Source organism: Miniopterus natalensis, chromosome 17, assembly GCF_054644295.1.
Source record: "Miniopterus natalensis isolate mMinNat1 chromosome 17, mMinNat1.hap1, whole genome shotgun sequence".
NCBI lineage: Eukaryota > Metazoa > Chordata > Mammalia > Chiroptera > Miniopteridae > Miniopterus > Miniopterus natalensis.
In genome coordinates, this window is record NC_142097.1 from 10,372,626 (window position 1) to 10,496,863 (window position 124,238).

The window sequence follows — 124,238 nt, forward strand, 5'->3', positions numbered from 1 at the left end:
AGTAGCCCAAGTGAGCAAGACGCAAGACCTGGATCAAGGCAGTGTTGGTGGGGCGAGGAGGAAAGGATGAGTACCAAAGACATTTTGGAGATCTAATTGCCAGGACTTGGTGGTTACCTTAATGAGGAAGATGAAGTTAGAGTAGGTCAAAGTTGCCTTCAGTCTGTGTGGCTGGGAGATATAATATATTGATCAAGCCATTCCTGAAGATAAATGCAGTCTTAAAGGAACTAGGAAATCTTCTTAAGGTTCTGGGATTCTGAGATTCAAGCTCAGAGTTGGATGGGCGAGCACATTAGTCTCAGAGTGAAGCTGGGCTGAGGAAGTTGGGTAACAATGGGGTTGAGGACAAACCAGCTGTTTTTTTCACTTGCCCCTCACCTGGAAGGGAAAGGGCTTCAGTTGTATTGGGAATAATGGTTTTACATGATTAAAAAGATTCTGTCAAATTTCCTTTATTATGAAAATAGGAGTCCATTGTAAAAAATTTTTGAAAAACAAAAAATAAAACAAAATTAACCATAAACCCAACACCCAGAGGCAACTGCTATTAATGTTTTACCATATTTTCCTCCAAACTTTTTCTATGCCTTTTAAAAAATATATCTGAGGTCACAGTGAACTGTTTCTGTGTTGCATGTGAAGGTAAATTACGTCAGCTGATGGAAAGAATTCCCAGATAGAAAGAAATCAGGCAAGGATTGGGATTGAGGTGGGGGTTCTCTGTGGTACAAATATTTCACAATGAATTAATCCTTATCAAGGGACCTGGGTAGGGACTATTTATTCTCCTTCCACCCTCAAGGGCTTGTATAAAAGTCAATTACATCAAATGGACCTTGAGAATGGGCAAATAGGTAACTCTTTGGAGAAGGAGGTGAGGCAGGGTGAGGGTAGGTCTTGAACCTGCTCTCAGAACACCCAGCTGCTGGGATCATAGCAGAAATCTTGACTGCACTCATCAGTTAACATTCATTCAGTTAATATTTACTATGTCTGTTTAGTACCAGATACTTGGGATATAAGGATAGCGAGCTTAGCAGTATGATCTCTGCCCCACAGTTAGGGGGAGTGGGATTATCAAATAATAAACAAATATCCAATGTTGGTCTGTGTGCTCAGGCCGGTACAGTACGTGTTTACTACCAGTGAGTGATGGGTTTATAAATGAGAGTTGGTAGAAGAGAAGGATCACCCTGAAGGATGCCCGAGGAATCTTTGTGATTTTGACCTTGCTTCTTTGGAAGCAAAAGAAAAGAGAGTGTAGGTGGAGAAGAATGAGACTGGAGTTGTTCTGGGCCAGGAGGAAAAGTCCTACCTTCCCTCCATTCTCAGAGGCTTTCTTTGTTCAACCTGAGTGCTAGAGAGAGAAGTAAGAAAGTTTCTTAGAAACTGAACCAAGTAAGTAGGAATAAGGCTGGGGACAGAATATAGAGCAGCTCATAGAGGAAGGAAGCTCAATGAGTCAATCACAAATGACTATAGCATGTTGACTTTGACTCGTTTGCTCATTCATTCACTCTCCAGGTGGCCTCAGAAGCCTTGCTCTGTGCCAGGCCTATGGTCAATGAGAGTAATTCGGAGGTAGCCAGGCAACTGCAGAGCAGTGTGATGCAGCCCTCTGCAGGGAATGTGGGGATGAGTGAGCACCAAGATGGGGCCAAACCCAGTCTGGAATCCTGGCAGGTCTTTTGGCAGTGGAGACACCAGAGCTGAGGAATCTGAAGAAGGATCAGCCCTCAACAGGGTGAGGAAGGGTCTGGGAGTTCTGTGGGCAAGATAAAGAAACATTAGCTGGGTATCAACCCATCTTGGCTGGTTTAGCCCCATGAAAAGAATACCTCAAGATATAAGAGAGGAAGTAAGGAGCAGGTAACATCTGTGATCAGAGAAGAAAGATCCAAAGGGCAGGTTGGGGCCTCAGCTGCAGGCCTCCAATCCAAGGGGATACTCGCTGCATCTTGGGTCCCAGGCCTGTGCACTTCCACACAATTCCAATCCTGTCTCTCTTCTCTCCATGCAGCCAGCTCTTGTGTGCCTTTCAGAATAGGATCTGGCTTCTCCTCCTGCTGAGGCCATCCCTGAGACACCCAGGCTGACCTGGATGGCATCTTCTCTGCCTTACCACCTCTATGCTGACCCCAACCTAGCACTTGTCCTGTAGACAACATGTCTGTCTACCTCCACCAGACTGTGAGCTCCATGAGAGCAGAGTCTTTCCATCCCCGGTACCCACCACAGAGCCTGGCATATGGACAGCTCTGAATGTTTATAGAATGAATGAATTGGCAGAGGAGTCAATCTAAGCAGGAGAAACTGCCAAGAACTCAGAGGGAATCAAGAAGGAAGAATGTTGAGTCTTCTTAGAGCTTACCTGCACAGGGGGCTCTCCTAGAGGGAGATGAAAGCTCAGATCATTTACGCATCAGTTAGTAATACATAATACATAGGACAGCCAGTAATTACTGTTTTGTTTTAGATGCACCAGATACATAATCAAAGTAGTCTTCAGATCAAGCGGAAGTCTACTTGAGAAACCACTTCTAGGGAGCCTAATCTACACTTGGACCTGATTTAGAAGATGAGGTCTGAAACTATCCTGATGATATAATGAATTGAGACTTTGGAGGCCTTGGAGAGGGAGTAGTGCATTTTGCAATGGGAATGATAGGAATTATTGAAGGCTGAGGGCAGACTGTTCCATTATATTATCCAAACACTGTCACAGTAATATTTCTCATCTCACATGCTCTTATCCTGTGTGATCTTGCCATCCCCCATCAAGAGGTCTGACGGATCTGGGCAGGCTTGTGATTGCTTTGACTAAAGCATAGGGTATAAGTGATGCCATGTGACCTTACAAGGCTGGGTCATAAAGAGTATGCAGCTTTCATCTTATTTTTCTGACACACTTGCACCTGAATCCTGGAGGAAATCCAACTACCACATCCAAGATGTGAGGAAACTGAAGCCATAGGGGAAGGCCATGCATAAGGACTCCTGTCAACAGTTCTAGACCCTCGCCATTTAAGTTGTCCTTGCTGAGGCTCTGGGCATTGTGCAGAGATAAGCCAACTTCATCATGCCAGTCATGTTCAAATTCCCAAGCTATAGGACCCACGGACTTAATAAAATAGTTGTATTTTATACACTAAACTTTGAGGTAATAACTGGAACAACTGGATAACTTAAAAACCACATTATAAGAACCATTTGACCTTTTGGTGTAAAGAGTTAAAGAGACTTCATAATGAGTAAAGTATAAGTTTTAGTGAAAAAGTTTATGACTTTTGCTTAATGGCTTGCAATGGCTTATTTAGTCATTTCTTTGGTTTTAGGATACTAAGTCATGTGGCTATATCTGATTTCTATATAGTTGATGTGCCACAGTACATTAGTTTGTACTGGTTTGTTTGTAAACATTCCATTTAATTTGCATTTTGTTCTCCTACTTGATTGAAAACTTAATATAATGATTCTTTAAAAAAGAAGATGACGAAGAAGAGGAAGAGGGAGAGAAATGCTGTAAAACAGTGAGATGGGAGTTTGTTAGGGATTAAAGAATACAGTCTCAGCATACTTCAGGACCACCTTGTCCTGACCTGCCAGGAAACAGGCCTGGGACCCACATGCCCTTCTCCCTCCTGTGCTCGCCTCTTCTCCTCTTCAGGGTGCTTGGTCCAGCTTAGAATATCTGATTCTTCTTGGCACTGGTGCTCCCAATTTGTTTGAAAGAAGGGGGCTATATGGCTCAGAGATGAGTGGGATTCACCAAATCCTAAATTCTACAAAGGCAAAACTAGCCTTAAAGATGGAACTTAGACAAGAAAGAGGATCCCTCCACCCCCTCACTTGAGGCTCAAGCCTCCTGCCTATTTTCAGAGGAGGGAGTCTCCCCTCCCACCTACTCAGAGTGAAGAGAAAGTTCTCCAAGTCAGACCCACAGTTCATCTGAGCAGTCCACCTTAGGGGCTACCTTGGTTCCGCAGACTGAGTTGTCATGTCAGAGTTTGATTTGAGAAGCCACACAGACCTACCTGTCCAAAAAAACACCCACCACCCTTACTGCCTTCTGGAGTCTGCCAGGGAAGCCTAAATCACCACCAATGGCGTCAGTCTCTGAGATATTCAATTCAACCAAGAAGAACCCAGTAAATGGCTTTAGACAACCATTCAGGGGCCACTCTGTTCAGAACAAGTTTCCGTGTGGATTCAAGGCCTGCCAGAATTAGGCTCCAACCTACCTATCCCAGCTGTTCCTCTACAGAGCCCCTGCAGGCTCCCATATTTCACAAACACAGTCATGCCTTTCCCACTCCTGGGCCCTCACTGCTTGCTTCACTTTGGTCTTGTCCCTTAGCGTCTCTGAGACCATTTCCTCATCTAAGAGAACAAAGAGATTAATACTTATTTTGTAGAGAGCTCACTCAACCTTAGGGCTATAAACCTCATCTGTACTCAGGACTTTAAATGCAGGACTCCAGCTCTTTCTCCTGAGTGGCAGACTTCAACTGCCTGCTTTTAAATATATATAATATTTTTTTCTTTTTTTTTTTCTTAATCTGAGACAGAGGGAGGGGGAGAGAGTGAGGGAGGGGGAAAGAGGAGGGGGGAGAGAGACATCAATTTGTTGGATTTGTTGTTCCACTTATTTATGGATTCATTGGTTGATTCTTGTGTGTGCCCTGCCCTGACTGGAGCTCAAGCCCGCAACCTTGGCATATGGGATGATACTCTAACCAACTGAGCTACCCAACTGCCTGTTTGAGCTGTTTCAAACAAGCCTCAAACCAAACTCCTGACTATGTTACTCCTCTAGGGTTTTCCATTTAAGTAAATAGCGTCATCATCCAGCCAAGTTCACCTAAGCTAAAAACCTAGGTCCCTTGCCCAGCCGGGCATGGCTCAGTGGTTGAGCATCAACCTAGGATCCAGGAGATTGAGGTTCGATTCCTGGTCAGGGAATGTGCCCGGGTTACGGCTCGATCCCCAGTCCGGGGCGTGCAGGAGGCAGCCGATCAATGATCAATGACAACCCTCATCATTGATGTTTCTATCTCTCCTTCTCCCTTCCTCTCTCTGAAATCAATAAAGACATATTACAAAAAACACACCAAGGTCCCTTGATTCCTTTTCACTCATCCCCACACATCCATTCTACCACCAAGTCCTGCAGACACTATTTCTAAAACATACTTCAAACTGGTCCACTTCTCTCCATCCTCACTGCCCCTACACTAATCCATGCCCCCAGCATCATCTCTGCCTCCCCCCAATTTATTTCCTCAGAACAGCCAAATGTTTTAAAACCATAAATTAAGTAGGGGAAGTTGTGTGTTGGGCAGGGGGGGAGATATGATACATTTCTGTATCTTCTGCTCAATTTTGCTGTGAACCTAAAACTACTTTTAAAAAATAAAGTTTATTTTAAAAAAATAAATAGCTCAGCCGGGCGTGGCTCAGTGGTTGAGCATCGACCTAGGATCCAGGCAATTGGGGTTCGATTCCCGGTCAGGGCACAAGCCTGGGTTGCGGGCTCGATCCCCAGTCGGAGGTGTGCAGGAGGCAGCCGATCAGTGACTCTCATCATTGATGTTTCTCTCTCTCTCTCCCTATCTTTTCCTCTCTGAAATCAATAAAGATATATTTTTTTTAAATAATAAAATAAATAAATAAATAAAGCCACATGACTTACTCCCTCTTTTAAAACCCTTCAAAGACTTCCCATCACTCTTGGAATAAATCCAGTTTCCAAGGCTTTGGTTGATCTGGCCCTGCCTACTTCACCCTCCTCCTTGTTCACTTAACTTCTCCCTCTAATAAGCTCAGGTTTCTTCTGCCTCAGGGCCTTTGCACTAGCTGTTTCATGTGCCTCGAACCCTCTACCCTTCATTTGGCTGTCTTCTTCTCATCCTTCAGGTCACAGCTTAAACTGTGACACCTATCTTGGCAATGTCTTCCTGACAGCCTAACCCTAACCCTAACCCCACATTCTCCTCTTCCCCATCACATCAATCTGTACATTTCTGTCATGGCTTTTATTGTATCTATAATTAACATGCATACCTGTTTACTTATTTCACTGTCTCCTTTACTAGAATGTGAGTCATATGAGGGCAGGAATCTTGTATGTCTTACTTACCACTATATCCCAAGCACCTTTTATCACACCTGGCACACAGTAGGTATTCAATATACATTTGTTGAAGAAATAAATGAATATGCATATTTTATTGTAAACTACCTGAAATATTTTTAGAAGTCACAGAGTTGCTAACAAGTACTGCAATTATCATTACAGTTATTGGTGCACTTGTCTTCCTTACTACATGGTCAGAAAATGTTACTCAATAAATGTCAGTGAAATTAATTCAAATAGGGACTCCATGGACTTTGAGAACAGATGATTTAATATCATGAAAGTTGAGATTTAAAAAGATGGTTCTGTAGCAGCACTATCTACTAGAACTGTGATGACAGAAATGGTCCGTATCTGTGCTAATACAGTATCCACTAGCCACATGTGGCCATTCAGCTCTTAAAATATGTAGCTAGTGGTTACTGTATTGGACAATTCAGACCAGCATCAGGAAGACCTGTCAGGAGGGAGTGTTTGGGGCATGGATAGGCAGAGATTCAATGGGAAGACAGAAGGCTGAAACTTGGGTGTTCAGAGATAATCTAAGATATTTGAATTTTACCTATGAGTCTTCAGTGGGAAGTCACTGAAGAGTTTTAAGCAGAGTAGAATATTTCACTCATTCATTCATAAATCTGCTTAATTAAATTTATTTTTTAACCTCTTACCCCATTCCTTCCATAGACAATTGTGTTATTAAATATTTTTGTTTTTATGTATTTGATGAGATATGATTGGTATTTGTGGTAATGGGTCTTTTTATTTTATTATTTTTAAGTGAAAGAGACTTTACTAGTGAAGCAGTGAGACTGAGAGTGGCTATTCCACAGACCCAGCAGCCGGGAATATGTATTTTTAAGTAAAATTATTGTATATCTCATTCTGTTCCTTACTCTCTTTCTCTAAGCACTGTGTTATTAAGATCCATCCGTGTTGCTATAAGTACATCGAGCCAGTTGCTTCTAATTTCTTCGTAATACTCCATGGTATACATTCAGCTCACCACACCTTACCTATCACACTCCCAGCGATGGATGCCCAGGACGCCTCCAGCTTCCCACCTTCACATACTCATGCATGTCTCCTTACAGACCTGTAAAAGAATCTCTTTTGGTCATGTGCTCAGAAGATGAATTGCTGAATCATAGGGAATGTATAAATTTAATGTGCTTAAATATTGCCAGAAAAAATACATTTTATAAAGATCTTTCTGGCTGCCTTCATTCATTCAGCCAAATATTTACTGGTCACTTACTAGATGTCAGGTAGTTTTAGGTACTGAGAATACAGCAGTCAACAAGACAGACAAGATCTCAACCTTACAAATTATAAACAAGAAAATATGAACAAAGAAATATCAGGTACTAACAAATATAGAGTGAAAATAAAGTTGGTGGTAGAACAAAATGACTGGGAGGCTATTTTGCTTGTGAGGTACTTTGTGAAAAGTGGGTTGAAGGGGATAGAAACCACTGGAGGTGAGGAAGTCAGGTAGGCAGGAGGCTATTGCAGCGATGGAAGTGAGAGATGCTGATGGTGTAAATCAGGTAGGGACAGTGGAGTCCATATCTCTGCATCCAGATATGGTGGAGCCCTTTACCAAGACAGGGGACCCTGGAGATTTCCAGCTTGCAATTGGCCATCACAGGTCTGGAGCTCACATAGTATAGGCTAGAGGCACAGATTGGGGAGTCATCTGTGTTTGAGTTGTTTATTGGCTTCCTAGGGCTACTGTAACAAAGTACCACAAGCTTGGTGCTTAAAACAACAGAACGGTACTCTCACAGTTCTGTAGAAGTCTGAAATCAAAATGTTGGCAGGGCTACTCTCTCTGAAGCCTTGAAGAGGATCTTTCCTTGCCTCTTCCAGCTTCTGGCAGCCCCAGGTGTTCTATGGCTTACAGCTGTAGCACTTCAGTGTTGGCCTCTGTCATCACACCGCATTCTCTCTATGTCTTTTAAGTGGCAGTTTCCTCTTATGCGGACACCAGTCATGTTGGTTTAGGCCCACCCTAATGAGTTCATCTTAACTTGATTACATCTGTATAGATCCCATCTCTTTTGTTTTTTCTTTTTTTTAAATATGTTTTTATTGATTTTTAGAAAGGAAGGGAGAGGGATAGAGAGAGAAACATCGATGAGAGAAAAACATCATCTATGGCTGCCTCCTGCACACCCCCTACTGGGGATGGAGCCCACAACTCAGGCATGTGTCCTGACTGGGAATCAAACCATGACCTCTTGGTTCTTGGGTTGACACTCAACCGCTGAGCCATGCTGGCTTGGCTGCAAAGATCTTATTTCCAAATAAGGTCACATTCACAGGTACTAGGGGTTAGAACTTCAACATATATTCTTAGGGGACATAATTCTACCCATAGCAGGTCATATGTGAAGCAGTGGGAGTGAATGAGCTCTCCACAGGAGAGGTTACAGAGTCAGAAGTACTGGGGACTCTGACCTTTAAGAAGGGGCAAGTAAAAGACTGAGGAGCCCATAAGGGAATCTGAGAAGAAAATGGTCTCCAGTTGCATCTGCCGCATAGACAGAGAAACAAGAGCAAAAAAGTGTCCATTGAACTAAGTAGTATGACAAATGTCAGTGTCTTTCCTGAATGCCAGACTAAGGGAAGGAGCAGAGCCTGGGTAATACAAACAGTGTTTCAAGAAATTTAGTTTGGAAGGAAAACTCTGACATATGGAAAGAACTAGAGGAGATGTGAGGCCAAAGGATTGTGAAGAAAATGGAACAGTGCAATCCCAGTGCAGTGGAAGGAGGTTGATGACTTGGAAGATGGGCTTTGAAGTTAGGCAGATGTGCATTTGAATTCCAGTTTAGTGTGTTCCGCAGTGGTGTGAGTTTAGGCTGGTTGCTTCACTTTACTACACCTCAGTTTCCTTATTTGAAAAATGGGGATAATTATCATAGTATCCACTTGCCAGGGGGGTTGCAAGGACTAAATGACTGAAGGCTTCCAATATGCTTAGAACAGTATATGGCACATAGTAAATGCTCAACAAATATTAGCTGTTACTGCTATTAGGTTAAAAAACACACACAACGAAGGAGGTTTCAAGAAGGAGGTGGTAAGTATATCAGATGTGGTAGACAGGACAAGGAGATAGAAAGTGGACAAAAGATCGAGGATTTGGCAGAGTGCCAGCAGAGCCTGGGAAGAATGGAGTACAGAGGTAATAGCAGCTAAGGAGTAGATGGGAAAGAGAAGATGGAGGCAGTAGGTATGAAACACTCTTTCTGTCGCAGTTGAGAAGAGAGCAGGAGTTAGGTGTTTTTGTTTTTTTAATCATCACCTGAGGATATTTTCCCATTGCTTTTCAGAGAGAGTAGAAGGAAGAGAGAGAGAGAGAGAGAAACATCAATGTGAAAGAGTCACATCGATTGGTTGCCTCTGGCACACACCCTGACCTAGGCCGGGGATCAAGCCTATAACCGAGGTACGTGCCTTTGGCGGGAATAGAACCTGAGACCCTTCAGTCCACAGGCTGATGTTCTAACCACTGAGCCAAACAGGCTAGGGCAAGAGAGAGCAGGAATTAGAAGGGAGAAGTAAACCCTGATTTGAGCTGTAACAAGGAAGTTGGAGGGGAAAGTTGCTGGGAGTATTTGGTACTAGGGGACCAGGTGACACCTTTTAAATCTTTCAAATATTATTTGATGCCACAAATCTCCACCTTTGCTATGCTAAGCTTGGGCATATCCAGGAGAAGCTGTTCTACAAATGAGGAATGGGCACTAAAGAATGATCCCTTGTGAGAATGTGGTGATATAGCTCAGCAGGGAGGAAATGGGAGGGAGGAAAAAGAGCTCAGAGGTAGGCTTGTCCAGTTTCAGAAGCCTGTGGAACAACTGGCTAGAGAGTGCCTGGTGGGAAGGGCTCAGGGCTAGAGACACAGGTTTAGGAGCTATCAGTAGCAGGCAGTCGCCCAAAGCAGGGGAATGGATAAAAACACCTACAGACAGCAGGTGGCAAGAGAAGAGAGTACAGGAAAGACTGAGGCTGGTGGGGAGGAGAGGTATGAGAAAGGTTGGGCAGTGGAAGCTACAGTAAGAGCACTTCTCTGGATGGAATCGAAAGAGAACCAAAAAACCATCCACTGAATGTCTCAATTAAGAAGGGATTGTAAGCCTGGCCAGCGTGGCTCAGCGGTTGAGCATCGACCTAGGATCCAGGACATCGGGGTTTGACTCCAGGTCAGGGAACATGCCTGGGTTGCAGGCTGCAGCCGATCAATGACTCTCATCATTGATGTTTCTATCTCTCTCTCTCCCTCTCCCTTCCTCTCTCTGAAATCAATAAAAGATATATTAAAAAAAAAAAAGACTGCTTTCAGGAAGTTTGGTGTTAAATTAACAGAGATGTACAAGGCAATAGCTTTTTGTCTCACCTATCTTGTTCATAGTTACAAAACACACAAAACTATGAACAAGATAGGTGAGACAAAAAGCTATTAGGTGAGCAGGAGCAAATGAAAAGAATGACAGAGAAAGGAGAAGACTTTTCCCTAGAATGCCTGGGTCCTTGTTACCTATAGCACACAATAATACTTAAATAACCAGAAAATCACATGCACAAACCCTTCAACAGAATCGGTGGCATCTGCTAATTCTTATCCACAGGGACAATATGTAACTGTTGTATGTACACGGGTTGTTTCATGGCTCGGAGGACTCAGTGGGAGTACTTTCCCCTGCAGCACCCCCAACCCTGGTCTCCTGACCAATTTTTAATCTTACTATTACAGGACTCACCCTTCCTAGGAGTTTCCTCTCACCCCACCCGCTAACCTTAAAGCTAACCAGTCCACGCTCGAGTTCCTTTCGCACCTTCCATGCTTTGTTGCCGGGGACAGACTGGGAACTATCCTGCTTGCCTCCCCTAGCCTTGGTCTGCTTCTGGCATCCTGTGAGCTCAGGGGTGGGCCCAGGTAAATCGGTCCTTAACGGGCTAAGGGAGGGTGGTCGTTTCTGTATCCTTCACTGCCTCGCCTTGTGATTTAGTTGTTTTCCCATCATTTCTCTTTTTCCGTCCACTGTGCCCTGGGTAAGGGAATCAACTGCGAAACAGTGGGGTGAAGGGCACCCGATTGAAGAACAGCAAGGAAACCGGTGCTGGCGGCCCCCCAGGAACCGCCAGGAGAGGGCGCTCCAGGGCCAGGACTAACGGCTGCGGCTGCGGCCGCGGCTGGAGAGTCCGGCCTGGCGCGGGACACCTGGACCCGGGAAGCGCACGTGGGGCCGAGAGGCGCTTGGGGGCACGTGTGCTGTTCCCGGCGCTCCGACCCGGCTAAAAATACGCGCTGCCCAGCGCAGGCCAGGTCCTCCCGGGGTCGCGGAGGCGGCCCGCGGGAGGAGCTACTTCTGGAGCCGCATTATTCTGGGAGGGAGATTGCTGCTCTCGGGACGGACCTTCCGGGCTCCCGAGAAACTGGGGCAAGCTTCCCACCGGCCCCAATCTTGTCATCTGTAGAATGGGGACCATTCATTTATTGAAGAAATATGAAGAGCCTATATTGTGCCTGGCACTGTTCTTATTGCTGTGAAGTTCAGTCTAGCGTTGAGGAGGGCGGGGGTGGGGGCTATAATAAAGAAGCAAACGAACAAACAGGATACTCTCATATTTTCAAAAATGCCATGATAAAAATAAAGGATGATGTAATAGGAGTGATATGTAAGCTGGTATTTGAAGAAGTCACCCTGAGAAACACGTCTGGGCAGAGAAAACTGCCTGTGCAAAGGCCTCGAGTCTGGCCAGCTGGAGAAGAGAGCGGCCAGGGAGAGGGCAGGGAGCTGGAGAGGGAGGCCCCGCCTGGCCAGAGACCACAGCCCCAGCACAGCGGACCCTGAAACTAACCTAGGGTGGCAGACGTCCGAACCGCGGTGGTCTGCGGGGAGGCTAAGATTGCCTGCAAGGAGCTCGAGGGAATTTCTGGGGGCGAGGGAAGAATACCTTGACTAGGGGTATCGACTCCCTGGTTAACACGTTTATCAAAACTCAGCGGAGTTGCGCATTTTATTATATGTAAATTTTACCTTAAAAACAAAGGTGAGAGTCGCCGGCTTGTGAAAGCAACCGTGAGCTGGGAAAATCGTTCTGCTGCGCCTTCCAGCTGGCTCCGCGGGCAAATACCGCAGCCCGGGCTGCGCAGGCATCCTCTGGACTGGAGGGCGGGTGGGACCGGCTGGGAGAAGTGTTCCTACTCGAGCAGCGTGCGGGCCAGGGCGGTCTCGAGGGTGGAGGTGATCGGTGCAGCTCAAGGCCAGAACGGAGACTGCGGAGTCCTGCCCCCCACCCAGGTCGTTAGGGGCAACCTTCGAGCTGCCCTCCTCGCCCCGCCCTTCGCGCTGCGGCCAGGTGGCGGTTGGGGCGCCACAAGCCCGTTTGATTTCCCGCGGCCGGTGGAAAGGGGCGGAAGGGGGAGGGGAAAGAGGCCGCGGACCAATGGGTAGGACTGCGCGAAGTCACGTGACCGCATCGGGGCGGGGCCCAGGTGTACTTACGGGGCTGCGGGCGAGGGCTTCAGCCGCCCCGCGAAGTCCGGGAGGCGGGGCGGGCGTGCGGGTCCCGGGGCTGCTCCGCTAGGATTGGCCTGAGGCCGGGAGGCGGGTCCGCGCGCGCCGTGGCTGCGGGCTGCGATTGGCCTGGGGCCAGGGCCCTCTGCAGGCTTGCGGGCGAGGCTCTGGGCTCGAGGACCGAGCGGGGTGGCGGATCCGCGAGCCGGGGGGAGGGGCCGGGGCGGCGGCGGCGGTGGTGGCGGAGGAGGAGGAGGTGGTGGCGGGGGCCGGTACTGGACCCGGCGGGATGAGCGAGGCGGAGGCGGCAGCGGTGGCGTCAGCGGCCCCCGTGGCGACGGTGCCCGCGACGGCGGCAGGGGTGGTAGCGGTGGTGGTACCGGTACCGGTGCCGGCGGGGGAGCCGCAGAAAGCAGCCGGCGGGGCGGGCGGCGGCGGGGTCGGAGCCGCCTCAGGCCCAGCCGCTGGGCCCCCGTCGGCGCTGGGCCCCCACACTCCTGGCAACCCGGCGACGGCGGCCTCGGGGACCCCCGCGCCCTCAGCCCGGAGCCAGGCGGACAAGCCGGTGCTGGGTGAGGGGGGAGGACGCGTGCCAGGGCGGTTCTAAGGGGGCGGGCGGGCCGGGTGAAGGGAATCGTGGAGCCCAGCGGGGTCTGGAAAGCCTAAGGTGGGCCTGGCCCGAAGGCTAAAGGACTAGCTGGGCTAGGGCGGCGGACCCAAGGAGGTTCCCCGGTGGGAAACCCTGCCTTCCTGGGCGGGAGAGCGCGGTTAGCAGGTCCAGCTAGGGCCCTGGGCGGAGAACGAACCTCAGGGCCTGGCCACGCCCCCGGGGCGGAAGACGTGGCCTCGCTGACTCAGGTTAGCACCCCGTAAACCTCTAAGTCCGGGAAGCAGGTGCACTAGGGAACCTTACATTAAGAGGACTAGAAAAGCCCCCAGGTATGACCTGAGGGCCGGACTTTGGACCAGGTGAGTACACGATTGTAGGTGAAGGGCCTGGATTTGTAGGCTCCGAGGAACATGTCTTAGAATTGGAAGGGTTTTGAAAGCCTGAGCCTCACTGTGTGGGCTCCCACTTGAAGTTAAGCTTACTAAGTAGTAGGGAGGGAGGTTAGATTTCGGAGTGTCTCAAAACTGAGTCCAGCCCCATCTCTTCCCCCATCTTACTGTCCCTACTGCATCTCTGCCTGGCAGCAATACAAGTCCTGGGCACTGTCAAATGGTTCAACGTCCGGAATGGTTACGGATTCATCAACAGGTATCTGAGGAACCTAGGGAGGGGGTGGAATGGGTGTCTTCCAAACTGGCCTGTGGGACTGGACACCTTCCCCACCTCATCTCTACCCCTGCCGAAGCACATGGTTGCAATGTCCAGCTGACGCTGATTGAAAGTCTTTAATCGTAACACAAATGTGGGCGAGATGAAGCTCCTCATCTTCAAGGGCAGCAGAGGGTTAATGATCTAGGAAGTTGGCAAACCTGGCTCTGACCTTCCCAGCTTGTCTCACCTTCTGGCTTAGTTTGCCTCACCTTTGGGGCAGAATGTACCTGCTCTCTGCGCCCCAGGGCTCCAGGCCTCACTCATTTTCCTGTTTCCAGTAGCGCACATAGCACTCTCACAACTCATCTTCTTTACAGAGTTGTTGGCTCATTTGAACCCCACCTGACAGGACTGAGGTTGGTGGGGGTTGGGGAAGGAGCCAGCCCAGCCAGAAGCTGCCGCTTTTCTTCTTTGGCAGCCTCACGCCCTCCCGGCACTGGGAGGGGCCCTAGTGGCAGATTCTGAGTAAAGCCAGGCCTCCCCCTGTGGGCCCTTCCCCAGCCTGGGCACCCTGCCCAGCCCAGCCCTCCTGGGAGGCGCTAGTTCCCTCTTAGCAGGCTGACCTTTGTGCAGATCCAAGTGCTTTACAGCTAGAATATTTGTTCTAGGGGAGGGCTCTTCTCTAATTCTGAAAACTGAGGACTCCTGGGAGGTTCTGAAGGAAAACCTCTCCCCTCCCCTCATTGAGGTGCTAGGATAAACCGGTAACAGGCAAGCAGTAATAGAGGGTGATCCGATATTCTCTCTCACCCCTGGTCCCTTGGTGTGTTGAAAGGAGGCCTGACCTTGGGGCTCAACTCCTGGTCAAAGCTGAGAATAAAGTTTGGAGGCTGCTTAGAGCAAGTTCTTGACACACTGTCCACATCTCAAGCTTGTTCTGTACCTCTCCTCCTGTCCTCACTTTCTTGCTCCTTGAACGTAGGGGGAAGGAGACAGGAATGGAATTTTGCAACCGTGATGGGGGTTGTTGGCCAGGGACAGTTACACCCAGCACTACCAGGTTCTAAGCGGCAGAGGGTGGAGTGCACAGCTCCTGCAAAGTCAATCTGCCTCCCCGTCCACCCTTTCTTCATGAAGCCCAGGTTTCCACTGAGGTTTTAAGTATACTTCTCTTCATTCCTGCTTCTTGGGGCCCTGTCTACCTCCAAGCAGCCATGGAAGGCTGGAGAGGATGGGCCTACTGATTTAGGAAAGGACAGCTAGGGAGTCCTCAGGGGAGGTGAGCACCTCACCAAAGCCACCTCCTAACAACCCATCCTGTTCTGCAGGAATGACACCAAGGAGGATGTCTTTGTTCACCAGGTAAGAGCTAGGTTGGCTTTCTGAGGGGAAGAAACTGGCCTCTCTTTGAAAGCTTTTGCCATAATACTTAGCACACATCATCTCCTCCAGCTTTTACCTTACAACAGCATGCCCACCAGGAGATAGTTTCCCTCCCTATCTGCATCAGGTGCCTGAATTAACTGCCATTGGCCCCACTTGTGTTGGGTTGTCTGTCAGAAATGTATGTGCTGCCCTCTGAGCATGGCATGCTCAGTACCTACTGGGACCTGTTAACACCACAGGCGATGTTCAGTGGGAAAGGGCACAGGCTAGTGGTTCTCAAAGTGTGGCCCCTGCACCAGCAGCATCACCTGACATCCAAATTCTCAGGCGCCACCCCAGACCTACTTGAATCAATCAGACTTGGGGGAGAGGCCGGCAATCTGTTTTAACAAGCTCTCCAGATGATTCTGATGCATGCCATGGTTTGAGAACCACTGCTTTGGTGGAAAGAACTCTCAGTGGGATTGAGGTAAGAAGCACAGTACATTTTACCCACTCTGCAGCTTAAGACACTCTGCTTTTTGTTTTGATTCTGAGTTCATGTTTCTTGCCTCCCTTTTTGAAATCCCTGAGGGGTAAAGGAGGAGGGAGTGTGTCCTGGGGACAGTGGTAACTGCACAATTGTTCCTGAGGCCCCTAGTTTATGGCTTTTCCCCTACTAAACTCTACCTTCTCCTTGCTTCACCCACCAGCCCCACCCCACAAGTAAAATGGTGAAAAGAATAAAATGGGGTGGTGGGCCCAGCAGGAGTGAGAAACTCTAGTCCTCACCTTTCTCATGGCCTTTCCCCTAACCAGACAGCTATTAAAAGAAACAACCCCAGGAAGTTCCTGCGCAGCGTTGGAGATGGGGAGACTGTGGAGTTTGATGTCGTGGAAGGAGAGAAGGTTTGGGGGCTGTGGTGGGATATAGAGTGGGAGGATGGCCTAGATGTCATCCCAGGCTTTGCCCCTCCTTGGCCAGCTCCTCCTCTGGCGCATTAGCCCAGACTGTGTTCTCATGCAGACTTTGTCGTCTTTAACACTTTGGCTGCTTTAAGGGACATCCTGAAGAACAAATCCCTGCTATCACTCAGTAATTAACATCTGGGTTTCTTTGTAGTTCAAGCACTTCTATGTCTGTTCTTCACATGGGGTCCTGTCCCAGGCTCTCAGAGTCAGCCCTCTAGTAAGATGGACAGTTGCTGCCAGACCTTTCTGCTTCTACACCCCCCTACTGCCAGTCTTAAACTCAAGAGGGTTCAGTAGCAGTTATTTCAGAAGGGCAAGCTGCATGCCTGGCCAGCGTGGCTCAGTGGTTGACCATCGACCTATGATCCAGGCGATCGTGGTTTGATTCCAGTCAGGGCACATGCCCGGGTTGCGGGCTCAATCCCCAGGAGGGGGTGTGCAGGAGGCAGCTGATCAATGACTCTCTCATCACTGATGTTTCTATCTCTCTTGCTCTCTCTCCCTTCCTCTCTGAAATCAATAAAGATATATTTTTTTTAAAAAAAGGGACAAGTTGCAGAGGTGGCCCTTCCTAGAAGGGTCCAAAGATGCCATTGCTCTGCTGGGCAAGGTGGAAGGAAGTTAGAGGGGCTGAAGAAATCTGGAGAGGAGATTTAGCTGGAAGAAGGGGAAGACTAATGATTCAAGCATTTTGGGAATGTTGTGCATTTGTTGTTGGAGCAAGTTCTCCCCACCTCTTTTCCAGGGTGCAGAAGCTGCTAATGTAACTGGGCCTGGGGGGGTGCCAGTGAAGGGTAGCCGCTATGCCCCCAATCGACGTAGGTTCCGCCGATTTATTCCCCGGCCTCGCCCAGCTGCCCCACCACCCATGGTGGCAGAGGCTCCATCAGGTGGGACAGAACCAGGCATCGAAGGGGAACGAGTTGAAGACCCTGGGCAGAGGCCCAGACGACGGCGCCCACCACCCTTCTTCTACCGACGTCGCTTTGTGCGAGGCCCAAGGCCCCCCAACCAGCAGCAGCCTATAGAGGTGAGGGGAACTGGGAATGTGGAACTCGCTTCCCAAGTCCTGGGAAAAGAGTGGGAGTTGGTAGAGAGAGAGAGAGCACAGAGTCACCAGAGGAAGTAGAACCCAGGGTTGGGAAGAGCTGTGGACACCAGGGTCCTAGGCAGCTGTTGTTGCTCCAGCTCACCAGGGCCTGTGTATCTTCCCAGGGCACTGATGGGGTAGAACCTAAAGAGACAGCCCCATTGGAGGGGGACCAACAGCAGGGAGATGAGCGGGTCCCCCCACCCAGATTCCGGCCCAGATACCGAAGGTAAGATTTTCCAGGGCCCTATCTTCCCCTTCACTGTCCAGTATTGGATGAGGGTGGTGGGTGTAGGCGCATAAGGGGGGTTGGAAGGATGGGAAGGGGAAGAGCTAAGTTCTCAGACAAGCCTGAAGCTAGTGGTTTGGGGTGGGGAGGTGGGGAGGTGGGGATTTGGGTAGCCTAGAGATTGATACATAGGTACCCTCGGGAAACAGCCCGTGGGGCTAAAAGCCTGGCTCCTGGGGTGGAGATGGGGATGGGGAAGCTGGCTGGTCCATCTCTCTAGGTGGAGTCCTGGGAGGGAGGGAGGCAGTCTGCATTGGAATCCCTATGCTCTTCAGGGTCCCTACTTCTCTCCCCAGGCCTTTCCGCCCCAGGCCACCCCAGCAGCCTACCACAGAAGGTGGGGATGGCAAGACCAAGCCCAGCCAAGGTCCCACTGATGGTTCCCGGCCTGAGCCCCAGCGCCCACGAAACCGCCCCTACTTCCAGCGGCGACGGCAGCAGCCCCCTGGACCCAGGCAACCCACAGCCCAGGAGGTGAGGACCTTGGACTGTCCATCTACCGTGGAGCCAACTTTCTTCTCTCTTCCCCCATTCCCTTCTCCCCCTCCCCTTTTTATCCTTTCCCCTTCCCATGTCACTCTATCCTTCTGTTCCCGTATCTCCTGGCCCTGTCCCCACCCCACACTACCCCTTCATTCAGCCTAACATCAGAGCCATACTACTGGGTCCACCGCTGGCACGCACCCCCGCCCGCCAGGAAACCCCAGGAGAGGCAGTCTAGCCCGTGTCAGCCCCTGCAGGCTCCCTTTTCAGCTCTGCTTGGAGTCACAGCACCAGCTGTGGATGTGAATTGGGGGAGGAGTGGGAAGGGGCTATGGGAATGGGAAGAGAAAAGGTGGGAGAAGATTGAAGTTGGAGGGCCCTAAAGGACAAGAAGGTCCCAACTGACCACGCTTGTTCTTTCTAGACCTCAGCCCCCATCAACAGTGGGGACCCCACCACCACCATACTGGAGTGATTCCAACTCGAGGACACCCAGAACTACCATCTGGTGAGTGGCTGCTCTAGGAGAGGGCCCAGGGTGGGAAGCCAAGAGGGCGGGGGACTGGGTCCTGATAAGTTACTAGCCATGACTTGTCCATTTCTTCTTCTCTCTTAGGTATCTGCCAGGTTTTCCAACTGACCTGCACCCTACCCAGCACCCCTCCCCCCTTTCCCATATTCATGACATCAAAACACTGGCTTTTCCCCCTTTTCCATGAGACTCAGGAGGGCCAAAGCAACAGCCTTTTGCTTTTTTTTTCTCTCTCCCCTACCAAGGGTTGAAGGAAGGGATCCATCCTTTTTGTTCGAGGCATCAACTCCCACCCTAAATCAGGCTGAGAAGGAACCAGCCAGCTCTTACCTCCTCCTGGTTGTTTTTCTTTCCCACCCCAGTTTATTTTTTGTTTCCCCTCTACCCTCTACCTCTGAAGCCATTTTATGAACTGTCATGTGCCACCTGAGCCTCCAGTAAAAACAAAAACAGGCTTTCTTGTCGTCTTGGTCTCTGCCTCTTTTCTGTTAGAATTGCTGGTAACTGGCTGGTAAAGGTGGGGAGCAGCCTGGTCACGAATTGTTGTTCCCATGTTTCTAGCTGTGGAGCTCTGAACAAGTGCTTTCATCCCTGTGAAAGTCACTTTTGCCATCTGTAAAATGGGGATAATGTTTTCCTTGCAGAATGAGTGTTTTGTAAAGTGCTGAGAACAGTCTGGCACTTGCAGCTACACCTTATTAGCATTTACTATTAATAAAAGCTATGACTAGAAATATAAGTGGGGGCATGAGTGACAGCATCCAGAGGAATCTTCTGCCTGGAGCTGAGGCAGGATAGAGAGGAAGAGTGGGGAGGGAAGCTGTGGTCCGTCCCTGTCTGAGCCCATCCTTGAGTGCCTCCACGACAGGACACTTGTCTCATACAGTGACTTTATATACGTATCTATATATTTACATTTAGTACAACAGACTTTTGGTTTCTTCTTGCGACCCCTTCTTTTTCAAACATGTATAAAAATATCTGAAGATTCCTCCCAGCCTAGTGTTTATAGGCAGCCTTTCAAATCTCTTTCCTTTAGTTGGTCAAAAGTCTGTGGGTACAACACCCTTCCACAATGGGAGAGGAGGAAAGAGCTGGGGTCCCAGGGGCAGTCAAAGTAGGGCCCAGAGCCTTAAGTTTAGAGGCAGGAGCTTGTTATCCCTTCCTCTCACATATGGGCAGGTGTTCCCTCTCACCCTGGAAGGTTGAGCAAGAGGACTGAGCCTTTAGTGAGAGAGGTGAGGTCAGACTTTGGGAGGGTTCATCCTTTGCCTTGGATGGATCAAGACAAAGCCCTCTTCACCCAGAGTCTATGTGACAAGAATTCAGAGAAAGTGCCAGAGTGGGAGGAGTCCAAGGTGGTAGGAAACTGGATTTCTCTTGTCCACTCCTGCTCTGTACTTCAGTTCACCCCCACTAAACTCAGTCCTAGAGTCTCTCCTCCAATCCCTCTTCTCTAGCAGAGGGGCAAAAGTATTCTGGAGCTGAGGTGGAAAGGGGTGAACTATGGAGGAAGGAGGAGAGGGACAAGAGGGGAGAATGGCCCACCTCGATGGCCACAGCCTAACCACAACACATAAATAATCCAAGAAAGTCACACGAGGGGAATGAGGGGGTGCTAAGACCACCTCTCCCTCCAGCTTCCCAATTCCACCAGGCTGCAGGGGCTTTCTCCACCCTGGATGTGATGGGGAAGAGAGGGTTAAAGTGCCACAGAGGAAAGGAGGGGGTCTCTGGGGACAGAGAGAACTGGCTCTCCCACCCCTGCCTGGTCCCTCAGTCATTCTCATCTGGCCCTAAGTACTCAAGTTCTGTGCTGGGTTTCACCTCCTGCTCTAAAAGAGAGGGTGTCCGATGGAAGGCAGCTGAGATCTGGTCAAACGTCCGGCCTCGGGTTTCAGGCACTTTTAAGAAGGTGAAGATGAAGAAGCCGAGCAGGAGGACCGCAAACAGAAGGAAGACGTAGGGACCCATAGCATCCTGGGACAGGCAGAGAAAGAGGTGTTGACAGAGGGGAGGGAAAGGGCAGTCTCAGGCAAGCTATGAACTAAAGTCTCCATAGGGAGCTGGGATACTGCAGATAGCAGGTGGCTCCTTTGCAGGGCAATGGGAATAGTCAGGAATGAGAAGTTAGGACCCTCTGAACCCCAACTCTCCTATAGTTTTTCACCCTCTTACCATCCTGTGTCATTGCACTCAAGAGTATTAATATGTTTATAATTTTATTCCTAGTCTAAAGTTATGCCACTAGTTTGTTTTGAAGACACCTCTATTGCTATGTGACCTATTTCAGCTCCCGTCTTTCCTTTGATCCTGGTGGAGCTGGGGGAGTGCCTGACTGGAAAGTCAATGGGCTAGCTGTGAGTTGCCCCCACTCTGGCCTATGGTTGTGGGAGATGGGACAGGAGCAGGCCACCTACCGCAACATATTGGAAACCCATGCCAATGAGGAAGTTGCACGACCAGTTGGAGAAGCTAGCCACAGTCACGGCTGCTGGGCGGGGTCCCTGGCTGAAGAGCTCAGCCACAATGAACCAGGGGATGGGGCCAGGGCCAATCTCAAAGAATGCCACAAAGCCGAAGATGGCCACGATGGAGACATAGCTCATGGCTGGAACTCGCTCCTGCGGACAAGGCATGGAGGGTGGGAATTCAGGTCGGGTCTTTCTGGATCTTCTTTTGCCCTCAACCCAGAAAACTAAAATCAGCCCCTCCCAGCAGCTCACAGAGAAAGGGATCTGCCACCCTAGGTTAAAACAGGCCCTTGAGCACTTCTAAACACTGACATTCAGCTGGTGGCCCTATGCCAATTCAAGGTAGAGGGAGTGTTATGGACTCTCAGCTATTAAGATGATCAATTCTCAAAAACAGAAAAAACAAGGAAAAAAAGATGGGGGGGGAAGATGATCAATTCCCCATTGGTTCTAAAGCTGGGTCCTCAGGAATTATTGTTTCCAAGGTTGGACAGTGGCTCACCCTCTGGGCTGCCAGAATTGTGCTACAGCTTTCTCCCAGAGTGGGAGGAAGTGCAACCTAGTTCCCTCAGGAGCACAGACCGTGGTCCTGGCATACAAGCTGCCTCCAGGATCAAAGACACATATGCCGAGGAGTGGCCCTGGCTGGACACAGAGCCTGTTGGGGCAGTCCCCATGGGTTTGGGCCACTGGTCTCTTTCCCACTCTCCCGACCTCACCAGCAGAAGCAGAGCCACAGTCATCAAGATGGCACAGCCACACATTCCTGCCAGGCCCAGAAGATGGAGTGTCCGGCGCCCAGCCCGCTCCACCAAGAGCACCTGCAGAGAGAATCAGGGCTTGGCAGGTTGGCTTCAGGTTATGGGGAGTGAGAGGGATTGGGTGGGTGGAGACAACTAAGGGATGTGACCATTCCAGGGGCCAGTAGTTACCGAGATCAAGGTGAAGACTGTGTTGACCACACCAGCTCCTATGGTGGCATACGCTGGCTGCCCTACCCCCGCCGACTCAAAAATGCTGGTTGAATAATAGAAAACCTAGAAGTGGGGGAGAGAAAAAGGGGATGGCAGGGATGTCCCTTCCTTCCCTGCAGCCACATCAAGCTGGACTGACCCTGACTTTTAAGGGAAGGGGGCTTTTTCTCTCCTCCCCTCTGCTTGGGCTGTTCCCTAACCCTGCCCTTCCTGGAGGCTGCTGCATACATACGGCATTGATGCCTGAGAGCTGCTGGCTCAGCTGCAACACAATGGCAATGATTAGGGGCTGCCGGTGGGTACGGCTCCCCAGGAGCTGCAGCAGGGACAGTGGCCTTTCGCGCTCCAGCTTCCGCTTCTCCTCCTTCAGCTCAGCCAGCGCTCCAGACACATCCGCCCAGCCTGTCAGGCGCTTCAGACCTGGAGATGAGGAGGGTCAGGACTGAGAGGACAAGGAGAGGGTCTGAGAAGGGGACAGACACTAGCAAGATGGGGTGGAAGCTCACTCCTTTTGGCGGGTCCCTCCAGGTTCCGAATGATGTAGAGGTAGCGGGGGCTTTCGGGGCAGAAGGGCAGCAGGACCAGCTGCAGGAGGGCAGGCAGCACTGTGATGCCCAGGAGTAGTGGCCAGAGTGTGGCAGTGCCCAGCATGGACTCCAAGCCCAGCACCTGCGGGAGAGGATGGCAGGCCATTCAGCCTGTTCCCCAGAGCCCCTCCGCAAACCCCTCCCTATCCCCGCATGAGGCCAGGCCCAATCACCTGGGCAATCAGAATGCCAATGACGATAGCCAGTTGGTTGAGTGTCCCCAAGGCGCCCCGCAGGTGAGTGGGGGCGATCTCCCCCACATACATGGGCACCAGCCCTGATGTCAGCCCTGGACAGAGTGAAGAAGAGAGGCTGAGGCAGCTGCCCACTCCTTCCCGCCACCCAGGGATAGTGAAGGAGAGCAGGGCACTGGGCAGGGCCATGGCGCCTGTGGGTACCTGAGTAGGCACCAATGAGGAACCGTCCAAGGATGAGCATCTCATAGGAGGCAGCAGCGTTGGCCAGGCCCATGAGGGTGCCCCCCAGCACTGCCAGGGCGTTGTTGACCAGCATTGCCCTCTTCCTGGCAGGCAGAGAGTGGGGCTGTGAGAGTTAGGGTGCCTGTACTATGGCTCCCTTCCTGTTCCCTACCCTTGTCCTTCAGCCCCGTACCTTCCCAGCCACTGAGAGATGACGCCAATGAGGAAGGAGGAGACCATGCCGCCCACAGAAAAGATGGCCACGGAGAGAGCCCAGAGGGTGGTGAGGGTGCCTGGGGGGATGGAGCCAGGTCCCCCAGGTCCCTGCCTCCCCAGCCATGTCTCATTGTAGCTCTGTTCAATCACCTGGGGAGACAGACAGGAGTGAGTTCCTGCAGACCCTTCCCTCTCTGCTCATCCCTGCTGTCCCCTCCCTTCCTTGTTTGGGCACCCCCACTCTGCAAGCCTCAGGACTCTTACCTTCTGTGGGGCATTGATGACCCCAATGTTGTAGCCAAACTGCAAGGAGCCAAGCACAGCAGAGAATACTGCAAGGACCAGGGTCCCAGTGACTCGCTGCTGAGGAGGTTCCCCTTCCTGGGCAGGCAGAAGTAGAGAGGAGGCATGTCACATGAAAATATGGTTTCTTTCCTTCTTCAGGGACCTGGGCCTGTGCCCAGCCAGAGCCTTATGTTACTGGGTTCCATCCAACATGTTGGGTGAGGGAAACTGGGCCATATTAGGACTTGCGGGATCTGTGTAAACAGGAGCAGGAAGAATCCCACAGTATGGGCATGGAGGAGAAACTGAATGTTTGAGTCCAGCCGGCAGAGAAATGTTTGAAGACCTAAGCCTCACAATTCCTCTGTGACCTTGGGACAGGCTTGGCCTTAAGAGAGTTGAGTTCAGATTAGCATGACCTTGGGCAAGTCATTTCCCCACTCTGAACATAGCTTTCCTCTAGATTAGGAGAGAAAGGGGGGATGTTGCTTGCTTTGCCTACCTGTCAATGAAAGTGTGATAATCAAAATAAAATGTTAACCATATCCTGGACAGTGCTGGTTTTATAAACTAACAGTGCATTATCATCATCAGCCTCTGTCCTCTTGCCTCCCTTCTGGGGGTTCTTTCAGCAGGCTCCTGAAGGCCCCCAACAGGCTCAAGAAGAGCAATTCCAAAAAGGGCATCGCGGTCATTCCTCCCTGCCGATGGCCCTTGTGGTGGCCTGCTCTATCTCCGCCCCGGTCTCCCCTCCCCCTCTAAGCCCCGAGGAAGGGCAGGGGGCCATGCCTAGCTTCGGCCCGGAAGGGCCAAGCCCAGAGGATGGGGGCGGGAAAGTGGTGTGAGGGGCGGTGGCGGTGGTGACCGCTCACTGGCGGCACAGACTGTCTCCAAGCAGAAACCTGAGCTGGGGGGTGGAGGGGGGTGGGGGGCGGCTGCCACTCCTCTCTGCCCCTCCACCAACCGTGGGGCCAAGGGAAAGTTCAGCGTTCTGGAGAACCACCAGGAGCGGGGGGGGGGGGGGGCAACACAGGGCCTCGGGTCCTAGAAAAACTGCCCGGGAGCCGCAAGAGAAGCTCCTCCTGGAGTTCAAGACCCGCCTGGATCTGCTTTCTCAAGCTAGATCGAGGGCAGAGTGTCACTGATTCTGGCGCAATTCACGGAGAACTAGAGAAGGGGGCGAGCCCTGTTCTCACAAAATCCAGCTGTGGCCCGTGGCCCCGAGCGGTCCCCCAGACTCCCTCAGCCTCCAGGAGGGACTGGAATCCGACAGTCACGGGTTGTCCAGACGAGTATAAATAGCCAGTCTCCCACCCCCACCCCCTGCGCCTGCGCAGGGACCGCCCCTCAGCTGACCCCAGCTGCGACCCCAGCCCGAGAAAAGCGAGACCCGCGCCCCCATCCCACCGCCTCATGCTGAACCCTACTTCTGAGCCGATCTGTTGGAAGCCCGACGGCATCTTGTCTTAGGAGCTGGAGGCAAAGGAGCTGCGAGTTAAAGACAGGGAGGCGACTGGGGGTCTTCGGCCCAGCCTGGCGGGCAGAGGGCGCGGGGGCGACGAGGGTCCCGGCTTGAAGTGAGGAGGGTGGACCCAGCGGGACCCACAGCCGCCAGCCAGGGAGCTCGAGAGCGGCAGGGCTCCGGGGGATCTGGCCGAGCTGGGCCACAAGGAAAAGACCCGAGGAGCCCCCGCAGCCCCCACGGGCCACGCCCTTCACAACACCCATTGGCCAGGAGCCCGCACACCCCAGAAGGCCACGCCCCTCCCTAAACCCGGGGTTTAGAGCTTGGCACCTGATAGCGGGTTGGTCAGCCAGGCCACACCCCACACGGTGCCCGGCGAGACACGCCCCTGGGTTCCCTTTAGGTTTGAGAAAAATTACTTCTGGGAGCGCAGAAGGCCCCGACCCCTCGCGTGAAGACTCCTCCCACCAGCTAAGGTTTTGGGGCTCAAGAGGCGACTTGCGCCGCGAGTTGGGCCCGCGGGGTTGGAGAGGCGGGAACCGGCCAGGTGTACTCGCCCGGGAGGGGACCCGGGCGGCCTGAGACACCGCGCGAGCGCGCGCGCGGGGTGCGCAGGAGCAATGGCCTAAAGTAACTCACGGTGGTTATTTTTAGCTCCCACGTTGGGAGAAGCCAAATGTCAGGTCCCGGGTGTCCCAGCTTGTCCCGGGCCGGGGAGGGCAGGGAGATGGAGCCTTAAAGGGTCCACGACACGTTTCCCACGCTGGGGTGGCCGTGGAGGACAGGGAATTCCGTTCCTAAAGGGTCGGGTGGTCCTCCTTCTGTTCATCCCGGCTCCGGGCACAGCCTATCTGGCCCTTCCCCTCGCCCCCCCCCCCCCCAGTTCCCCACGTTGATTCCCTAAGACAGCCCGAGGGACAGGTGGTCACAGCAACCACGCCACCGGCCCTGAGGTCCCTGAGTCCCCACGCATGTGCTGGTCGCGTGAACAATTTGGACACGCTCTCCGGAGGCCGTGCCTGGTTTGAATCCCCAGCTAGAGCCGGCCCTGGGTGGAGGACTCGACCTGGAGTGGGCTTGTCCAGAGAAAAGTGGCAGGGGGAACGCAGAGCGCGCGGCCTCGGAGACGGGGCTCGGAAGCGCGGGGCTGCAGTGCCACCTGCAGGGGGAGCGAGGACCCGCTGACGGATCGCGCCAGGTCGTCTCTGGCGCAGGGTCCCTGGCCGCCCTTCCGCTCTAAGGCTTCTGCTGCTGCATCCAACTCAGGCCTCTTTCTGGAGCTTCAGATCTGAATGTTCAGCTACCGCCTGGGGGAGTCCAAACCTGCTCCTCCTAACTTTCTCATCCCAGAAAATGGTCTCCATAGCCACCGTGCCACTCCTATCAGAAGCTTGGAAGTCATAATTAATATCTCCTCTCCTGCAGCCCCCTTTATCCAGTTAGTTACCAACGCTGGTGTTGGTACCTCCTAAACTCACCGTCATATGATTTTCGTTACCTGCGCTGCTGCCAGTTTGGTCCAGATCGCCAGCACCCCGACTGGTACTCCTCCCCCTTTCCCTTACACGGAGGGCAGAGTGTAACACAAAAAGTTCAGCCTTAATAAACTGATGAACAGATAGGTTCAATGACATGGAAGCAAGGATCAGACTGAGGAATGTCAGAGGGAGGGAGGAGGGCTGGTGGGGGGAGGGGGGAGGAGTAACCAAAGCATTTATACGCACATATGCACAACCCAAGGACACGGACGATGGTGGGAGAGGGCCTGGGGAGGGGGTTGGGAAAGGGTGGAATGGGTCGTTGAGGAGAAAAAGGGACATCTGTAATATTTTAAACAAAAATAAAAAAATAAAACAAGTTCAACCTCACCCTAGCCAGTTTGCTCAGTGGTTAGAGCATCAGTCCTCCGACTCAAAGGTTCCAGGTTCCACTCCAAGGGCCTGTACCTCAGTTGCTGGCTCCAGTCGGGGTATATGCAGGAGGCAACCAACGGATGTGTCTCTCACGTTGATGTTCCTCTCTCTCTCTCTCTCCCTCCCTTCCACTCTCTGAAAAGCAATGGAAAAAATATCCTCGGGTGAGGGTTAAAAAAAAAGAAAAAGTTCAACCTTATCACTCCAGCCCTAAAAGTCATTGGCTCTTTGTTGCCACCACTGTCAAGTTCAAACCCCTTTTCAGAGTGAACTAAACCTCCCTCCTCTCCTCTCCTGTCTCCTCCTATCCATCTGACTCCACTGAATACCTAACTACTTCCTGTGCCCAGAACACACAGTGGTGTTTCATTCCTTGGTGTCTTTGTCATATTAATAATCCCTCAGTCTGGAATACAGCAGGACTCCTACTCATTCTTCAAAAAACGCTCACACACACCCCCATGAAACCTGCCTTGGCTTTCCTCCAGAAAGCCATGTGTCCCCAATATAGTATATTGTTATCATTTCTTCTCTGTACTTTAATCTTGAGGGCAGAAGATCACTTTGTCTACCTGTATATCCCCAGCACCCAGCCTAGGAGCAGGCACTCAATAAATATTTGTTGAATGAATGAAATGAGGGTCTGCTCCTGATGGCCAAGAACACAGTTTGGGGAGCAACCACAAAGGTGAGAACCCTTTGATAAATGGCCCCACCTATCTGAAGAACTAAAGTCTGAACATTAAGGAGAACCAATAATTTCTGAGCAGAAAGGAGAAGAAGCAGTAGTTGGAAGCGGAGAGGGCTGATCTGGAAGACAAAAGAACCAGGGATGCTGAGCGCCACGCGGAGGAAAGGAGGGAGGGGGGAAAGCAGAGAAAGGTGCCAAGAGGAAAGAAGGGAATATGAGGGCGGCACAGGTTGGGGACTGATGAAAAGTCAGCGTAGGTGAAGTGCAGGACTAGGGTGCAGCACCCTGGGGTCTGTTCTAACCCCTCTGGTGAAGGCGCACTCCTGCTCTCGTCCAGACGCTTTGTTTCTGATGCTTCTCAGGGACCAGTCTAGGGGTTGAAACCCCAGGGAAAGCAGGATTAAGGAAAGCAAGCTAGAGCTAGATACAGGAGACCGAGTAGTTTAAAGAATGTGGAGAAGTGATGGGGAAGGAGAAGAGGAGACAAACAAGAAATAAGGAGCCCTGGCCTGGTAGCTCAGTTGGTTGGAGCATTGTCCCATGCACCAAATGTTGTGGGTTCGACTCCCGGTCAGGGCACATACCTAGGTTGGTGGTTCAATCCCCAGTCATACAGGAAGCAACAGATCGATCGATCTCTCTCTCTCTCTCCCCCCTCCTCTCTCTCTCAAATTAATAAAAACATATCCTCCTGTGAGGATTAAAAAAAGAAAGAAAGAAGGAGAGAGTTGGGAAAGAGAAAAAAAGGCATGGAAGGTGGAGGAAAGATGTCGACTGATAGAGGATTGAAAGTGAAGGAGAGAGAGAGAGACATATGACACAGTGGGAACTTTGAATTGGAGCTCGTGTGTGTGTGTGTGTGTGTGTGTGTGTGTGTGTCTGTTGATTCTGCATAGTTATCCTTGGCCCATGTGATTTCAGAACCAATTGCAGCCCTTCCTAAACTCTGCCCTATATCATGGGGAGTTAAATCCTTCAGGGTTTTGTTTTCCAAGGGCCCATGTTCACTGCTTTCTGGCTGGGTTCAGCCCATGGTAGGCAGGAGACTGGCGGCCTGGAGGATGCCAGCACACTCCTTCACACATCACCCCGCCCCCAGTTCCTACTCTTACAGGCCCTCTCTGCTTCCAGCTTCTGGAGGGAAACCTTGACTCCTGAGCTCCAGTAGTGCTATTTCCTCCCTTTGTCCTTTCACTGCATTTTGTCTGTGTATTAGGGTCTCAGGTGTGGAGGACTGAATTAATGACACAGTTTTTGGTACATTGTTTCATTGATCTATGCCTTATTATATTTTTATGTTGAAAACTATTCTCTTCTAGTTATATACTTTTCTTTTTAAACAGTTTTTTAAATATGTTTTTTATTGATTTCAGAAAGAGGGAGAAGGAGAGAGAGAGAAACATCAATAATGAAAGATTGTCATTGATCGGCTGCCTCCTGCACACCCCCTATTGGGGATCAAGCCCACAACCCAGGCATGGTTCATGGGTCGGGGCTCAATCACTGAGCACCCATTTCTTGTTTGTCCTTCCTCCAAAGGCAACCATTACAACTCCTTTAATGCTCATTTTTAATTTTTTTAATATATCTTTATTGATTTTAGAGAAAGGAAAGGAGAGGGAGAGAGAGAGATAGAAACATCAATGATGAGAGAGTCATTGATCAAGCCCGTAACCCGGGCATGTGCCCTGACCGGGAATCGAACCCCCGTCGCCTGGACCCCAGGTTGACGCTCAACTGCTGAGCCACGCCCGGCTGGGCTAATGCTCATTTTAAAAATTGTACTCCTGCAAAATATGAATTGTTTTGTGTGCAAACATTTTAAATTTATATAAATAGCATCTTGTTATATCTTTCATTCTGATCTTATTTTCAGTAAGCACTGTTTTAAAAACTCATGTTCTGTGATTATTAAAATGCAGTGTATTAGCCACACCACATTTTATAATTCCATTGATGAGCACCCATGTCACTTTCAGTTCCCAACTACACAAATAATGTGGCAATAAACATTTTCATACGAGGTTCATTATGAACTCCTATGAGAACTTCTTTGGAAGATATATCTCTGCCTCTGCCTATGTGTCTATGTCTTTATTTATATCTATCTCCGCAAGTGGAATTGCTGAGTCATAGGGTATACTTATACCTAATATGACTAAGTACTACCAGCTTGTTGTTAAGAATGACTGTCCCAGTCTCAGCTTCCATCAGCAGTGTGGAAGGGCTCTCCTGCCACCACACCCTCTCAGTCACAATCCATCCGGAGGCTGCATAGTTAAGAGTATGGACTCTGGGGCCCAAACAGCCTGAGTTTGAGTCCCAGCTCTGATCCTTACTAACTTTGTGCCCTTGGGAAAGTTACCTAAGCTCTTTGTGCCTTATTTACCTCATCTGTAAAATGAGAAGGGAGATAATAATAGTATCTACATCTTAGAGTTTTCGTGAAGGTGAAAAATGCAATACTCATACAGCGCTTAGAATAGATTAAACTGAATAAGGTTTTTTTGTTTGTTTTTTAATTATTATTATTTGAGAGAGAGAGAGAGAGAAACATGGAGTTGTTGTTCCACTTCGCCTTGCACTCACTGGTTGACTCTTGTATGTGCCCTGACCAGAGATTAAACCTGCAACCTTGGCTTTTTGGGAAGACACTAACTAACCAAGCTATCTGGCCAGATCTCCATTTCTGTGTGTTTTTAAAATCCTCACCTGAGGATATGCTTATTGATTTTAGAGAGAGGTAAAGGGGGAGAGAGATGGAGAGAGAGAAGATCGATGAGCTGACCTCCAAATGGGCCCAGACCAGGAATCAAACCCACAGCCTTTTGATATATGAGACCACGCTCCAACCAACTAAGCCACACTGGCCAGGGCTGTTTCTGTTTTTTTAAAATAGCTTTATTGAGGCAAAATTGCCATAAATAAAGTGCACATATTTAAAGTGTACAGTTTAAGTTTTGACATATGTATACACCTGTGAAACTGTACAAATAATCAAGATAATAATCATATCCATTATCCCCCAAAATTTCCTTGCACCTCTTTGTAATCCTTCCCTTCAGCCATTTCCCCATCCCCTAGGTAACCACTAATCTGCTTTCTGTTGCTATAGACGAGTTTGCATTTTCTAGAATTTTATATAAATGGGTCATACAGAATGTACACTTTTTGTCTGGCTTTTTTCACTTAACACTTATTTTGAGCTTCATCTATGTTGTTCTGTGTATCAGTAGTTCATTCCTTTTTATTGCTGAATATTATTGATTTGATCATCAAGAGTAATCAGTCTGATTATCCGTTCACCTGTGGATGGACATTTGGGTTATTTCCAGTGTTAGGCTACTACAAATAAAGCTGCTAGAAACATTTATGTACAAGTGTCTTTGCATGGACATGTGTTTTCATTTCTCTGGGGAAATACCTAGGAGTAGAATGGCTGGATTATATGATAGGTGTATGTGTCACCTTTTATGAAACTGTCAAACTGCTTTCCAAAGTGGTTGTAGCATTTTACATTCCCATCAGCAGTATGTGAGAGTTCTAATCCCTCTATGCCCTCACCAACACTTAACACGGTCATTCTTTTTTTAAATTATAATATTTAATTAAATGTATTGGGGTAACATTGGGTAATGACATTATATAAATTTCAGGTGTACTTATAATACATCTGTATACTCCATTGTGTGTTTACCACCCGAAGCCTAGTCTCCCCTCTCACCATATTACCTGACCCCCTTTCCCTCTTAGTTCCCCCACCCCCTTTTCCCTCTGATAATCACCATTCTGTTGTCTGCACCTATGAATTTGTTTGTTTGTATTTGTTGCTTTTTGTTTTATATCCCACATATGAGTGAAACCATACGGTTCTTGTTCTTTTCCATCTGACTTATTTCACTTAGCATGATACGCTCAGTTTCTACCTATGTTGTCACAAATGGCAATATTTTAAGTTGGTCAGTCTTTTATAATTCAAAGTGGACTATATCAGATTTTAATCAAATACATGAGAATTGGGTTGGATTTCTAATATTTGTTAGTTCAGTGGGTGAAAGTTGATATTTTACTGAAGTTCTGTCTGATTAGTCATAGCTTGAAGCATTTATTTATTTATTTATTTATTATTAAATTTATCCTTATTGTTGAAAATATCACAGATGTCCCCCTTTTTCCCCCCATTGAACCCCTCCACTCCACATCCACCTCCCCAGGCCATCCCCACACTATTGTCTGTGTCCCTAGGTTGTGCATATAAGTTCTTTGGTTAATCTCTCCCCACCCACTCCCCCACCCCCATCTTCCCTCTGAGATCCCTCAGTCTGCTCCATGCTTCTATGTCTCTGGATCTATTTTGTTCATCAGTTTATTTTGTTCATTAGATTCCACATATGAGTGAGATCATGTGATACTTGCCTTTCTCTGACTGGCTTATTTCACTTAACATAATACCCTCCAGTTCCCTCCAGGCTGTCCCAAAGGATAAGTGATCCTTCTTTTTTCCAGCTGCGTAGTATTCCATGGTGTAAATGTCCCACAGCTTTTTTGTCCACTCATCTACTGATGGGCACTTGGGCGGCTTCCAGATCTTAGTTATTGTAAACTGAGCTGCTATGAACATAGGGGTGCATATATTCTTTCTGATTGGTGTTTCGGGTTTCTTAGGATATATTCCCAGAAATGGAATTGCTAGGTCAAATGACACTTCCATTTTTAATTTTTTGAGGAAACTCCATGCTGTTTTCCACAGTGACTTCACTAGTCTGCATTCCCACCAGCAGTATAGTACGGTTTTACTTTTAAAAAATATTTTACTGATTGATTTGAGAGAGAGAAGAGAGAGAGAAACATGGGTTTGTTGTTCCACTTACTTATGCACTCATTGGCTGATTCTTGTACGTGCCCTGACCAGGGATGGAACCCACAACCTTGGCGTATCTGGAGGATGCTCTAATCAACTGAGCTACCCCACCAAGGCTTAGTTTTACTTTTCACATTTAGGTCATTTTAATCATCTGGAGTACATCCTTGTTTGGGGTGTTAGAGATCCAATTTATTTTTCTCTTATTGAGCCATATTTACCACATATTAAATTCTGATATATAAAAGTGTCTGTCTCTGAGCTCATATTCTGCTTTATTGGTGTAGCTGTCCGTTCTTGTACTAATACAGCACTGTTATTACAACTACAACTCATACTACAAGTTCCTGTTTTCACCATGTTTTGTAGCAAGTTTAAATCTCTGGAAGGGCAAGACTCCTCTTGCTACTCTTCCTTTTCAATATCAACTTATCATCTGTGGTCTTTTATTTTACCATACAAATTTGGGGGTAAACTTATCAAGATCTTCTTTTGGTAATATATCAAATAATAAATTTCTCTAGGGACAACTGATATCTTTGTAATGAACTATTTATTTATTCAGGTCATCTTCTTTGTCCCTTATTTGAAATAAAAGTTTTTTTCCACTGAGGTCTTACGAATACTTGGTTAATTCCTAGATGCTCTATAATTTTGTCACTGATGCAAATTAAATATTATTTTTTATTACATTTTCTAATTAGTTATTACTAACTAGTAATAACACTAATTAGTAATTAGTAATTAGTAAAACACTAATGATTTATTTTTGGTAGGTTAATCTTGTATACAGCAACCTTGCTGAACATCCTTGTTGGTTCTAATAGTCTGTTGATTCTGTTTGATTTTCCAAGTAGATGATTATATCATCCATAAATCAGTTTTGTGTTGCCCCTTTCAATCTTTGCACTACTTATGTATTTTACTTCCTTGTAGTATTGACCATGACCTTCAGGACTTTGTCAAATACAAGGGGTAACAGTGAACATCTGTTTCTTTTTCCCCATCGTAAAAGAGATGAGTCTAAAATGTCTTCATTAAGCCCTAACCAGCTTGCTCAGTGGTTAGAGCATCGGCCTGTGGACAGAAAAGCCCCAGGTTCGATTCCAGCCAAGGGCACCTACCTGGTGGCAGGCTCCATCCCCAGCAAGGGGCACGCGCAGGAGGCCACCAGTCAATGTGTCTCTCTCACACTCATGATTCTCTCTCTCTCCCCCTCCCACTCTCTCTGCAAAGCAATGGAAAAATATCCTTGGGTGAGGATTAAAAAAATATATAATAAATAAATTTCTTCATTGAGAGGAAGGAAGGGAGAGAGAGAGAGACATTGATTTTTTGTTCCACTTATTTATACATTCATTGGTTGATTCTTTTTTTTATCCTCATCTGAGGAATTTCTTGTTTTAAATATGTTTTTATTGATGTTAGAGAGAGAGGAAGGGAGAGGGGGAGAGAGAGAGAGATCAGCGTGACAAAGAAACATCCATAGTCTGCCTCCTGCAGCTCGCCTACTGGGGATCGAGCCCGCAACCCGGCTATGTGCCCCGACTGGGAATCAAACCGGCGACCTTTAGGTTCATGGGACTAAGCTCCACCAACTGAGCCACACCAGCCGGGGCATTTTTTCAAATTGATTTTAGAGACAGAAGAAGGGAGAGAGAGAGAATGATGTGAGACAAACATTGATCAGTTGCCTCCCAAACGTGCCCCGAACAGGGATCAAGCCCGCAACCTTTTGGTGCACTGAGCCACCCAGCCAAGACAATTTCTAAATGAGGTGGAGTTAGCCTTGGCCGCGTAGCTCAGCTGGTTAGAATGCGGTCCTGATAGCCCACATCTGGGGGTCAACCAGTGAATGCATGGGTAAGTGGAACAACAAGTAGGTATTTCTCTTTGAAAACAACAATAACAACAACAAAAACAAAATAAAACAAGGTGGAATTAGAGCTTGTACTATTTTATCTGCCTTGGGGCTATAACTTCTTGGCCTAACTAGTAAAATCATAATCAGTGATCAATATAATAATTAGTTTTTGAGTAATAATGCATACTGTTAAAATAATATTGCAAGTTTCAAAAGTTTATGAGTTTTTCAGAACTCAGAACACACTTTCCTATAGAAACAAATTAGCCAGGTTCCCATACCAGGTCGCTTACCTCATCATATCACCTGTCATCCCCATGCTGCGGTGTAGATCCCCTAATCTGACCCAACACCCCAACCAGACTCGATCTTTCAGACTCTCTATGACCTTTGAACTCATCTACCATCACCCTTATATTTCCAGCCTGTTCTGTGAATGCTCCTTTCCTAGACCTTTCTGAAACCTGGCTCTCTCGGAGGACACTCTTCCCTGGCAGCCCTCTTAACAGAGGCTTATTTTTGGTCTTATTTCTTATATCTCAGGGTCTGGAGCTGGTAGTATTGCTCCCCGATGTAGTTTCTAGACCATTATTCTTCCTTCATCCTTCTAAATCCTCTGCTCCTTTGAAGTTCATGTCTGCAAGTGTATCACCCACTGCCTCTGATTGCTGCTGGGGCCCCCCAGCCTGCTCATTCACTCGCATTCACTGATAACTTGAGCACCTGGATCATCATCTTCCTCTTTACACGTATGTCCCTATCGTCACTGTTGTTGACTCCAAAATCCACGAGGGCACGCCATCTCATTGTAGCCTCTCAGCCCTCAGTCTCATCTCCAATGATTTCTTTTCTTTAGCCCATCCCTAGGCTTTGTCATCTCCAAAAACAACCTCCTCCAATTTATTGAACTTGAGCCCCCCACCTCTGATGATCACCTCCTACCCTTCCAGTTCATTTACTTATGTATTTACTCATATATTCCCTTCACTTCATAGAGATCTCTCAATCATTGATCCTATCAGTTTTTGTGCCATTCACCAACCCTTTTTTTTTTTTTTTACTTTTTAAATTTATCTTTATTGTTGAGAGTATTCAGGTATACCATTTCCCCCCGCAACTGACCCCCTCCACTTCACCAACCCTTTTTAATGTTTACTCTCCTTCTTACCCAATTTATATCAATGATCTAACACATAAAACACTCTCATGCAAGTACCTTAAAAATCCCTTCTCTCTCTTTTTAGCAACCAACCTTGGTTAATTCTAACCATCAGTCTACTTGCTCCTTGCACCCTTTTTTTTTAATTGTCACACTGGAGTTCAGGGGGAGGTTCTACTGGCATCTAATCACTAAAAGTTAAGGATGCTAAGTATCCTATGCACAGGACCGTCACCCATATCAAAGAATTGTCTAGCCCCAAATGTCAATAGTGTGGGGTTAAGAGATCCTGCTTTAAGTCAGTACTACAAGTCTCGAAGGGTCTTAGCATCTGCTGTTACCTCCGGCTATAACATGCTTTTTTCATGGCTGGATCGTTTATTCTCACTTCCTAGAAAGGTCTCCCTAACCTCACTCTGGAATGGACCCAGTCTCATCACACTAACCTGTTTTATTGCCTTCAAAACATCTACCATTTTGTTTATGTCTTTATTGTCTGCTTCCTCTCTCTAGAGTCCAAGTTACATGAGTACAGTGCCCTTATCTGTCTTGTTTACAACTGTAGCCTCAGTGCCAAACATGGTGCCTGGTACATTATACAGGCACTCAGAAGGGATTCGCTGAACAGGGGATGAAAATATTGTTAGTTTTCAAATTTATTCACTTAGTCCTCAAATATTTATTGATGATAAACCCCAGATACATCTCTGCCCTCTTGGAATTTAGTACAGTTGGGAGACTGACACTGAATAAATAGCCACATAAAGTAAATGGTTTCAGACTATGATAAGAGCTTTGAAAGTAAAGTGTAAGTAGCGGTGACAGCAGTCAGCAGGTGATCTGACTCAGTCCGGGGTGGGGTAGTCAGGCCGGGCTTCATCGCAGACGTGATATTTGAGCTTATAGCTGAAGGATTAGTTGGCTAGCTGGGTAGAAGAAGGTGGGTGGGGGTGAATGGAGAACATCCAGGCACAGAGAACAGAGTGTGCAAAGGCAATTTGGTGGGAAGTATGTTTCAAGGACAGAAAGACACCAGTGTGGCTGAGGCAGAGTCTGGTATGGCATTTGCCAAATCCAGTGGAACAATAGGAGTAAGAGTGCCATTGGAAGGTATTAAGGATTTTCAACAGGAAGTGACAAGATTTTTTGTTTTGTTTTGTTTTTGTTGTTGTTTTTAACATCTCTTCCAGAGACTGGATTTTAGAAGGACAAGCAGGGAAGCAGGGAGATTGGTTTGGAGGCAGTTGCAGTGACCAGGCAACAGGTGATGGTGGCTTGGCCTGAGGTGGTGGCAGTGAGCTTGGAGAGAAGTTGTATATACTTAAGTATTGAGAAATATGAAATTTTAGAGCTGAAAAGCACCTTTAAAAAAAAACCATTAACGAAAAAGTAGGGAAAAAATGAATAAAAACGAGTTCATTAAAGTCTGCATTTTATAGAAAAACAGGTTAATTGGCTTGATATGAGGGGCTCTTTAATATGTTTATTGAATGCAAGTAGGAGAAATGTTTGAGAAGGAGGAACAAAAATGGGAAATTCATGAGTTGAGGGGAGAAAAGGAGAGAAAAATGAAATAAGAGAGACAGAGTTAAAAAGGCGTGCGAGCCTGAGAGGTGCAACAAGACGGGAGGGGAGGAAGATTGGGAGGAAACTGGGCAGGAAGATGCAAAGAAAAACTAATTGGTGATGTTGGAGGGCTGGAGATAGGTGGGGTACAAAGGTAGACCAAAAGAGAGGGGAGTGAAATAGGAAGCGGAGAAGGCAGGAAGGGGGAGATGATGAACGGTGAGGGGGCGCCGAGAGGACGTGGGATGTGGGAAAGAGACACCCAGAGGAAGGATGGGGGAAATAGTTTGGGGAGAGTGAGAGAAGAAACCTGAGGGTGGGAGTCGGAGGGCTGAACCAAAGGTCACGTTAGAGCCCCATGTCAGGAAGGACAGAGAGGAAGGGAGAGCGCACACCAATGACCAAGAGGCTGGTCCAAACTCAGAATGAAAGAAATGTGTGTGTGGCTGGGGGAGGGGAGAAGACGGAAAGTGAGGGACAAGTGTGGATAGGCTTCAAGGGCGGCAACAAGGGATGTGCCCAAGGCTGTAATGGAGACCTTACCCTGTTTCCCATCCTCTGCTGGCTTCTGGTTTCAGGGGTTTCTTCCTTCTGCTACAAGGACCCTTGATGCGGGAGGGGATAGTGACAGCTGGGAGGGCCCAGGCACTAAGTCGCGTCCGGGGTTTGAATGGAGGGGACCAAGAAGACGGGCGGTCGCGCCTGCAAGCCGGGTGCCTGGTGGCGGGCAGGGTAGGGGGGCAGCGGGCAGCGGAGGGGCGGGCGTGGGCTGGGGCGGCGGCTCTGGGGGCGACTCCAACTCGGCTGCCGAGGTGAGAGTCCTGAGGCATTGGCGCCAGGGCCCCTGAAGATGGGGTCGACTGGGAGAGGAGACAGAGGAAACGGGAATGGAGCAGAAGGTGGGGGGACAGTGGGGCGGGACGGAGAGCGCCTAGAGCAGAAGCGGGGAGTCCCCGCGGTGGGGAGGGGGCGGAGCGAAGGCTGGGCGGCGGCGGGCCTGGCGCACCTGTTGGGGCGCTGGGAAGGGGCGTCGGGATGCTGGAGCGAAGTCCAGGCCAGGGGGGCTGACTTCCGAGAGGCCTCCGCCTCCTCCGCACCTGCGGTCAAAGACGGGCAAGAGAAGGGGCGTGACCCTGGCGCTCAGGTTCCTTCCTCTATACCTGGGAGAGGAGGGGTGGGGGCCAGGACTTCCGGCCCAGGTGAGTGTCCCTTCGGTGACGTCAGGTCACTCTTGGCCGCCCCTCCGGTTCCGCTCCCCTTCGCCTCCCAGTGCCCGCGGGGCGCGCCCCCGACGCCCTACATATACTCAGGTGCGCCGCACCTGTCCGCCCGCATCTGCTCGCTCTCCGCGGCTTGCACCTGGCGCCGGCCTACTGCCCGGGGTACTTTGGGGACTTCCAACACCCAGGACGGCCCCTACGGCCCCGCCACCTTTTGTTCGGGAAGCGTAGCCGAGAGCGCCGCGGGGAACGGCCTGGACTTCGGGGATCGCCTTGGTCGGCCACCAGTCTTCCGAGCGCAACCTGTTCCTTCTGCTGGGAGATACTCGGCCCGCCGGAGGGGCGACTTGTGTTTACTTCGGGTGATAAGAAATTCGCAGTCACTCGACCAAAAACTTCTTTTTTCTCTTTGGGTGACTTGTGACTCCAACCCAAGTTGTCTCGTGAGGTTGCCCCTCCGAGTTTGTTTCACGGCAGAGGCGGCCGCCCGCGCCCCCGGTCCTTCCTGAGGGCGCAATGGCCAACTCGGGCCTGCAGCTGCTGGGCTTCTCCATGGCCTTGCTGGGCTGGGTGGGCCTGGTGGCGTGCACCGCCATCCCGCAGTGGCAGATGAGCTCGTTCGCGGGCGACAACATCATCACGGCCCAGGCCATGTACAAGGGGCTGTGGATGGACTGCGTCACTCAGAGCACGGGAGTGATGAGCTGCAAAATGTACGACTCGGTGCTCGCCCTGCCTGGTAAGGCCGTGAGACCGAGGGGGCGGACGCGCCAGGCCGGGGTCTCCGGGTGGCCCGGGCCCCGACGCCCTGGGTTGCCTGGGAGCCAGCGGGAGAGGAGGGAGGACGCGGGCGGCCGCGCAGCGGGGCTGGCTGGAGTGGGCCTGCCGCGCCCGTCGCACCCTCTGCGCCCCGTTTCTCAGCGGGAGGCCGGGGCCTGGGCCGCGGTCTCTGCTGTCCCCCGGCCTAGGCTGGCAATGGCCTCAGCCACTCCCGCCCTTTTCTCTAAGACAAAGGGCGGCCGCGGGGTCCCGCGGAGGAGCCGTGCGCGCCTGTCAGACGTGGGCAGGCGCCTGCGGCCTCTAATCTTATCGGCCGATTAGACGAAGCCACAAACCCTGTGGCCTCGACAGTGGGGTCAGGACTGGGCCGCAGGTCGTCGTCTGCGGCCCGTGCGGAGTCGCCAGCCGCCGCCTCCGCTGTCCCCTGTCACCCTTCCCCCTACCCGGGCAGTTTCATCGAAACCCGGGCGCCCCGGGCGGGTCTGAGAGCCGCGGCAGGGCGGGGCGGCGCCGCAGGCCCCGGAGCGGGATCCACCCCGAACCGGCCGGGACCTGGCCGCCGGGGGCATCTCAGGCCCGGGGCGGCCGGCTCGAAGGCTGCCGCACTTCCAGCAATGCAAGTTCTTCCTCCTTCCTCTCAGCGGCCCTTCAGGCCACTAGAGCCCTAATGGTGGTGTCCCTGGTGCTGGGCTTCCTGGCCATGTTCGTGGCCACGATGGGCATGAAGTGTACGCGCTGTGGGGGAGATGACAAAGTGAAGAAGGCCCGCATAGCCATGACCGGAGGCATCATTTTCATCGTGGCAGGTGAGTCGCAGGTCCAAGGTAGCCTCAAGGGCTCTGAGGAGTGAGGGTGGGTATGGTGCTGGTTTGGGGTCGCACAATGTCAAAATCCTCATTCTCCCTCTAGGTCTTGCTGCTTTGATAGCTTGCTCCTGGTATGGCCACATGATTATCACAGACTTTTATAACCCTTTGGTCCCCATGAATGTTAAGTAAGTATGGGAGTCCTGCCTCCTAAGGGGACCGACAGGTCTGGGGTCGGGAGAGGCCAGGGTTTCTGAACCCAATCCCCTCTCTCCACAGGTACGAGTTTGGTCCTGCCATCTTCATTGGCTGGGCAGGGTCTGCTCTGGTCCTTTTGGGAGGTGCACTGCTCTCTTGCTCCTGTCCTGGGAGTGAGACAAAAGCTGGGTACGGTGCACCCCGCTCCTACCCTAAGCCCAACTCTGCCAAGGAGTACGTGTGAACTGGGACTCCCTTGCCCCAGCCTGGTGGCCTAGACGCTTGAAAGGACTGGGGCAGAGAGCTCAGCCCGGGGGCAGGATGTACAGGAGCCTGTCCTGCACACCGTGTACAATTCCCTGGGGGCTAGGTGGGAGAGAACAAAAGAGGGGTGGATGTGCTTTTTGTACAGTAATAAAAAGTATGTTTTGGAAAGTTGGCTTTTCTTCCTTCCCCTTTCTGCTTTCTTCCTACTGAGCTCCTTGTAGGGAGCCTGGAATCTAAAATATACACATTGAGCACCAATGGCGTTGCATGCCATCCCTGTTCCACCACTTCATTGTTCTTCAGCCCCCAACACTGACTATTGACTCTAGAAGACTCAGGTGCTTGGTTTCCTCCATCCATTCCCAACCTCCAGTCCCTTCTACTCCCAACTCTTGCTTAAATAGCTACCAGAGTTTCTTTTTTAATAAATTTTTTTTTTTATTAGGCTTGGGGGAGAGAAGACGGATTTCCTAGTCTCTTACCTTCCCCTCTGCCAGCATCCCACTTTTTGTCAGGACTGGACACTGCTCCCTAGCTCATGGATCATAGGGTAGGGCCCCCAGAAACAGAGGAAACAGATACGGGGCAGGGACAAGGCAAGGCCAACTCGAACAATGGAAGGATGGGAACAGGCCCAAGGTCTCCCACCCCCCTCCAATTTCAGTCTAGTCAAATATCTAGGTCATCATCTGGGTCCTCTTGGTCCAGGTCATCATAAGCATCTGGCTCATAGAAGATGTGGCTGGTAGCCTGGCCTTGACCACGGCATAGTAGAGCCTGCTGTCTGAGAGATGAGAAAAGAATTGGTGTTGGTAAGGGTGGGTAACAGGAGTCCTGTCTGAATACCCTGTACACGGTGACTGTGACTCCCTCTTTGTTCTCCATGTTTTCTTGGCCCAAGTCCCTTTCCCTGACCCCTGGTTTAGTTAGTACTGAAGCACCATTTGGTACTAGAAGACTCCCGCTCTCATACTACTCTAAGTTTTTATTCTTAGCAGCTTGAGGGCAAGGATCCTGCCATAGTCTTGCTTCATCCACCCACACACTGGGCATAGAACAGGCATCTACTAAGTCCTTATTAACCTGTCTTTGCCCTCCCCATCTAGCTTCCTGTCCTAGCACTGTTGCCTGGAGATAGGGCCATTTCTCCAGGGTCTGGTCTGGCTCAGCCTAGACCGAGATTGCTCTGGGGACAACTGTGGAGTTGGGACCCAAGGCTGTAATGGAGAAAAAAGGAGATAAAGGCTCTTTGTCATTGTTGGGGTATGGGTGGGTAGAGAACCACTCCCCAGATTTGGCTCTGGAGATGGACTTCAACCCTTATAAAGTCTGAGAGGTTAATCAATAACCTGTTGTCACCCCACCTCTTAGGCCCAGATGCTGGGTTTTCTACTCAAGGACCTGGACACATAGGCTGAAACCTTACTTTTCAGAGCTGAATTGGAAGGGCAGGGTCAGACTATCTTTGGCTTCCTTCTCTTTCCTGGACAGGTGAAGGTTAAAGGTCAAGTGAGCTGTGGGATCCACCTGTAGGTACAAAGGATGCTGCCACTATGCCCCGTCCCTGAAATCTCCAACCCCACGCCCAACCTCTGCAGTTTTTATGCTCCTCTCTTTTTGTCAGACCCCAACTCCATTCTCTTGTTCTGACCCTGGCACTCTTAGATACCGGGGGGGTGTGAGGATCTGGATCAGGCTTCGACTTTAGGGGAGAACCCCCTTGGAGATCCAGGCTGAAGTCAGGCAGGATGGAGAACCACTGAGTCTGGGGAAAAGAAAGGAGAGTATTAGTTTCTTCCACCTTACTGAAGACACCAGGGAGAACTAAAGACCTAGTACCTTCAGCCTAAATCAGCTATACAGCCGCCTGCTTTCCGCTCTTGTCCACCTCTCACCCCTCCTTCAAACCCCTCCATGGGAACTTGTCCCTTCTCCTCCCTAGAAACCACTCCCAGTCTTTTCTCCTTTTCCATTTCCTGGAAGGCACTGTCTTTTACTGGTTAAGCTCACAGGATCTGAATTCCCTAGGCTGAAAAATAGGGCTAATAGCCCGGCCAGGTTTCTCGGTGGTTGAGCGTCAACCCATGAACCAAGAAGTTACCAGTTGATTCCTGGTCAGGGCACATGCCTGGGTTGCGGGCTTGATCCCTAAAAGGGGGCATGCAGGAGGCAGCCAATTGATGTTTCTATCTCTCTATCCCTCTCCCTTCTTCTCTAAAAATCAATAAAACTCTATTAAAACAAAACAAAAACACGGGGATAATAAAACTACCTCACAGGGTAGCTGTGAAGATTAAATGAGGGAAATAATGAAATGACGCAAGCACAGAGAAGTGCTCCATCACATCAGCTTTTTTTTGTTCCCCTGTCTAACCCCAACCTCTAGTCCTCCTGTGCTCCTCCTGACCTTATGTGTTGGATGATGTTGGGGCCTCCGATAGAGAATGTGAGCCGAGGCCTGGCCCCCTGTACCACTCAGGGTCACCTCAGTCTGAGCAAGGGTGCTCAATGCTTCCACGGGGCCTGGGCCATGAAGCTCTTCATGTAGCAGGCCCAGCACACGCACATGTTCTACTGGGCAGCTGTCATCTGGGGAGGGACAAGAAATATAAGTCACATAGGGCAGTAGGGAGCATTCTGGGTGGAGGCCTGTGATCAAATAGTGAAAAGAAGGAAATAGAGGTAGGCCCACATTCTATCACAGCCACATTTCCAACTTACTTTGGCCAGTTTCATGGCCCTGCACTGACCCCTTTTCAGCTCTCACCTTTCATGTATTTTCTTATTCCAATGTAAATCTGATCAAGATACCACTCTGACTACAACCCTCAGGAGCAACTCATGGCCTCAAGGGTGAATTAACACTTTCATCATCTAGTCCCTGCTTCATCTCTTACATACTGCATTACTTGCAGTTTTTGGAACTTGCCAATATCCCAGCCAGTCTCTTTGATTCCCTCCCTTTTGGGAAGCATTTACAGAGTGTTAGGCACTACATTAAACACCTTTTTTTGTTGTTGTTAATCCTCACCTGAGGATATTTTTACCATTGATTTTTTGAATGGGAGGGAGGGAGGAAAGGGGGGAGAGAGAGAGAGAAAGAGAGAGAGATAGGAGAGAGAGAGGGAAACATCAATGTGAGAGAGAGACACATTGATAGGTTGCCTCCCCTATGTGCCTGGACTGGGGCCAGGGATCAAATCTGCAACCCAGGTATGTGCCATTGACTGGGAATCAAATCCTTGACCCTTTGGTGCATGGACTGACACACTAACCACTGAGTCACACTAGCTAGGGCTGCCCTAAACACTTTAACATAACATTTCGATCCTTATAAAGGTCAGTAGTTTTGGGGCTGAACCATATAAAACTGCTCATATTTCACATCTGACTATATCTAACTATAAAAAATGGCAATTCTACACTTTTAGAGAGGAAACTGAAGCACTGAGAGATCAAGTACCTTAATATAAACCTAGTTATCTGACTCCAAAGCCCATGCTAGTACCCATAGTACACAGAGTGGGGCAAAAGGAGGTTTACTGTTCTTCGGATGAAAAATAATACAGCCCTGCCGGGCGTGGCTCAGCAGTTGAGCGTCAACCTGGGATCCAGGCGATCGGGGTTCGATTCCCAGTCAGGGCACATGCCCAGTTGCGTGCTTGATCAATGACTCTCTCATCATTGATGTTTCTATCTCTCTCTCTCCCTCTCCTTTCCTCTCTCTGAAATCAATAAAGACATATTTAAAAAAGAAAAAAAGAAAAAAAAGAAAAATAATACAGTAATTGCCCTAACTGGTCTGGCTCAGTGGTTAGAGTGTGGGGCCAAGACTGAAGTGTCCCGGGTTCGATTCCAGCTAAGGGCACGTACCTTGGTTGCAGGCTCGATCCCGGGCCCTAGTCAGGCCTCGTGTGGGAGGCAATCAATCAGTGTGTTCCTCTCACATCAATGTCTCTCTTTCTCTTCCACTCGCTCTGAAAAGCAATGGAAAAAATATCCTTGGGTGAGAATTAAAATAAAGAAAGAGCAAGCCCAGCCAGTGTGGCTTAGCCATTGCGCATTGACCTAGGATCCAGATTACAGTTTGATTCCCAGTCAGGGCACATGCCTGGTTCGTGGGTTTGATCCCCGGCAGGGGGCGTGCAGGAGGCAGCCAATCAATGACTCTCATCAATGATGTTTCTCTCTCTCTCTCCCCCTCCTTTTCTCTCTGAAATCAATAAAGACATGTTTAAAAAAAGAAAAAAGAAAAGGTAATACAATAAATTAATAATTATACAAGAATAACTAATTTCATGTACTCACAACTGCAAACCCACTTTTGCCCCACCCTGTACTTCAAGGCTAGTCCTAGTGCCGTGTGCCTAAATTTGCTGGGCTGACCCCTTGCTCTAAGACAGTTCCTTCCTTAAGGTACTCTGTGCATGTTCCTTATCATCATGGCTCTTATCAGAATATCTTGTATCTGTTTGTTTACTTGTCTGTATCCTTGATGAACTTTGAGCTCCTGGAAGACAAGGACCTGACTATAGTTAGTCTTTATTTTCCCATTATCTAAAATTGTATCTGATACATTATATATATTTAATGTTTGTTGAGTGAATAAAATAGATGAGTAAACAAGAACTTGGATAAGAAAAAAGTGATTGGTAGGTGGCATTACAGAGAAGTCAAGAACTAGTATAAAGGTTAAAGACATGAAAAAAGGGCCCTAGCTGGTGTGCCTTAGTTGGCTGAGTGATGCCCCATGTACCAAAAGGTAGCCGGTTAAATTCCCAGTCAGTGCACATGCCTGGGTTTTGGGCTTGATCCCCAGTAGGGGGTGTGTGGGGAACAGCCAATTGATATTTCTCTCTCACATTGATGTTTATCTCTCCTTCTCCCCTCCTCTCTTTCTAAAATCAATAAAAACATATTTTAAAATGGTTAAACTAATAATTTTTTTAAATAAAGAGATGAAAGAAGGTTCACTTGGAGATTCCCCAATATGTTTTTTCTTAGGGTAGAAAGGGGCAAATTCCTTGGCAGGGAGAGATGTATGAAGGGAAATAATGAAGGAGGGAGTCTCACCAGGGCGGGAGTCCTTATGGCTCAGAGCATGAAGGGTTTGGCAAAGTGTGGTGCAGGGAAGGTGAAGCAGCAGCCAGCTAAGTGAATCAAGAGCAATGGTGACAGGACCAGAGCCTGTCCTCTTGCACATTGTTCTCAAGACTCCCAGGGCACCCCCAGGAAGGGTTTCCCCAGTGTTTGACCAGTTGAGAGGGTCTCTGAAGACGTCATGGTAAACTAGCCTGCAAAGAGAAAATAGGAGACAACATAATACTGCCCTCTCCCCCCAATCTTGAAATTCATTCTGTGACTTTTGTGGCTCTGTTTTCTCAATTTTCACTAATAGCTTAAATACCAGTGACAGGTAATAACTGAGAAGTAGAAAATAGTGATTGAGTGTACAGACTTTGACATCAGACAGCCCTGAGCTCAAAGCCTGGGTTTGCTAACTGCCCAAGGTCCCGTAACTAATAAATTACTTAATCTAAGACTTGGTTTCTTTATTTGTAAAATAGGAATGCAAACCTTCTGATATTTAGCACAGTGTCTGAGACATACTAAATACTTGATAAATGTTAGCTATCATCACTGTCAAATATGTCTTGAGTGGTGCCTAAAGTGTATAATTCTCTGGATGAATGAAGAGAAAGGAAAGAACACAAGGCATGGTTCCAGCTGTAGAACAGCTTAGCAAAGGTCAAGAATTAAGTTTTGTGGTACTAACTACAGATAAAATAGCAATTCAGGAAAGGGAGACTGATGTGGGCTAACAATCCTGGGAAAGCTTCATGGTGGCAGAACTTGTTCCCAGACATCTCCTTTGTATCTTCTATTTCCCTTATGAATGATATCTTAACACATAGCATCACCTCTCTTACACTGGCTTGTACAAAATTAGGGCTCAACAGACAGATATAAATTGTTATAATTCATGGCCATCCCTACTGCCATTTCCTCAAGCCAGGCCTATCACATCCTACCATTATTCTCTGATTCATTAGAACAGGGATCATATCCCTGCTGCCTCATTCACTGCTGTATCTCCAGTGCCTAGCACTGGTTTATAATTGGTGCTCAGTACATAACCACCTGACTGAACCCGGATTACTACAATAGTCTTCCCACATGGTCTCCCTATCTCCAGGCTGGCTCCTGCCAACACTGTGGTCACTGAATTTAACAGAAATGATGATATTACTCCCCTCCCAAATTTTCAAATACCTCCCCACTTCCTTTACAATAACATTTAATCTTCTTTTCAGACTCTGTAAGACTTTTCACGATCAGGTACCTTTTTATCTGTGTGACTTCAGTAAACTCTTCCACCGTCCATGAACAGGTACGCTTTCCCATACCTAACTGTGCATATGCTGTTCCCTCTGCCTGTAGGGCAAGTCCCTCAGTAGCTTGCAGTTAAGCGTTGATGCAAGTTTAGAATCCATGTCTGGATTAAGCATCCCCAGATTCTGAGGAACTCAAAAAGGCAAAACGTTTATTTTTCTTCTCCAGTAAAGCTTCTAGTACTAAACTGTACTGTTCGCCTTTACCCTCTATGTCTTTCACATTCTATAATCTCTGCTATGAATCTCTACATACTTACTACTCCTTATCATTCCTCTTACCAATTCCCAAGTCCTAAAAGACTCATATCCACTCATTCAATGAATAAGTGCTGCTACTACATACCAGGTTCTGCTCGTGTTGCTGTAAGGGAAACTCCTTATCAATAGAGGTCCCACATCCAACAAACTCTCTTCCAATTTGTACTTACTGGCTGTTGACACTGGAGTCAAAACCTTCACGAAACTCTTCCTCGCTCACTTCACAGCCCAGGATATGGATTTGCTCTCCACTGAGGTACATATGAGCAGAATGTCAGAGTGGGGCCCAGACTTCCTTCCCAGGGAGGACAGGAAGACGCTGCAGGATACTCACCACAGCGCAGATTTCTTGATAAGCGCCTTCAAGAGACTGCGCCCCTCCCACTCAACTGAGTCTGGAGAGTGAGGGACGGATAAACAGTGTGAGAACAAAGGTTTCCGCTTTCACGAACCCGTCGCTACCTCCACCCCTAGCCTGTGACCCATGGCCCTTCCTCTCGACTTAACCTCGGCTCCGAAGCCCCTGTGCCTGTGACCCTCACCCCGAAGCAGCACCAGGCCGCCAAGAGCCAAAAGCGACTCCAACATCTCCAACTGGCATCCCCAGCCTTCTCAGACGCCCTCTGATGGCGTCACGGCCTGCTGCCCCGCCCCATCCAGGGGAAAGGGGCGGGGCATCCTTGATTCCTCCCACCACCAAGACCCTGCATAGACTGGAATGAAAGGTCACATTATGTTCAATATTCCCAGGGCGGCTCACACGAAGGGGCCCCTCCAGTGCCAGGCGCACATACGTACGGACGACGCCCCTCTCCACATTTTTTACCGTAACTAGGGCGGGAAGAGCGGTTGGGGCGGTTGCCGACGGGAGGGGGAGACGGCCGCACGAGCCCGCCCGACCGCCCGAACTTGGGGTCAACTGGAGTCACTCCCTATTCACCTCGTTAGAGGCGGGGCCTGCTTCGCCCCGGGTCCCGCCCCACCGCCACCTTCCGCGCGTGCGCGGTACTGCGGCCTTGTTCGGGGCACACGCTACTTTCCTTATCCCCACCCCCATAGGCCGAGTGAGGAACCTTAGTCCGGGTGAAGCGAATACACGTCACCACCGGAAGTAGTGTCAGAGGTGAAGAGGAGGGGGGAAGAAAGGAGGAGGGAGCCCTTTGGGTGGTAAAATGGCGCCTGTCAGAGTGGGAAATCCAGCTGCAGAAACTGCAGCCCCGCTTCTCAGCGGCTAAGGCGCCCCCGACCTCGGGGAGGGGGAGGCCGCTCCGGTCCAGGCATCCGCGCCCTTCGGCTCCCCCTCCCCCTCCTTCCCTGCTCCTTTGCTCAGCCAGCCCGTTCTCCCGGGCCCCGGCCCTTCGCGCGCTGCGCTGCCCCCTCCCGCCCCTTTCCCGCGAGTAGCCCCCTAGCGCGCCTGCGCAGCGGGCCACCCTCCGCTTCCTCCTTCCCCTCCCCCTTCTTTCTCCCTAGCCCCCTCCCCCATTACCCCCTCCCCCAATTCTCCATCCCCTTCCCTCCTGGTCTCGGAGGACCCCGTCCTAGCCCGGTCTATCTCAGCCCGCAATCTCCGCGAAGCCGTCGGTGCCACTCCCTGCCCATGTGGGCCCCTGCGGGCTGCCCACGCCTGTCCCCCAGCGCCTGGTTCCTCTGGGCTTTCCCCTCGCCGGGGGTGGCTTTCTGAGCCACCCGCTCCGTGCCCCTCTCTGCAGCCTCTCCTGCCATTCGGGGCCCCCGTTTCCCCTCCCGGCGGCGGGGGGCTGCCCCCGGGGGGCTGGCGGAGCTGGGCCGCGGGGGCCCCGGGGCCGGCGGTGCCGGGGTCATCGGGATGATGCGGACGCAGTGTCTGCTGGGGCTGCGCACGTTCGTGGCCTTCGCCGCCAAGCTGTGGAGCTTCTTCATTTACCTTTTGCGGAGGCAGATCCGCACGGTGAGCCTGGGTGGGCGCTGGTTGTGGTGGGGACCTCTGTCAACGGCGCTCACGGGTTTTCGAAAGTGTCGGGCCTCTGTTTGGTTCTGGCGGCGGCTTCTCCCCTTAGAGAACTCGGGCACCTTTAGCAGAGCATGGGGTGGAATGGGGAGGAGGGAGACCCTTGTAGTAGAACCGAGATCGGGGGGCTTAGATGGGGACAAGATCTGGCAACTCTTGGGGGCTAGGGTGGTGGGTGGGGCGCTCTTAAGAAAGCTGGAGTTGCTGCTAAAGGAACCGAGAGGCGGGGAACACCTGTTTGATGGCAGCAGATCTGTTAATGTGGGCTTATGAAAGACCCTCCTGTTCTTAGGAAACTCCGTGTTTGTTTGGTCTTATAACAAGGGAGAGACAGGCTTGAGTGTCAAGAGTGAAGGTGGGTGGGAGGGTATATGTGACAAACAAGGATGGGAACTCGGGAAAAGCCCTGGGTGTAAAGGAGAAACCCCTGCAGTTTGCATTAAGGGAACTCCTCCAAAAAGCCCAGAAAACTTACTTCATAGTGTGAATGTGGGTACCTGGATTTATTGAGATTCTGGGACTAAGATTTTTTTTATGTTGTGGAAGAGAGCACATTAAGGTTTGGTTGTTCCTATCAGTAGACCGTGCTTGTCGGTCATAGGCTTGAATCCCAGGGCAAGGCACCCTTGTTTCTCCTGGAGACCCCTAGTATGGTGAGGGGTACTGTAGACAGTGGAGACTGCATGTATCCCAAGTATCCCTGGGTTCACTCCCCCATAGCTTTTCTCCAAAGTCACAGTTACTTAGGCTAACATCATTTAATAAATGGACTCTTGTGTTCTCATCACCATTGGGGAGAATCCTCTGAAGGAGTCTGGGAAGAATTAAATGAGCTGGGGTGCAGAGGTTTTCTGGTCTGTACTCTTAGGCATACCTCAGTAAAACCTGAAAGAATAAAACCAGGTAGGAGCTGCCTAGGTGAAGGAATTTCCAGAAAATCCTGGGTGGTGATGGTGGACTTTATTGATGGGGGAATGGGCCTGGCCTTGCATTTAGTGTCTCCTTTACCATTCTACTCCTTCCACTTCCTGGGTGGTCATGGTTGTAGGCAGGGCTATTTCCCTGAGACAGGAGTTGGGAGGCAAGAAGAATTTGGGGTCAGAGATGCTAAGATATGTGTGGGGCTAGTGCCTGGGGTTTTCTTTACATGTTAGCTGCCATCCCTCTTTCCCTGGCCTTGCTCTGAGCGTCTCATCTTCTTTCTCTAACACATCAGTTTTTGTTCTGGGGTGTAGGGAGTAGTTAGTGCTTCAGCCCATCCAGAGGTTAGTTGCTTTCCTTTGAGTGGCACAGATCCCACAGCCTTTTGTCTTGTCTTCCCTTCCAGTCTGGCCTTTTCCCCCACCCCCTTTCTGGCAGATACTTGGAGCAGTCCCTACATGCCCAGCATGTGCAACCCGAGATAGCAGGGCAGGACACCCGAGCTGTTGCAGCCCTCATGGTGGCCCAGGGAGAAAAGAAGGGCAGATGCCTTGGGATTAGGGTTGAGGGCCCTTTGGTTTGCAAGGGGGAACCTGATGCTGGTGAGGCTCAGGGCCTATGGATGGACTGAAGAGCATTTGTCTGTGCCTTAGAAGAGCAGAGGAAGGAATTGCTAGGCTTTGCATGGGGGATATTTGAGTGTTAGAAATAAGAGCCTCTGGAAAAAGCTTGGAGAAGCTGGAAGGCTGAGGTGGTGATGTCCTTGTCCCATCTTCACCTCTTACAGCCCTTGCTTCACTCTGGCCTTCTCCACACCCGATCAGTTGGCTTGGCAGGTGGGGCTTTCCAGTGTCCTCTGCCTTGCCCTGGGTACCAGGAAAAGGAGGCTGTTCAGAGGACTGAGGTTCTTTGCAACTTGTGACTTGGCTTATAGAGACAGAAATGGACAGGTGGCTGGTTAAAATAGGCCTGGTGGCCCCTAGCCAGAGGAACTTAGCTGACCTGACAACCCCTGGATTCCCTCATCCTCTCTTCCCCCTAGGGACCCAAGGACCTCCCTTCTTGACTCCTACTCCATGTCCACTAAGAAATCTAAGGCTGATGGAAGTTGTCACAAAGAATCTTTGGGGTGGAGGTGGGAAGAGCTGTGCATTTCTTTGTTCAATGTAGCAAAGTGATATCATGGTTAAGAGAACAGGTTCTTCCATTGGATTGCATGAGTACAGTCCTGGCTTTACCATTTCATTGATTCTAATATTAACTGACCACCCCTGCTACAGTGTTCTAGGAATACAACCACGATGGAGACAAAATCCATGCTCTCATGGAGTTGTCATTCTAATTGGAACAAACAACTAAGATAATTCCTAGCTCTGTGGCCTTAGGCAATGTATTTAACCTTTTTTTTTTTTTTTTTTAATATATCTTTATTGATTTCAGAGAGAGGAAGGGAGAGGGGGAGAGAGAAACATCAATGATGAGAGTCAATGATGGAGCCCGCAGCTCAGGCATGTGCCCTGACTGGGAATCAAACCATGATCTACTGGATCATAGGTCAATGCTCAACTGCTGAGCCATTCCAGCTGGGCAGTTTCTTTATTCTTAAAATATAATATTATTACTGCTTTTATTGTTATTATTATCAGGGTTGTTTTGAGAAATAAATGAAATGATCCTAAGTCACTTATACAGTGCCCAACATGGTAAATGTTCAACATGTGCTACTTTTTGTTACTGGGGAAGATTTTCTTGTCTAGGGTTCTAATCCTGTGTTTTGTTCTCAGGTAATTCAGTACCAAACTGTTCGATATGATATCCTTCCCTTATCTCCTGTGTCCAGGAATCGGCTAGGTGAGGATGCTGTCTGGGAAGATCCTTAAAGGTGAGGTAGGGTTCAGAGTCTGGGCTGGAGGTTGGTTGGTGTCATTTCTTCCTGTGTGGTTCAGGCCAGGTTAAGAGGAAGATCCTGGTGCTGGATCTGGATGAGACACTTATTCACTCCCATCATGATGGGGTTCTGAGGCCCACAGTCCGACCTGGAACACCTCCTGACTTCATCCTTAAGGTGTGTGTGGGGTGGGAAGTGATGGAATGGTTATAGCTGTGGTTTTACTTAGATCTTTCCCAATCCCAGAATGTGTTATCACGGTCCCCATCCCCTGGTACCAGTGTCAGCCTGGAGGAGGGAAACAGGCAGTGGGCGGGTAGGGGGTGTCCATCAGGCTGTTCTGTGGTGCTCAGGACTTCTTCCAGCCCTTCCCTGTTCTCTACAGGTGGTGATAGACAAACATCCTGTCCGGTTTTTTGTACATAAGAGGCCCCATGTGGATTTCTTCTTAGAAGTGGTGAGTTTGCAGGAGCCAAAGGGAGGTCTGTGATGAAGGAATGGTTTTAGGTCTCTGGTAATTTAGAAGATTTGGAGGAATAAGGGGTGAAGAGAAATGGCTAAGGGCAATTTTGGGGAAGGGAGGTTATGGGATGGTTGGAGAATGGCTTTTGGTAGTTTGGGTTCATTTGTTTTGCTGGTATACTTCTATTCTTCTACAGGCTTCCTGCTCTTTTGTTTTTGCATCTTTGAATCTTAAGGGTAAATGGTGCCTAAGACTCTGAGTTTAGGGGCACTCAGAATTTTGTGTCCTCAGAGACATTTGATATTACTGAAAGTTCTGAAGGACAAGGCTGGAGTCCCAGTGAAAGGGAACGATATGTCTAAATGATCACCTCTTCTGACACCTCCTTCTCCTTCTATCTGTTTCAGGTGAGCCAGTGGTACGAGTTGGTAGTGTTCACAGCAAGCATGGAAATTTATGGCTCTGCTGTGGCAGATAAACTAGACAATAGCAGAAGCATTCTCAAGAGGAGATACTACAGACAGGTAAGGGGCCAGAATCCAGATATAAGTGAAGCTATGGAGGCAGGCCACCAGGGAGGGATTTGAATTTGAGGCAGTTGCCCTGGAATGAGACTTTCTGAGGACGTGAGGGAGGCATACTGCATGATCCCCTTTGTGGGAGTTTGGCTGCCTATGGTGTTGTTGGGATTGGGGGAGCAATCACAGAGGGTGAGTCTCCTTTTGATAGCCAGCTCACCCTGCCTTCCAGCACTGCACTTTGGAATTGGGCAGCTACATCAAGGACCTCTCAGTGGTCCACAGTGACCTCTCCAGCATTGTGATCCTGGATAACTCCCCAGGGGCTTACAGGAGCCATCCAGGTATGGGGGAATGTGGTAAGTCTGGCAGGACCAGGAAGTGGTTCCTGAATGCATGGAGCTGGGATGCCTTACTTGACTGTATGTCAAGGTGCAAGTTGTTTCTCTTTTAAATGTTTCCCTCTCCCCCAAATGTCCATTTCATAAATTAGATTCCTCATAGCAGATTTGCTTAGGGTCAAACACAATGGCAATAGATTTGACTGGAAGCCTTGTACTAGTATGAGATACGGTGATTGAAATTAAATTTAATTTTATTTTGGAGTATAAATCAAGACGGTTTTACTTAGATTATTGATTTTGGGTTGGTGGGTGGTGGTGAGATATATACATGTATTTTAAAGTAATGATCCCTACTCCCAAATAAAAGAAAAAACACCTTGTCCTTCTTGAATCTTTTGTTTCTTCTCATGTGCATTTTCCACTCAACCTAGACAATGCTATCCCCATCAAGTCCTGGTTCAGTGACCCCAGTGACACCGCCCTTCTTAACCTGCTCCCGATGCTGGATGCCCTCAGGTAAGGGAAACTAGACACTTAGATTTCTGAGGAAAGGAGGAGGTGGGGGAATCCCAAGAGGGAATAAAAGTTTGTCCTGTTTTACTTATTTATCTCTCTTCCCTTAAGCAGTTAGCATTTGAACCAAGGTCTTATACTAAAGCTGATCACTTTTAGCCATTGGGTTTTGGGCATACTGAACCTCAGTCTCATTATGTGGAAATGGTGACTGCCCCACGTCTCCAGTGAGGCTGCCTCACACTAGTGTTGTGGGGATATCAACTATAAGGACTCTACCAATGTAAGTTATTGTCATCCCAGGTTCACCGCTGATGTTCGCTCTGTGCTAAGCCGAAACCTTCACCAACACAGGCTCTGGTGACAGCTGCTCCCCCTCCACCTGAGTTGGGGTGGGGGGGAAAGGGAGGGTGAGCCCTCGGGATGCTGTCTGATGCCCTGTCCAACGGTGAGGACTGCCTGGGCAGGGTCTGCCCCTCCCTCCCCTCTCTGCCCTGGGAGCCCTGCACTCCATATGGAGTCTGGATGGACACATGGGCCAGACTCTGAAGCAGCCTCTCTCTAACTTCGTGTTCGCACTCCCTGGAAACCCCAGACTGGGACATAAGCGGAGGCCTAGGAGAGCTGAAACAATGTCTGTGGTGGAGAGAGAGGACTGGCCAGAGTGAGAGACAGACATTCGATAATCCGGGAGGCTCAGAGAGAAGCCAAGCCAGCTTTGTTGTGATTTGATTTTTTAAAAAACTCTTGTACAAAACTGATCTAATTCTTCACTCCAAGGGCTGGGTTGTGGGTGGGAAACTGGGATTTGGGCCACTGGATTTCCCCCAAACTTGTCCCCCTCCCTTACTTTTCTCTATATTTTCCTTTCCTAGATTCCCTCAGACCTGTAACCAGCCTTCTCTCTGTTCCCCCCCCCCACCTCCTTTTAAACCATGCATTATAACTTTGAAACCAAAGCTGCCCCAGGTCCTTCTCTGGGGTTTTGGGACATGAAGGGCAGAGGGGAGATAGACTGCTGCTGGTCCTACGGGTAGGGGGAAAAGGTGGTGTTGGTTTGGTGAGGACTGAGTAGTGAAAATCTACATCAGATGCTTTGGTGGGAAATGTCTTACTGATGGGATGGGCGTCCTGGCTGGGAGCTGGAGGACAGCTAGCTGTATGTCCTGAGGGAACTTGAGCTTCAGAGCAGTAGGACACAGATGTATGAAAGGAAAAACCAAGTCGCCAGAAAACGCATATAACTGGAGAAAGGCCAAACCCTGGGGTTGACTAGACGTGCTCAACGGGCTTTGCCCCCAGGCTGCGGAAGCCCTCGGCCCTCTGCTCGCGGCGCTGGCCCCACCAACCTCCAGTCTCCCGCTCCAGCGGTTGCGGGCTCCACCTCCCTGTGCCCTCCTCCCAGGAGCCGGTTCTACTTCCTCGCATTCGCCACGTGATGCTCCGCCCTTCCCTCAGATCACATGATTCTTTGGGTCCTGTGCTGAAAATGTCCTTCCGCGCCGACGTAGTCCCCACCTTTTGGGCCTACTCTCCAGTCCCCACTGGTTCACTCTCCTGAAACCTAAGCGTTCTTGCGTGTCTCCAGACAGGTAGTTTTTTCCCTCTTTCGGAAGACCATCTTGTCCACTCGGGTACTATTTTGTTTTGGTGTTAACGACCGCTATTTGCGTACCAGCACGTTTCGTGAATAGCTGTCCTTGTAATTATCTCTGCTTTTCCCCACATTATGCCCGGAAAGAATTTTTGGCGAACAGTCTCAAATTATGGTTACTATCTCCTAGCTTCTTTCCATTCCCAGCTTTGTGGGAGAAAGTCGGGGAAATGGGTTTTCAGTTCTTTTTGTCGGTCGCGAAAACCACCCAAATTTGCTGCGTCGCCAGCGTAGCCCACGAATTGATTCCAAAGCGATTACGCTGACGGCGTGGGGGGTGGTCAGTAGGTGGTGCTAAGCAATCCACGTTAGGGCTGCTGCGCTGGTGGCGTAACGTAGCGAACCCGCCGGCCCCTGATGGGCGGGGGCGGAGTTGGCGAATAGGGAAGTGGCGCAAGTCCTGGGATCGCTCCGCTGAATCCGCCTGCGCGTCGCCACCGTCGCCGCCGCCGCCCCCTGTCCCGGCCCCCCCCTCCCTGGGTTCCCTCAGCCCAGTCCGGTCCAGCCCGGTTCCCGGGAGGATGAAGTTCGTGTATAAAGAGGAGCATCCGTTCGAGAAACGCCGCTCTGAGGGCGAGAAGATCCGAAAGAAATACCCGGACCGGGTCCCGGTAAGGACGGTAGCCAGGGCCGAGGGCGCGGGGCGCTGGCATTGACGCCACAGCCTGGGCTTGGGTCCGGAACGGGCAGCGCGGCCATTAGGCTGCGGGTTGTGGTGGGTCTGGGAACGACCCTGAAACTCCCGTCTCTGGGACTGGAGGTGAAAGGGCTAGTGGTGGTAGCTGGGGTTGAAGGGTTGTAGATGGAGGAGATAGACCTTGGGATTCGTGTCGGAGGCTGTAGGGAGTTTGACAGTCTGAATGTCACATGGTTATTTCCTCCAGCTAGCTAGGTTTCTGAGATTAAAGGCTGTAGTCGGCCCAGACAAGTCGTCCCCATCTGGTTAAGATAGTTGTTTATTATGACGCCCTCTATTCAGGGACCTGGATGTTGAGGCGAGTTGAGTCAGTGGGGTTCCGGATCTCTTTCAGGGCTGCACCACGTGTTCAGAGACAAAGAAATGAGTCTGGGGTAGGTTTGGGCGCTAGGGATATTGTTGCTTGAGTTCCTGACAGGTGGAGCTGTGGGATTGTAATATCTAATGCCTTCTAATTTTTATCTTCCCTTTATCAGGTGATAGTAGAAAAGGCTCCCAAAGCTCGGATAGGAGACCTGGACAAAAAGAAATACCTGGTGCCTTCTGATCTCACAGGTGGGAACCTTACCCAATACTCAGGTTTGCTACCTGTGGGAGGAGGCTCCACACAGCAGCTGTTCTTTTAGGACAGTTGTGATATCTGTGACTTTATCACATCTTATATTTTTGGCAGTTGGTCAGTTTTATTTCTTGATCCGGAAGCGAATTCATCTCCGAGCTGAGGATGCCTTGTTTTTCTTTGTCAACAATGTCATTCCACCCACCAGTGCCACCATGGGTCAGCTATACCAGGTATGGTGATTGAGAAGTAGTGGTGGTTTTGGAGAGGAGTTGGAAGAGCTTGAGGGGAAGAAAGTTTCAGGTCAGCAGTTCTTGAATTTGCTGTGTAGTCCTGGGTTGGGGGTTTCGACAGGGCAGCGGCAGTAGACAAGGAAGGGAACAGCGAGTTGGAGCAACTGTTCTGATAAGGACCCTCCCAATCCCCTCTTTATTCCAAGGCAGCAGAGAACAGTTTGAGGTCTTTTTTTGCCCAGGGCTGCTGCTAGGGATAATCCTGTTAGGCTGTTAGTCCCTGGAACAAGTGAGGGAGAGAATGAGGGCACTGGTTTGGGGGGGTCTTCAAAAAATGATTTTTGAAGAATGTGTATGGGTGGTGTGTGGTTTAAGTAAGGGCCAGATGCCTGAGCACCATTATTTTCTGCTTTCACCCCAGGAACACCATGAAGAAGACTTCTTTCTATACATTGCCTACAGTGATGAAAGTGTCTATGGCCTGTGAAGCTGCTGCGCCTGTGGTGGGGGGTCCCATTCTACAGAGAGAGAGGTGGCCCCCCCTTCCTTGACCTCCTCTCTTCAGGACCTGCACTTCCTAATGTTTGAGGCTCTTCTCCAGAATCTCTTAGCAGGAGGGTTAATGGGGGAGATGGCCTCTAGTATCTCTCCTTTCTCCTGCCTTCCCCTCTCTCTACCACCTTTTCCACTCTGCTTTAGACTTCTTGATTGTCGATCTCTGTCACATCCAGTGATTGTTATGGTTTCTGTTCCCTTTCTAATTGCCCAAGGGGCTCAGAACCCCAACAATCTTTTCCTTTCACTACCTTTTTTGGGGGTAGATGGAAGGGAATGAAATTGTGGGGGGAAGGTAAGAGGCACATCAATAAAGAGGAAACCACCAAGCTGAACTGGATTTTTGCTTTGTGTTGCTGCCTTCTCCCTTCTCTGTTTTACTGGTCAGTGGGAAAAGATGAAGTTGGAGGGGTAGTAATATATTTTGGTTTATTCTGTTGATGTTGGACTTTTCCTTGTGCATAAAAAGGGTGCTTTTTGTTGTAATGGATGGGATACTCTGAGTAATGTTTCTTGAAACTTCAGTTGCATATGTGTGTGTATTGGACCCTGATATAAAAGAGCAACTTTTTTACTGTGGGTTTCGGTGGAGAGAGTTTAAAAGTATCTGCTTTAGATAAATACATCCAAGTTTGTTATAACCTTTTGGATTAAGGAAGAGATTTTCCTATGTGGAGGCTCAATCCTCAGTTGCATGTCACTTGGCCAGACTCTGTGCAGGCATGTGGGATCTAGTAGAGTGGGATCCAAAGGAGGGAGAAGACTAGAAAAAGGGAGCCATTATCACCAGAAGAACTTCATCTCCCAGCAACCACTTCTCGGACCGGAAGTGGTGCGGTCCCCGGAGGGAGAAAAGCTGCAGAATATAGCAGTATGGTGGCCGAGAGTTCTAATCCCTTCTTTCCTCTTCTTTCTTAGTCCCGCCCAGCCTACAGTTCCCAGGAGCCTGCGCGCGCTCTTCCGCTCTAGCTTCTGCTCCGTCCCCGCCACTCCCCGGGGGAGGGGAGCGGTTTAGTGCGCCTGCGCGAATCCGTAGCTTGCTGGGAACTGAAGTTCCTAAGGCTTATGACATCCCCTTCCTGCTGCCCCCAGATGGACTACAAGTGCCTTGATGCATTGCGCGTCAGCGCCCGCGAAGGGAGGGGAGGAGGGAGTGGGGAGGAGGAGGAGGGAGCAGGCGGCCGGCGGCGCGGGGGGAGGGGGCTCGGTCCGGGAGTGCGGGAGGCAGTGGTAGAGGGAGGTGGCGGCAGCGGCTAGCGGACTCGAATCACAACCGGGCCGAGGCAGACACCTCTGTGGAGCGAGGCAGCAGGAACACCGAGCACCGGAGGCGGCACCGGGATCCCCGGCTCGGGAGGGGGGCGCCGGACCGGGAGGAGGGGAGGGGGCGATGCTGGAAGCCATGGCGGAGCCCAGTCCCGAAGGTGAGCTCTCGACCGGCACTGAGCACTGAGACGGAGGGGGCCGGGCAAGGAATCAATTGGCAAACTTGGAGGTCGAGCCCCTGGAGCTTGGGGAGGGGTTCGGGGGCCTGCCCCTGGAGGTGGGAGAGCGACGAGTTGAGAGACCTTGGAGAAAGAGGAGTGGGAGACTGAGCTGGGGGTAGTTGGCGATCAGATGCTGTGTGTTGGGGGGGCGGGGGAGGAGTGGGAGCTGGAAATCAGCTTGGGGGATAGGGGCCGAAAGGGCCTCCGGCAGGTTGGGGCCTTGGAGCTGGGTGGTTGGGGGAGTCTGGGGGCCGGAGAGTTGTTGAGAGAGGAGGTAGAAGAGGACTGAGTGAGGAACCCGGTAGTTCAGCGAGGTGGGGGAGTTTGTGGCGGTGGTGCCGGAGCTCCCGGTAGTTGCCGCTGGAGATAGCCCGGTATTTGTTGGAGGGGTGGGAAGATAGTTGTGGGGAAAAGAGGGAGTCTGGGTATTGTCTGCGGCAGAGGGACTTGTACTGGGGGGTAGTAGGGGGAGAGAGCCCGCCGGGAAGCGAGGGGAGCTGGGTAGTTTAGGGGCAGTGGGGCAGGGTGGGGGGATTAATACCGGCGAGTTGTGAGGTGGAGTGGGGGAGTTGGTCGGCGGGGGTTAAAGCTTGGGAGTTGCGGAGGGTGAAGGGGCAGCGGCGGCTGCAGCTGGGGTTGCTGTGGAGGGAGAGAGTAGTGGGGGGGGGGCTAGAGTTTAGGGTTCCGTAGCCTAATGACTTGGTGGCGGGTACGGGAGTGGGGCAGGCGGTGGCCGGGGAGAGCTCCGAACTGGGCCCGGGGCCCGGCGGGGAGCCCGAGAAGCTCGAGGCGGGGAGGGGCTAAAACCCCGGATGGGGGCGGAGGGACAGCGAGATTGTGGGGAGCGCGGTATGTGGGGGCAGGTGGGGCCGCGTCCGGGTGAGAGCTTTCTGGTCTGTCCCGGACGCAAAGTGGCGTTGGATGTGTGAGCCTGTGTGTGTTTAGGGTGGGGGTGAGGGGCGCGCCGGGCCTCGTGCTCGAGTAGAAGGGGCCGGAGGGCGGGGAGCGGCTCAGCGTGGTCATCCTGGACCCTGGGGGCAGGCGGGCGGCGTGTTCGGGCGGAGGGGCCAGGACCGTAGAGCCGGGCCCGTCAGGAACTCGGGACACTGGGCGCCTGTTAAGGATGGGGCAGGCGGCAGCCCAGGCTCGGTCCCTGGAGCGGTATGGCGGGGTGGGGCGCTGCGATCGGAGTAGACAAGTCTGGAGAAACCGTGGGGGGGAGGCGGGGCGCTAGGCCTCCGGTGGGGGGAAGGGGAGCGCTATATCGAGGCTCTAGAGGGCGCCGCGCCCAGGCTCCGCCCCTGGCGGGGCGGAAGGGGGAGCAGGGGCGGGCCCGGCACAGCAGGGGCTTGCTCGCCAGGCTGAGGGACTTGGGAGAGCAAGGGGTTCGCTTTGGATCTCCAAGGTTTAGAGGTGGTGTTTTACCCAGACTCTTTCCTAGTACCTTGACTCAGCTTTTATTGCTTTCACAGATCCACCTCCGACCCTTAAGCCAGAGACTCAGGTGAGGTTTCTCTTACCTTTGCAGCCTAGATTTACTAGCCAACTCTCTCCTCCCCTTCTTCTCTCCCTCCTCTACCTTTTCCAGATTCCTTATTCCTGGGACTATGCTTTTGGAAATGCCCCTTTTAAACTCTGTGTGATACAAGTTTCCTTCCTTTCAGCCACCTGAAAAACGTCGGAGAACAATTGAGGATTTCAACAAATTCTGCAGTTTTGTCTTGGCCTATGCCGGTTACATCCCCCCTAGCAAAGAGGTAGGAACAGGAGGTTAACTGACTTGACGGTAATGGCCTAATACCCTAGAAGGTCTGTTGAGCTACTGGACTGTACTTATTTGTAGGAGAAGCCTATCAGAAGTTATATGTAATACTTGGGCAATAAGGAACTCTAGTAGCAAAACTAGTATCTGGGGTGGGGGTGGGATTAGTAGAGATAGGTGGCTGGCGCAGCAGTGAATGGTCTTGGGGTTCTGTTAATGAAAGGTGTTTTGGATAAATTTTTGGAAGCTGAAAATTGTAACCAATGAAACTATAAGGAAGTCAGAAATATGGCTCTTGTTGGATACATACTATGTTGCAAAGGCAGTGGGAATTGGGGAGAAGGCTAGAATTTAAGGGCAGAAGTAACGAGGTGCTCAAGAAGAGATGCTAATGGGAGTTGAGGTGGGGATAAATTTTTGAGTACACTGAAATTTGTTGGTTTTGGTGGGATGTTTGGGGGTAGATTAGTTCCTAGTTTTTAATCTGGGTTTGCAGGGAACTGAGTGAGATGACACTGGGCCCCCTGCTCACCCTGGTCTTGTCCACCTTTTAAGGAAAGTGACTGGCCAGCCTCTGGCTCCAGCTCTCCATTGCGAGGTGAGAGTGCGGCAGATAGTGATGGCTGGGACTCAGCCCCCTCAGATCTCCGAACCATCCAGACCTTTGTTAAGAAGGCAAAGTCATCCAAGAGACGGGCCGCTCAAGCAGGTCCCACCCAGCCAGGACCCCCAAGGTCCACTTTCTCTCGTCTTCAGGCCCCTGACAGTGCCACCCTGCTTGAGAAGATGAAGCTCAAGGACTCTCTCTTTGATCTAGATGGGCCCAAAATGGCATCTCCACTCTCTCCCTCATCCCTCACACATGCCTCCCGGCCCTCTGCTGCTCTCGCCCCAGTACCCCTTTCCCAGGGGGACCTCTCCCAGCCTCCTCGAAAGAAGGACCGAAAGAACCGAAAGTTGGGGCCAGGAGGGGGTGCTGGTTTTGGGGTGCTTCGGAGGCCTCGGCCAGCCCCTGGGGATGGAGAAAAGAGGTCTCGAATCAAGAAGAGCAAGAAGCGGAAGTTGAAAAAGGCAGAGCGGGGGGATAGACTCCCACCTCCTGGGCCTCCCCGTGCACCTCCCAGTGATACAGACTCTGAAGAGGAGGAGGAAGAGGAGGAGGATGAGGAGGAGGAAGAGATGGCAGCAATGGTAGGGGGTGACACCCCAGCCCCTGTGCTGCCAACACCCCCTGAGGCTCCTAGGCCCCCCCCCACAGTACACCCTGAAGGAGCCCCTCCCACTGACAGTGAAAGCAAGGAGGTGGGCAGTACTGAAACAAGCCAAGATGGAGATGCTAGCTCCAGTGAAGGAGAGATGCGGGTCATGGATGAGGACATCATGGTAGAATCCGGTGAGAAGTTTGGGGTTGCCCAGGGGCAGCTGGGATGGTGGGTATGGGGCTGTTACGGATGCAACAGTTCAAGCACAACACCAAACCGACCTTTTTTTCCCCAGGTGATGACTCATGGGACCTGATCACATGTTACTGCAGAAAGCCCTTTGCTGGGCGGCCCATGATTGAGTGCAGCCTCTGTGGAACATGGATCCACCTCTCCTGTGCGAAGATAAAGAAGACGAATGTCCCTGACTTCTTTTACTGCCAGAAGTGCAAGGAACTGCGGCCAGAGGCCCGGCGGTTAGGGGGGCCTCCCAAATCTGGAGAGCCCTGACATCACCGTCTCTAGGCTGGAACTTCCAAATGACAGCATGACTTACTTGGGAACTGAGCCTCAGGGTCCTCAGCCTATCCCCTGAAGCTTGGATATTGTCCCACTTCCAGGCAGGAATTCCCAAGGGAGACTGGTTTGGAAATGAGTTCTTACTCTACTCTTCCTTCCCAGCTTGTGGACTTGAACTGGGACCCATTACAGTTGGGGGTGGGAGGCTGTGTGGGTCCCTAGACATTTAATCTCTGTTCCTTGGACCTGCCACCTCTCACTTTTTGGGCCAGGGTTGGAATTGGGACGGAATGGAACAGTTGTCTATAAAACGCTAGTGTAAATATAGCACTTCCCTCCCTCATCTTTTCTTCTCTCTCGCTCCCCATTTATTCTACACTGGTTTTATTTTTAATTTTGGACTTCCCCATTTGGGCATGGCAGCTCTGGTGGAGTACCAACCAGAGCCTGGCTGAAGGAGGAAGGAAAACAGGTGACCATTCTCTCAGTCACCTCTTGTTTTTAATAATACTGGCCAGCTGTTTATGCAGGCAGCCTGCGTGTTGTGAATAAAGCAGAGTGGGCTCTTTTGTGTTTATAGCCCTCAATGACTATCCTGCATGGGAGGAAGGTTTCGGAAAAGCTTGCAGAAGATGGCTAGAGGTGGTCCTGAAACCCACCTCTCTTTAAAGTTGGAGCAGAAAATGACCGGGCTCTTGGTCTCGCACAACTATGGCCGCAATTGGCTTTACCCCATCGAATCCCCAGTCTAGGATCCCTCCTCACACCCTCACCCTATTCCCCACAGGCCTACACCCTCCATCAGATAAGAATTGCTTGGAGCCCCCTGCTTGAGGGGTTAAGCGCGGTGGGAATATGTTGCCTGCCCCCTGAGGGCAGAGGCCAACTTGGCCTAGGTATTCGTCGGACACGGGTAGGAACACATCTTGGGGGCGGGGCCGTTGAAGGGAGGCCGTTGCTGAAAGCGGTCACGTGGTGGAACGTCGGTCACATGATGTGGGCGTCGCGAGAATGGGTGGGCCGGGTCTGAGTCACGTGACATGGGGAGAGGTGGGCGGGGCGCGGGAGGGTGTTCGCGGCGGTGGCGGCGGAGTCCGGGGACTTGGGTTGCTCCCCACGGCCCGCCCCCCTTTCGCCGCCACCGGGTAGACCCCCCCTTCCTCTTGCATTTCGCACTGGGGCGGTCCAGTCCGCGCTCCCCCGTCGGTTTGCGGGTGTGCGCAGGCGCGGCGGGGGCGATTAGCCCAGTTGGGTGGGCGGCGGAGCGGGAGAGAGCGCGGGCGAGACCATGGCGGGCGGCGGCGTGGGGGGTGGTGGTGTCGGGGAGACGAAGGTGATTTACCACCTGGATGAAGAGGAGACTCCCTACCTGGTGAAGATTCCGGTCCCCGCTGAGCGCATCACCCTCGGAGATTTCAAGAGCGTCCTGCAGCGGCCCGCGGGCGCTAAGTACTTTTTCAAGTCTATGGATCAGGATTTCGGGTGAGCGCGAGGCCTATACAGATGGGGGCTGTGCTGGAGTTGATTGGGCAATATTGAGGGGCACAGGTTAGCCTGGGCCATACTGGGATTTTCTGGGCCCTTTGGAGCAGATTGTACTGTGTTGGGGTAGATTGGATATCCCAGGACGGACAAGGTTATGCTTGGACGGAGCCGTAAGAGGAAGACTGGGTTATACTAAATAACTAAACCATAAACCAGATTGGAGAAGATTAGGTTATACTGGAATAGAGTTGAACGCACTGGTTTATTTTGGGATATTCTGGACTGTGCTGAGGTAGATCGATTTATCCTCTAGTAGTTCATTCTGAACAGCCCTATAGCACACAGGGATGTTGTAGGATACTGTGCAATCGCCTGATGTAGATTCGGGTATATTGGGGCAACTTGAGACATTCTGTCCTGTACTAGGGCAGGCAGGATTGTTTTGGGACATTCTAATCTGTACTAATTCAGAGAGTGCTGTATTGGGGTGTTTTAGGCTGCTCCAGAGTAGATCAGGCTGTTCTGGAGAAACTTGGGCCATTCTGGTCTCTATTGGATTGTATTGGTTGACTTCAGTTTGTATTAGGGCCTAGTTTTTATTGGGACACTTAGTACAGGGCAGACAGAGCTCTTAGTGTCTAAGCTAATACAGACAGCTGTATGGGGATATTCTAGTCTGTATTGGTGCAGACAGCTGCATGTGGGGACTTTCTAGCTATGCTAGAATAGATTGGGCTATCCTGGGGTAATTTGGGACATTCTGGGACTTTAAATAATACAGAGCAAGCCCTTTTGTGTTTATAATTTTTGGTACTGAACCCTCTGGGTCCTCAACCTCAGCCCTCTCTCTCTTTTTAATCCTTACCTGAGGATGTGTTTTTATCGATTTTAGAGGTAGAAAGCGAGGAAGAGGGAGAGAGAGAAACAATAAAGTGAAAGAGCAACTTTGATCGGTGGCCTTCCATACACACCCTGACCAGGGATCCAACCTGCAACCTAGATTATGTGCCCTGACCAGGAATCAAATCGGCAGCCTTTGGTGCTTGGGATGATTGATGCTCCAAGCAGCTGAGCCACCTGGCCATGGCTCAACCTCAGCTCTTGAAGGCAGGCTGAATTAGGCTGGGATAGCCTGGGTTGTAGGAGAGCCGGACTGACTCAGCTCTATCTAGAAAGATTGTTGGCTATTGGGAAAGTGGTACTGTCTGGGGAGTTACCTTGGATTTAAATCAAGGTACTTTTATTTGTCAGCAGTGTAATTGGGCAATGTTAAAAACTTTCATGCCTTAATCTCATCTGTGAAATGGAGATAGAGTAAAATGATTAGTACAGGTGCATGACACACAGTAAATTCTTGGTCAGTGGTAATTGGCAGTATTGAGTCTTGACTAGTCCATAAACTAAGTTATGGTAATATAGACTGGAATAATTTGGCAGGCTGGGCTGTGCTGAAACAGATTGGTATTATGTTGTGAAGAATCTACATTATGCTGAGACAGATTGGTAGTGACTGGGCTGTGTTTGTCACATTGAAAGCAAATGAGATTAAGTCGGCATATATCCAGGCTTCTAGAACCATATTAGGCTAAAGGATTAATCAGACAGGTTGTCCTAATTTGGGGGCGAGAGGATGTGTGTGTGTGTGTGAGATTCTGTTCAGAGCAGAGAGGCTTATAGTTCATATGTGTATTCCTTTAGTCAACAAGTATTCGTTGATGTTTACGAAGTGTGTGATACTTTGCTTTGTGGCCAGTACATGGTGTTGAATATTAATGATTTCATACGGTGGTTGAGAAGGGGCAAGTCTAGTCCATTGCAAGGAACCCATAGGAGATGTGACCCCCAGGGTTGGTCATTGGAGTCTGTCAGGCAGAGCAGGGTGTATAGGGCAGATGAGGCACAGGGGAATGGGAAGCTGGACCTTCCCTTCCCTTGGGAGCTCTCAGACTAGTGAGGAAGTACCATAATTTGTTCTAATGGGTATTTTTACCTAGGCAAAGACACTGCACTTGGATAGCTCTCTGAAAGCGAGTTAGAGAAAACTAAAGAAAGCATAAGAGTAAAGTCTTAGGTGAGGACCAAAGACTTTTTTTGGGAAGGTGTGTGAGGAACAGAGTGGAAGTTGGGAGGAGGCTGCTAGCAAGGCTCCTAAGGTTAGATATATATTTGGGGAAACGGGGGTAACCTTAGGCGATGGGATGGCCTTTTAAATTGGATCAAGAAGTTTGAATCAGACTCAAGGAGATCTTTGGAGCAGCATTGAGCCCCTGGGGGCAAGCTGGGGAGAGAAGGAGAAATAAGGAAAGGGAATCTAGTTTTGAAGATATTTTAGGTGTAAGAGCAAAGTGTTTTAGTGTGAGAGAGCAGGACTTGGACAGGGTGGGAGAAAGTCAACATCCTTGAGTTGGATGAAGATTGGGAGAGTCCACCCTAGCTGGTTTGGCTCAGTGGTTAGAGTGCCGGCCCATGGACCAAAGGGTCTCGGGTTTGATTCCTGGTCAAGGGCACCTACCTTGGTTGCAGGCTCAGTCACCAGCCCTGGTCAGGGTTCATGTAGGAGGCAACCAATTGATGTGTCTCTCTCACATCGATGTTTTTTTCTCTCTCTCTCCCCTTCCCTCCTCCCCTCCACTTTCCCCCAAAAAAATTAATGGAAAAATATCTTTAGGTGAGGATTATTTTTTACAAAAGAGATTGAAGAGCCCTTGGCTCTCTGAGCAAATACCACCTCTGAGCAACACCATGGTGGTGTTGCAAAAACAAGCACCTTATGAAAGGCTGCAGAAAGGGAGCCAAGAAGAAAGGGGTTGATCCATTTCCTAAGAAAGATTGGTATGATGTGAAAGCACCAGCTATGTTCAATATAAGTTATACTGGAAAAAACATTAGTCATGAGAACATAAGGAACCAAAATTGCATCTAATGGTCTCAAGAGTCATGTTTTTGTAGTGAGTCTAGCTGATCTGCAGAATGATGAAGTTGCAATTAGAAATTTCAAGCTAATTACGGAGGGTGTTCAGGGCAAAACTGCCTGACCAATTTCCATGGCATAGGTTTTACCATGGAGATAAAATGTGCTCCATGGTAAAAATGGCAGACCACGATTGAAGCTCATGTAGATGTCAAGACTACAGATGGTTATTTGCTTCATTTATTCTGTGTTGGTTTTACTAAAAAACACAACAATAGATTTAGAAGACATCTTATGCTCAGCATCAACAGGTCCACCAAATCTGGAAGATAATGGAAATCATGACCTGAGAGTTGCATACAGATGAAAAAAGTGGTCAATAAATTGATTCCAGATAGCATTGGAAAAGACATAGGAAAGACTTGCCAATCTATTTGTCTGTTCTATGATGTCTTTGTTAGAAAGTCAAAATGCTGAAGAAGCCCAAGTTTGAATTAGGAAAATTTCACAGTGAAGGTAGTAGTTCTGGAAAAGCTACTGGAAGTGAGAGTGGTGCTAAAGTTGAACGAGCTAATGGATATGAGCCCCTATTCCAAGAATCTGTTTAAATGCAGACTTATTGCCCTAGCTGGTTTGACTCAATGGTTAGAGCATTGGACTGCAAACTGAAGGGTTCTGGGTTCGATTCTGGCCAAAGGCACGTACATCTGTTGCAGGCTGGGCCCCAGTCTGGCCGTGTTTCTCTCTCTCTCCCTCTCTCCCTCCCTCTCCCCCCCCCCCCCCGCCTTCCACTCCCTGAAAAAACAATGGAAAAAAACCCTTCTGATGAGGATTTAAAATAAATAAATAAATGCAGACTTTTAATGGTGACCGAAAATCCTATTTGAGATTAAAAAAAAATTGGGAGAAACTTTGAATGGGGTTGGGAGTGGAGGGAACTAGTCCAGTCTCACTGACTTTCATCTTGTGTCTCGGCAGGGTGGTGAAGGAAGAAATTTCAGATGACAATGCCCGCCTTCCCTGCTTCAATGGAAGGGTAGTCTCCTGGGTAAGGGGCCCTGGCTGTGAGGGCCCAGTCCCTCCTATATCACCAAGCTCCTCCAAGCCTTAGTCTGGCCTTGTAGCCCAACTCCTGATTAGTTGTTGGAGGCCCTGGCTCTTTGCTTCCCTTCCTCTTTGGAGGGCCAGCTGGGGCCCTTCATCATCCTCTTTCTGGAGCCTCCAATGCTTGCTACTCCTTTTTGTGCTTTTCTACAGGCTCTGTCAGACCCTGTCCCCTTTTCTAGTCCTTTCTCTTATTCCCATCTCATATGCCTCACTTCTCAGTAGAGCCTTTTTTTTTTTTTTAATCGCACCCTTCTAGCTTGTGTCATCAGATAACCCTCAACTCGAGATAGCTCCCCCAGCCCAGGAGCCTCGGACAGAACTGGCGCCACCAACGCCACCATTACCCGCTTTGCCACCAGAGAGGACCAGTGGCATTGGGGACTCCAGACCTCCATCCTTCCAGTGAGTCCTTGGGATTCTTGAGTCCAGGGAAGGGAAGTGAGGAGGGAATCCAAGCATCTTGGGAGGGAAAACCAAGGATTTGGAGCTCTGTCCCACTGACTCGGGTTGACATCACCTCTGCCCATCTAGCCCTAATGTGTCCAGCAGCCGGGAAAATCTGGAACCTGAGACAGAAACAGAGTCAGTAGCATCTCTAAGGCGGGAGCGGCCTCGCAGGAGAGACAGCAGTGAGCATGGCGGTGAGGGGGATCGGGCCCTCAGGCTGGGTAGACTGGAGTTGGGAAGGGGTTGGGTCAGACCTAAGGCTTGATGAGGGTAAGCAGCATGAGGTCTGCTTCCTGAAGTTGCTATTCATACTCAGCTGGGGGCCACAGGCCCAGTGGCCCCTCGAGGCTGGAGCGCCACTTGGCCGGGTACGAGAGTTCTTCAACCCTCATGACCAGCGAGCTGGAAAGCACCAGCCTGGGGGACTCTGACGAAGACGACACCATGAGTAGGTATGGCTCCACAGGTATCTCCCCAGGACACTAGACCCTTCTCTTCCCTCCTTCAGCCAATCCTCTCATCTTTCCCTTGGCCCCATGACCACCTCCATGTGCTCCCATCCCAACCTCCTGACAGGTTCAGCAGCTCCACGGAGCAGAGCAGTGCCTCTCGCCTCCTCAAGCGCCACCGGCGGCGGAGGAAACAGCGGCCACCTCGCCTGGAGAGGGTGAGGGGGGGTCTCATGGGACAACTGGATCTTGGGGAAGTTGGGGGCCTGGGCCTTGGTTTAGTGGGTACAAGGACACAGACAATCCCAGACTTGTCCCTGGGTTGTTAAAGGCAGTCTAGTTCCTTCCCTTTCCCCCCACAGACCTCATCCTTCAGCAGCGTTACTGATTCCACCATGTCTCTCAACATCATCACAGTCACACTCAATATGGGTATGGAGGGAGCCGGGGCCGGGGGGGTTGGAGACCTGGTCTCCAGGGCTCGGGGCTCATGTGGCTTGGGCTTCCCCTCGTCACATGGACTCCTTCCACAGAGAAGTACAACTTCCTGGGCATCTCCATTGTGGGCCAAAGCAATGAGCGGGGAGACGGGGGCATCTACATCGGCTCCATCATGAAGGGTGGGGCCGTGGCAGCTGATGGGCGCATCGAGCCAGGGGACATGCTTTTGCAGGTGTGCTGGGGCAGGGCACTTGGGCAGGGGCTCTCAGCCTCTCCCACCCTGCCTCTGACCCACTTCCCCTCACTTCAGGTGAATGACATGAACTTTGAGAACATGAGCAACGACGACGCGGTGAGGGTGCTGAGAGACATTGTGCATAAGCCAGGGTGAGCCTCTGAGTTGGTCTCAGGTCCTCAGTCCTCTTGTCTTTGCCTTTTCACCTTTTTGTTTCATAATTTTAAGAAGCAGTGAAACAACACTCATCTAAAAAGTATATAAAACGTAATGTAATGAGTAATTCTAGAGTGAATGAGTACCTCTGTCACCACTGCCTAGATCAGAGGTGAGGAACGTCCAGCCTGTGGCCCATATACAGCCCGAGAAATCATTTGGTCTGGCCCTGCCAAGGCCTCACCAAAGAGAAGCAGTTCCAGCCATCACAGTAGGGATGAGTTAATTAAATACCTGACCAAATTTAGCAGGCTAATTTTTAAGTTGATAATTTTATATCGCCTGCAAATGATATTATAAGTATCCAAATGGCCCTTGGCAGAAAAAAGGTTCCTCAATCCTGGCCTAGGTCATGAAATAGAAGACTGCTGATACCCCAAAAGTTCCCCCCAGCCCAGTATCCTTTCTGGCTCCCACCCTCCTCACTTCCCCTAGGGGTAGTCACTCCTGATTCTTCAGTCATCACTGTGACAAAATCTTCCCTTGGTAGTGTTGCCACCCATAAAAGTATCCTTGGACAGTGTGGTTTCATTTTACCTGTTTTGGGGCTTTTTCTGAATGGAACTGTACAGTGTATACTCTGTTGTCTGACTCAGTATGTTTTTGAGTTATCCATGTTGGTGAGTCACCCACATTGTGCATGGAGCCTTCCACGCTCACCTTCTGGGGTCCAGCCATGTCTGTGCTCTTTTCTTCTCTCCCTCTTTCTGTCCCTCAGCCCGTTCTCTTTCCAGGCCTCCGCCCTCCTGAGGCCTCTCCACGCCCTGCTTGACTGGCTTCTCTTCCCCACAGCCCCATCGTGTTGACTGTGGCCAAGTGCTGGGATCCCTCTCCCCAGGCCTATTTCACTCTCCCCCGAAGTGAGTGATTCTCAGGAGGGCCTGCAGCTGAGAGGAAGGGAGAGCAGGGCTGGGTCCCAAGGCTACTGGGACTGGGTGGAAGAAGGTCAAATTTGAGTCAGGGAGGGACAGGGATGGCTCTCTGGGACTAGGAAGTGATCATCTTGGTGGTTTTCTCTGTCCTAGATGAGCCCATCCAACCAATTGACCCCGCTGCCTGGGTCTCCCACTCCGCAGCACTAACTGGCACCTTCCCAGCCTATCCAGGCTCCTCGTCCATGAGCACCATTACATCTGGGTCCTCTTTGCCTGATGGTGAGTCCCTAGGCCACCTCATCCCCCTTTCCCAGAAGGCCGCAGTGTTGTGACCCCATCGTTGCTTGGGAGTGGGCTCTGCCTCTGATTCCTTACTTCTCCTCTATCAGGCTGTGAGGGCCGAGGTCTCTCCATCCATACAGACATGGCATCTGTGACCAAGGCCATGGCATCTCCAGAGTCTGGACTGGAAGTTCGGGACCGCATGTGGCTCAAGATCACCATCCCTAATGCCTTTCTGGGTATGGCTGGGTCCTGGGCAGGTGGCATGGGAAGGGGGGGAGGAGGAGGAGGAGGAGGAAGAGGAGGAGGCCGGAGCTGGGAATGGCTGAGGTCAGGGATAAACAGAAGTCAGGGAGAACTGAGGCCTTTTTCTGCTCTGGGTGATCCCAGGTTCGGATGTGGTCGATTGGCTCTACCATCATGTGGAGGGCTTTCCTGAGCGGCGGGAGGCCCGAAAGTATGCCAGCGGGCTGCTCAAGGCGGGCCTTATCCGGCACACCGTAAACAAGATCACTTTCTCTGAGCAGTGCTATTATGTCTTTGGAGACCTCAGTGGCGGCTGTGAGAGTTGTGAGTGCCTCTTTCTAACCCCAGACCTTGTCCAGAAACCAGCCAATGTCACCATGGAACATTGAGCAATATGTGCCCTGCACGGGCTGATGACATAAGTTGGGGCTAACATCCACCAGTGTTCTGCTGGACAAGCTGTGCACCAGGCACGGCTATGTCTGCTAGGGGCAGAAGTGCCTTTTCCTGAATGTCATAAAAGAGTATGGGACTTGTGGCAGCCCTGGCTGATTTCCTGCCCTGATAGCAGTGGCAGGTGGGGAATTTCCTGTTAGAGGCCCTGGTTTTAACACTCATCATGGATGGTTCTGGGGAAATGGTTCCCAGTTCCTCTTCATCCAATGTCTTGGTGTCCTGGCCCCTTAAAGCAGTGACTCTTACTCTCCTCTCTTTCCAGATCTAGTCAATCTGTCTCTGAACGATAATGACGGCTCCAGTGGGGCTTCGGACCAGGACACCTTGGCTCCTCTCCCTGGGGCCACCCCCTGGCCCCTGCTGCCCACCTTCCCCTACCAGTACCCAGCCCCACACCCATACAGCCCTCAGCCTCCACCCTACCATGAGCTCTCTTCCTACACCTATGGTGGAGGCAGTGCCAGCAGCCAGCACAGTGAAGGTAAGTAACTGCCAGATACCAATACATTTGTGGGTAGGGGGCATGGGAAACCAGGGTGGAAAGGCAGGAGTAGGGGCTAGGGAGGTTGAGGGACCCTGGGCTAGGGCTCAGTTGCCCCCCTCCCCTCTCCCCCAACAGGGAGCCGGAGCAGTGGGTCCACACGAAGCGATGGGGGGGCAGGGCGCACAGGGAGGCCTGAGGAGCGGGCCCCTGAGTCCAAGTCTGGCAGCGGCAGTGAGTCCGAGCCCTCCAGCCGGGGGGGCAGCCTTCGGCGGGGTGGGGAACCTGGTGGGACTGGTGATGGGGGCCCTCCCCCTTCCAGGAGCTCATCAGGGGGTGCTCCCAATCTCAGAACCCACCCAGGGCTTCATCCCTATGGACCACCCCCTGGTATGGCCCTCCCCTATAACCCCATGATGGTGGTCATGATGCCTCCCCCCCCCCCTCCTGTCCCTCCAGCAGTACAGCCCCCAGGGGCCCCTCCAGTCAGAGACCTAGGTTCAGTGCCCCCAGAGCTGACAGCCAGCCGCCAAAGCTTCCACATGGCCATGGGCAACCCCAGTGAGTTCTTTGTGGATGTCATGTAGAACCAACAGTGTCCCATGTTGAATCTCCACCCTTGGCCTCTCTAGTCAGTGCCTGGTACTCCTGTGATTGGGTGTCTGTCAGTTAAGTGCTCGTTACTCCTCCAGTGGTGCCTGGGTGCCTAGGCTCAGCCTGTCCTGTGGCTGCTGCCTACTGTGAGGTTACCACTGTGACTCTTGCCAGCAGTGCCTGGTTCCTTCCCCTTTCCTCAGGGGTGTACAAGGGGCCTTTGGTTATTTTTAGCTTTTTTTTTTTTTTATAAGCCTTTTTCGGGATTAAAATAGATTTTTCTACATTTTTTAGGCTATTTTTTTAGTAGGTATTTCTCTTTTATATGAAGAACCCCTGTCTCCCGGGCCCCTTCTTTTAACCCCAAAATGTGACCTCATTTGCCCAGTCAGCTCTGACCTGCTACCCTGGAAGGAAGAGAGGGGTTGGTCACCCTTGACAGCAGTCAAAGGAAGCTGGGGTATTTGGTATTTGGGGGCCATGTAGCTGCTTTTGTTACTCTATTTATTTTAGTCACTTGTATAAAACACCAAATAAAGCAATAGGGGCAAACTCCCTACGCCTTTGGCTCCTTTCTTTGGGAGGGAGGCAGACAGCAAGGGAAAGGACTCAGACACAGTAGCAAAGCATGACTTGTTAGACTATTTGTAAGGCAGTGAATGCTCCCTCTGAGAGCAGACACAGTACTGGGGCCCCTTCAAGGGAGAACCAGGGCCCACAGGAAAGGGGCCTGGGATTTAGCTTAAGAAAAGGCACATTCCTGGCCAGGCCCTGGCTGGGAGTATTCAGAAGCCAAGGGGGTTGCTGGTGACCACGCCACCCTGCTCCACCAAGGCCTTGGAGATGCCTTTGAAGTTACGGAAGAGCTCCTGCTGCTGGGGGTCAGACTGCAGAGCAGCCATGTTCTCCCGGATCCGGGCTGCAGCCTGGGGAGAGGGAAGGAGGGGATCAGGACTGTGCCTTGAGCCCCCCACCTGCTCTTGGCAACCCCGAATCTCACCTCAATACACCAGCTGTCACAGAGCATTTTCTCATGCTGGGCTGTGGGGTGGCCCTCACTCAGGGATCTTGAGGCCCTGGTGGGAAGCAGGAGACAAATCAGGGCTGTAACCCTGGCCCAGGAACCCCCTGCAGCTCAGACCTCCCATACTGCCTCCTCACCTGGAAAGAACCACCACCATGGCATAGAGGTCAATGGCACTGTCTGCCAGGCGCTGCAGCACAAACTGTTCATCTGTCAGGTAGATGGAATGGGGGGAGGGGTGTCAGTCGGAGGGAGAGGAAAAGGAGGGGGGTGGGGTGGGGAAGGGCTCACTCACTGACAATCTCCTTTTTGTGTTTTATCAGCTTGGCCTCCACCACAGTGGCAAACTGCTCCAGAGCCTGCGTTGCCTAAAGAGGAAGGTGCCCAGGGCTCAGAGAGGGACACAGCCCCATCAGCTCTTGATTCAGGCTGCCCCCCACCCACCCAAGCTTTGACTTCTTACCAGTTCACCACTCCGACTCAAGTCAGGATGGATGATTCCACTGAGACTCAGGCCACTGCCCAGTCCTGCCCGCCTTAGAGGGAAGGGGGAAGTGATTGGTTAGTTGCCATACGCTGCCTTGCCCTGCCCTGCCCTGGCCCCTAAGCTTACCGCCTCAGCTGTTTGCCTGCCTCTCCTAGCAGGAGGCCAGCATTCCCAAAAGGATTCTTTAGAGCTTTGCCAAGCCCAGAGAGTTCCTTTCCTTTGTCCTGTGGGGAGGAGGGTCCAATAGTCAGGATTCTCTGTCTTTCCCACCTCCTCCCCTCAGTTCTCCTCTTTCTTACCATACAGCCCTGCAGAGCCACAAACAGCCGGAGAATATCATTCGTTCCCTCAAAGATCCGAAAGATGCGAAGATCTCGGAGCACACGCTCTACCCCAGGCTCCTAGCACAGGGAAAGATAAATCATAGGCCCCTGTTGAGATGTGTCAGCCTACTCCTCCCAGCCCAACTGGCTACCAAGGGCCAAGAACCATCATGTACCTTCATGAAGCCCATGCCCCCCATGATTTGTATGCACTCATCTGTCACCTTCCAGGCTGCCTCCTAGGGACAAAGAACCATGTAAGATTGGTTTTGGAGCCGAGCTTCAGAACTGGGCTCTCCCTCCTTGCAGGCCTGTAACTTTACCGAGCCAAAGATTTTGCTGATGGCGGCCTCTATCTGGAAGTCCGTGGATCCTTGGTCCATGTTGGCACTCACCATGTAAGCCATGGACTGAGGTTGCATGGTTGGGACATGAGAATGAAAATGGTTGCATCACATTTGACCTGATTGCCCCAATCTGCAAGACCAGACCTTCCCCAGCTCCCTGCGGCCCTTGCCTTCCCCTCCTAATTCCATGTCAGGCATGTTGAAATATTTGACCCCGAGTCAGTTCATCAAGGGCTTTTAGTCATTTCACTTCTTGAAAGGGGTAAAGAGGTAAGCATGGGCTTGGGGGCAGAATAAACTTCAGGTACCTCTAGAAAGCAACTCAGCAGAACAGCATGGCTCTCCCTCTTCAGCAGCTGAGCTGACTATGCCTCCCCGCATCCCCTAGGGCATTGGTGTAAAGCTGGAGACCCACTGCCCCAGGTGCTGCTGGGGGTTATAGTCTGACGCAACTGGGAAGGCGGCCATAGGAGAGAAACATGGGAGGACACTCACCTCTGTCACATACTGCAGCATAGCCATCCGGGCCAGCTTTTCCTGGATCAGCCCGAAGTTGTGAATTTTCTCCCCAAACTGGGTACGATTAGCAGCATGATCCACCTGGAAGAGGGCACCTGTGTCCCACTATTTCTCTAGTCCTCCCCAGGAGAGGGGCTGGGCTGGGCTGGGCTGGGCTGGGCTGGGCTGGGCTGGGCTGGGCTGGGCTGGGCTGGGCTGGGCTGGGCTGGGCTGGGAGGGCTGGGCTTTGGCCACAATCAAGAAGAGTTCAGTCTAGGCTAGATGGGAGACCTAAGCTATCTGGAGGTCTGGATTTGCTGGTGGGGAAGGGGTCTCTGGTGGAGGGGTTGCCTACAAGGGAACAGGGACATGTGGGAAGGGGGACAATGGGATTTAGATTTAGGCTATCTAGGGACTAAAGCAGGGTACTCACCGCCTTAGCAATGATGCCTTTCATGGTGCCTGCAAGAGCCGCAGCCATGCCAAACCTTCCATTGTTGAGAATGTGCATGGCGACCTTGAAGCCGCCTCCCACCTTACCCAGCACGTTTTCTGATGGCACCCGTACTCCATCAAAGTATACCTCTGCTGTGTTGGAGGCCTTGATGCCCATTTTCTTCTCAGGGGGCCCACTGTGACAGGGCAGAGAAGCAGAGGTGTGTTTAAGTTGCAGGGAATACTGTCCCTTCATTCCTGTGAACCTGGGAGAAACTACACTCCCAGCCTGCAGACAACAGCTCTCTGCATGCCCAGAGGGCTGAAGAGGCCTGGCTCTGTCCTGTCCTGCCCTGTGCTGGACTTGCTGGTTGCTATAGCCAAAGCTTTAGGTCAGTTCCATTTGTTTTAGTCCTAAAGGAACACACTGTCCAGCTGTGTTGTCTTTTGCATACATCCCTAGGGTGACCTGTAACAGCCATCTGCCCCACAGCTCAGTACTGCCATCTCTGGCTCAACCCTTTTCCTCCCCCCCCAAACCCACTCACTGGGTAACACCTCCAAAACTTCTCTCCACCACAAAAGCTGTGATCTTCTCCTTCACAGCCCCCGTGGCTGCATCTGTAACTGGTGTCTTGGCAAAGACTGTGAAGATTTCTGCCAAGCCCCCATTACTGTGGAAAAATGAGGGCAGTCAGGGCATGGGGGACAGAGCAGTGTGGCCTGGAATTGGACAGAGGTGGAGAGGAGGGAAGAAATGGGAGTAAGATTGCCTGATCCAAATCTTGCTTCCATTGAGGGTATAGTATTTTCCACAGGGACTTGGCACAGCTGAGGTTCGGATGGAGGCTGCATCTGACCCACTGGAGGGCTCCGTTAGACAGAAAGCTGCTATAGTCTCCCCTGTTGGGCAGAAAGCTCATTTACACTGGGCCCATTGCTGGGTCTTGATGGGCTTGAAGGTCCCTCAGTGCTCCCCCCCCTCAACACCTCAGGCAACATTCAGTTTCTTCCTATTTGCCTACCAGCACTGTCATGCCTTCCAAAAATCTCTGTCAACCAACACACCCCATAGTAGCACTGGCTTAATTTGTGCCAAGCCCAGGACACCCTTAATCTCTGGGGCTACAGTAGGCCTGCCTTACCTGATGCCAGTTTGGGGAGGTATTTTTCTTTCTGGGCCTTTGTGCCAAAGAGCAGGATGCCTTTGAAACCGATGCTTTGGTGGGCCCCCAGGGTGATTCCCACACCAAGGTCGTGCATGCCCACGATCTCCACCAAGCGGGCGTACTGGAGGGAGAGCAGGCATCTAGGGCTGTAACTGGCCATGCAGACCTGCCCTTAGTAAGAAAGATGGGCAACGGGGCAGGGCCCAACCTGGGCATTCCCAGGGGAGAGGAAGTGGGACCGTGGTAGAGGAGGCCACTGGCTGGCTGGTGGCCATTCCAGGTCTTGATGGCTTTTCTCCTACCTGTTAAGCAGTTCCCCTTAGAGATTCATTAGGATTTGGGAACTTGAGTGAGATCCATGGTCCTAAGGGGCTGTATGTAGTTTGGTGTTGTGTTTGGAGGGGTTGTATACACAACACAGGCCCCCAGAGCAGTTGCTTGGCAGAGACCTTAGCCCCAGTGGTGAGGGAGGAGCTAAACCTGTCAAGCTGAGTAGACTAGGACCTGGATATTGGGGAGTCACTAGGGAGCTCCCTCACCTGGGTGTTGCAGAGGCCGACGCCACCCAATTCACTGGGCACTTGCAGACCAAAGGCTCCCAGCTCCTTGAGGCCCTGTATAGTGGTCTCCTCCACCTGCTCCATCATGTCATTCTTGGCAGGATCGTTCACCTCCTGGGGAAGGCACAGGATCCCACAAAGCAGGCTCCTTTAAAGGTCCTTAACGTCTCTCCCACCCCATTAGGGACCAAGCTCTCTATCCCAACGCCCCCCACCCCCGCTCCCAGTTATTCCTTACCTCGAAGAAACGGGACACAGGCCCCACCAACTCTTTGAGAAACTGTGTCTGCTCCTCGTTGAGCACTGCCGGGCAGCAGAGACAGGTCAGGCCAGATGATCAGGGGAACCTGGCCTGTCCCCACTCAGCTCTGACTACCCCTTCCCTTACCTGATGGGTACGGGAACACCTGATCTATGGTGAGCTGGCCCTTGAACATCCCCACAGCAAAGGACTTAGATTCCTGTGACAGGAGAAGAGGGTTTCAGGGAAGGTGGCTGGGGTGGGTCTGCCCCTGACTTATCTCTTCCCGGCCAGGGCCACATACCGCCTTGGCCGGTTTTTCTCTGGTCGAAGCCTCAGAGGAGAGCGAATCTGACTTGTCCAGAACCGCCTAGGAAAAGGGATAGTTAGCTCGGCGGGGGAAGGGGCTGCGGAAATGCCAAGGAGAGCTGAGGTAAAGAACTAAGTGCCCGGAAGGACAGACCCGACGACCTTTCACCTAGTTTCAGCCGGGCACCTCGACCTGCCCTTTCCCCTACTTTCGGTGCCAGACCGGTCAGCAGGTGACTGGCATCAAGAGGGAGACCCCTATCGGTGGGGGCAGGGAGGTGGGAACCCAAGCGGACGCCCACCCCCGCCCCGCCAAGGCCGCTGTCACTTACTTACCTGAGCGGCCCCACTGGCATAGGGTCGTCCGGCAGGGCAGGGCCAGGCCTGCCCCAGGAGAGCACAGGACCGCGAGCTGCGGGGAGTGGAGGGTCAGTCCTAGCCCAGTCCCCAGGCCCGCTTCCCGCATCCCTGCTGGCATACACACACCTTCCGCTCCCCAACCTCAGCAGCTGCCGCCCCACACTCGGGGCCCTCCTCGCCGCCTGCATCTCTGAACCGCTCCAGCCGCCGCTGCCTTCAGCGCTGACCTCGCGCTCTGGTTCCGTCTGCCAAAGTCTGGGTCCCCCAACCCCTGATTCATTCTCCACAATGCACCGGGAGGCGGGCGGAGCTTCCGGCCGCCGGGGCATGCTGGGAGTTGTAGTTTCAGAGCACCCCATCCCCCTCCCGTATTCTGGTTGACCTAGGGTGATCTCCAAACGTCCCTTGTCTCCCCCAAATTTCTTCATCCCACCTGTCCGAACTAGAGTGTAGCCCTCAGAAGGGGTGATGGGATACGCCAGGACTGAAGAGGGAGCAGCTTAGGCACCTGCAGCCAGTGGGATGGGGGATGCACTGAAAGGAGGCCTTCCCAGGTGGAGTTAGAAAGGAAAGGTGGGAAGGGAGAAGTGTAAGATAGAAACAAGAGGCAGAGGCACGGAAAGACTATTCTTTGGTATGCCTCGTGAAATTCACAAAAGGGAGGGAAATGGTGGGGTAGGGGACTCAAGCTCAGGTGTGAGTGTCCCAAGCATATTCTCCTGAGACTAGGTATCACTAACTCGGGAAACACTAAAATTTTCACTGTAGGAAGAACCTCCCCTTCTCTCTTGGGGTTCACTGCCTCCCCTTTAGGCCTCTGAGACCTTCCTCAACATCTACCTCTCTCTGTCGGCCTTCTGTTTCTTCCAGACACATGTGCTCAGGCTAGACCTCCAGGCAGATGGAGCTGTCCCGGGATTGAGAGGAACTGTAGGAATTCTCATGTCTCTTCCCTCTCCTACATTTCTCTAGCCCTGGGTCAAGAAGTCCCAGGTAGCCCTGGCCAGTGTGGCTCTGTTGGAGCATCATCCCCTGCACCAAAGGATGGTGGGTTTGAGTCCCCACTAGGTGTGGGAGGAGGCCTTTGATTGATGTTTCTCTCTCATATTGATGTTTCTTTTTCTCTCCTTTCCTCTCTCTAAAAATCAATTTTTAAAATAGGTCCTAAGTAATTTATGCCCCTCTTTCTGCCATTCCCACTGGGGATGGGCTCAAGAGAAGAGAGAGAACTGGGCTCAGCTTCCTTTATTTTTAAGCTATTGGAGCCTCCTAGGGGATAACCCTCTTCCTCAGTCTCTTAGGAAAGTGTAGCTAAGTTGTGCCTGGCTTTGGGGAGAAGGGGCCAGGGTGTGTGGTGGTGGTGCCTGGAGACCTGGAGAAGAATGAGACATCTGGTTGTTTCAGAGTGCTGCTTTACCTGTCAGCTAGAATTGGGTAGGGAGAAAGCTCAGCTCCAATCCTGGAGGATTAATTAGGGAGATTAAAGTGAGAGAAGAGAGAGATGTCTGAGACGCCAAGAGGTGAAAAACAGGAGTCCTTGTGGAGGAGAGGCCTGGGGGTGGAATGGGGGGGCTGAAACTCTTGGGATCCTTCCTGAACCTTTCCATAGAGTTGGGGGTGAAAGGGCAAAGACTGCAAAGACAAGGTGAGTGAGTGCATTGGTCTCTCTGTCTCTTTCTTGTCCCAATCCACCCTCACTTGCATTTCACCAGCTCCCAGGTCAGCCCTCTGGATCCTGGCCCCCCCACTATTACGATGGGCACCCCCTCTCCTCGCAGTACTGCACAGTGACCTTTTCCAGGCCTTGCTTGGTGAGTAGTCTCCCAATTTTCCGAGGAACAGTGATGTAAAGGGCTGGCCTGGACCAGTGAGGGCAATTACTGAACTTGAGGGCTGGTTGGGAGCCTGGAGATGATGTGTTCCAAGCAGGAACCTCATGCAGGGGTCACCCCCCCCCCCCAGTGTTCCTCCTCAGCGTCCACCCGCTTTGGCTGGAGGAGCTCCTTTCTTATTAGGCAGCAGGAGGCAAGGTGATGGCTGGGGTGGCCAGAGAGGCAGGGAGTGGGGGAGAGTAACTCAGTGCTGTTCCCTTTGTCAGACATCCTGGACTATTATGAGGCTTCCATCTCAGAGACTCAGGTAGGTAAGGGGGCCGAGAATGAGGGCCTAGCTTCCTGAGGGAGAGGGCAAGGCTAGAGGGTTGAGCAAAGTACTACTGATATTGAATTGAGACTTGGGGACCCTGGGAACAAAATCCTGAGTCAGGGGCACAGAAAATGCACTCTCCTGTCCTGGAACCCTTTCTCCCTCTCACTTCCCCCTTTTCTTTGCCTGCCCCAATTTCAGGAATTAAAGAATTTAGTATATAATTATTTTTCAGACTTCCTTTTGTGAATCCCGAGGGAGAACTAGGCCCCTGGGATTCCCTTCTGCCAGCCCCTCCCTCACTCCTAACCCCTACCATGGCCTCCCTCCAGTATTTAAACACCCATGGGTGCTCCCAGCCCAACTATGGTGCTTCCTCCTCTAAGAAATTAAATCCGTCCTCCTCGTGTTTGCTGTCATCTCTGGTGGCTGGCCAAGTCTCCATGTTAGCTTCAGGGCCTCTCTGCTTCTGCTTCCATCTCTTTTCCCATTATCCGGGTTCCTTCCGGCACTGAATGAGTTAACTCTGCCAAGGCACCCCCCCATTCTGGCTCCTCGATCCCTCCCTCCCTCCCCCTGCTTCCTCTCTCCTCCTCTCTCCCCTTCCCTCCTCTGGCTCCTCGGCTCCCTCGCCGCGGCCGCCTCCAACCCCCCACCCCACTCCTCCCACCAAGGCCCCTAGCCCCTGGCCGGTAGGCAAGACAACCCCCAACCCCGGGGCTCTCCGAAATCCAGTTCCCCTCCCCCACCTCAGCTCATGCCCCAGCCCCTGAACTCCGGGGCTGCTAGCCCCCGGTGCCCCTGCCCCTCCTGAGAACCGGGGTGTGCTCCCCAAGCCCCCCCTCCATTGGGGACTCCCATTTAGGGCCCCCTTTCCCTCCCTCCCACGCTCCCCTCCCCTCCCCTTCTCCAACCCCCTCTTTCCCCTCTCACCCCTCCCCCCATCCTGGCCACCCCTGCAAAAGTGGGGTGCGGAGGGGGGAGGGGTGAGAACCCACGGAGGGGAGGAACGCAACTCCGATGAAGTCAGAGCCCCTTACCCGCCGCCGCGGCCAGGCCCCCCAACATGGACTGTCTCTGTATAGTGACAACCAAGGTAAGCATGATGGGGGGGCTCTAAACTGGGGGGAGGGTATGAGTTTGTGGGGAGGGGTTAGGCAGGCCTAATCTGGGGCTGAGGGCCCTGGAGTGAGAGCATCAGAAGATGTATTTGGGGTCCTAATTTAGTTTTGGGGTTCACATTTCAGAAAATGCTGGGTTTGGCCACAGGTGCCCCCTGGAGTCATCCCTTTGTACCTGTAGAGAAATGGAAATTTTGGGGTGCTCTGTGTTTGGGGGTCTAGTAGGTTTTAGGGTTCACCAACCATATTTGAGAGAGTCTTATTTAAGAAGACTGGCTCACATGGGAGTCCTGCTCCTGTATGTTAGAAGGTGGATTATGTTGGGGGTTCTCTTTCCTTCTGAGGGACAAGCTGGCCTCCAGGTGCCTTGGCCAATTTAAGGGGGCTTCTGGCATGGGGGTAGAAGGTTATTGCTTGTGAGTGCCTGCCTGGTTTGGGGGTGTCAGCCGGTGGGAATGGTGGGCCTTCAGGCTATAGAATCACCGTCTTCTGGTGGATACATTTGGGGGTGCTCTCTCAATTAGAGGGAACTGTTAATTTAGGGTCTGATCATGATCATATGGATGGGGACAGTTGGGAGTTGTCAGAGGACTGACATAGGAGCAGGTAAGGTTAGGATCTGGGGTACTCCCATGGAAGGCAGAAGGTTATTATAGCAGCTGAGGTTGCCGGTTCCTGAGGAGGAGGAGAGGTTTTGGAAGAGAGAGGATTTGAGGAGGGGGACCAGGTGGGTGGTGCAAAATTTGAGGGTAGCCCAGGCAAGTGCCCAATATCCCCTTCTCCTCCCACACTGTCTACTCCTGTTTGAGAAAAAGGGAGAAGAGTAGATGGAGGAGGATGCCTCTGTTACCCCTGACACTTGGGATCAAGGTGGGGGGGAATACCTGGATTTAAGGTGACTGGGGTGAAAAGGAGTAGGAGGAGGACAGGGCTGGCAGCAGTGAGGATCTGTACTGGGGTGTCCCTGTGGTTGGAGTCTGGAAAGAGCAGATCTTGGATGGGGAGCACAACAAGCTCCTGGTGGATACAGAATACCTAGGTCTTGGCTGTGAGACTCTGGGACTAGAAAGCTGGATGCCTGGTGTGTGGAGGGAGGCATGGGCTGATGGCAGGCAGCTGGGGGTTGGGGGGTGGGACAGGAAGTGGGGGCCGGGGAGGCGGGGTCCGGTGAGTCACAGGCTGGGGAGGGGGTTATATTTAGTGGGAACTGCAGCTTTTCAGGGGAGGGAGCTGAGGACACACATGTTCCCTGTCACACATGTGTGTACACATGCATCGTGGGTGTGTGAGCATGGATGGAAGAGATTGGGGGCTGAGGACCTTCAGGTCTGGAGCCCACACCCCCTCTGCAGGGCTACTTGCTTGTCCCTCTTTCTCCAAGCTGTCTCCCACGCTGCTTCTCCAAACACCCCTCCCCATCCCCTGTAGTTTCAGTAGATTTTGGGACCTCAGTTTCTCTGGCCTGCTCTCCTTTAATGTCCTCTGGTCCTCAGCTCCTCTTGTCTCCTGCCCTTAGCCTGCCTCTTAGACTTAGGCTCCCTGGCTGTGGTCCCTTGTACAGGTGTACACAGAAAGTCAGTTGGAATGTGTGGGCTCTGCTTCTAACACGTGTACACATATGTGAGCGAGGGTGAGGGCCTTTCTAGCACTGACAGCTATTCCGGGGTGTGTGTGTGGGGCTTATCCATCTCCTTCCAGACTCCTACTTCTTCCATGTAGCCCATGGTTGAACATCCCTGAAGAAAGGAGCCTTGCACAGAGAGGATCATGCATTTGGGGTTTTACAGAGCTGTGGAGACTCAGGCTTGCCACATTCCTTGGCCGGAAAACTTGTCAGTTGCGGGATGGCGGGGACTCCAACTCCCATAAGGCTTTGAGGCAAAGATCCCTCAGTGTTAAGACGATTGCTGCCATGGGGCTTTTGGGAGTTGTGGTTCATATCTATCCAGGGCAGCGGAGGGTAGCCTGGAGGAACCAGCAGGGGGCACATGGCTCTTGTCCCTCCCCAAAATGCTGTGTGGGTAGCGGGTACTCAGGTCGTTGAGCTTCGCAGGTCCGCCGGAGAGTACTCCATCTTCCATTGCCTATATTTAGACACCTGCTGCAGTAATTTAGGGAACATTTATTGAATGCCTACCATGTGCCAGGCCCTGTGCTTTGTGCTAACTCTGCTTTTATAGCTATCACTTATTCTTACTCTGTGCCTCTCTCTGCAGGAGTCTCTGGATCTCTGAGCATCTCTTTCTCCCACTCCGCCCCCGTCCCTCCCCCTTCTCCCCGCACTGCTGTCGCCGTTGCCATGGTAACCGGCGACGACTGAAGTTGCGTGGCGGACTAGAGGGCCAGGCGAGGGTGGCGGAGAGCGGAGCAGAACAAGTGGGGGAGGGTGGTGGTGGGGAAAGACCTGGGGTATTTGACCACTTGGAGGCGAAGCGGTTAATCCCTTCGGGTGGTCCTTATTGGGCAAAACTAAGATGATGGGGGCGGGGCAGTATGGCCAACGGCCTCATTCATTGGCAGACAGGGGCGTGGCGAAGGGACACTATGGGCGAGGCCGGGGGAGCAAATGGGCGGGGAGTGGACGGAGGCGTGGTCTCCTGGAGGCAGGTGGGCGAGGTCTGGCTTACTCTCTAGGTTGGCGGGCAACAGCCCTTGGGAAGGGGCGGGGCCTTAGCGCTGGGTAACCCGACCGAAGTGAGGGCGGAGCTGACCTGGCAGGGGCGTGGCGTGGTCCCATGTGCCATAAGGAGACAGGGTTTGAGGGGCTTGTCTGAGTAACTGCGGGGCGCGGGGGTCTTTGGAAAGGAGAATCCGGGGGTTGGGCCATCTGACGTCTCAATTTTCCTAAGATGGAGGCCTGTTCAGATTTCATCAGAGCACAACCTCCTACCTCAGCTCTATGTTCCAAGGAGACGGTTACTAGGCGACAGCAAAGTCCTTGATAGCTGCGTTGCTAGGCAACCGGGAAACGGAAAATGGAGGGAAAAAGGAAATGGGGGTAGGGGAGGGTCTTAACGGGTCATAGCGCCCACTGGTGGAGAACTGTGATTTTTCTATTCTAGAAGAAATTTCGAGTCCAGACCCTTCCGCACTCGTTTCCTTTGAGGATCCAAGCGTTCTATCCACAAACGAAACTAGGGCATTGGAAGTCATCTTGGGGGCGCATCTGGCAGACTCCGGTCAACGGGAAAGAGGGGGCATAGGCGAGATTCTAGGGAAGTCCTTCCTTTGTGCCATGTGTGAGCATTTTAGAGAAGCCAGAGGAGCAGATTTGAGGAGACTGCTCACTGGGCTATGCGTTGGAAAGGTGGGCGTTCAATGGGAGAATATTTGGAAGAGATGCTTTCAGGTCCAGTTGTTTGGGAGAAAATGGAAGCCTCTGAAGAGACTTGAAGCAATTGGTTTGGGGTATTCTGGAAGATTTGTGGGTTACTGCAAATTGGGCCATATTTTACTTTGGTGAATATTTTTTGAGGCTGGGGTGTGGGACAGATTGATATATTTGGGAGCAATCTTCCAATGCAGTTGGAATTCAGAATCATGGAGGGGATGTTGAGATGTAGGATGGGCAGTTAGAAAAGGGAATAATGTATGAAATTGATGGGTAAAGAAAAGGAATAGGAAAATATCTCTTAATATAAGGGCTTGGGAATAAATTGAACAGGTTGCAATTTAATTTGGAGGGCCAGCTTTAAGGTACATTAAGTATTTTCTAAAATCGGGGTCTGGAGGTATTGGGCACTGTTGATATGTTAGAAAATCATGAGTATTTTATTAGATTCAGGAATTTGGACGGGACTCCCAACGAATTTGAGAACTGCTTATTTGGATGTTTACATTAGAGCAAGGGTAATATTTGCACTAATTTCAAGGTTTCTGTTAGATGGATAGATATGATTTAGAAAGGAATGATTTAAAGGCAAGATTAATTTGTGGGCACGACCAGGATCTGTGGTCCTTAAACTCTTGAAAAGCACTGTCTGGTTATCAGGTGGGGCTGGACTGCTGGTTAGAATAGGAGATGTCTTTGCATCTGAGGGATGCTGTACACATGAACAGTCTTTGGGGATGTGTGGGGGAGGGGCTTGTAGGAGACAGTTTAGATCCCTTGGGGGTCCTAAAGTGAGAAGTGCTGCTTCCTTCCCTGCACCCTGGGAGTCCAGTAGTGAAGAGCGGTCCGGTGAGGTTCTGCAAATAGTTAGGGGCCTGGTGATTTTAGGGATGGGAGATTAGACGGAATAAGGGGTCTCTGAGAATCAGAACGATAAATTGGTAAATTTTAGGAGCGTCTCTGTTTGTAGTTGGGTTGGAATAGGAGTAGACTGTGGAAGGTGACGTCCACGAGAAACAGCTGGAACCAGCAAAGTTGACGGCCAAGAGGGTCTCCCCTCACCCTCTCTTTCCCATCGTGACGCTCTTCCGCACTGCGCAGGCGCTGTCCCCCACCCTCCTCACCTCGGGCCGCAGCCTCCATTTGCCGCGGCCGCCGCAGCCCCCGCCCCTCTGCCCCTCCCCCTCCCCAACCCTGGGACCCTCGCTCTCCCGCCCACCCCCTCCCCTCCGGCCCCCTCCCCTTCTCCATGTCGGCTCGGAACAGATTCGCCTCCATGTGTCTCTGCGTGGTACGTGCCGCGATACGGGCTCCGGCCCCGCTCCCCTCTTCCCGGACCCTCCAAATCTCAGGGTGCAAGCTTCAAGCGCTGTCTCTGTGCCTTTTGCTTGGCTTGGGGTCTCTGGGTTGCAGTGTCTCGCGGACAAGCGCAGTGGGTCATCCCTCTTATCATCATCCACTTTCACTCGCACCCCTGTATTTTGGGGGTGCAAGCCTCGGTTCCAGGTTATTCTGTGCAGCTGGGGCTACAGTGAGGAGGGGGCCAAGGGAGGAGGAACAACAGTGATCTCTAAGCCTTTTACTTGTCTTATGTCCTAATAAATTGGGGGTTCAGACTTGGTCCCAGTAGCATTTGAGCTGTCGTGGGCCGGGGCCCCGAGTCCCAGTAGGGCAAAAGAGGGGATCCTCCTTTTCTGCCTACCCTGCTTTAGTTGTCCTAATCTAGGACTGAGAGGTGCTGGCTCCAACCCTTACCTCCTAGTTTGCAGTTTCAGAATTACTCTTCCCCCCACTCCAGATGCCCCCCCCCCCCCCACTATGTGTACTTAGAAAATTTCCAAGGGCTGAACATATGCCCTAACCTCCTTCAGCCACATTCTGGGAACTTCATACCCTTACCTCTTCCTATTTCTGTGACATTGTCTCCCAATCTGGAGGAGCCTTTTCCCCAGTCCTGAACCCCTTCTCCCCATGGGGGCGGGGCAGGGTGAGGTGTCTGCAGCCTCACTGTGATAAAAATTTACTTCATTTCCTCTCTAGAATAAACAATGACATGTCCCTTTCCATGTTTCCATTTTCTTTACGTGCACCTGGCATTTCATCATCAGATTCAAGAATTTTCTCTGTGAGATGGGGTGAAGATGGAGGCGCATTGGGCTCAGACCCTCTCCCAGACTCCAAAACGTGAAGCTGCACCCCTTGGCCCTGCCTCATTTATCAGGGAATTGGGGGCCTTGCGAAGTGAGAGAGGGGAGCTGCCTGGACCGCCCCAGTTCTGGGGCGCTGTCCCTTAGCTCTTGCACTGTCTGGGCTGATGACCACCTTTTCAGGATGTGGAATGAACAAGCTCTTTCAGTTCACTGAATTCTATTATTCAAGATGGCTCAGTCTTTGAGGAGGGCTATTCAGCTTATAACCCCCACCCCCCTTTCCCTTCTTCTCTGCTTCTTGTGCCTATGGTATTGAAACCTGGCTCTCAGGATACTACTCTCTTCACATCTGTGGGCCAGAAAACGGAGTGTAGCTTCGTGAGCCCCTGTTTTCCTTCTTTAAGGCTTCAAATATATGAAGGTACTTCTTGATGCCAGCTGTCTCCGTGTCCTGGGTTTGAGAGCCTTCATGTTGCCAGCATTTCCCTCCTCCCGTTCTCTTGCTGCAAGCTGAGCTACAGCCAAAGCTGAGTTACATCCTCAGCCTTGGTTCATCCTCCTCAGGAATTTGGAATCATACTCTAGTATCAGGCATTGACCTTGATAAGCTTCCTCCTGTTGGATCTTGCAACTGTCGCCCTCCAAATATTGAGGTACGCTCAGCCTCTAAGATACTTTTTTGAGAGGGAGATTCTTCTTTACCCATGTGTATTGGGAGTATATCCTGTCTTCCCCAGTCCCTGAGGGAGCCCTGCCTGTGGTCCCCTTCTCCTCCTTCCCTGAGCCTGGAAGGGTCTTTTTGGGAGGGTCTGCTTCTGTGGGGGCCAGCTCCTGAGGAGGGGAGCAGCGGAAGGTCAGAGGCAGATGTGGGAGGACCCAGGCAGCGTTGCTGCCCTTCACTGCTGCCTCCAGCAGTCCTTTTCCTCTCTCCCTGGCCCCCAGTTAATCTCATTTACTGGTGTCTCTATTAAACTAGCACAGGAGGCCCTTGAGATGGCAGGTGGTTAGTTGGGAAGGGAGTCAGGGATAATGTTGGGTCTTTCACTTCTTAAGGCCAGAGGGAAACTGTGGTTTCACCCTGAGGCTCAGCACTCGACCCTCTTCAGGGAACCTGGAACATGACACCCATTCCTGCCCCTTTCCTGAACCCTATTGCCTCTGTCCTCCCCCTTTCTCTCCCATCCCCTTCTAGTACATCCGATTAGCTGGCTGGGCTGTGAGCATTTGTTGGGGTGGGGCTGGACTCTTGGGGCCCCTCTGCTGACTTCTTGGGAACCAGCGGGACCTTTGGAGAAAGAACTGGCCGGGTTTAGTGTTGTCCTGCTTGGGGGGCTGTTGCCAAGTACCTGCTAGTTGAAGGGCCTGACTGAGGTCCCTGCCTCGGGCATGGAAGGTGCTGGAGAGCCAGTCCCATGAGGTAGAGGCTGCAGTGGGGAGACTGGGGCAATGAGGGTGGGGTGGTGGTAGGATGGAATGGAGAGCAGGAGCGGCAGCTGGAATGAGGAGGAAGGTTACAACATGGGGCATGGGGTTAAGGTAATGAGGGAGGTGGGATGAAGATGCCGAGAGAAGCAGAGATTTTGGGAATGGATGTAGAGAATGTGGGTGCCACTGTCAGAAGGGCTGGAGCTCGGAAAGGATGGAGGGACCTACGATGAAGGCCTGGGAGAGGGGTGAAGAAACAGACCAGAGGAGGGAGTGTGCTGGTAGAAGGCTGGGGGTCCTAGGATGGGAGGAGGTGGAAGATGGAGCTGGGATTCCGAAAGAGATGAGGGGTGCCTAGGCCAAGGCCGGAGAGGGGCCTGTGGGGAGGGTGGAGAGAGGGGAGCCAATGGGCTGGAGGAGAGGGAGGGGGAGGAGTTGGTCTGGCCCCAGGGCCTTCCGCACTGCACTGGCTGGGGAAAGAGGAGGCAGCGGGGGCTGGCAGCCTGGAGCCCGAGGCACTGGGTCGGCCCCAGTGACACTTACGTCCCTGTCCCCAGAAATACCGCTACCAAGATGAAGACACGCCCCCTCTGGAGCACAGTCCGGCCCACCTCCCCAACCAGGTAAACGCCCCCGAGCTGGTGCACGTGGCGGAGAGGAACTTGTCCCACCTCGAGGCTGTCCACGGGGTCGTGGGCCACGCCCATCTCTCCCCCCTCAAGGTAGGAGACTCGGGCAGCCCCCTCCCCAGTGCTGCCCTCGGAGCCTCGGAGCTACAACCACCCCCCAAGGGCCGGTAGGGCGATAGCTGAGCTGTAGGTGGGGGAAGGCTGGAACTCGGGGCTGGGACTTGGGCTCCTGGGGCTTGGGGAAGAGGGGGTTTGCGGGGCTGGAAACACCTTGTTCCTACGGAGGAGAAACAGAGGCCAGACAAGTGGGAGTGGGTGTGTGCCTGCGTGCCTGCGGGTCTGCCTGCATATGTGTTGAGATGTGTGCAGGATGCTCACCAAGCCCAGGCCTTCTTCATTCCTTCCCATTCCCTACCTCTGTTAACATTTTCAGTTTCCAGAGCTCTTCTCTGGGCTCCTGCTGCCCTCATTTGCTCTTGTCCCTTCCCTGCCTCCTCCCCTCACTTCCCGTTCCTGGGCCTGGCTCTCCCTGTCCCCCTAGTCTCCAGTCCTTTCCATCTGTCTGGCCTGAGACTTCTAGTTGTGGGGCCCTTCTGCCTCTGTCCCCAGCCCCAGCCTTTGCTCTGCTCCTGTGCTTCCTCCCCTCCTTGCTGCCCTTCCCTCCCTGCTGGCTGGTTCTTGATGCTGCCTCTCTCTTCCTCCCACGCACTCTCCTCCCTCTCCCTGATCCCCAGCTCAGGTCCTCTGTGGCCTGCTCAGTCCTCTTCACCGGTCAGCCAGCCCCCGCCCCCACCCCCATACCCCCTTCACTGTTCACCATCTCCCCGGTCCTCCCATACCTCCTCTCTCTCATCCTCTTGGGTCTCACCTCTGCCCAGATATTTTCTCTGTACCCTATCTGTCCCCCATTATTATTTATGACCACCTGTTTCCCTTTCTCCTACATGCTCACATCTGATTTTCCTTCTCCAGCCCTGGGGAGGCCTAGTTTCTGAGATCTTCCACTCTCCAGGCCACTTTCCATCTTTTTCCCCCTCGGTCTCCTCTTCTGGGGGCACAGGACAGGGAGCAATGGAGAGCACCAGGCAAGCTGTGAGATTGAGGGGGGACATTGTGGGGTCAGGGTTGGGATTTCAGGATCTTGTGGGATGCCCTTGGAAGGGGGAGGTTGCTGATAGTGTACCAAGAAGATGGGGAGGAGGTTTCTGAGCCTGGGGGTGAAGAGTCAGGGAGGGAGCAGCAGCAGGTTCTGGGGTTGGAAAGTGGTGGCTGGCAGGAGAGGAGTTGGAGAGAGAAAGGCCATCCTTTGGCTTGTAGCAAAATGGAGAGACGACAGAAGAGTAAGAGGTCCCAGGGCAGGGGACAGGCTGGGATGAGACTAAAGTCAGCGCAGCAGGCTGAGCTGATTGAAAGGAAGGAAAGTAAGGCCCTGGACATGGGGAGATGGTACAGAGTATTCCCGAGAGACTCTGGGGGCTTCAAGGAGTGAAGGAAAGAAGACTAGAGGTGGTTTTTTATGAGATGGGGCCATTAAGTCCCTGGGAGGGGGAAGATGAGAGAAGGGAGGCGTGAGAGGTGGCAGTTGGTACAGTACTAGGGAGCGCTGCAGGCTGAGCTCAGGGAGCACAGGGAAGTGGAAGGGGAGAGTGCTGGAGGCCTGAGCGTGTGTGGGAGGTCTTAGGACAAGGCCTGAGCTGTCAGACAAGAGACACCCCAATTTTCAGAGGAGATGGGGAGTGGGTTGAGAATGAAGGATTGTGATTTGGGGATAGAATCTTGAGGGTTTGAGGATGAGGTAAGAGGGAGTGGTGCTGATCTTTCCGGGGAATCAGAAATTAGAATGGAGGGTTAGGATAGGAGACTAATAAGGGCTGGGGCTGGAGGGTGGGGTAGGGACAGGGGAGCAGATGAGAATGGAGGCTGGGGTTGGAAGATTGAGGTAGAAGGGTGGGGCAGGGATGTAGATGGAGGGTGTGGGATGGGGTAGAGAGGGATGAAAGATGGGGCCTGAGGAGGGGGGTTCTAGGACGGGGTGGGGACTGAGGATAGGCTACAGGGTGGAGAATGGACATGTGGGTGAGATTTTGGTGTCAGTGGCTATTGGTTGGATAACAGCATTTGCTGAAACGTGAAGGGTCGGAGGATGGTGTTAATAGATTTATGAGTATGAAATCTATTATAGAGGTTGAAAAGGTAATGTACAGGACTGAGAAATAGCCGTAGGAGACAGGAGGACCCCTTTGGAAGGGGAGAAAGAGGAGCCCGGGGAAACCGTGAAGTCTGCCTCGCACTTGGTAGGCTCCAAATAAATACTTGTTTAAGGAGGCAATAGGTTGGGGATCCCGGAAGGAGGCTCTGGGCAGCCTTTCCCCATTGCCATGGAGACGTGGCTTGTGTTTCCCTGGCAACTGGGGAAGCCCCTAGGACCAGCCTAAAGCTGGCTCCACCCCAGAGTCTGGAGACCCTGCTATTTCGAGGCCACTGACGTCAGGGGCCTTGGCACACCCCACTTTAACTCTTTCTTTAGTGAGGCGGCGGCGGTGGGAGGAATAGAGGAAAGGACAGGACCCGGGTGTCTTTCACCGCTTCCCCCCCGGGCGTGCTCTGCGCTGCGCGGGGTGCGGGGCGCCGAGGGGGGGAAGGGAGGCTGCTCGGGATGCGCGGCTCCCGCAAACCTTCGCAGCCGCACTTCTCCCAGCCCGGCTCACCGGGGGTGTGTGTGGGGGGCGGGCGGAGAGGCGGGGCTAGCCGGTCCCTTAGCGTCGGGGAGTCTGGCTGCCCCCGGCCACCCCCACCCCCTCCTGTTGTCCTGATGCCAGGGCTTCCTGGAGAAGGGTCGCCCCTGGCCTTGGCTGGGCTTAGATACTCTTGCTAGGCCACAGGGTCCCTAGGGGAAAGGGTGGGTTAGGTGGTGGGCGGGCAAGAGGGAGGGAGGGGCCTGCATCTGGGGAAACCCTGGGTTCCCCTGGCTGAGGGTTTAGGGCGAATGTGTGTAAAGGTGAGGGGCAAATCTGAAGGAAGATTATGAAGGCATCAGGGTGTTTGTGGGCAGATAGGGAGAGGGATGGAGGCGAGAACTGGGGAGCAGGACCTGGTGGACATAAGCCCTGGGGTTTATGTGTGTAGCGCATAAGGCATGTAACACCCTGTGGTGTTGCATCCGGTGAGAGGCTCCCCGAGCCGGTCCCCCTCCCTCCACTCTTTACCATCTGCTGTGCTCCCAGTCTGGCTGCCTCTCCCTTCCGGCTACTCAAACATCTTCTCCATACAGGGGGTCTGGGCCCTGCAGAGTGAAGTCCATGCACGTGTGCATGTGTGTGTATGTAATATGGATTGAGGCTGGATTCGTGAGGTACTCTAACAGTAGCAGAGGAGGCTTGGTTAAGAGGCTGAAAGGGTAGCCAGGCTGGTGGGATTCTTAATTGCGGACTCCCTCTTGAGCCAAGGCTCAGGCAGCTTTTCATCTCCTTTTTCTCCCTCATAGGCCAATTCTCCCCCTGTGATTGTCAACACAGACACTCTAGAAGCCCCGGGATATGTGAGTTGTTTAGATTTTGGGGCCATTGCAGAAGGAAGGCGGGAGAGAGGGATAGCCTGGGTTCCAGGAGCAGGGGAGGGGCAGGTTCTCAGGTAGGGATGTCTGTCTCACTGTTTCTGTGTTTCTGGTCCGTGCTGGAGTTGCAGGTGAACGGGACTGAGGGGGAAATGGAATACGAGGAGATCACGTTGGAAAGGGTGAGCAGGCTCTTCCATCCGAGGTCCCCTTGCTCCCTGTCTGTGCTTCTCTCTGTGCCTGTGTTTTCCAGGTGGCCAGCCTTTTAACCCTGCCCCTTCCTGCTCTGGTCACAGCTCCCCAATCCATTTTCCTCCCCACTGGCTTTGCCAAGAGTGGGAAGTGAGGGGAGCTGACCTTCCCCTTCTTCTGCCCAGGGTAACTCAGGTCTGGGCTTCAGCATCGCAGGTGGCACCGACAACCCACACATCGGTGACGACCCATCCATTTTCATCACCAAGATCATTCCTGGTGGGGCTGCGGCCCAGGATGGCCGCCTCAGGTGGGGAGAGGAGACAGGGGTTAGGATGCTGGTTCCCTCCAAAGGGAGGACCAGGGCAGCAGGAAGCTCCTGGCTCAGGCCCACCTTGCTGCCCTCAGGGTCAACGATAGCATCTTATTTGTAAATGAAGTGGATGTGCGGGAGGTGACCCACTCGGCTGCTGTGGAGGCCCTCAAGGAGGCAGGCTCCATAGTCCGCCTCTACGTCATGCGCCGGAAGCCCCCTGCTGAGAAACTCATGGAGATCAAGCTCATCAAGGGGCCTAAAGGTAGTACCCCATTATGTCACCACTCCTGTGTCAACTGTCCCCTGCCCAAGGCTTGCTTCCTAGGCACCCACCTCTGCCTTTCCCTCCATCTAGGTCTTGGCTTCAGCATCGCAGGAGGTGTAGGGAACCAGCACATCCCTGGAGATAATAGCATCTATGTAACCAAGATTATCGAAGGGGGTGCCGCACATAAGGATGGGAGGTTGCAAATTGGAGACAAGATTTTGGCGGTGAGGACCCCCTCATTTTTCTAGCTCTCACCTGGGCCTTGCCTATGGCCCTGAGCAGACCTTGGCTTTCTTATTAGCTCACTCCCAGTGCCTTTGTCTTGAGGCTGTGTTCTGGCTCTGTCTGAGCTCTGCTTCCCTTGACCCCAGGTCAACAGCGTGGGGCTGGAGGACGTCATGCATGAGGATGCTGTGGCAGCCCTGAAGAACACGTATGATGTTGTCTACCTAAAGGTGGCCAAGCCCAGCAATGCCTACCTGAGTGACAGCTATGCTCCCCCAGACATCACAACCTGTGAGAGTCCTCCAAACCCGAAGCTCCCCATGACCCATCCCATTTACCCCCATGACATTCCCAGTGACTGTTCCTCTTCAGATGCTCCCTGTGAAGTAGCTACAACCATTGTCATTTCCTGTGGTTGGAGAATAGATGGGAAATTAGTCACTATGGAAGAACTAGAAAATATTGTCAAAGGTCTCTCCCCTAGAAGGCATAAGGCCCAGATGGTTTTATGGCTAATTTTATCAAATACTCAAGGAATGGATTATTCTTATGTGCTCTCTGAGTATGGAAAAAGATTAAAAGTTTCACATTTCATCTTATAATGGTAGTTCAGAAGGCCGAAAAGGTAACATAAAAGGAAGTACAGGCCAATTTTCTTCTGAATAGAGATGTAAAAGTTTATAACAACAGAGTAGCAAAACAGATTCAGCTTCCTATTAAGGGAATAGCATTGCCACAAAGTAGGGTTTGTTTCAGAACAGGAAAGGTGGTTCCATATTAGGAAACCTCTTAATTTGATTCATTGTATTAACAAGTTAAGGGAGGAAAACTGTAAGGTCATTTCAAATAGCAGTTGAGCATTGACCTAGGATCCAGGAGATTAAGGATTGATTCCAGGACAGGGCATGTGCCCGGGTTGTGGTCTTGAACACCAGTGGGGGCGTGCAGGAGGCAGCTGATCAATGACTCTCATCATTGATGTTTCTATCCCTTCCTTTCTCTGAAATCAATAAAGACATATTAAAAAAAAAAAGGGTTTCCCTTAAAAATAAAAAGATGTGGGAAAGGCATTTGATGACATTCAATATCTATTTTCAGGTGAAAACTTAGTAAACTAAAAACAGAGGAATCTGCCTTAATGTGGTGAAAAGTAGTTATCAGAAACAAACATTTCCTAATGATAAAATCTTAGCAGTGCTTGAGAACCACTGCTTTAGAGATTCCAGGCATTGTAGTAAGGCAGGAAGAATAAGTGTATGTTACATTTGAGACATTTAAAAAAAATTTATTGTGTTTAGAGAAAGGGAGGGAGGGAGAGAGAAGAAGAGAGAGAAACACCGATTTGTTGTTCCACTTATATATGCATTCATTGGTTGAGTCTTGTATGTGCCCTGCCTGGGCATCAAACCCGCAACCTTGGCATACTGGAACAAGGGAAAAACAAACTTGTCCTTATTTGTAAATTATACTATTGTCTGTTGATATTAAAATCTAAATGAATTAACTGAAGAACTTAGAAATAATATGGAAGTTTAAGAATGCAGCCATATGTAAGATGAATGACAAGAATTAGCTCAGCTGGGCGTGACTCAGAGGTTGAGCATCGACCTAGAATCCAGATTGAGGTTCGATTCCGGTCAGGGCATGTGCCCCGGTTTCGGGCTCGATCCCCAGCAGGGGGTGTGCAGGAGGCAGCCGATCAATGACTCTCTCATTATTGGTGTTTCTATCTCTCTCTCCCTCTCCCTTCCTCTCTCTAAGATCAATAAAGACATTTTTTAAAAAATAATAACTTCCCAGCAATAAGATCCTTTCACCATAGAAAAAAATTCTATAAAATTCTTAGAAATATGAACTTGACAAGAAGTGTGTAAGATTTATATGAGTAAACTTTACTGAAGGACATAAAAGAAAACTAAGAAATGGGGAGTCACGCCATGTTTCCGAATGGAAAAACTTAATACGTTAAAGATCTCAACCCTCTCCAAACTAATCTATAAATTTTATGCAATCCTCATCAGGATTTTAACGTTCTCCCCCCTTCCCTGGAAACTTGGCAGGTTGATTCTAAAGTTCAACTGGAAGAACACATTCGGGAGAATAAGACATTTTTGGAAAAGTGACAAGGCATGACTGCCCCACCAAATACGAAGCCCTGGTGCAAACTATATTAACACCGTGGTAGTATTTCTAAACACCATGACCTACCAGAAGGAACCTTGGCTCCTTGGAGAAAGGGCTGATTTCAAATGTTGGGCAAGAAACGTAGAAGATGAGCTCATCACCTTTTTTATACTAGGAAGCAAGTGGGGCATCTAAGGCTGCGAGGGTCATGTCAGAGACGCAGGAGCCAGATTGAAGGGGCTTCCACTGGCCACGTAACTAAAACTCACTGACTGTGTGAAAATCCATGAGATCATAATGGTACTTCAAAATAATTGGGTACCTTTGGGCGATGCTAGGGAACTCATTTATTCTGAAAACTGGCAAATAAAGGGAAAGAAGCATATATGCTTCCTTTCTTGTACAAACTGCACCTTAGGGTGGCCAAATGGTTAATGTGGGACAGTTTATTTATTTATTTATTTATTTATTTATTTATTTATTTATTTATTTATTTTATTGTTGACAGTCTTACAGATGTCTCCCATTTTCCTCCTCTTTGCCCGCTGTCACCCCACTGCTGCCCCGCCCCAGGCCTTCCCTCCACTATTGTCTGTGTCCATGGGTTATACATACATGCTTATATGTTCTTTGGTTAATCTCCTCCCGTCTGCTCCACCACTCTCCCCACTGAGATCTGTTGTTCTGTTCCATGCGTCCATACCTCTGGACCTATTTTGTTCATCACTTTATTTTGTTTATTAGATTCCACATATAAGTGAGATCGTGTGATATTTGTCTTTCTCTGACTGGCTTATTTCGCTTAGCATAATAGTCTCCAGGTCCATCCATGGGGGCAGTTCTTGTTTTATAGAAGAATTCCCACTAATAAATGTTCCTCCCTCAAAACAAACAAAATGAAACAGTAGCACATCACCACTTTGCTGTCCCCAGTGATATGTTAGAACCAGGAAGTGATCGTCGGTGGCTTCCAAAACTCTTAGGTGAAAAGCTGACAACACCTGAGCCTGCCGATTAGTCTTACTAACAAAAGGACAACTAGACCTGTGGCATCCTGTCGTGGTGCAGTAGAAAGTACGTAGCACTATCTGTGAAATATTATTGCCAAAACATTGAACTTGAATCTGACTAAGTCTCTAGTATGAATTACCAGTTTACAGGAGATACAGGGCAGGGGCACATGTTAACACCACAGGGTGCAGGCAGTGATTTCCCTATTAGACTTTCCCTACTAGAATGTGGGAACGTGTGTTAGACAAAATGACCTTGTTTTTTTCAAATGGATGACCAAGAGAAAAAAAAAAGGGGGAGAGGAATTTCATAGATTGAGAGATTCTACAACCAAAAGAAAACCCCAAAAGCTGGTATTAATGTTCCCCTTCATCGTCCTGGCATCCCTAGGACATGTAACCTCAAATCCATCACCCCCTAGGAAAACCAGCCCCTGACGTCACTTGTGAATTCCTGCCCTCAGCATGGCTGTGATCTGATTCCCACCCACCCTAGTATCTCTGAGAATAACTTCCCTTCACCCAAGTCTGGCTCTCCGGGTTCCCTAGGGCGAAGGTGGGGTGGTGGGTGCTGTCTCCCTCGGTGCATTTCCATGTCACCCTGTATTCCACGTCTTCCCTCAGCTTATTCCCAGCACCTGGACAACGAGATCAGTCACAGCAGCTACCTGGGCACTGACTACCCCACAGCCATGACCCCCACTTCCCCTCGGCGCTACTCCCCAGTAGCCAAGGACCTGCTGGGGGAGGAAGACATTCCCCGAGAACCAAGGCGGATTGTCATTCACCGAGGCTCCACGGGCCTGGGCTTCAACATCGTTGGGGGCGAGGATGGTGAAGGCATCTTCATCTCCTTTATCCTGGCTGGGGGCCCTGCGGACCTCAGTGGGGAGCTGCGGAAGGGGGACCAGATCCTCTCGGTGAGAGAAGGCCAGCCCCTGCCCGTACCACCCTCTCCCCTCTCGGCAGGGCCCAGGGCTCTTGGGCAGGGGCTTGGGTAGGCTGGAGCCTGGTCCTCATCTCCAGTGACTCAGCCTCTCCTCCTCCCTCTAGGTCAATGGTGTTGACCTCCGCAATGCCAGCCATGAGCAGGCTGCCATTGCCCTGAAAAATGCGGGTCAGACAGTCACGATCATCGCTCAGTATAAGCCAGAAGGTAGCAGACCTGAAGCTCCCCCTCGTGTCGGCTGAGATGGTCCTCAGGACTCTGGCTCCTCAGCTCTGGCTTCAGTGGGGGCACGCGGAGGGTGGCAGTAGGATTGGGCCAGAGCTCAGGAACCTTCTTGTCCTTCCTCAGAGTATAGCCGATTTGAGGCCAAGATCCACGATCTTCGGGAACAGCTCATGAACAGCAGCCTGGGCTCAGGGACCGCCTCCCTGCGGAGCAACCCCAAAAGGGGTTTCTATATCAGGTTGGACGATTCATGGGCTGGGCTCCTCTTCATTCTGTGACCCCCACTCCCCAGGCAGCTCTTCCCCTAAACCCCATCCAGTCCTGACACTTGGCTGGTGTTCACGGGCTCAGCTGCACAGATTAGCATTTTGGGATACTCCCTGTCAACTGGAAAACAGCCTCAGCCTCCAGTATCCTTACTGCCTCATAGCCCATGGTCACCCTGGCACTTCCCTCAGGACCCCTCCCCCCAGCTGCCCAAAAATTTGGTAACTCAAAGGTTAATGCCTGCCAGAACAGGGGGCCCCTAGTCCACTCAGAGTATTGCCCCAGCCTGCACCTCCCTCTGGGATGACGGCAGTCCAGGAAGGGTGAGCTGCAGCTCTTTCATGTCACCCCTTGTCTCTCTAGCGGCATTTACTTCCTTCTCAGGCCCCCTTCTCCCATCGGCTCCTCTTTCTCACCCTCCCCTGGTGTCTATATACTTCTTTTCTCTGTCCCTCTGGGCTCCTGTCCACTCACATGGTCTAGCCTGCTGCTCCACTCCGTAGCTCGGTCTCAGAGCTGTCAGCTCTGGCCTGACCTCTTCCCAGAGGTTCAGACCTGCAGTTCTGGCCATCTGCTTTCTGGACATGTTCCCTGGGATGTCCCACAGGCATTTCACATTCAACACGTCCCAAACTGAGCTCATCTCTTTCTCCTGTGTACTTGTGTTTTCTGTCTTGCCGAATCAGTGGTTTCTTTCTCGCTGAATGGCACCACCATTCGCCCAGACACCTGGCTCAAACCAGAGGCTTGCTCGGCCCTCCACACCCTGCTGGGGTCTAATTGGCTCCCAGGGTTGGACAGTTCTGACTCGCAGATGATGCCAGATGACCCTGGCATCTCTTCTCTTCTGGCCATCCCACTGTCTTGCTCTTCACTTTGCTCTCTCAGTGTCATTTCTCCCCTTGTCCTGACCCCAGGGGTTGGGGCTCATTGACAGGAATTTGATACTGTTAAGGTAACCAGAATCTGCAAAGAGTTTTTTTTCTTATGAATTTGAACAGGGTCCAGGTTACTTCTTTGACTGCGACGTGCATGTGGATTGCAGACTGCTTTCTGGGGAGGGTGGCGTTCTAGGTCTTACTTCAGAAATTGCACTGATTCCATAGCTTGTCTGCTCACTGACACAGCATTGACTGAGTGACAGTTAATAGTTGTGGCGATATGAGCAACAGTAGAGCTTTTGGTTCCCACACAGTTCTTGAGTTCCCCAGAATCCACGGCATCTGTGGGAGTGCCATTAGCAGCTGGGCTTGGCTGTAGACTCCTGACCCCGAACCTCTGAGCTGGGTCTCAGGGTGGCTGGAGTCCTCAGCCAGGCTCCAACTGATGGCCACCTGCCCTCCAGGGCCCTGTTTGACTACGACAAGACCAAGGACTGCGGCTTCCTGAGCCAGGCCCTCAGCTTCCACTTTGGGGACGTGCTTCATGTCATCGACGCCAGTGATGAGGAGTGGTGGCAGGCGCGGCGGGTACACTCTGACAGCGAGACCGATGACATTGGCTTTATTCCCAGCAAACGGCGGTGAGGCTCCCAGCACCTTCAGCCTTCCTGCCACAGGCACCAGATCTTCCAAGGTCCCAGGGTGGGCAGCCAGTAGGGCATGGGTCTGCCCTCTGACTTCTTGGTTATCTGCTGGCCCTCGTGGGCACCAGAACTCCTATGAGTCTTTGGGGCAGACATCTCATTTAGGAGCACAGGGGTCCAGGGAATGCTGGGAGATGGGATTATCAGCTGGTCTAGTGGGTGGGGCTGTAGGGCCCCTCACTGGACATTTCCCTATTCCCTCTTCCTCCCTGTTTTCCATAGGGTTGAGCGACGGGAGTGGTCAAGGTTAAAGGCCAAGGTAGGTAGAAGAGAGGGTGGGCTTGAGTGGAAGAGTCAGGGACTTACGGGGTAAACTCTACTAACCACATGGCCTGCTATTCCTTCCTAGGATTGGGGCTCCAGCTCTGGATCACAGGGTAGGTAGGGTCAGTTTGGGAAGACCTGGGGTGAGAGAAGCCCTGAGCTTCTCTTGATGTCCTCAGGAAGGCAACATGGGGCCCCAAGCCCCTGTCTCAGAGTCCCCTCACAGATGACCTACCTCTCACTAGGTCGGGAAGACTCAGTTCTGAGCTATGAGACAGTGACGCAGATGGAAGGTAAGCCCTGCCCTGCGCCGTGGCCCCAGCTGCCCTGCTCCCTGGCTCTCTCTCCGCTGAGCCAGCTCTCCCCCCTCAGTGCACTATGCTCGGCCCATCATCATCCTCGGGCCCACCAAGGACCGTGCCAATGACGATCTTCTCTCCGAGTTCCCCGACAAGTTTGGATCCTGTGTTCCCCGTGAGTGCCGGGCCTGGGGTGGAGGTGGGAGGTATGGGCGGGGCCCATGGATGGGAGGTGGGGGGCAGAGCCATTCTCATTTTCCATGCCTATTGCTATTTGAGGCCCGAGCCCTGGAGGACGGGCCCAGAGGGTGCTGGGCGGGTGGTCCTGTCCCTCTCAGTCTGGGTGTCCCCAGCAGCCCCTTCCACTAAAGGACCAGCTGAGCACTTTGGGGGCTGACGTAGACAGCTTTTGAGCTAGAGGGATGGTGGTTAGATCTTTGGGGGGTGGGGTGACTTCCTGGCAGATACGACACGGCCCAAGCGGGAGTATGAGATAGATGGCCGGGATTACCACTTTGTGTCGTCCCGGGAAAAAATGGAGAAGGACATTCAAGCGCACAAGTTCATTGAGGCCGGCCAGTACAACAGCCACCTGTATGGGACCAGCGTCCAGTCCGTGCGAGAGGTGGCAGAGCAGGTAGGACCGGCGGCACCCGTCCCCTTCCTCCTCCCTTCTCCCCCATGGCCTCCCTCCAGCTCTCTCTAACTCGCTCTCTCTGTCTCTTTCCTTGCTGGGTCTCGACTCCACTCCCCCACCTTCTCCTCTTGGGCAACTGTCTGACGGCCTGCTCCCCTGCCCGCTCCCCCGCCTGCCTCCCTCGCTCCCTGACCCCAAACTGGGCACCACCATCTGGCCCCTTCTCCCCTGCCCTCCTCCTTGCCCCATTTCTCTTCTCTTCCTATGGCCTTGCCCTTGGTGGCTTGGCTCCCCCCCCCTTCTCCCCATCCCCCCCTGCTCCCCTTTGCGCCCCCCCCACCCCGCCTGTTCCTGGGGTCTCCACTTCCCTCTCCCACTCCTCTGCTACCTGCTTTCCCTGCTGCCCCCACCCCGCCCTCTCCCTCTACGGATCCCTTCTCCATCTGCCTCCCTCCCTCCCATCTGTCTCCCCTGTTTCTTCCATCTGTCTGTCCTCTGTCCGTCCTCCTCTCCCTCCTCCCTCTATCCTACTTCCTTTCTCCTTTTCCTGTGCTTTCTGGCCCCATCTGCCCTGTCATGCCTTCCATCCCCCACTCTGGCCTGCCCGTCTCACCTGCTCTGCCCCTTGTTTCGGGCCTGCTCCCTGCCTGTCCTTTGCCCCCCGCTCCTGGCCAATCCCCTCCCCCTGTGCTGGCCCTTTCCTTTTTTCTCTCTGTCTTTCACTCTGTCCATACCCTCTTCTCACCTTGACTCTCTGCCAACGTGTCGTTTGACATCCATGTCACTTCCCTTTTGGCCAACCTCCTGTTCTCTGCCTTTCCATGCACTGTGTCCTGTTCTGGTACCTCTGTCTGTCCCTTCCTGCCACCTGCTGGTCCCCCTGCGCCCACCCTGCCTGCCCCCAGGGGAAGCACTGCATCCTTGATGTCTCAGCCAATGCTGTGCGGCGGCTGCAGGCGGCCCACCTGCACCCTATCGCCATCTTCATCCGCCCCCGCTCCCTGGAGAATGTGCTGTGAGTATGGTCCCAGGGGGCCTCCCCTCCACCCCCCCACACATGTGGCCCTGGGCCTCAAAGGCCTCTGTGTGAACTCTCCCCTCTTAACCCTGGGCAGCAGCTCCAGCAGCCCTTGAGGGGGATCTGCACAGAGAGCTGAAACCCAGGGGATGCAGGAAATCTCAGGCCTCTCCCCTCTTCTTCTTCCTTGGGCTAGGCAGGACTACAGCTCCCAGCAGCCCCTGGGGCACACACCCACTGGGGCGAGCCAGGCCCTCCAGGGCTGTTGGGAGTTCGAGTCTGAGTCCCTTCACTGGGGCTGAAGGCTGGGAGGATGAGGCTCTGGAGAGGTCCCTGGAGTGGCCATACCCGGCTGCTGGGTTGCGGGTAGGGGCGGTCATCTGTGGCCCCAGAGGATATTGGGAATTACTGTTTTTTTGCTTTGTGCTCCAAATAAGAAAATACAGTTTGCAATTTAACATCCCTGGATGGAGGAAATAAAAGGCAGAGGGGGACCCGCCCTCAGGTCTGTGTCTCTCTCACTCTCTGCAGAGAGATTAATAAGCGGATCACAGAGGAGCAAGCCCGCAAAGCCTTCGACAGAGCCACCAAGCTGGAGCAGGAGTTCACAGAGTGCTTCTCAGGTGAGGTTGCCGCCAGCCCATTACCAGCATGTGATGCACCTTTGCTCAGATTCAGAAGGAAAATAAGGTAGCAGAGGAGTGAGAGGGGGGAGCAGAGCCCACTGGCGGATGATTTAGAAAGAGGTGCCCCCTTTGGGTGGGTGCAACCCCATGGCTCATGGCTTAGAGAATTCTCTGGGCCATTGCCATCCCCCTGGCCAGGCATCTGGCCTCACTCCCTGTTTCACCCACCCCCAGCCATCGTGGAGGGCGACAGCTTTGAGGAGATCTACCACAAGGTGAAGCGCGTCATTGAGGACCTCTCAGGCCCCTATATCTGGGTCCCAGCCCGAGAGAGACTCTGATGCCTACCCTGGCTTGGCCTGGATTCACCCTGCCTCCATCGCCTGGGCCCTTGGTCTGGACTGAATTGCCCAAGCCCTTCGCACTCCCCAGCCTCCCTCCCACCCCTTCTTATTTATTTCCTTTCTAACCGGATCTAGCCCATTGGAGGGGGGACACTCCTCTGCATGTATCTCCGCACCCCAGAACTGGGCTCCTGAACCCCAGGAACCTGGGGTCTGGGGGGAGCCGGGCTCCTGGTCCTGGGCCCTCACTCCTTAGGATCCCTTGCCCCTGCCCGCCCCCAACGCACACACGAACCCACCGGGGGCCACCCCTCCCCCATCTTCTCCCACACACATTCCAGAAGTCAGGCTTGCCCCTCAAGGAGTGCCCGCTGCAGGGATGCAGGGCCCCAGGCCTCCGTTCTCTCCTGAGGCAGGCTCTGGGGTCACCCCTGCCCACATCATAACTCCCCTTGATTTCTCATTTATTTTTTCCATTTTTTTTTCTTCTCAAAGGTGGTTTTTTGGGGGATAAGTAGGGGACTCCACTGTGGGTCCCCTGCCTTCCACATGCCCCCACCTTTTTTCTTTGCTGGTTTGCATGAGTGGAAGGTTACTGTGGCTTTTTTTTTCCCCTGGGATTTTTTTTTTGGGGAAAGGGGAGGGATGGGTCTCGGGAGTGGGAATGTGGGAGGGAGGGTGGGGGGCAGGGGTTATGGGTTGGGTGTCCAGGGGAAGACTGGAAATGCTGCCGCCTTCTGCAATTTATTTATTTTTTTCTTTTGAGAGAGTGAAAGGAAGAGACAGATACTTGAAACCTGGTGTGTGGCCTGATTATTTGGGACCTGGGTGAGGAGGAGACAGGGTGGGAGTATAAGGATGAATCTGGTAAAGTCAGATTCTTCTCTACACCCTCCCACCTACCCCCAGAGGGTAAAGGGGTCTGAAGGGGCCTTGGAAGGAACCTGCAAATCAAGGATGCAGAGTTAGTAGTGAGGGATGGGCCTGGAGGGGCTGGAGCTCTGTCCAAGGTCACTGACACACCCAGTAAGAGGACAGACTTAGCATAGGTTCCCGAAAACTTGGCTCAGCCCTGATCACTCTCCTGGGCTGTTTTGACACTCCATAAAGGAAAATACAGAGCAAACTTATTTTGTTCGTGTTCATGGAGTTGTGGACAAAGCTGGGCTCTGGCGATGATCTTGACAGAGGTTTGCTGATAAGGAATGCTGTGTAAGTATTTATTCACTGGATTTCTTTATGCCTCATCTCTACAGGAAGGATTTGAAGTAGTTTTACAAATAATAAGGGTAGGAAAATAGAACTTGATACCAAAAATAAAAATAGGAGAAACAGTTGCTATAGCTGTGGGGATAAAGATGATTTCTGAGCTTCCTGGTAGACCAGGCAAAAAAGGAAATGGTTCATTACCTATTATTATATTTCACACACACACACACACACACGTTATTAGATATAAAGACAAGATTCTAGTCCTTTTTCAAAAATTTTATTTATTGGTTTTAGAGAGAGGAAGGGAGAGAGAAACATCGATTTGTTGTTCCACTTATTGATGCATTCATTGGTTGCCGTATTGGGACAGTGCTCTAACCAACTGAGCTACCCGGCCAGGCCTCTGGTCCTTTTAGGGAGCCAGATTTTCCTGGCCATAAGTCCTAACTGAAGCCCCTCAGATGCGGCTATCTATGCAGAGTAATGGTTCTCAGCTTTCCTTCTGCAACTGTTTATAGTTCAGCAGGCTCCCAGCGCGGAGGCCTCAGCTGCGGCATAAATGAGCCGTTGCTGGCCCCCGCTGTGATACCGCCCCCTCCCCCCTCTGAGTCAGGGGCCTCGGGGAAGGCTGAGGTGGAGAGGACTAAGAGTTGCAATGGTCAAGTCCTGAACGGTGCAAAAGGGCAGCTTTCACAGCCACGCCTGGCAGAAGTTGAGAGTTGGATGCAAAAGACCAACCCCCCAGGGGCAGTGATTCTGGGGAGGGTGTGGCTGCCCCAGCCTAGCGTGATCCAAGGGCGGAGGCAGAGATCTCCGGAGGTGTGGTCCTCTCTCTGGACTGCTCTGCACAGTTTTTGTGCAGTACTGTATCCAACTGAACCCATTCCTGCGGATGGGGCCCAGGAGTCCTGCGTTGCGGGAAACCTCTCAGGTGATTCTAATGCCTTGCTGGGTGGAGAAGCTCTGCTGCCCAGGATGGTTTTCAAATAATCCTCTTAGCTTGGTTCTGTGTAGGAACAGATCCTTTGAGGCTGTGCCCATGTTCTCTATCCTTAGCTGAAGGGAGACATCTGAGCTGAGGAAGGTGTGTGCAGGTGATGTGTCTGGCTCTAAAGGGTTCAGGAGAGTTCACTGAGGAGGGGTGAAATTACCTAGTTTTGCATGCATCATCTTTTAGGTTACAAAAGTAATACTGTACATGTACCTTACAAAAATTCAAATAAATATAGAAATACATATGACTAAAAAGAATTCCCTCTCCATCTCATTCCTCAGGTCAGAGGGAAGCCCACTAGCTGTTTGGGATGAGTTTTCCAAATCTATAAAGCTCATCCCTGGCCGTTTATGGAGACCCGGTGTGGATGGATAGGTGCACTGGGTTCCCAAACAGACCGCACAGGGTTCAAATCCTGACTACTCCATCTCGCCTCAGTTTGTTACAACAAATACTTACTTGGATATTCCTTGGTGCCAGGTAGTGTTTAAAATGCTGGGGATGCAATGTCCCTGCCCTCAGGAAACTTGGGTCCATCCAGTGGGGACAACAGACAGTGGGAAGTAAAGGAATGCTGACAATTGAAGATGATGATGGTGATATTAAGCAAAGAAAGTGACCGCTGGGTATGTGTCCTTGCACAGAGGCCTCTTCTTGGAGGAAATTTGAGTTGAGACTTGGGTGATGAGGAAACCTGGGGTAGGGGCATGTGCCAGGTAGAGAAAGGAACAGCAAGGTAGGAAGAAGTTTGGATTATCGGAGGACAGGAGGACGAGGGTGCAGCAGGGCAGGGGAAGGAAGATAAATAGCTGGATGAGAGAAGTGAGCAAGGCCTGCGGACTTTATGTGCATTTTTAAAGCAGTGCCATAGGAAGTTCTGTTGGAGGCTGGCTCCCCGCTCCGTGCTGGTGGAGGTGCACGGTAGGGGGCAGCAGAGGGCCAGTCCTGAGGCGCTTGTGAGTTAGGATGAGAGAGGTGGTGTGTGTGTAGCTACTCCGAGCCTCATTTTGCCCAGCTGTGAAATGGGAATGACGACCCTCCTCACAGGATGCCTGTGAGAAATAAAGGGGTAATCCACATAAAACCTTTTGCACCCTTCTTGGCACACTTAGAAGACGGTAATCCTTATTGCCACTGGCCTTATGGTCTAGTTTCAGTTGCTGGGTAAACTTGACAGTTAAATAAAACCCGGAAACATTTAAATGTTTCTAAAAATTAAAGTAGGAAAGAGGAGCAGAGGGGTCCTGGGTCACAGAACCCTGGCTGTCCCAGTACTGAAACATAGGGGTGTGCCCGGAGGGAGAAGTGGAGTTGGGGAGGAGAGAGCCAGGATGGAGAAGGACCCTTCCGGAGACAGGGCCCTCAGGCGCTGCAGGCTGCAGGGAGCAGATATTGAGGCCCTTGGTGAGTTGTCTGGGCTCCCATTTTAAATGCGCGCAGTGGCCATCTCTTCCTGCCAGTCCTGGGGAGCCCCCTCTTCCCTTGCTGCGAGTCCTGGTACTGAGCCCTCCAGCCCGAGTTTACCGCCTATAGCATCTGCTTCATTGCCACCCACACCCTGCTCAGCATCCAGATTTGGGGAACCATAGGTCACCCGCTATGGAAAGTCAGCACTGAGCCTCCTCTTTCCCCCTCTGCCCATTTGTTCATTCACCCCTTCGTGAGGTCTGCTGGGTGCCAAGAGGAATGAGAGTCCGGCCCCTTACAGACACGAGATTTTAATGCTCTGAGGGGAGGGGCAAGGGCAGAGGGAGCTCCACACCCAAGTATCCTCCAGAACTCAGACAACACCCTAGGGCCCCAGTTCCGTTCCAGGGAAGTTGCTAACGACCCTCTAGGATGTAGGGAGAGAGATCTTGTTCTCCTGACCCAAACTTCGCCCACAGGAGATCTAACTCAGGTTTTGGCTGTGCTGCTAGTGATGATAATAAGAATGAAAACAGGCTGTGCTCAGCACTTAGGATATGTCAGGCACTGTTTTTCACTCATTTTCTCACTTAACCTTGACAATAACTCTCTGAGATGAGCATTAAGCCCACTTTCCAGATGTGAGGAGGGTGAACTCAGGTCTGATAGTGGCCTTCAGGCCTTTTCTGCTGTACTATGGGTCTTTAACCCCGTAACATCCTTCCTGAGACCTCCAGCATCTTTCCTTTTCAGGATCCACACACACTCACCCTACCAGCCTCCTTAGTGTTCACCAGCTGCCCAGGCTTCCCCTGATCTCAAAAGCACTCTCCCTGACTCTTATTTATTTATTTATTTACTTACTTACTTATTTATTACTTTTCATCCTCACCCAAGGATATTTTTTCTGTTGATTTTCAGAGAGTGGAAGGGAGAGAGAAACATGGATGTGAGACAGACACATCGATTTGTTGCCTCCCGCTTGAGCCCCGACCGGGGCTGGGGATTGAGCCTGCAACTGAGGTATGTGCCCTTGGCTGGAATAGAACCCAGGACCCTTCAGTCTGCGGGAGATGTTCTAACACTGAGCAAACCCACTAGGGCTCCTTGGCAGGTTTTAGCCTGGCACTTGGGGTCCCCAGAGCTGTCCCTGAAGGTCACTTCCTCTTCCAGTTTGTAGGACTCACAATCCTGGGGCTCTTTCTTCTGCTTCTCCCACTGGCAGGGCTCTGTCCTGGGCTGTTTTCTTCCCACTGTGCCCTCTCACTGGGTGGAAGTCACCACAGGCACTTTGCCGCATTGGGCCACACCCGAGATTATGACTTCAGTGTCTCCAGCCCAGAAATCTTTGTGGACTCCAGACCCATTTCCATCATCCTTCTGGACCCTGGTCAGGCGCACTGCTGTCTCCCCCCTGCCCCATCCCCTCCTCTCTCTCTGCATATTCAGCAGCCACCGGGGCCGCTCCATTCCTCTGTTAAGTCCTGCCCAAGTGACTTTCCCTGTCTGGCCCCCAGCTTCACAGTTTCTCACTGAGACCAACCCAGCAGCCTCCTGACCGAACTCCCTGCCTCTCAGTAACCCACTCCTGACCCATTACCCATCCCAAGGCCAGGCCATTGCTTAGCTTACGGATCTGACTTCGCCACTACCCTGCCTGCAAACTTTCCATGAGCCTCATGGTCTGTAGTCACTCTTTAAGTTTGTTGTTCCGGGGCCCATCAGTAAAATGTTTTTGGGTGTGTGTTCCCCAATATGTACTCAACTCTCCTAATAATTCTGTACAAGTTGTGGTGTCCAGCCTTCAAAAGGGTTCATGACTGTTCTCACCCCCTGGTATTCACACACTTGTGTAGTTTCCTGCCACACTATATAGGCTGACTGTACAACCACTAGGAAATTATGGAGATTATGGAGAGTTACTTCTGAGGCTAGATCATAAATTGCAGCTTCCATCTTGTCTCTTGAATCACTGTCTCTGGGGGAAGTCACCTGCCATGTTGTGCTAACACTCAAGCAGCCCTGTGGAGAGGCCCCTGGGGTGAGGAGCTGAGGCCTCCTGCCAATAGCCAGCATTCACTTGCCAGCCATGTGAGTATCACCTTGGAGCTGGTCCTCCAGCCTCGGTCAAATCTTCAAACGACATCCTGACTACAGCCTCATGAGAGACTCTGAATCAAAAACAACTGGCTAAGCTGCACCCAGCTTCCTGACCCTCAGAAACTGAGTGAGATGATAAATAGCCCTTGTTTTAAGTTGCTAAGTTTTGGAGCAATCATTTTGCAGTAATAGATTGCTAATACACATGGACCACTGTATACACGTCCATCATGTACTTTATAAATATATTTCCAAGTAGAAATCTAAAGAAAAGGAATAAAAAATATAAATAAGTTTCTAATGTTTTCTTGCCACACTAATAGATGATCTTGTGATCCCCTGGGGTGCATGTCCCCTACTTTGGAGACCTCTGTGGTTTTGAACGACATTGAAAACATGTCACCCTGAGAGTCAAGGCCCATTTCAGGGTGGCCCAAGCTACCTCTCTGGCCATTTCTCTTCTGCTACTGTTTCCTCTCCCCAGGGTCATTTGCTAATTCCCACTGGTAAAATTCGACCTGTTCTTCCAGGTCGACATTACAGATCCCTCTAGGGAGCCTTTCTCAGTTGCCCTGGAGGTGGGGGTCCCAGGTTTGGAGCTCAGCCTGTGTGAATAACTCTCCACACATGCTCCACAACCTACAGGGAATGTACTCAGAGGGGACAGGGTCACTTTGTGTGAAGTGTGGTAGGAAGAGTCCTCAGAGTGGCCCCCAAGATTCCACACTGTCACCTGGAACTGGCTAATATGATGAGGGATCACCCTCCCAGTTTTGTTACATGTAGTTAATTTTATATATGATTACATATACAGTGGGCCCTTGGATAACGTTTCACTCCATGTCATTGTGTTGTAACATTGATGAGATGCTACAAAAGTAGAAACTGAACTCTTGTTTATATCCATTAGCCTGTGGTAAAATTGGTTTCATTACACATCATTTCATTAAGTCACAGAACCTATCGATGACATGAGGACTTACTGTGTAGACACAGTTGGCCTTAAGACAGGAAGGTTATTTAGGTGGGTCTATTCTAACCACAGGAGCCCCTTTCAAAGTAATTGAAGCATCAGAAAGATTCCAGTCACGGTTGCTGACTTTGAAGGTGGAGGAGCCTCGTGATAGGAATGCAGAGGCCCGTAGGAGCACAGGGTGGCCCCTGGCTGACAGCTAGCAAGAAAACGGGGACCTCTGGGACGGTGAATGGACAATACAGTGTGCAGATGATGTTTTGTGGAACTGTACACCTGAAACCTGAATAATTTTGTTGACCAGTGTCACTCCCATAAATTCAACAAAAAGGAAAAATAAAGATTGAGAAACACTTGGAAAAAAAGGAAAGAAAGTGAGGATCGCAATCCTACAGCTGCAGCGACTGGATTCTGCCAACAACCTGAGTGGGCTTGGGAACAGATCCCCTTCTTTGTCTCCAGAAGGGAATACAGCCCAGTGAGCACCTGACCGTGGCTCTGTGAGACCAGGAACAGAGCCCGGTCAGACTTCTGCCCCACAAAACTATGAGCTAATGAATGGGTGTTGTTTTAAGGCACTAAGTTTGTGGTATGTTGTAATTCATACAAGGAAAAGCATACAAGAGGCTTTGGTCCCTGGAGACCTTGCATAATTCAAGGCATATATTCTTAAAGGGATAAATGTAAAGGGCAGATGAGTTCTCAGAGTGCATAGATCTACCGCCACCGTGGCATAGTTTTGTTTTTAGCAACTTTTTAGTTTCTGAGGATTATCTCTAGTATTTTAAAGAGGGCTTGCTTGTAAATCTGATCTGATGTTCCAGGTCATTTGTCTGGCTTTCTTCACAGTGTTTTACTACGTCTGACTCCCATTCTCAAGTTAGTCTTTGGGGGGTGTTTTTCAGCACTGGTCCGAGAACTGCTCCCTAATTCCTGGGTTTGGTGGCTATGGTTCAAGGACTGCTTTCTGTGCACATGTACAGCTTTCTGCACTTTTACAAACTGAACACAGTCGTGCAACCAGAGTCTAGATCAAGATGGCCATTTCCATAACCCCAGAACCCCCTGTGCTCCCCTCCAGTCACTACTGCTGGGGTAACCACTATTCTGATCCAAATGGTGTGGGTTTATTTGCCTGAATAAACCAGACTGTAACTGACAACATCAGAGAACACTCAAGTAACAGCCCAACAGCGACTAAAACGATTGGCCACAGTGCCTGCGCATGCAAACAACAGGGAGCTTTTCAGGACACAGGCAAACAAGGGTGCAGCCGAGGCTTCCACACCTCGTGCGAGGGACATATTCTTGAGTGTCTCATAATGTCAAACTCTCCTAACTCAAGCCTAGTGTTTTCACGAAATAACTGCAACAGGATTTGCATGACTTCACATTTGGGGCCTAAAGTGAGACTTATGAGTGTCTTCGTTATTAGTGACTTCTAATTTAGCATACTTCAAATGCACACGCTCCTCTCTGAACATTGCCTTCTCTGACGCCGCCATGGAACCGTGGGGGGCTGCGTTTTAGCATCTCTGGGACCTCAGGGCCCAGCCATAGTGACTGCATAAGATCCTGGAATCAGGCGGCCCCAATTCTGGTTCCCCCTTTGCCGCGTCCTTGCAGTGTGAACCTCGGTAAGCTCTTACCTTGCAGGGCCTGAGATTCCTCACTGGCGGATGTGCTCTGGGGTAATGAGAGGAGTTAATGAACAAAGAGCCCCAGGCACACAGCGGGAGTCAAAGGAGGTTTGCTGGCACCAGTATCTGGAGAGGTGGGGAAAGCCTGCTCTCTCCTCTCCTCATGCCTTGTCCCCCGAGCTGCTGGGGAACTTTACTCCCCAGGAGACTGAAGCCAGTCAGCTGGGGAGTCCGGAGGTTGAGCCCCTAAGGAAGCTGGGGCCTAGGCTCAGATGCTAGGGTCACAGGCCCAGGTTGGGCAAGAGCAAAGAATGAATGGGTTTCTCTGATCCTGGTCAGGATATTTGGAGACACCCACAATTCTGAGAATTCAGAGGCAGGAAGTGACAGGGGCAAGGGGCAGAAGGGAACCGTGGAATTGCAGCCTGGCCCTCTAGGCTCCCCTCCCAAACCGAGCAATGAGTGAGGTGACCAGCATGTAGAGGTGAAGGGGACAGATCTGGACACTCCTGCTCCCTGGGAAGGAAAGCAGAGGCAACCCATCCCCCGCTTCCACCCCCACACATCCCCTGAGTTCCAAATCCATTTCCACCTCTGTTTAAGTCCAAAGTCCCTGGCACTGGAGATGCCAGGTTCGGCACGTTAGGAACACACAGACAAGCAGACAGGCATAAGCACAGGTCTCAAGGCCCTTGTATGGACCCTGCCCCTTCCTCTCCCATTGCCTGGGGGCTGTCTGCACACCCCAGTTCTCCAGGCTTCTGCTTCCTTCTTAGCCTGGGATCTGCACAGCATTGAGGGATCCAGGAGTCACCCTCGAGATCATCAGCAAGTAAAAGGGGAAGAAAGGCCGGGTAACTGACTGGGGGTGGGTTGGGGAGGGTTGGGGGGGACCAGCTGTCAGGAGGGGAGGGGCTGGGTGGGAAAACTTCAGAGGATGGATTTTGGGGGACAGGCCTGGGAGGGATTAAGAGAAAGAAGGAAGGTCTCTGTGTAGCCACCGGTCACTTTTAAAGGGAAAGGACCCACACCCCAACTCTGTTTGGTCCCAATCTCAACCCTAACTTCAGCCTTGACCTAGTCCCAGGTCCAGTCGCCCTACCATGACAAAGGAGTATCAAGATCTTCAGCATCTGGACAACGAGGAGAATGACTATCGTGTCAGACAAGGTGAGGGGGCACCTTCCTCTCTTTCTGAAGGGTGGGCTTTAGGTGGCTGTGGCTTCCTTGCCTCAGATCCTGCTTCTTTCTGTGACCCCTGCCTCTGCCTCTGGGTCTGCCCCTGTTGCAAGAACATAACTTCTGAGCTGCCCTTCTTAGGGGAGGTGTAGGGAGTGGGGCTGGAGTCCCTTTCTTGGTGGTGGTACCCAAGGCTTCTGCATGCCTCTTGACCCTTGCCTTGCCATCAGTCGGTTGCCTCTCGTATGGGCCCCAATTTTCTCTAAGAATCAATAATAATAAAAAAAGACCCTCATTTTTCTCAAGTGAGCAGGGACGTTGTTGGGGCTGAGAGAGGATCCAGTTCTTGGGGGATGGGAGTGGGCAGTGCTCTTTGATGGGGAAAGGGGGTACAGGGAAGGAGAAAATGGAGGGGAGGCCTCCCACATTCCAGCTCACTGGGACAGGGATCCCTGCGTGGGAGGGACTTGAATTCTGGCTACTCCACCTTCTCTTCCTGCTCCCAGCTAAAGAGCAGTGGGATTCATGGAGAGAGAAAGAAACCTCTTTCTCTTGCCCCACCTTCAGAGAGGAGCAGTGGCTCCCCAGCTGGTCTCCCACTCCAGGGGCCTCCAGCTCACAAACTCCATCCTCAAGGCTCTGATGAGGGTCATCAGCTGCACTGACACAGTCAGGCCACTAGGTGTCAGCAAAAGCCCAGGGCAGGGTAGATGCCCGCGCAGGCCAAAGCTTTGCTTCCATCTGTGACCCTCTCCCCTTCCCCACTTCCAGTTGCCCCTGGCCTCTCAGTCACCCACTGCCCATATTTCTTTTTTTCTTTTTTTAACCCTCACTCGAGGACATGCTTTTATTGATTTTAGAGAGAGAGGGAGAAGGAGAGAGAGAGAAACATCGATGTGAGAGAATGTCAATTGGTTGCCTCTCCTTTACACCCAGACTGGGGATCAAACCAGCAACCTGGGCATGTGCCCTGACTGAGAATCAAACCTGTGACCTCCTGGTGTACGGGACGATGCTCCCACCAACTGAGGCACACCGACCAGGACATGCCCATATTTCTTTTCTTTCTTTTTAAAAATATGTTTCTATTGATTTTTAGAGAGAGAAAGGAAGAGGGAGAAATACAAACATCGATTGGCTGCCTCCTGCGTGCCCCTTACTGGGGATCGAGCCCACAACCTGGGCATGTGCCCTGACCTGGAATCAGACTGGTGACCTCTTGGTTCCTGGGTGGACGCTCAACCACTGAGATGCACCGGCTGGGCAAGCCCATATTTCTTAACCTATGTGATTCCTCCTAGTCTACAAGAGGAGCCTTAGCCTTCTCTCCTCCTAGGACCCCAGAGCTGCCCCACACTCCTTTATATGTCCCTGAGACCCTGATGTCCTCTCCTCTTGCAGGACCGCCTCCTAGCCGCAGACCACTGTTTCAGCGGCTCTGCTCTGGACCCCGCCTCCTCCTGCTCTCCCTGGGCCTCAGCCTCCTGCTGTTGGTGGTTGTCTGTGTGATCGGATCCCAGAGTGGGTGCCCCAGGGGTGGGCAGGAAAGGGAGCAATGTTGGGGGAGCTTGGTGGGAGCAGTGGTGGGGGGAGTGCTGGTAGCTGTGATAGTGGACACAGCCCTCTCATTCTGTCTACTCCACACCTTCTCCCGTCCAGACTCCAAGCTGCAGGAGGAGCTGCAGGCTCTGAGAGAGACCTTCAGCAACTTCACAGTGAGCACAGAGGCTGAGGTCAAGGACCTGCGCACCCAGGGTGAGGGGCGCCCGGGCCGGGGCTGAGGCTGGGGGCGGGGAATGCCAGGGCTGTGGGACGCTAGGGATGTTGGGACATTGAGCAAGTTTCTCCCCCAGGAGGAGGTGTGGGCAGAAAGATGAAGTCCCTGGAGTCCCAACTTGAGAAACAGCAGCAGGACCTGAGTGAAGGTCAGAGATGGAGCCTGGGTGCCAGTGCATATGTGTAGGATACAGGGTGTTGCTCAGGCCAAGCTTGGGGTCTTGTGGCAGGGGCACCTGTGATTGATCTTCCGTCCTGTATACAGATGCAGACCCTTCCCAACCCTTAGTGTTCACACTGACCTCCTTTGCCTCCTCACTCTCCCTTCCCACCCCCCTCTGCCCTCTGCCTCCCCAGATCACTCCAGCTTGCTGCTCCATGTGAAGACCTTTGTGTCTGACATACGAAGCCTGAGCTGTCAGCTGGCCATCCTCCAAGGCAATGGTGAGGAAGCAGGGATGCCCAGACCCCCTTTCCCGCCTACTTCCTTCCCCTCCAGGCAGCACGTCAGCCCCTCCCCTCTCCCCTCTCCCCTCTCCCCTCCCCCTTCCAGGCTCGGAAAAGGACTGCTGCCCGGTTAACTGGGTGGAGCACGAAGGCAGCTGCTATTGGTTCTCTCGCACGGCCAAGTCCTGGCCCGAGGCTGAGAAGTACTGCCAGCTGGAGAACAGCCACCTGGTGGTGGTCAGCTCTTGGGAGAAGCAGGTGAGGGCTCTGGAGGGCTCATCTGGGAGCCTGGCTGTTCTACGGAGAGGTCACCCTCTTCCTCTCTCCCCAGAAATTTGTCCAGCACCACATGGGCCCTGTGAACACCTGGATGGGCCTCACTGACCAAAATGGGCCCTGGAGATGGGTAGATGGGAGAGACTATGAGACGGGCTTCAAGTGAGTATCTGTGCTCTGCATTGTCACCCCCTCCCTGGGCCCTGCTGTCCCTGCTGGGCAGGTCCAAGGGCAGGAGGGGCTCCTCAGCTGGGCTAAGGATCTGGCCTCCTGGGCTCCAATCTGTCTGGCCTTCTTAGGAACTGGAGACCAGAGCAGCCTGATAACTGGTTCGGGCATGGGCTTGGCGGAGGCGAGGACTGTGCCCACTTCACAAATGATGGCCGCTGGAATGATGACGTCTGCCAGAGACCCTACCGCTGGGTCTGCGAGACAAGGCTGACGAAGGCCAGCCAGGAGCCTCCTCTCCCCTAAGTTATTTCCTCAATGCCTTCACCTGTGGACGGGCCCTCGTTTGGGGATCCTCCTATCTGGGGGCCTCCTGCATTTTCTCCGGGGTTTTCACCTAGGATTTTAAGGGAAGGGGAGAGGACGGTGTCTGAGGAATGTGGAGTGATGTTCTGAGAGGCGGGGAGACTGAAAGCTATGTCACTCTCTGCAGTTTGCAGGTTATTATTGCCAACTTTTTTTTTTAGAGTAAAAAGAGAAATATACAAAACCTTTTGAGTTGTCTGGTTATGGGTGTTAGAAAGGGAGACGGGCTCGTTGGCACTAGGAAGCCTTGGGCAGGTAGTGGGTCATTGTGAGAACTGTGTGGGCTTTGGGCCAGATGGCGGGACTGTGATTTACAGTCATGTGGTTTACGGAGAGTTGCTCTGCTCTCTGAGTCTCAGCTGGAAAACAGCGTTGTTACTGGGCCCATCCTCCTTCCAGCAACCCCTGGAACAGCACCAGCCCTGTGTGTTGAGTGCTTGCAAAGCTTCAGACGGAACGCCTGGTGTCTGCTGCGTGCATTACAGTGAAGAGAGGCAGCAGCCACAGGTGACAAATACAATGAATGAAAGCTGAGCCCCTGCCAAGAGTCACCAAACACGTGAGGAAACCAGTGCCATGGGAGGGAAGACCCCAGATAAACAGAACCCACAACCCAGGATAGGAGTTAACAGGACAAACAGATCAAGACTTTACAGACACTTACGGGTTTGTCAACAAAAATTTACAATTAGCCACAAATAAGTCCCCAACTAATTGCTTATAAACAGGAGCAATGTTCTGATCACAATAAAACACAGATATGAAAACAAAAGAACCAAAAAGGACTTGCAACATAGACCTTTCTCACCACCTTCCTAGATCACTTTAAGAGAAAATCAGAGTCAACTCAAGTGACTTAACCCTTTGCGGTCGTATTAAATTTGGACATGGGTGTCGTACTGGTCGGAATTAATTTCCATTGAAAGAGCAGTGGTACATAGCATGCAAGATTATGAAGGATAAACAAGAGAAATTATGAACTGATACATGAATGAATAGAGTTAAGATTCGTAGGGTTCCTTGCTGTGGTGGCTGAGAGCAGACAAACGACTGCAAAGGAGCAGGAGAGCCGCGCGCTCCGGGCTGCTGGATGGCGTAAAGCAGCGCCCAGGGGGCGCTCGCAGCCCTCAGCGTGTCCATGAACCACCACGGAGGGCGGGGCTGAAAGAAGCTAAGATTTACCTCTAGAAACTTCTAAAAGAAAACAAAATAAGCCCCCCAAAAAGAAGAAAGGGATTTATTTTTTTAAGAAGCAAAAATTAATGAACTAGAACATAAAAATGTAGATATGAGCAATAAAAGGAAAAGCTGATTCTTGGAAAAGGTGAGTAAAGTCAACGTGAAGGAGAAAAAGGGGGCGCAGCCGCAGGACGTCGGGAGGGAGCGAGGTCAGGAAGCAGAGGGGGAGGCTGTGCTGGGGGGGGCGGTTGCTGGCCTGAACCGGCAGGGCAGGGACAGTGCTCCGCCCTGCATGGCCTTCAGGTCAGTCCCTTAGGGGCAGAGCCGGGGACTTCCAGGCTCAGCAGGGGGACAAAGGAAAAGCAATGTGAAGCTAAAGGAAGGCCGGGAAGGAGGAAAAGGAATGAAACAGGTAGATAAGAAAAGGCACAAAGTAAAAGGTTAGTGCTGAATCCAAGGATGTTGCTGATTACATTAAATACAGGAGACTAAATTATCTTGTTAAAGGGAAATAACTTCCAGACGGAATAAAAATAAGGTCCAACCATATGCCCAAGAGACACATCTGAAAAAGAGAGGTTGACAATGAATAAACCAGATCCAGAGACACAGAAGCAGGGAACAGACTGACAAATCTCAGGGCAGGCGGGGGTGGGTGGGTGGGGGAGAGATTAACCAAGGAACACAGACAATAGTGTGGTGAAGGCCTGGGGGGAGGGGGAGGGGGGAGGGGATCAATGGGGGGGAAAGGGGACATTTGTAATACTTTCAACAATAAAGATACTTTAAAAAATAAAAAAGAGAGGTTGAAAGCAAAAACGTGAAAAAGATATGCTAAGCAAATTCTAACCAAAATAATGATATCAGGTATAGTTCGCAACAAAAAGTGTTAATAGAAATACAGAGGGTCATTCGTAGTGATAAAAGTTCAATTCAACAGGAAGATACACTAGTATTAAATATATGTGCACAGAATAACATGGCCAGGAAATATACAAAACAAAAGTTTTGGACATATCAGAACAAGCTGACAAACCCATATTCTCAGTAAGAGGTTGTAATCCATCTCTCTAGTAATTGATAGATCGATCAAGCAGACAAAAAAAAGTCACCAAGGAAACATGTTTTGAACCCCAGATTGTAGTATTATGATCCAGTGGATATATTTAGTACACTGTACCCATTACCTACAGAACACTCATTCTTTTCAAGAAAAATGGAACATTTTAAAAAATTTGAGCAAATACTGGGCCACAAAACAAATTCTAACTAATTTCAAACAAAATATTTTCACTACAATGACTGAAAATGTCAAATCCCTATATAAAACATTAGCTAACCCAATCAAATGGTGTATTAAGAGATATGTTCAAGTAGCATATATGCCAAAAGTTCAAAGATGGTTTAACATCAGAAAACATTTATTAATAAAATAGGCTTAGGGAGTACAGAAGACTAGATTAATGGGGTACAAAATAAAAAAATAAAAAAATGCAGAAAAAGCACTTGGCAAAAGTTCAACGCCTGTTTAAGATAAAGTTTGAGGGTCTCTGCGGCTTCTGTTTTGTTGAGTCACTGTTCTCAACACGTGGGTTCTACTGCATTTCAAGCTGTCTTGCCCTACTTCAGCCATGAGACATTCCAGGTAAGAGAAAGGAAAGGAGAGGACAATGGCACATTCTCTCTCTCTGTGTGAGGACACTTCTAGAAGTTGTATGACCTTAATCTGTTTGATCAGAACTAGTCCCAGGGCCACAGTTAGCTGCAGATGTGGCCGAGTAGTACACTCTTTATTCTGGATGGCCAATTCCAGCTAACACTCAAGGCTTCCTATTGATGTAGAGCAGAAGTCAGCAAACTATGGCTCTCACCTGTTTTTGTAAATACTGTTTTACTGGAACACAGCCATGCTCATTTGTTTACATATTGCTTACGATGGCTGTCATGCTCTAAGCAGAATTGAGTAGTTGCAACAAAGCTGGCAAATATTTGCCATGTGGCCCTTTACAGGAAATATTTGTAACTCCTGATGTAGAGAAGGGAGAATGGATATTGGGGTCAATTAGAAGTCTCTGCCACACTGATATTACTGCTGCTGATTAGCATCGTCCTGGGTATCCTGGGAAACTGCATAAGACAGAAAAAGGCATCACAGTTTTAAGGATTGGAAAGGAAGAGATAAAACAATACGATCATCTACACAGAAAATCAACACCATCAACAAACACTTAGACCTAATATAAAGCTTCAGGTGTATCAGGCAGCTATCAACACTAATGTACAAAGAATATATAGGACAAATATTAAAAATAGTTCCAAATTAATACATAAAGTCAATGCAATAAGTATTAATTTCAGTTAGATTTTTAAAAGCAATTTAATCTATTTAAAAAATATAGATAAATAAAAGTCAATTTTGGGGGGAAAAGCAAAAACTGGGAGAAAGGGAAAAAGACACTAGAAGGTATTACAAAGCCGTATTTATAAAAACAGTACAGTGATTGCCTGGCCAGGTGTAGGTCAGCGGTTGAGCATCGACCAAGGATCCAGGATACTGCAGTTCGGTTCCTGGTCAGGGCACATGCCCCGGTTGTGGGCAAGATCCCCAGTCGGGGGCATGCAGGAGGCAGCCGATCAATGACGACTCTCTCGTTATTGATGTTTCTATCTCTCCCCCTCTCCCTCTCCCTTCCTCTCTCTGAAATCGATAAAGACATAGTAAAAAACAACAATAGTACAGAGATTATATAATAACTAACAAATAGACCAATGGTATGGAATAGGAAGCTCAGAGACAGAACTATGTATACATGGGAACTTAATATACAATTATAGGACACCTCAATGCATGGAGAAAATATATTATTGGGAAAACTGTCTCTCCATAGGAAAAAAAGAACTCCATGCAAAAACTCCATCACATACAAAGGTGGCTGGATATATTCAAGGCCTAAACATAAAAGGTAAAATTCTAAAAGTAAGAGGAAAAAAAAGAAGAAAGAATATTTTCACCAAGGGGCACAAAAAGACTTTATAAATAAGGTCTCCGAAGCACATACCAACTTCTCCCCTCCCAAATCAGTAAGATTGGCTGCATGAAAATGAAAAATTCCAGCTCAGTGATAATGTATCAGTTAGGGTCATAGCAAGAAACAGATAACATACATGAAATGGGTAACTGAAGGTATGAGCAGGATTAGGGAAGCCACAAGAAACAGGGCATCCCCCGGCTCTGGATTTGAAGAACTACATGCCTGTGTGCACGTTCTCCTCTCCACTGGCGTCCCTGAAAGCGGGTAGTTAGCACTAGAAGTTTAATCAGGTTCAGGGTCAAGGTTCCCGGACAAAAACCTCTCACAGGTGATGCTGTGTAACCCCCACTGCATCACAGCGGAGATACCTAATGTCTGCCATTTTTAATTTATTTTTATTTTTTAAAATATATCTTTTATTGATTTCAGGGAGAGGAAAGGAGAGGAGGAGAGAGAGAGATAGAAACATCAATGATGAGAGAGTCACTGATCAAGCCCGCAACCCGGGCATGTGCCCTGACCGGGAATCGAACCCCGATGGCCTGGATCCTAGGTCGGCACTCAACCGCTGAGCCATGCCCGGCCGGGCTCTGTCATTTTTTAAATGGACCTCTCTTTTCTAACATTTTTATTCTTATTTTCCACTCTGGCTCGACCTCCAGGAGTAGCCCAGGGGATGACCCCCTCCTTTGGGCGCTCCCCTGAGGCATCCAGGGGTGGGCGGCTGACACACACACAGACATCTCTCCTGCCTCCCTCTCCTCATTTCAAGGCACGCTCTCAGCTTCATTCTACTTCAAGGTTCTTCTCTCATTTAAAAAAAAATCCTCACCTGACGATATTTTTTCCATTGCTTTTCAGAGAGAGTGGAAGGGAGAGAGAGAGAGAAACATCGATGTGAGAGAGACACACTGATTGGCTGCCTCCTACAAGAGCCCCGCAGGCGCCAGGGCCGGGGCTCGGCCTGCAGCCGAGGTATATGGTCTTGGCCAGAATCAGAATCGTACCCAGGACCCTTCAGTCCCAGGCCAATGCTCTAAACACTCAGCCAAACCGGCCAGGCCTCTTCTCATTTTGCTGTTTTCCCTTCATGCTGGTTGCACCTCCTGTTCTCCTTTCCTTAAGCAGCCACGTGCACGGATTTGACATGCCCTTGAAAGCGTATGGGTCCTTGAAAATGGTGCGGTGCTGTTGTATGTGTAGGCTATTGATTTTTATCAATGTTATTGTGTTCTAGACTGCATTCTGTTTTCTACTTTTTTCATTCAACACTGATTTTAAGTCTTTCCATATTGTTGTTTGTACATGTAGTCACTGTTTCTTTTTTTTCCTCTGTACGATACACTTGGTTATATTTTTCTAGCTTTACTGAAGTATGATTGACAAATAAAAATTGTACATATTTATTATCCCTGGCCAGTGTGGCTCAGTTGGTTGAGTGTTATCCCATGAACCAGGAAGTTGCGGTTTGACTCCTGTCAAGGGTACATACCCGGGTTTTGGGCCTGATCCCCAGTAAGAGGTGTGCAGGAAGCAGCTGATGGATGTTTCTCTCTTCCTCCCTCCCTCTCTGTCTAAAAATAAGCTATTATTTTAAAAAAATGTACAGATTTAAGTTGTACAATGTGATTTTTAAAGGTGTACAACATGATGATTTAATATACGTATACATTGTGAAATGATCACCACCATCAAGTTAATTCCTCACATAGTTACTATTTCTTGGTGTGTGGTAAGAATACTAAAGATCTACTCTCTTAGCAAATTTCAAGTACACAACACAGCATTATTAACTATAATCACCATGCTGTACTTGAGATACCCAGAACTCTATCCTGCATAACTGAAACTTTGTACCCTTTGACCGCCATCTCTCCATTTGTGCCACCCCCCAGCCCCTGACAACCACCATTCTACTCTCTGGTCACAAGAGTTTGACCTAATTAGATTTCACATATAAATGAGATCATATACTATTTGTCTTTCTCTGTCTGGTTTACTTCACTTAGCATAATGTCCTCCAGTTTCACCCATGTTGTTGCAAATGGCAGGATTTTCTTCCTCTTCTAAGATTGAATAATATTTCTTTATATATATATATATATACCATACCTTCTTTGTCCATTCATCCATCAACAGACAGCCAAGTTGTTTCTATATCTAGGTTATTGTGAACAGTGCTGCAATAAACATGGGGTGCAGATATCTCTTTGAGATGCTGATTTCATTTCCTTTGCATAGACACCCAGCGGTGGGGTTGCTGGATCATATGGTAGTTCTAGTTTTAATTTTTGAGGGCCCTCCATGCTGTTTTCCTTAGTGGCTATGCCATAGTCACTGTTTCTAAATGCTGGACAGTAGCCCACCAGGCACACTCATCACATTCCACTATCAGCAGGCACCTAAGTTGCCTCCAGTTCCTGCTTCCCAAGCAGCAGTGCAGTAAACATCTTCCCAGGGTCCTGTAAAGGACCAGTGGGAGAATTTCTCTGGGATATACACTCAGAAGTAGGATTGCAGTCATCCTTGCACATGCAGATTGTCTATTCCGCTTAGTACTCCCATCAGCAGTGCATGAGGTTCTCATTGCCCCCACATCTTTGCCAGCACTTGACTTCCTCTCTAATTTTTGTCAATCAGACGGGTGTAAGGAGATGGCTCATTGATGTTTTAAATTTGGTTTCTCTCATTACTAGTGATTATAAGTGTGTCTTCATATGCACATTAGACCTGAGTTTCCTCTTCCGTGAAATGCCTGTTATATTCTTTGCTACTTCTAGAATAGGTTTCCTATGTGTTTCTTTGTCTCTGCTGGAAGTCTTCAACTTGTCCCTCCACATCCAGGGGCCTTGAAGGAAGAGCTGTATGGCTCCATCAACCTGCTCCTTGCCACCTGGCTTCCAGAACAAGCAGGAAATCAGAGGGAGAAAGAAGAGTGAAGTGAGGATACTGACGCCCCCAACTCCCTCCCTTCAGAGTAGCTGTGAGCTAGTTGCCTCCCATAACCAAAAGTCACAATGGCCTGACAAAGTCACAGCTCCTAGGAATGAACTTAAGAGACGTTCACGCCCTGGCCAGTGTGGCTCAGTTGGTTGGAGCATCGTCCCACACACCAAAAGGTGGTGGGTTTGATCCCCGGGCTGGGTGCTTGCCGGAGGCAACAGATCGATGTTTCCACCTCACATTGAAATTCCTCTCTCTCCCTCCCTTCCTCTTTCTAAAATCAATAAAAAGAAAAAAAGAGAAAAAAGGAGAGATGTGCAAGATGTGCGTGAAAGCAGCTGTAAAACTCTAATGAAGGTGATAAAAAGAACTCAATATAGATGACTTAGTCTTGGCTAGGGAGTCCTAACAGTGCAATGATTTGAACTTTCCTAGATTACTGTCTAAATTCAAGGTTATCCAAATCAAAATGCCTATGTGATTTTTTGGTTTGGAATTTGACAACATGATTCTAAATTTACCTGGAAGAATAAACGTGTGAGAATAGCCTGCAGAAAAATTTAAAAAGAACAATAATCAGGGGACTTGTCCTATTAGATATTACTAAAGTAAGTAATTAAATACATAATTAATTAAATAAGTAAAGTAAAAAATAAGTAAGTAAAAAAAGTTTAAAAAGAACAATAATCAGGGGACTTGTCCTATTAGATATTACTAAAGTAAGTAATTAAAATATAAAGTAAGCAATTAAAACATACTTGGCACTGACACAGGAAAGGGCAGTTGAATCGATGACGTGGAGAGGTTCCGAAACTGGACCCAGGGAATTCGCCGGGGCTGTTTGGTTTGCGGAGAAGCCTCTGCCCTGGCCGCCGGCCTTGGTGCTAAACTGCGTACCGGCGAAGGTAAGCGCCCTGCGGCCACTGCGCTTCTCCCGGCGGGGCCGGCTCCTAAACGGGTTCCATGGAAACCCATTCCAACCAATAGGACTGAGGCTTGCCCTTGCTGGAGCTGCAGAGCTCCGCCAATCAGAGCGGCTCTATTCTGACCAATCAGGACAGTGCCTTTGGACTAACGGAACTCACGGATTCGGCGTCCTTATTTGCATGAGGACAGGCCAATCAGGGGCCAGGGGCGGGGACTCCTGCCCGCGGGCGGCAGCCGCGCCCGGCTCGGAGAGCTCACTCTGGAAGACTGGCGCGCTCCTTTCCCTGGCTGGAGCGGTTGGAGCTGAGGCGCCGGAGACGTCTCGCCGGAGTATAGGGGCGCCGAGGAGTGAAGGGGTGCAGATCGGAGGGGCCATCACGGAGGGGAGCTGCCTAGCTGAAGAGGGGCCTGACTGTAGCTCCGTCTCCTAAGTGCCCTGAGGTGGCACTTACACGTCGAGAGCAGGCTCAGAGTCAGCACCCACTTGGATGCTCCCATAGCTCAGCAACCAGAGTCATCTGACGCAATTGTAATTACCCGTATTATTTTCCTTATCCATATTGAGAGCCTGTGATCG

The 124,238-nt window shown here is 51.0% G+C and overlaps 11 protein-coding genes across 28 annotated transcripts; 8 read left to right on the forward strand and 3 right to left on the reverse strand.

Moving 5' to 3' along the window:
* The first annotated feature begins 12,958 nt into the window (after positions 1 to 12,958).
* YBX2 (Y-box binding protein 2) lies at positions 12,959 to 19,125 on the forward strand. Its single transcript, XM_087825908.1, has 9 exons — positions 12,959 to 13,241; positions 13,864 to 13,927; positions 15,259 to 15,292; positions 16,115 to 16,204; positions 17,013 to 17,297; positions 17,483 to 17,586; positions 17,943 to 18,120; positions 18,554 to 18,637; positions 18,746 to 19,125. Exons 1-8 carry the CDS (start codon positions 12,959 to 12,961, stop codon positions 18,602 to 18,604), a joined length of 1,089 nt encoding a protein of 362 aa, XP_087682034.1. The 3' UTR covers positions 18,605 to 18,637; positions 18,746 to 19,125.
* A 208-nt stretch (positions 19,126 to 19,333) lies between these two features.
* SLC2A4 (solute carrier family 2 member 4) lies at positions 19,334 to 25,155 on the reverse strand. The gene is made up of 11 exons (XM_016222539.2): positions 25,044 to 25,155; positions 23,596 to 23,712; positions 23,309 to 23,481; positions 23,095 to 23,219; positions 22,870 to 22,985; positions 22,616 to 22,778; positions 22,342 to 22,529; positions 22,068 to 22,172; positions 21,855 to 21,956; positions 21,082 to 21,285; positions 19,334 to 20,641 (listed from the first exon to the last, which is right to left on the reverse strand). The coding sequence occupies exons 1-11, from the start codon at positions 25,074 to 25,076 to the stop codon at positions 20,438 to 20,440; spliced, it is 1,530 nt and encodes a 509-aa protein (XP_016078025.1). The 5' UTR covers positions 25,077 to 25,155; the 3' UTR covers positions 19,334 to 20,437.
* A 13,364-nt stretch (positions 25,156 to 38,519) lies between these two features.
* On the forward strand, positions 38,520 to 40,547 carry CLDN7 (claudin 7). The gene is made up of 4 exons (XM_016222546.2): positions 38,520 to 39,094; positions 39,777 to 39,941; positions 40,045 to 40,129; positions 40,221 to 40,547. The coding sequence occupies exons 1-4, from the start codon at positions 38,872 to 38,874 to the stop codon at positions 40,381 to 40,383; spliced, it is 636 nt and encodes a 211-aa protein (XP_016078032.1). The 5' UTR covers positions 38,520 to 38,871; the 3' UTR covers positions 40,384 to 40,547.
* A 249-nt stretch (positions 40,548 to 40,796) lies between these two features.
* Positions 40,797 to 47,675, reverse strand: ELP5 (elongator acetyltransferase complex subunit 5). 4 transcript variants are annotated; one of them, XM_087825911.1, is made up of 8 exons: positions 47,602 to 47,664; positions 47,394 to 47,454; positions 47,230 to 47,310; positions 45,480 to 45,700; positions 42,814 to 42,995; positions 42,058 to 42,171; positions 41,833 to 41,933; positions 40,815 to 41,186 (listed from the first exon to the last, which is right to left on the reverse strand). In XM_087825911.1, exons 1-8 carry the CDS (start codon positions 47,645 to 47,647, stop codon positions 41,084 to 41,086), a joined length of 909 nt encoding a protein of 302 aa, XP_087682037.1. In that variant the 5' UTR covers positions 47,648 to 47,664; the 3' UTR covers positions 40,815 to 41,083. The 4 variants fall into 4 exon arrangements, with proteins under 4 accessions (XP_087682038.1, XP_087682037.1, XP_087682036.1 ...); XM_087825910.1 differs by having other exon boundaries at positions 40,847 to 41,190; XM_087825909.1 differs by having other exon boundaries at positions 40,849 to 41,190; positions 42,076 to 42,171; positions 47,602 to 47,675.
* Positions 47,676 to 48,545: 870 nt separating this feature from the next.
* On the forward strand, positions 48,546 to 54,450 carry CTDNEP1 (CTD nuclear envelope phosphatase 1). The gene is made up of 8 exons (XM_016222551.2): positions 48,546 to 48,986; positions 51,752 to 51,818; positions 51,914 to 52,032; positions 52,241 to 52,312; positions 52,726 to 52,842; positions 53,069 to 53,180; positions 53,612 to 53,696; positions 53,997 to 54,450. Exons 1-8 carry the CDS (start codon positions 48,885 to 48,887, stop codon positions 54,055 to 54,057), a joined length of 735 nt encoding a protein of 244 aa, XP_016078037.1. The 5' UTR covers positions 48,546 to 48,884; the 3' UTR covers positions 54,058 to 54,450.
* Positions 54,451 to 55,788: 1,338 nt separating this feature from the next.
* On the forward strand, positions 55,789 to 57,726 carry GABARAP (GABA type A receptor-associated protein). The gene is made up of 4 exons (XM_016222421.2): positions 55,789 to 55,958; positions 56,521 to 56,599; positions 56,718 to 56,836; positions 57,258 to 57,726. Exons 1-4 carry the CDS (start codon positions 55,869 to 55,871, stop codon positions 57,321 to 57,323), a joined length of 354 nt encoding a protein of 117 aa, XP_016077907.1. The 5' UTR covers positions 55,789 to 55,868; the 3' UTR covers positions 57,324 to 57,726.
* Positions 57,727 to 58,629: 903 nt separating this feature from the next.
* PHF23 (PHD finger protein 23) lies at positions 58,630 to 62,706 on the forward strand. 2 transcript variants are annotated; one of them, XM_016222425.2, is made up of 5 exons: positions 58,630 to 58,815; positions 60,351 to 60,382; positions 60,543 to 60,635; positions 61,196 to 62,033; positions 62,138 to 62,706. In XM_016222425.2, the coding sequence occupies exons 1-5, from the start codon at positions 58,782 to 58,784 to the stop codon at positions 62,350 to 62,352; spliced, it is 1,212 nt and encodes a 403-aa protein (XP_016077911.1). In that variant the 5' UTR covers positions 58,630 to 58,781; the 3' UTR covers positions 62,353 to 62,706. The 2 variants fall into 2 exon arrangements, with proteins under 2 accessions (XP_016077911.1, XP_016077912.1); XM_016222426.2 differs by lacking the exon at positions 58,630 to 58,815 and adding an exon at positions 59,765 to 59,803.
* A 726-nt stretch (positions 62,707 to 63,432) lies between these two features.
* On the forward strand, positions 63,433 to 73,141 carry DVL2 (dishevelled segment polarity protein 2). Of its 3 annotated transcripts, none has more exons than XM_016222391.2 (15): positions 63,433 to 63,843; positions 67,736 to 67,805; positions 68,121 to 68,266; positions 68,396 to 68,505; positions 68,628 to 68,763; positions 68,888 to 68,978; positions 69,123 to 69,192; positions 69,294 to 69,433; positions 69,512 to 69,588; positions 70,445 to 70,512; positions 70,678 to 70,806; positions 70,917 to 71,048; positions 71,200 to 71,379; positions 71,774 to 71,992; positions 72,131 to 73,141. In XM_016222391.2, exons 1-15 carry the CDS (start codon positions 63,650 to 63,652, stop codon positions 72,577 to 72,579), a joined length of 2,211 nt encoding a protein of 736 aa, XP_016077877.2. In that variant the 5' UTR covers positions 63,433 to 63,649; the 3' UTR covers positions 72,580 to 73,141. The 3 variants fall into 3 exon arrangements, with proteins under 3 accessions (XP_016077877.2, XP_087682045.1, XP_087682046.1); XM_087825919.1 differs by having other exon boundaries at positions 68,396 to 68,493; XM_087825920.1 differs by lacking the exon at positions 71,200 to 71,379.
* On the reverse strand, positions 73,074 to 78,563 carry ACADVL (acyl-CoA dehydrogenase very long chain). The gene is made up of 20 exons (XM_016222506.2): positions 78,466 to 78,563; positions 78,316 to 78,391; positions 77,975 to 78,040; positions 77,818 to 77,890; positions 77,668 to 77,732; positions 77,409 to 77,543; positions 76,846 to 76,990; positions 76,474 to 76,603; positions 76,249 to 76,374; positions 75,699 to 75,897; positions 75,263 to 75,367; positions 74,744 to 74,830; positions 74,597 to 74,659; positions 74,397 to 74,498; positions 74,224 to 74,321; positions 74,074 to 74,146; positions 73,906 to 73,978; positions 73,748 to 73,820; positions 73,587 to 73,662; positions 73,074 to 73,512 (listed from the first exon to the last, which is right to left on the reverse strand). Exons 1-20 carry the CDS (start codon positions 78,525 to 78,527, stop codon positions 73,372 to 73,374), a joined length of 1,968 nt encoding a protein of 655 aa, XP_016077992.2. The 5' UTR covers positions 78,528 to 78,563; the 3' UTR covers positions 73,074 to 73,371.
* Positions 78,564 to 81,211: 2,648 nt separating this feature from the next.
* On the forward strand, positions 81,212 to 103,838 carry DLG4 (discs large MAGUK scaffold protein 4). Of its 12 annotated transcripts, none has more exons than XM_087825914.1 (20): positions 81,212 to 81,580; positions 89,069 to 89,233; positions 92,625 to 92,678; positions 92,819 to 92,875; positions 93,071 to 93,195; positions 93,294 to 93,463; positions 93,557 to 93,693; positions 93,841 to 93,985; positions 97,453 to 97,748; positions 97,882 to 97,984; positions 98,126 to 98,240; positions 99,615 to 99,791; positions 100,077 to 100,113; positions 100,204 to 100,231; positions 100,364 to 100,411; positions 100,491 to 100,592; positions 100,882 to 101,054; positions 101,960 to 102,069; positions 102,604 to 102,695; positions 102,933 to 103,838. In XM_087825914.1, exons 1-20 carry the CDS (start codon positions 81,551 to 81,553, stop codon positions 103,037 to 103,039), a joined length of 2,271 nt encoding a protein of 756 aa, XP_087682040.1. In that variant the 5' UTR covers positions 81,212 to 81,550; the 3' UTR covers positions 103,040 to 103,838. The 12 variants fall into 12 exon arrangements, with proteins under 12 accessions (XP_087682040.1, XP_016077557.1, XP_016077558.1 ...); XM_016222071.2 differs by having other exon boundaries at positions 89,069 to 89,134; positions 92,816 to 92,875; XM_016222072.2 differs by having other exon boundaries at positions 89,069 to 89,134.
* Positions 103,839 to 112,456: 8,618 nt separating this feature from the next.
* On the forward strand, positions 112,457 to 115,730 carry LOC107544250 (asialoglycoprotein receptor 1). Its single transcript, XM_016222069.2, has 8 exons — positions 112,457 to 112,538; positions 113,949 to 114,068; positions 114,207 to 114,302; positions 114,401 to 114,472; positions 114,681 to 114,767; positions 114,877 to 115,028; positions 115,102 to 115,208; positions 115,346 to 115,730. Exons 1-8 carry the CDS (start codon positions 112,472 to 112,474, stop codon positions 115,518 to 115,520), a joined length of 876 nt encoding a protein of 291 aa, XP_016077555.2. The 5' UTR covers positions 112,457 to 112,471; the 3' UTR covers positions 115,521 to 115,730.
* The last annotated feature ends 8,508 nt before the right edge of the window (positions 115,731 to 124,238 follow it).

Coding starts and splice junctions, on each gene's coding strand:
- YBX2 (XM_087825908.1), top strand. CDS start 12,959: ATGAGCGAGGCGGAGGCGGCAGCGGTGGCGTCAGCGGCCCCCGTGGCG. Junction 13,928..15,258: donor GGTTACGGATTCATCAACAG/GTATCTGAGGAA, acceptor CCTGTTCTGCAG/GAATGACACCAAGGAGGATG. Junction 16,205..17,012: donor ATGTCGTGGAAGGAGAGAAG/GTTTGGGGGCTG, acceptor CCTCTTTTCCAG/GGTGCAGAAGCTGCTAATGT.
- SLC2A4 (XM_016222539.2), bottom strand. CDS start 25,076: ATGCCGTCGGGCTTCCAACAGATCGGCTCAGAA. Junction 21,957..22,067: donor CAGTCTTCACCTTGATCTCG/GTAACTACTGGC, acceptor TTCTCTCTGCAG/GTGCTCTTGGTGGAGCGGGC. Junction 21,286..21,854: donor CTGTGGCTCTGCTTCTGCTG/GTGAGGTCGGGA, acceptor CCTTGTCCGCAG/GAGCGAGTTCCAGCCATGAG.
- CLDN7 (XM_016222546.2), top strand. CDS start 38,872: ATGGCCAACTCGGGCCTGCAGCTGCTGGGCTTCTCCATGGCCTTGCTG. Junction 39,095..39,776: donor CTCGGTGCTCGCCCTGCCTG/GTAAGGCCGTGA, acceptor CCTTCCTCTCAG/CGGCCCTTCAGGCCACTAGA. Junction 39,942..40,044: donor CATCATTTTCATCGTGGCAG/GTGAGTCGCAGG, acceptor TTCTCCCTCTAG/GTCTTGCTGCTTTGATAGCT.
- ELP5 (XM_087825910.1), bottom strand. CDS start 47,647: ATGTTGGAGTCGCTTTTGGCTCTTGGCGGCCTGGTGCTGCTTCGGG. Junction 42,996..45,479: donor CCATAAGGACTCCCGCCCTG/GTGAGACTCCCT, acceptor GTCCCTCCCCAG/ATGACAGCTGCCCAGTAGAA. Junction 41,934..42,057: donor CGGTATCTAAGAGTGCCAGG/GTCAGAACAAGA, acceptor TTGTACCTACAG/GTGGATCCCACAGCTCACTT.
- CTDNEP1 (XM_016222551.2), top strand. CDS start 48,885: ATGATGCGGACGCAGTGTCTGCTGGGGCTGCGCACGTTCGTGGCCTTC. Junction 52,313..52,725: donor TGGATTTCTTCTTAGAAGTG/GTGAGTTTGCAG, acceptor TATCTGTTTCAG/GTGAGCCAGTGGTACGAGTT. Junction 52,843..53,068: donor AGAGGAGATACTACAGACAG/GTAAGGGGCCAG, acceptor CCTGCCTTCCAG/CACTGCACTTTGGAATTGGG.
- GABARAP (XM_016222421.2), top strand. CDS start 55,869: ATGAAGTTCGTGTATAAAGAGGAGCATCCGTTCGAGAAACGCCGCTCT. Junction 55,959..56,520: donor AATACCCGGACCGGGTCCCG/GTAAGGACGGTA, acceptor TCCCTTTATCAG/GTGATAGTAGAAAAGGCTCC. Junction 56,837..57,257: donor CCATGGGTCAGCTATACCAG/GTATGGTGATTG, acceptor CTTTCACCCCAG/GAACACCATGAAGAAGACTT.
- PHF23 (XM_016222425.2), top strand. CDS start 58,782: ATGCTGGAAGCCATGGCGGAGCCCAGTCCCGAAG. Junction 60,383..60,542: donor CCCTTAAGCCAGAGACTCAG/GTGAGGTTTCTC, acceptor CCTTCCTTTCAG/CCACCTGAAAAACGTCGGAG. Junction 62,034..62,137: donor GGACATCATGGTAGAATCCG/GTGAGAAGTTTG, acceptor TTTTTTCCCCAG/GTGATGACTCATGGGACCTG.
- DVL2 (XM_016222391.2), top strand. CDS start 63,650: ATGGCGGGCGGCGGCGTGGGGGGTGGTGGTGTCGGGGAGACGAAGGTG. Junction 68,267..68,395: donor TCCAGACCTCCATCCTTCCA/GTGAGTCCTTGG, acceptor CTGCCCATCTAG/CCCTAATGTGTCCAGCAGCC. Junction 69,589..70,444: donor GACATTGTGCATAAGCCAGG/GTGAGCCTCTGA, acceptor TCTTCCCCACAG/CCCCATCGTGTTGACTGTGG.
- ACADVL (XM_016222506.2), bottom strand. CDS start 78,527: ATGCAGGCGGCGAGGAGGGCCCCGAGTGTGGGGCGGCAGCTGCTGAGG. Junction 75,368..75,698: donor AAGGCATCATTGCTAAGGCG/GTGAGTACCCTG, acceptor GCCCTCTTCCAG/GTGGATCATGCTGCTAATCG. Junction 73,821..73,905: donor ACACAAAAAGGAGATTGTCA/GTGAGTGAGCCC, acceptor TCTACCTGACAG/ATGAACAGTTTGTGCTGCAG.
- DLG4 (XM_087825914.1), top strand. CDS start 81,551: ATGGACTGTCTCTGTATAGTGACAACCAAG. Junction 93,694..93,840: donor TTGGAGACAAGATTTTGGCG/GTGAGGACCCCC, acceptor CCTTGACCCCAG/GTCAACAGCGTGGGGCTGGA. Junction 100,412..100,490: donor GACAGTGACGCAGATGGAAG/GTAAGCCCTGCC, acceptor CTCCCCCCTCAG/TGCACTATGCTCGGCCCATC.
- LOC107544250 (XM_016222069.2), top strand. CDS start 112,472: ATGACAAAGGAGTATCAAGATCTTCAGCATCTGGACAACGAGGAGAAT. Junction 114,069..114,206: donor CTGTGTGATCGGATCCCAGA/GTGGGTGCCCCA, acceptor TCTCCCGTCCAG/ACTCCAAGCTGCAGGAGGAG. Junction 115,029..115,101: donor TCAGCTCTTGGGAGAAGCAG/GTGAGGGCTCTG, acceptor CTCTCTCCCCAG/AAATTTGTCCAGCACCACAT.